Source organism: Camelus bactrianus, chromosome 1 (assembly GCF_048773025.1).
Source record: "Camelus bactrianus isolate YW-2024 breed Bactrian camel chromosome 1, ASM4877302v1, whole genome shotgun sequence".
NCBI lineage: Eukaryota > Metazoa > Chordata > Mammalia > Artiodactyla > Camelidae > Camelus > Camelus bactrianus.
This window is the reverse complement of record NC_133539.1, coordinates 3,282,124-3,422,524: the sequence shown is the minus strand read 5'-3', so window position 1 is coordinate 3,422,524 and position 140,401 is coordinate 3,282,124. Positions and strand designations below refer to the sequence as shown.

Here is a 140,401-nt window from a genome sequence, read left to right as displayed (position 1 = left end):
ATAACAACAAAATACAATTATAAAACCACATTTGTTTTTCTTTTAGCAGTAAGCATTTATTCAACGAAAATTCTGAAACAGCGTTGGATTAATGTCAACAGGAAATTATCACCTTTTGAAAATCAGTATTAACCAAGTGTAATTTTGTGGAAAATCTGGGCAGCACTGCTAAATGACTAAAATTCAATTATTTTAAAGATTTACAGTAAAATACTTTGGTTCCCAAATGACTCTCTACATGGAATTTTGAAAAAAACCTGACATTGACTCATTTTCCTCGCCTCCAGAATCTAAACACGGACCGTTGAGGGTTCTCCCCAGTCACGTGGCAAGGCGGCAGGCTAGGGCACACACCGGGAAGCCCTGAGCGGCTCGCCAAGAACTACGCAAACGCCAATCTTAAAGTGCTAAAGCCACAAGGGAAAAACCAATTTGTAAAACTTAAAAAAAAAGCCAGTGTTAAAGAACTTATTAAAGAATACGTGTTAGCATTATTTACATCAATAATGCTTTTCACAATTATTGCAAAAAACATCAATGAGACATCAGAAATTGGGAAGCTGACTCATAATATTCCAGTATTAATTAGTGCAATTTATAAAGAAACAGGTTATGAGTGGCATCTAAGTATTTTTGTAGTAAGAAAATTAAGATAATTTTACTTGCTGAAGTTCCAGATTCAGGTAGTACATACACACGCGCGCGCTCACACACACACACACACACACACACACACACAGTCTGAGGGAACAAAGGCCGACTTGGATCAGCCCACCCGTCTCCTCCTCACCCGACCGCCCAGTTGGCCTGAAGACATCTCTCACCTCCACCAAAGGGCATATGTTAATCCTGTCTTGGTTTCTACTCTCAGCACCAGTGGGTGTAGATGCTCACCGATTAGGCGCTGGGACGTATTTTTTAAGAGAAGGCTATGATGATCTGTTCTAAAACAGAAAACCAAGAATCGCATCCATCTCCCCACAAATGCCAACAGCATCACTATCAAATTGTTAGTTGAATATTTTAACAAAATTGTAAACGTATATACTAACCGTAACTAGCTTTAAGGTGAATGTTCTATTACCTCTAATATTAATTTAAATATTACTATAAAAATGCACACTGTTACTTCCATTGCTTACTTTGAAAAACACACACTTTTTGTGGTGTTCCTCCCTCCCCCACGAAGGAAAGGATTCAACAGCAAGTTTTCAGGTTAACAAAGAATATATTAAAACATCTGACATTCTTTCCACAACTGCATAAAAAAGCAGGCACCCTGAATACTTACAAGGAATAATGGCCTTTCTACATTTTCAAAAATTAATTACAATCAGAAAAAAACATTTTCAAGAATATCCTTTACTAGCTAATACGTTTCAGCAAGAAAAGACCAACCTGTCTTAAGCCAAGTATTTGCCCACTGGCTGAGATAAACATTCTTAAAAAAACCTGTTTACTGAATGAAGTAATTAACATGTCTTTCATTATTTCATAGTTTACATCTTAACGTTTAAAATAGTTGAATGAGTGGAAGCATATTTTTTGACCACCAAAATAAACTTTCAGCTTAACGCTTTTAAGGTACAGTATAAAAAGTAATAGAAAAACCAGAACTGCATTATAAATGTTTTTGGTTCAAAATTTTATTTGAAATCTTATGTTCCTTGCCTAGACAAAAACGTGAACAAGACAAAACACTGGCAATTTTTAAAATCTAACAGATATGCAGAGCCTATATTTAGATCAAAAATACTTTCTGTACTAATTAATGTTATTAAAAATCTTCAAAAATGTAGCATAAAGGTTCAGTTCCTGGGATGCTGAATTTACAGTGCCAGCATCCTGCGTATCACGGAATTACTAATAAGTAATGACTACTCTGAAGGAAACTATCTTCTTCTGAAGTTACAGCTCCCAGGGTGTTCAGAGTAAGAATTCACATAAAATCATATGCTTTAGTTTTGTCTTTAAAATGCATAGATTTCTTCAAGAAAATGTAAAGATGGTAATCAATGACAACTGCAACTTAATTTTAATTTTTCTATCAAATTTAAGAACAAAAAGAGGACCACGCGAACATCTGGGGACTTCTGATAGTTTCCAAATGAAAGAATAAAAGGCAAGATTTCAAAGCCAATTAGAAATGTGTAAGAATGCTTGTGCTTCGACAAGAAAGTGAGAGTACCTTTCCTACCACCTGTCCGGAGCGCGGGGCCGTGTGGGTGAGGACAGGGTGCTTCCTGCCACAGTGCCGATCCACGTACGCAGCAGAGTATTTCTTACTCACAGAAGTTGACTTTGTTATTTGAAATAGCTTGCGGAAAAAGAAAAAAAGAATTCAGTAAACTTGGAGGCTTACTCCATCACGGCCTTAAAAGGAGTTGGGGCTTCGGCAGTATTTCTACTTTACGTATCTAACCTCCCTACCAGTGCAGTGATTTTTTTTCCTTTTGAAACACCCCACTGAACTTTGGATTACACCTACTGAAAGGCTTTGAATTACAACCTACACAAAACAGGAAAAAAAAAAAACCCCAGACCCTATGGGCCAAAATAAATAGCAAAAATGACTTTTGGACCCTTGAGAGTGCTTTAATACATATGTATGAAATATTCAGCAATGACTTAAAGCAGAATGGTTTCACTGTGAACGTTCTACCACGATAAACTCCAAAAAATTCTAACAGAAATCACAGGGCAAAGAGGCAGGAAAACTGATGACCGTAAATATTGTTCTTGAAGAGCATGTGGAGAATGCAGTGTGGTTTCTCCCTCTGCTTCAAGTCCCAGGAAGCAAAAGGTACTTTGGGATTCAGAGCAGCTGTACTCACTCCGGGGGGCCTGGGCGCTACGTAAATCTTTATCCCAACCTTGTTACACTAATGTTGTTATTAGTGCCATGTGCTACCTTTGTATTTTGCCCCCAGTACACTCAGATTTTCAATCTGGGACAGCACAGACTTGGGGGAGCAAACACGCACAGCCCTTCAGTGCTGGTATGAATTCAGAGCCTAGACCGCTGTGCCCAGGGAGCCCGCCGCTGCCGGGGATTTGGAAACTGACGTACAGGGGCTTCCGGAAATCCTACTGTTTTCATTCCCCAAGTCTTCAGTCACTAATTATAAGAAATGACCCAAGAGCCAGTTTTTTGTTATTTTATAAAAATCTAAGTATTACTATTGCTGATTTAAATTTCTCACAATTTTCATACAAAAAAAGAGTTCTACATGACCACAAAATACCAAATATTTATTTTTATCAAGTGTCAGGATAACTTATTAAAGTTGAGGTTTATCACTTTTTTTTTTATTGCTGAAGGACTCTAAGATTTTAATCAATACTGCAAACTACTCCACTTCGTTCTGACATGTTTGACTTAAGAACATGGCTAAGATTTAACTAGAACTTAGGTGTCTTAATATAATTAAAAGAAGAAACACTGTCACAGTGTTTCTCTAATTGCAAACCAGTGGAAAAAACAAACCACCTCAAGTAAAAGATTATACTGACACCATGGAGTGAGGAACCATGCAAACAACCAAGAACAAATTTCAACATCAATGAAGTCAAATCATCCTGTGACTGTAAGGTCCAGAAGCACAATATTTTTTAGTTTTTTTCTAGGTTGAGTAAGGACATTACAAATTAATATCAGTTTACCTCAAACTTATATTCAAGCATAACAATTTCCAACTTTTATTATTCTTTTTCAAAAATATTTTGTTTCTTATGACACAGTTCACAATTCGGGCTGAAATCTGGAGACCGGCTCCCAGCTCCTAACGGGTGAGGGGGGACGGTCTTCTAATTGTGGGTTTGTTCGTGACTCCAGAGACTAAACGCCGTCTTGAATGTCCTGTGGCAAAGTTTGCACATAAACTGCCTCTTAAACGTGATGGCGGAGAGGGGGGGTGCGTGGTAAAAGAGCGTGTCCGATTCCTGGGGCACAAACAGTTTCTCGGTGGCGGGAGCGGGGTTTTCGGACAGGCCGGTGGGGCTGTCGGGCTCCAGGGGCTGGATCTTGGGCAGCGGCGGGGGCGGGGGCAGTGGGGGCGGCGACGGGGAGTTGGTGGGGACGGGGCACAGCTCAGAGTCCTTGTGCGCCGGGTCCTCCGCGGCCTGAGACATGTGGGACTGGAAGTGACTCCAGAGCCGAAAGTTGGTACGAAAAGCTTTGTTGCACACGTGGCAGATGAAGGGCTTCACGGAGCACAGGAGCTCCTGGTGCCGCTCCAGCTGCTTGTGCGCAGGGAACGTCTTGCCGCACTTCTCGCAGGGCCACAGGCCGGAGTCCTGGCCGGGGGCCGCCTCCTTGGGGGCGGCGCTGGCCTCGGGCGCCGCCTCCTCCTCAGCCTCCTCCACCGGCTCCTCTTTGACCTGGATCTTCAGCTGCCTGGAGAGGCTGAGGTCTTCGGGGAGGCAGGAGGAGTCCTCCGAGTCGAAGTTGACTTGCTCCGAGCAGTCGCTGAACGCGTTGTCGTCCTTGGCGGCGGGCGCGTGGTTGGCTTTGCTGGGCTCGGCCTGGGCCTGGGGCCTGGCGGGGCCGCTCACCTCGCCGTTGTGGTCCAGCGCGGGCAGGGAGAGGTCCTCGGCCGGCGCCATGGTGTTCTGGTTGTGCACCTCCACCTGGTGCCGCCAGATGCTGAAGGAGGACTTGAAAGTGCGCATGCACTCCAGGCACGTCAGCTTCTTGTACTCACACTTACCCTCGTGCTCGTGCTTGAGCTCGGGCGAAAAAAACCTAAGGCTGCAGTAAGGGCAAACGGTGGCGTTTCGGCACAAGCGCTCGTGGTTCCCTTGTTCTAGAAGAGAAGAGAGCTTAGCGTTACAGAGGCGGCACTGGTAAACCTCCGAGCTCCCTACGGGGCTCTCGGGAGCGGCGCGCTCCTTCGGCTTAGCGGCTCTGTTTACTCCAAGGGGCTTTTCTCCCGGGTGCATCTTTATGTGCTGTTTGAACTGAGAGAGGAAGCGATAGGCTTTTCCACAGTACGTACAAATGTACGCTCCTTTGGCTCGGGATCGCAAGTTCCTCTTGATGACTTGTGCTTGGGAACTAGTCTGGCCCTGGAAGCCAGGCTTCCCGCGCCTGAGCTTAATGATCAGGGCCTTCTTAATCTCTCGCTCCCTCACTATGTCAATCAGCTTTCTTTGGAATTTTTCATCCAAAACGGCATGTGAACTAGAGGCTGGAGACGGGTTCTTCACTATGCCGTGCTGGGTCTGACAGTGTGTCCACACTTTGAAGTTGGTGTGAAACCGCTTGTGACAGATGTCGCAAGCGTAGGGCTTTTCGGGGTTATGGTACATGTTAATGTGCCGGTGCAGACCTGCTGTGGATCTAAAGATCTTAAGGCAATGTTTGCATTTAAATTTTTTGTTTGGTCTTGTTCCCTCCAACTCACCAAATTCGTCCCTATTCAAGTCCGAATCTGGGAAGTCGGCCTGGAGGAGAGTGGGGCTGGCGCCTGCCTCAAAATGGTCTTCCGGCCCCGGAGACCCGTGCTCGTCCGCCTTCAGCTTCTTGACCGGCAGCCTCCGGTCCGCCTGGAACCTCCTCTTCGCCGGGAGCCGGCTCATGTCCTTTGGGTCGTCCTCTGTCTTCAGAGCTAGGTCCCTAGCGCCGGCAGAGGCGGCCGAGGCGTCCCCCACGGTGACACGGATGATGTCGGAGGGCTCGGGGGGGCTGTGCGGCTCGGCCTTCACCCGCACCTCCACGGCGGGGGGCGCGCCCTCCCGCGCGGCCGGCTGGGAGGCGCTGAAGGACCGGAGGCGGTGCGGCTGCGGGGCCGGCCGGTCGTCCGGGGCCGCCCTCTCGTTGCATTCTTTCACTGAAGCCTTTTGAGATAACGCACCGAGCGCGTTCCCTGCTGCGTCGCCGGCCACCGAAGAGGGTCCCAGGGGAGACTTCAAGTCTACCGAGGGCGCGTACACGGGAACCTGGCTGTCCATCGACAGGGACCGCCGCAGCAGGCTCTTCACCAGCGGGCCGCTCCGGTCGATGCTCTGGTTCCCGGGGCCCGGCCCGCCGGACGGGATCACCAGCCCCAGCTTCGAGTAATACAGCAAGTTCCGATCCTCGCCCGGGCCGCCCCCTTTGCTGGTTTCCTTCAGCAGGTAGGGCGTCTCAGGCGAGCCCCGCAGAGACAGGACGGGCGGCCGCGGCCTCCTGAGGGCCAGCTCTATGGCTCTGCCTTTGGGGAGCGGCGCCCCGGCGGCCGGCTTATCGTCCAGCGCCTCCCGGTCCGGCAGAGGCTTGGGAGGCAGCGCCGCGGTCCGTTTGGCCGGGCCGCTGCGGGGCGGCTCCTCCGAAGAGCCGGCGTGCTCCGGGGGCTGGGCCGGGCCCGCGGGGCCGTCCTTCGGCCGGCTCTTGTCAGGCAGCGCAGCGCCGTGCAGCGGCTCGGCGGGCTTCGGGCCGGGGGGCTTCCCGCCGCCCGCCTTCCCCGCGAAGGGCCGGGAGGCGTGGCTGAGGTCGGGCTGCCCCTGGCTGGCGGGCTTTCCCTGCGCCTCGCTTCGGCCCTGGCACACTATGACGCTCCTCTTCTGAGAGCTGTTCTCATCCTCCTCCGCGAGCGCCTTCCTTCTGCTGGGACACGCGGGGAAGGGGGCCTGGGGGCTCTTGGAGGCGATGTTAGTCAGAAAGGAAATCCCAAGGCTGTAGCCCAGTTCTTGCACGGCGGCAAGGCTGCTTTTCTCAACAAACAAAGATGACGAATAGATGTAGTTCAAAACATTGTCAAAAGCATCTGGCTCACAAAAGTCAAGCTGGAATACAGTCTGTGACTCGTTCTCCTTATTTGTGAATAAACTCTGGAAGTATTCACTGCTGGCGGCCAAGACGTTTTTATGAGCACGAAACTTCTGGTCCCCCACGATCAGAAGCACGTCGCACAGCTGCCCTTTGAGGCGCTCCTCGTTGAGCGCGCTGAGGAGGGAGATGGCGTGCGCCGGGTTGATGTAATGCAGGAGTCCCTCCATGGCGCGCGCTCGTCTGGAAGACAAACGTGAGATCACCGTGAGCAACGCGGGAGGAGCGCTCCCCGAGAGCAGCCCGAGGGCAGGGGCGTCGGAGGTGCCAATGTGCAGCAGGTTGTCGGCGGAGGAAAGATTTCTGGATAAACAATCTTATTTAAATAACACGGAAAATATAAAGAAACCAGTCTCATGGCTTAAGTAGGTCGTCAATGATTAAAATGGAAGAATTTGGGGAACTAAAGACTATAGCTATCTGCTGTGAATCTAAAACCGCTCTAAAAAAATAAAGTCTATTAATTAAAAAAGAAAAAAGAAAAAAGAATAGACTGTAACTAAAGGCATTTTCATACCATCAAAAAGGCTTCCAGAACTTGGCAGGTATGTAGAGAAGCAATATTTGAAAACAGGGTTTGCTATTTAGCGTTCTTATCCATTTGATGTTTAATTCTATTCCTTATTAGCTCAGAGAGTAAGCATAAAGTAGTGAACCCCCTAGAGTCCATAATTCTGAAAGGAAATCAGTTTTATTACTGGATATGATTAAACACAGCATGAATTAACAATAGGCTATAATGTAGAGGTCTCAGGTGGACCTTTAATAGGTAAGGATTTGGAAAGAGAAATCATTTGCTTATTACTGCTGCATCAAAGTGTTTAACAAAGCTATTAGAAATGTTAAAGAATAAGAGTTTGTTTTCTTTTTTATGCTAAATACCTTGCAATCTGAATACTATTTTCTTACCAAATTACACTTTCAACAATAGCACAATGGAACCTTTAGCCTGGATCTAAGCTTAATTATCCTAATTCTAAACTAAGGGATAATGGCTTGAAATTTCACTGAAATTCTCTTCAAGTCTAAAGGTAAGACACGAAGGCCTAGGGGCTGAGTGCAGGCTCCAACCGGATGCGGGGGTTGAACTGCTGGCTCCTCCCCTGTGGAGGACTCCCGTCTCTAATGAGCAGGTCCCTCACCTGAAATGGGTAACAGGTGTGTGTCCTTTAGGGCTGTTACAAAGATGAAATGAGCCTGTATCTCACACCTAGTAAGGACTTGACAAATGTGCAATTAATTTTCTGAAACAGCAGAATTAGTAGATATTTAACTCAGAATAAAAGAAAAAGGGTCCAGGTAACCCGAGCCATGCTCCTGACGGAGATGAAGCCATTTCACACAGAGACAACGCTTGACTCTCTGAATCTGACCCTTTACTTAGGCCGCTGCTACCATAAAGCCTCATCTCTTCGGCTTGGTCTTACAGTGCCATCTGCTCTTTAAAATAGCTATGACATCTATTTTTAATATTAAAATGGATTCAGAGTAAGACCACTTGGACAGCTTTACCATCCTTCAGGGTAGGCCGCAGATGCCCCGAACATGGTGCCCAGCACGCCCGCAGGCTCCCCTCGGGCTTCAAAGCAGCACACTTCACAGGAACCTGCAGAGAAGAGTTTGCCAGGCCACTGCCTGGAGTGACCGCCAGAGCCACAGGCTTCGATGCTCTGCGGGCTCCCCGTCGTGGTGCTGACGTCACTTAACTGACCCAGAGGCATGACTTCGCCTCCAGGGACGAAGCCTGGAGCCTGGTCCACAGACAGCGGCCTCGGTCAGCCTGCGCCGAGGTTCTGCTCACTCCTGCCCCGCCACCGTTCATGTCAGTGCTGAGCGCCTCAAGGGGGTATCTTTCCTCCCTTTCCCTTTCGTCAGCCATCTCAATCTCTCCCTTAAACCTTCTCTACTGTCTTTGTAATCACACATCTGTTTATGCACAAAGAAACCCCTCTCATCATTTACAGAGGCCAGCAGAGAAATAGCTTATAATGCTACACTCATCAACTCAGCATCCTGAACACTATTTTTAGTGCGAGTAATTTTTGAGAAAGCTAGCTCCGATGGTGCCACTAGGAAAAGCAACAGATGCAGAGTCAAAAACTTTGGACAAGTACTTTTTAAAAGGGTTTCTTAAAATCAATTTGTGGTTTGAAATGAGCAATTAAAAAAATGACTAGGGCAGAGTAGAAAAAGTCAGAATATCTCAAACGTAGTTAAGGCTGACTATGATCTTGTGAAACTCTCTGGTCTTTTCAGTTATATGCATACATTTCCACACATGTAAGTAAGTGGGCACTGGGTTGAGATGTACAGCTGTCCCTCAGTGTCCATGGTGGACTGGTTCCTGGGCCCCTGCAGATACCAAAATCCATAGATACTCAAGTGCCTTATAAAAAATAGTGGAGTATTTGCATATAACTTAGGAACATCCTCCTGTATACTTTAAATCACCTCTAGATTACTTATAATACCTAATATGATGTAAATAGTTGCCAGTGAGCAGCAAACTCAAGTTTTGCTTTTTGGAACTTTCTGGATCCTTTTTTTTTTGAGTATTTTTCCATCTGCGGTTGACTGAATGCATGGATGTGGAACCTGTGGATACAGAGGGCCAACTGTACAATACATCCCTTCCTGTGGGTTAGAGTCAGGACAGTCTGAGAGTCAGTGCTCCAGAGCAATCCACCCTCTGAGCCTCAGTTGTCCTCACTGTACAATAGGGATAATAATGTTACTGTGGGAATCATGAGAGGAAACAATAATTGCTCCATTTATTCAGCACCTACAACACACTACAAATTATATCAGCAACTTCACATGTCATTCACCTACTCACTTAAAAAAACAGCATCTGAGAAGTCCTGAAGGACACAGGGATGAGCCAGGAGGGTCACTGAAGGAGGAGCATTACATGCAGAGGAAAGAGCCAAAGTAACCGCAGGGCTGGAGCGCAGAGCCGAGGGAGCCGTGGATGGTGAAGCTGAAAGAGGCTGAGGGGGCACCGTGCAGGGCTGGGTGGCCCCTGGAAGAATTACACCTTTCACCAGCAGTGAAATGGGAAGCCATTAGAAGATTCTGAGCAGAGGAATGACAACAACCTGAATTATGTTTCAAAAGGATCGCTCTGGCTTCTTTGCAGAGAATGGACCACAGCAAGCAGGGCAAGGATGGAAGCTGAGAAATCAGCTGTGAGTCCACAGAAGTGACGCAGGTGAGTCAGGACGGTGCCTGGACCAGAGTGGCAGCAATGGAGGTAGAGACAGTCATTAGGATTTCCAATGGATTCACTGCAGAGGATAAGGTGAGGAGATAAGGATGTCTCCAAGGTTTCTGCCAGAGCTGGAAGGAGGTCCTTACTTGAGATGAAGTTTGACAGGAAAATCAGATCAGAATTTTTTCAGGAATTGAGTTGAGATATTCTAAATCTGAGCAAGAACCTATTCGTTACTGTACCCTTTGTGGGCATCCTTTCCTTTCACTTTCCCTGCAACTTTCCTTGTGCTTCTTGGGTAACTTCCTGAATAAACATCGACATCTGAATCCTTGTACCAGGGTCTGCTTTCGGGGAACCCAAACTAAGAAACCAAGGGAACCTGAAATCACAGTTGTAGGCTAAGGGACTCTGTGAGGACTAAACCAGGTGAGACCTTCCACCCTGGACAGGAAGCAGTACTAATCCACACGCCACCCACTCCCTGTCCCTACAGGCCCCCGAAGCATTTTCTCACTTCCTCCTTGTTCAGAGAGGTTTCCTTCTTTTGCTTTCTTCAAATAATCATGATCCCTATTTTTGTGCTAAGTAACTGCTTCCAATCCCTAAACCACAGGCTTCTATACTCCTTGAACAAAAACAGAGAATTAGGGAAAAACAAGCCACTGAGAGCTGAGTTGCAAGAGGAATAGTCAATGTCCCTGAAAATTATTTGGAATTTAAAACTATTCATTCGACTATAACCGCCATTTAGAGTCACCAGTGAGAGTGCCTGCTTAAAAACTGGTTGAGCACGTCCAAATCCCTAACAACCAGTGCAGAACGACTCGAAGTATCGATCTTCCATTCCACTGCCTAAACACCACCTGGACATTCATACTAGGAATATCTGAGTGCTACATACTACTGCAGACATTCTTCATGCGTCAACTCAATACTTACACCAACCCTAGGAGGCAGTACTATTATTATCCCCACTTTACAGTTGAGTAAACTGAGGCAAAGAGGGTGAAGCATCTTGCTCAAGGTCACACAGATGATCAGAAGCAGAGCAGGATTCACACCAGGTGATCTGGCTCCAGAGGCCACAGTCTTAGCCCTCACACCATCACACCTCTAGTTTCCTCTTTTAATTCGCACATACACACCTGTGCTAGGCACTGCCATCACCCCTGCTTTACATCCAGAAACGGAGGAATCAAGAGCCTAAGTCACCCGGTTAACAGTGGGGCTGGCGCCTGGCCCCAGAGCCCGGACTCTTAGTCACCGCTTACACACGTCCCACAGCCAGGCACTGCCGAGTGTGTGCTAGAACCGGCCAGACACGGGAGGCGTCGGCACGGTCCCGCCTCCCGGCCTCTGTCTTGTGTCCATCCCCCATCGCGCTCCAAAGCACCGGGTGGTAGTGTGCGGAGCTACAGAGGGAGTGCAGGTGATGACCCTGGATCCAGGTGGGAGGAAGGTCAAGGAAGGCATTCTACGAAAGAAGTTTCCTGAACCAGCAGGAGTCAGAAAATGTGGGAAGAGTGAGGAAGGAAGGGTGAAGGATACTTCAAGGACAGGAGCACTGGGTCCAGCGCAGAGATAAGACCAAGGGCCTGGCTGGAGCAAGGACACACGTAGGGGAGGGCAGGTGGTGAGGCTGCGGAGGGGAGGGCGACGTGGGGGTCCTGGGGGCAAAAGTAAGGCCCCCCAAGGGCTATCAGAGGAGAGTGACCCCCTCTGTCCTCTCAGGAGCCCAGGACAAGGGCTCTAGGTTAGGCTCTGGGGTGACAGGAGCATACAGAGTTGTCCAGCCTCCTCACCTTCCAGAGACGCTTGCTTTTACCTTTTAATTCAATCATCAAAACTTAACAACGGTCCCTTTCCTGGTTAAGCTGCAAAAAATTAACATTTTGGACTTTTGTGTTTAATGACACAGTAGGTATGTTTATTGAGTTTAACAACTTCATTAAAAATATAAAATGCTATATACTAAGAATGAAGACAGAAAGGGGAAAAAAATCATGACTGCTGAATGTCAGGAGATAGCCCAGAAAACCCTCTGTGGCTGGTGGATGTACAGACTGAGTTCTCAAACCCGCCTGCTTTTCCGCTCTTCAGACTCAGATAAGGACAGCTATAGTGCTGGAGGTGCTTTCTCCCCCCATATCTGCTGGTTCAAACCCGATCTCTCATGTATGTCTTACTTACGAACAAGCAGGACCCCTGTCTGACAGACGACAGCGCACCACAAATCTGAAGGCTCTCAGTATAAATGCATGCTGCCACCACGTCCCCATCCCCTCCTTCCCTGCTGCTCACCTCCACCCCTCACTGCAGGAGCTCCTGCCACCACTACTGTCATGGTGGAAAACTCTGGTGCTCTTACAAGAAAAGTGGGTAGATGTGGAAGAGAAGGCCTCTTTACCACAGAAAAAGCTGAGCAAACCCTCCAGGAAAACCAGATTCTGAAACGGGGCTGGTTTGTTTACCACTCGAATCCCTGCACACAGATACCTTTCCAAACTCCCAAAATTGCTTGAATTGTTTCTATGTCATGTTATTTCCTGATATTTCAAAATGGGAGAATCTTTACGGTTAACAATTCATGGAAGTCACTACAGCTCCATGGAAAAGACTTTCAAATTAGTCTGCTTGTCTGAAGTCCTGGCTCTGCCACCTACTAGGTGTGTCACCCGGTAAAGACCACTAGACCGGGTACTAGTCTCCTTTACCTGTTCAGTGGGGCTAGCGCTGCCCACCACGCAGAATTCTTACGAAGAACAAAAGACGCCACACGTCTGCCAGCTCCTGGCATGTACAGTGTTTCCCGTGTGGCAAGCCCTTTACTTCCTCCTCCTCTTCCTTTCCTGAATGTCTCCGGGGGCTGCCACAAGCTCCTATCACAAGAAGACGTGGTGACGGGAGGTGAGTAAGCTGGCTGGTAGCCTCTTGTCCAGGGACACACATTCCCGGGGTAGGAGAGACGTGTAAGATTAAGTATAATGAAAGATACAAAAAGTGCTATGAGAACACTGATTTCAGGAAGCAGTGAATTTGGCCCGGGGTGGGGTGGGATGGGCGGTTAGATGAGTGAACGGGGGAGGGGGGACATCCAGGAAGATGTGGGACACATCACTCCCTGGACTATTAAAATACTGAAGGTTCCATTCTTCACCATTCTGCTACAGATCCTTCTCAGAAACATGCATCTGACATTGCCAGGGCTTAAAATCTCCAGAAGGCTTGCCCTGGCTTGAAGTTCCAATTCCCTAGAAAGGCTACAAAGCCCTTCACAACTGGAGTCTAGTAAATTATTTCATCCCATCACCTCAAAGTCCTCAGGTACCAAATGCTAAGAGGGGCAGGGAATTCGTATCTTAGTACAAGTTAATTCAGTGCAAACAACTTCCTCTTTAAACCAATTGCAGGAAGTTAAGATTTTTAAGGAGATAGAGGGAAGGTAGGCAATTCTGGAATACAGAACATTCTGGGGATACAAATGGAAGAAAGCAAAGCAGAGCTATGCACTTGGCTAAAAGGACCCTAGGAGGTGAATGAGGGGCCCAGGAAGAGAGATGGGGAGGGACCAGAACGTCACCAGCTTGTGAGTTTGGGAGACTAGCACTCAGGCTGGTGGCAGAGCTAAGGTGCATTACCAATCAAGTCCGCTCCAAGAGGAGCCCACAAAGCCCTCACTTCTAGCTCTAAGGGAGGTGTCTCTTTGCATCTGAAACGTTCAGCTGAGACAGAACTCTGGGCACACAGTCCTTTAGAATGCTGGGGACTGCTTGTACAGTCCTGGCCGTGACAATGGGAAAAAGGAGGAATGCATATAACACAAAGCAAACACTTAGTTAGAAAAACAAAGGATCTACACTTGACTTTGGAATACAAACACACGCACCGCGCTGCTCACCCCAAGCCCTCACCCCTGGACTTAGCCCTGAGTCTCTCATCTGATGTCACCGTTAGATGGTGACAGGAAGTCGGCTCTGACTTTAGGCCTTATCATCACTCACTCAGAGACAATGCCGATATCCAGACCTCATCTAGAGCTCCTCAGATTTCAAAGCTGGCCTCACTTATCTGACCTTCAGGAGCAGTGATGTCACTCCCTCGGACCCCATTTCGCACTTGGCCAGTCTCTCTAGAGAAGGCCCGATTTTGGTCCAAGGGTGTGCGCTCGCTCTGGGTGTCTGGCAGAGCACACCTCGGGGAACAGAGCAGCCTCTTGTTTTGTTCTGGCCCCGGGAGCCGTTCCACCTCCTGCTGGACCCCCTACCCCCGGCTGCCCTGAGTGGTCTGATGCCCTGTGCTCCCCTAGCTCAGGGCTGGGCACACAACCAAAGCTAAGCCCACTATGAACCTGGAATACGGGCTGAGAACAACAACAAAGGCAGCCAGTGAGTGGAGCTGATTTATCTCGGCCGTGGCCCGAAAACGCAGCCTGCAGGGCCCGCTACAGATTTCTGCAGTTTCCTTGGTTTTTGTCCTTCCTGGCCCAATTCTTCAGCTTTTTCCTTCAACCTCAAGAGCAACCCTGTATCTTTAAAATAGATTTTTTTTTCTATTCAAGCTGGCCTGTCAGTTTCTGTTCTTGTTATTAAAGGAGCTAAGTAACATATCTCCTAGTGGTATTCACTCCTCCTATCACGCTCTCCAAGTCCATCTGTTGTAACACTGCTGCTAGACTGAGCCTTCTAAAATGAAGCTTTGATCATTCATTGGATGTACACATTCAGTATTACTATTACTAATTCAACTTATTTATTGGGCTCCTATTATGTGCAAGGCATAGTTAGACATACCTGAAATACAGGGGTGCACAGGACAAGCCCCCCACTTTCTAGTGGGGTAAATCAGATGACGAACAAGGAAACAAAAAAAGGTAACTTCTGACTGTGCTAAGAGCTATACTGGAAATAAACAGGGTGCTATGACTGGGTGCCGTAGTTTGGAGAAGATGGCCAGGAAATACAACATTTTAGCTGAGACCTAAGACCTGAGTAAAAACAAATAAAATGATAAAAACAACTTCTCTATTAGGTTAAAATGCAACATTTTAAAAACATGGACTTCAAGGCTCTGAAAATCTGGTTTCAAACTACTTGTAAATTTTTCTTCCCCTCAGTTACCGCCCAGTGGCGACTTCCTGCCTCGGATGCTTGGTCTCCAAGACACAGCCTGTGGGACCTGCCTCTTCCACCACCCAATCTGGAATGTCCTGGGCCTTCTCCACCTCCTCCACCGGACACCACTCAGCTGAACATCACTCATCTGTCGAAGCTCAGCTCAAGGTCCATTTCATCCAGGAAGCCTTCTGTCGTGGGCCAGACCGTGTCCCCCACAATTCATATGCTGAAGCCCCAACACCTCAGAATGTCAGCGTATTTGGAGATGAGGTCTTTGAAGAGATAGTTAAGTTATAATGAGGTCTCAAGGGGGTGCCCTAATCCAACATGACTGGTGCTCCTGCGAGACGAAGAAATGAGGACACACACACAGAGAGGGGCCATGTGAAGTCAGGGAGGACCACCATCTACAAGCCAAGCAGAGAGGCCTCAGTAGAAACGAACCCTGCCACAACCTTCATCTTGGACTCCTAGGCTCCAAAACTGAACTGTGAGAAACACACTTCTGTTGTTGCACCCCCAGGGAGTGGTGCTGTCCCAGCAGCCCTACCAACTAACATGCACACCTTCCTTGATCACTGCAGTTTATAGTGAGCAAAGACCCTCCAACCCCAGCACTACCCGGAGCGACGCCACGTGCAAGGTTTATTCAGTGCCACACAGGGTTAGCTGCTTGTCCCCCCAGCAGAAATGTAAGTTATTTAAGAACTAAGAACCTATTCAATATCTTTTGACACGATGCCCGACAGGGTATCTTACACAATACACAGCTGTTGCCTTTCCTGTACTCTGACACTCTAGTTAAATGCAGGAGTGGAAGTTGTGCCTTTTATTTGTTTTCCTAAAGTAAAGTTGGTCCCATCACTCAGTGCCCTTTAGAATACTGCATTGATTTTTCTATGACTCCCGAGATAAAACCCAAACTCTACAGACCGGCATACAAGGGTCTTCGTGTTCTGATCGCAACTTCTCTCTTCACCCATACTGGACACTCCTGACCTGCACACCCAATTTCCACCAACTAGCTTTCTCACCTTTCTTCTACTTGGCTAACTTCTACAGAAAGATCCAGCTGAAATGTCACCGTAAGCCGGGCAGGTGTCTACTGGGCAAAGAGAGAGCTCATTACTGAGGCCGAGGCCGGGGCTGGCTCACCTGTACGGCTCCAGCATCCATCCCAGAACTCACCAGGTGGCAGCTTTCTTTTTGTAAGAGTGCTTGTGGCTTTAAATCCTACTGATCGACGACTCCCAAATCTGTTTGTCTGCTCAGACTTCTCCTCGGGACTCTTCCATTACAGGCTACCCTACCTGTCCAGGACAGTACATATGCCCCATCCCTACCTCTGCCCGCACACCTGCCTGTCCTCACATATTCCCTACTTAGCTGGTGTGCTGCCAACCACCAGGCCTCCCAAACTAGAAACCTCTTCTCTTCCTTCTAGCCAGTGACCACACCTGTCAAGCCTTGCTCGTACACAGCTCTAGAGTTTGGTCTCAAACCCATTGGCTTTGGGGCCAACTAAAATTGTTCCTCCAGTCATCTCCCCCTCATCCAGAGACTCTCTCAATAAATTAGCCCCTCTTTTGTTACACGCCTAATATGTCCTGCCACAAACAGGGCATAAAGTTCCTCAAGAGCAGGGGTTATATCCTTTCCAACTTTCAGATAGCACACTATACATTCAACAATGCTAAAAGAATGAATTAGAGATTTAGTTAATGTCAGGTGTTCATGATGATAATCACCTACAATGATATATGTACGTCCATTCTGAGAGCCACGATAACTTCTTTATAACTGAGAATTCCCGTATCATTGCACTCCCTGAGTTTAACTTTCTATTTGTGATCTTCAAACTTCTTAATTTAAGGTAACAAATGAAAAAGGATGCAGAAGGTGAGTTAAGATGTCAATTATGCAAAATGCCAAGGCAAGGCCAAATGACAGCATCCTCCATGAATCAAGGTGTCCAGTCATTGGAAGATGGGTCTAGTGGGATAACTGAGTGATGGTCCAGAACCCAGCAACAGAGCTCACTTCAGAGGAAGCCACACCATACTCCTGCTGTAAAGGGCAGACTGACTTTTAGCAAAGCATCATCTGTCTCATGGATATGATATTGATCTTATTTTTTAGTTGAGTATTAGCTCTGGCTTGATTATTTTTGAAGAACATTAAATGTAAGCATTTTAATGTAAAAAAAATGAATTATTTTTAAGTAAACCAATGCCCCAAATTTCTACTTTTTTTTTAACATCAATACTTGGGTAGTGTAGTACTTAAATTTAAATGTAATGACTATTAGTCATTAAGATGGATGAAACATTTACTCTAAGCATCAGAGATTAAAAGTTTTAAAAAAATAACTGTCCATGGGTAATCTTTCTAAAATGGATGCGTGCTCCTATACGACTGAAGTATTTATTGTGCTGTACACCAGAAACTGACACAGTGTAAACTGACTATACTTCCATTTAAAAAAATATTTAAAAATTCCAATAAATAAATAAATAAATGGATTAACCCACTTTCTTCCAAACAAGGAACCAGAATACAACGCTAGTTCCTTGTGGATGACTCAGGGTCATGGTTATGAACAATCACTGGACTCTGCTGAATAGGTTGGTGTCCTCATTTGCTAGAAGTGAGCGGGACTGTTAGCTCCTGCCCTAAGACCCCCCAAGGCTGCTATACGGAACGGGGTCTGGTTAATCTCTTCCCCCACCTCCCACTGCCAGGCAATCGCGCTGGAGAATGTCTCTAAAATCACCCCGCCCCCAAACGTGCTGCAACAGTGGCATCCTCCAGAACCACGCAGCCCGGTGGTTGAAGTGCATAGCAACCGGGTTAAGGGCCAGGACTGAGGGGCGCTCCTGCGGTCAAAGGCTTGCTCTTTGGTAGTAGTCTAGGGAACCTGCTCCAGATAAGCGGTCTGAGTGATAAAAGAAAACCACCATGGGGACTCCGGCCAGCCGAGGTCTTTGGGCTGGGGTCTCCAGCGCGGCTGGTCGGGACGCACCCCACCCCACCCCACCCCACCGCCTCCGGTTGCAGATTTTGGACTGGGGCTTTCTCGAGTGGGGAGCCCTCCGCATTCCAGCAGAGGCGCTTGCGGGCCAGCAGAGAGACTGTGCCCTGCGGCGGGCGGCGGAGAGTCGGGGAAGCGGGTCCGCTCGGGGGTCTGCGGAAGGCCCGCCCGGGGGTCTGCGGAGGGCCGGCCCGGGGCAAGCAGTCCACTCTGGTTACTGGTTGGTTGTGCCAGCGGCCGCCAGGCGGGGCCCGAGGGGCGGTGGGACGGTGGCGCAGGCCGCGGCAGGTGCGGGGTCCCACCGCCCCCCCAGCTTCCGCGCACATTGCCGCGCAACGGCGGACATCTCCATGCGGGCCGGGACGGAGCACGCGCCCGCGGCCGGAAGGCGCCCCAACAGCTCCGCGCAGGGGCACCTGGCCCGGCGAGGGAAGCCCAGTGAGGGACGGAGCGTGCGCAGTGGCGAGGGAGAGGCCAAGTGCGGGCAACGAGCATGCGCAGTGTGAAGGCACGATCGGCTACGTGGGAGCCCGGGGCATGCTCGGTGAGAGCCGGGCCCGGCGCACGCGCAGAAGCGCTCGGAGCTCGCAACCCGCTGGCGGAGAGAAAAAGGAGGAGAGAAATCACCTCAGAGTTACGTCAGGAAAGGCCGCGTTTTGCGGGGAGGCTGTGGCCTCCCACGGAGCCCCGCAGTTCTCCTGGGGCGAGGGGCGTGACAGTTACTCACCGGTCTTCAGCCCCGAGGCAGGCACCGGGCCCCTTTCCGCTCACACTCGGCTCGCGCGCGCCGCAGCCGCCGCTGCCGCTGTGATTCCATCCATCTTGAATTTGACGTCATCCCACACCAGGGATGAGGTCATCGCAGGCAGCGCTCGTCACGTGCGCGGCTCTGCGATTGGCCGCCAGGCGCCGGGGGGCGGGGCGAGGGAGGCGCGCGGCGCGGAGGGCCGGGCGAGGGCGGGCCTGACGGGAGCCGGGCCACCGCCGCCGCGTCGTGCCGCGCGCCTTCCGCCCGTTTCCTCCCCCCGCCGCCGCCCGCGGACTGCCCGGAGAGGAGGCGGCGGGGAGAGCGCCGCGAAGACACGCGCTCGGCGGGGCGCGCGGGTGGTGCCTCCCCACGCCGGCCCCGCGCGTGGCCGTGGCGCCTCCGCTCGCCCCTCGGAGGGCGGTTCTCCGACGGAAGCGCCGCGGTGCTCGGCTCCAGGTGCCTCCCGGCCGCTCGCCGCCGCACCCACGCGGCCCAGCGGCGTGGGGGCGCGCGGGACGCGGACCCGCCGGGAGCGACCTTGAGCGCCGACACTTCTCCCACCTGGGCGGTCGGGTCGCCAGGGCCCTCGGGGGTGTCCTGGCTGAACAAGGCCTCCAGGTTCCTGCCGCTGGAGCAGGTTGGGCAGCCGCTTGTCACCCAAGGGTGGCATCTGCTTGCCAGCTGCGTGTTCACGGACAGAACCCCTCACCTGTCCTGGGCATCGAGTTGATCACTGCGCAGTCAACTTATTTTCTCAAATACCAGTTCTCGTTGCATATCTCACAGACTGCCCTTTTCTTGCATGAACATCACAAGTCCATCAGTTAGAAAACTCAATTCACTTTCATACAAAACCAGGAAATTAGTAGAAGTGCCAACCTGCAAACACTAACTGTACAGAAAGGTTCTGTTGGACAAGCTAACCGAACATCTGGCTGTGTTCCCCAAAGCTGGAACAGATCAGATTGCAAGGGGAAGGGGCTTGCGTTTTGAAGCGATCGTTTCAGGACAGATGTTTAAGTTTTTGGATTTTAAATCTATGTTATTTAATATTTTTTAAATGTCTTAATTTTCAAATTAATTTTTAAAACAACCTATGCATGTTACCCTAGGTAAAATAATTTATGAAATGTTTGGGGAATATGTGTGAAATAATCTTGCCTGAGGTTGATAAAAATTAAAGAATTGTTCTGAAATTAACAGCTCTATTGTCAATTGTTTTAGTTTCAGTCATTTTAAGAGGCCCTAGAGGGGGAGATATAGTCCAGAGGTAGCATATTTGCTTAGCATGCGGGAGGTCCTCGGCTCAATCCCTAGTACCTCCTCTAAAAATAAATTAATAAATAAACATAATTACCACTCCCCCCCCCCGCCCACAAGTACTTAATCTCAAAGGAAGAGTCTTGCACATAAAATTTCTCTTTTGCAACTATTTAAAACCTTATAAAAATGTCTTTGTATTTTGAACTGAATGGTGGTAGAGCAAGAAGTAGCTTTGTACGTAAAAGAACAATGCTTGCAAGTCTTTCAAAGGGCCTCGAGTTTTAGGGGCACCTGTGATGAGGCCAGGTGAGCACATTTTGTCGTTCCCTTGTGACAGGCGAGAAAACCAATAGGATCTGTGTAGCCAGAGCAGAGCTAGAAGTCGGCTTTCTTGTTTTCAGTGTACTCTACCATGTGCCAAAAGCATACCCTCTACCTGCGTGCCTTCTGCGGCCTCAGGAAGATGCAAGTTGGCGCCTCCTCTTTAAGCCATGTGATCAGGCCACTTCACTAAAAGGGGCCTGACTGCCAAACCCAGCAGAACCTTGCAGTCTACTCTTGGCCTCTTTGATCTGAGACTCTCTATCAATTCCTTCTTCAAACCTATTTGTTTCAGTGATGTCTTACTCCCCTGGATTTTCTACCCCTTACCTGACCTCTGTTCTTGGCCGCCTGTGTTAGCTCCTCTGCCCGAACCGTCCTCACTGAGGGTCTCCTGGCATTCTGACCTTGGCGCTCCTGTTCCACTCCCCCAGCACGGGTCCGTCCATCCCTGGGACATTGGCCCAGTTGCCTGAGCCAGGGCCTCTCACCAAGTCCAGGCCATCTGCCTCTTGAGTGTTCCTCTGATAAGGTAACCATGGTCTGGTCCAGAAACTTCCTAACTGCTCTCCCAGCCCCTAGGTTTTCCCCTTTTCATCCACCCTCCTATTGCGGTCAAAGTGATCTTTTTAAAAAGTGAGAGGCATCACGCCACTCCCTTGCTGATGTTTTTCAAGTAACATCCTAATTTCATAACATAACCGACCAGGCGAGTGACAACCCACCTCTGTCCCGTGTCCCCCAGCACCCACACAGGCACACATCTTCTCAGAACAAGTCACACTGTCTCGCGCCTCTGAGTGTCCTCCTGTGATGTGCTCTCCCCCTCAGTTCTTATGCCCCCCACGCCGTGCACACCTGACTTCCCCTCGATACTTTTATCTTGCTGGTCACGTGACTTCCTCCAGGATTCCCCCACCCCCTTCCCCAGTTGCCACTCCTTGGCCTCATTCTGGGTTGAGTTCTCCCCATCTGTGGATTGAGTGTTATCCATCCGCAGATGCATCCCAGTGGGACATCTAGCACCACATGCGTGTGTATTTATTTAGACGTAGTTCACGTCCTTGATACGGCTAGCTTCTTAGAAGACATCACCCTTTGGATAACCTACAGCTCTGAGCTCAGCAAGCGTGTAGCTGAGCTTCCTGTCTGCCTTCTCCCTTCCCTTAAACCTGTTTTTCTTTCCCTGCCCCTGCCCCGTCCTACTTAGTGGGGCTGCCCTGTCACTCAAGCTGGAAGCGTGATGATGACTTTAGACTCTCTCTCCCTCTGTATCTGCATTCAGCCATCACTCAGTCCTACCTCCCCACCTCTGAACACCAGCTCCGTCCTCACCTGCCCTCCTGGTGCTCTTCCTGGCCCCCAGGGCCTCTCACCAACAATTGTAGCCACTCAGCCAAGTTCCTTCTTGGGATTTGTGCCTTCCCGTCCCAGTCCAGTCCAGTTTTAGTCCAATTTATTTCTCTAAGTGCAAATCCGATGTTATCCGCAGCCCCAGTGCTGGCAGAGCCCACAAAGTGGTGGAGACAACTTCCAGGCTTCCCCGCCACACCAGGTGCTCCGGCCACGCACCATGGGCACAGGCACTGCCCAGGTGCCCTTTCCCTACTCCGTCTGCCGGCAGATCCGATTTCCCCTTCAGGCCTCCGCCCAAGGCCTCCTGCCTCTGTGCTTCCGAGGCTCTGCTGTAACAACTCTTCATGTATCCCTGCCTGCTCGCAGGCCCCCTGCCCACTGGCGTGTGGAGCCCCCGGTGCAGAGACCGTGCCTGTTAACCCACGTATTCCCCGAGCTTTGGGCCTGTTGCTAGCATTGTGTCCTGGGCCACCTGCCCTGGACGGCCAGTCTTCCCGCAGTAACTGTGTCACAGCAGTGTCTGAGTTTGTGGTGTTAGAAATGCTATAACTCGACTTGTCTGCGTGTCTCGTACCCAGCCAGCGTCCCCTCTCATCAGCTGGGGGAGGGGGTCTCTCTGGATTTAAACACATCAGCCCCTGCGTGCTGCGAGCTGGGAAGCTGGAACCAGCTGGGATTCTCCGTTTCATTGTGAACTGGCATCGAGAGGTCCAAGCAGGGTGGGTGGTAGTCCCCTTAAACAGCAGGTTAGGGTAGAGGCTGGTGGATTCATTCTCTGTGGCTTCTGTAATAAGTTACCGTAAGCTCGGTGACTTAAAACAGCAGCCATTCATTCTCTCATGGTTCTGGAGGCCTGAAGTTCAAAATCAGTACCACTGGGTGGAAATCGAGGTGTTGGCAGGACCACACCCCCTCTGGAGGATACAGGGAGAACCCCTGGTGGCCCCCAGCCCGCGGTGGCTCGTGGCCTCTCTCCTATAAGGACACCTGCAAAGACCCCTTTTCCATTTAAGGTCACATCACAGGTTCCAGGCATTGGGACCTGACATCTTTGCAGGCTAGTATTTAATCCACTGCACGTGAGGACAGTGTTCCTGGTTGCGTGTTAGCAGAGGGGGAAGGTCTTTGAAAAGTGTATGATGTAGGAAAAAAGAGAGAGAAGGGAATGAGACGTGAAGTGTGTGACTGTGTGAAAGCTTGATGACAGCCAACCTCCTCGTGAATGCCACGTCCGATGCTCAGTGAGCCCCAGCCTGATGCCGGGGTGGACCCCTGTTCTCTCTCGAGCATGGCTGAAGTGGGGTCACGTTAAGTGTCTGTCCCACTGGCTTCTGACTGTCGTGAAGCTGGGTCTACACATCATGGTGAGAACAGGTAGGGTGCCCTGCTGAGGTGTCAGTCTGCCGTGCTCTTCCCTTTCTTGGCAGGACCTGATCACCCCTCAGCCCTCTTCCCACCGCCCTGGTCCTTCAAGATCTTAAGCCCCTTTGAGGTCCTCCATTCAGCCGACAGTCCCTACTAATGAGGACCTGCACACCAGTTCCTAGCAGCCCTTTTGCCTTCGGGAGAGGACAGTGTGTGTGTGTGAGTGTGTGAGTGTGGGTGTGTGTGTGTGTGATGGCAGTTGTAATTCTGGGTATTTGATTACGAAATGTACAATCAGAACCCGCGTTTAGCTGGGATTTCTCAGGTGCCGCTCTGTAAGCTGCTCTCATGGGAGATGGTGAGGGGGGTTCTTTTAAAGGCCACACCGTGGGGTTCCTTGGGTCAAGGAAGATGGATCCATGTGCCTAGGCCAGGGCATGGGGCGAAGGAAGGTGGCCCCCGTGGAACTAGAGTCTGCCTGCCACTGCGATCGGGCCCCGTGCTCTGTAGGAGAATCAGCTGTTCTGCTCACGAGGCTCGTAAAGGCTGGAACGCGGAGGAGCGGACCCAGGTCTGACAGCAAAGGCTGAGACCTTCAAGTAAGCTGCTCTGAAAATATTTCAGATGTGTTGCAGGGGTTTGTTAACTGGTCAGCCTTTTATCTTCTTTTTCTCCTAAAGGGGTGAATCCAGAGCTCAGAGCTCTGGTTAGCTGATTCGGGAAGGGAGAAAGGTGTGCAGCTGGGGAAGCGAGGAGGCAGGAAGCAGAGGGCTTGACGAGTGAGTTGGCTGACAAGCTACTTACTCTGTAAGGGGGACGTCCGTGGCGATGTGGATGGCCCATCTCTGGGCCATCTCTCCTTCCCCCTCTCTGCCTTCAGCTTTAGGATCCATGTGGCTGCTGTGACCCAGGCTCTACGGCTGCAAAGATGAATACCAGGTGGTCCCTGCCCTCAAGGAACTGGCATCCTCTCTGAAGAAACAGACATGAACCGTCAGTCCAGGTGGTAAAGGCCCTGAGACTCATGTGTGCTCAGGACTGTGGGGCCCTAGGTGCGGTGGTCCTGTCTCTCTCAGTGACCCAGATGTGGGGAGGGCCTGAGGCTGGAGGTGGTCCTGCCAGCCTCTGTCCTCTCAGTCCAATGAACAAAGCTCTGGAGTCAGTCACTACCTGCTTCCCTTAAATGGCTACAAATCAAGGAGTTCCAGCTTCAACATTCAGATGGCCAACAGGCACATGAAATCCTGCTCACTATCACTAATTATCAGAGAAACACAAATCAAAACTACAATGAGCTATCACCTCATACCAGTCAGAATGGCCATCAATCACAGGTCTAAAACTTTAAATGCTGGAGAGGGTGTGGAGAAAAGGGAACCCTCCTACACTGTTGATGAGAATGTAGTTTGGTACAGCCATCGTGGTAAACAGTATGGAGATTCCTCAAAAAACTAAAAATAGACTTACCCTATTGATCCAGCTATCCCACTCCTGGGCGTATATCTGAAAGGAACTCTAATTCAAAAAGACGCATGCACTCCAGTGTTCATAGCAGCACTATTTACAATAAACAAACATGGAAGCAACCTAAATGTCCATCAACAGATGACTGGATAAAGAAGTTGTGGTATATTTATACAATGGAATACTACTCAGACATAAAAAGAATAAAGTAATGCCATTTGCTGCAACATGGATGGACCTGGAGATCATCATTCTAAGTGAAGTAAGCCAGAAAGAGAAAGAAAAATACCATATGATATCACTTTATGTAGAATGTTAAAAAAATGACACAAATGAACTCATCTACAAAACAGAATCAGACTCACAGACACAGAAAACAAACTTACGGTTATTGAGGGGGAGAGGAAGTGGGAGGGAAGGGATAAATTGGGAGTTTGAGATTTGCAAGTACTAACTACTATATATAAAATAGATAAACAGCAAGCCTACTGTGTAGCATAGGGAACTATATTCAATATCTTGTAGTGACCTATAATGAAAAAGAATATGAAAAGGAATATATGTATGTATGTGTATGACTGAAACATGATGCTGTACACCAGAAATGGACACAACACTGTAAACTGACTATACTTCAATTAAAAAAAAGATGGGAGCTCCAGCTTCACCCCTGACGTAGCTTGTGCTGGGTCCAGGACAGGCTGGCGGGAGCTGACCATCATTGGGGATTTCTAGACTGTGACACCAGGTTGTGGGAGAAAGATGAACTCAGCACAGGGCACTGGTCGGGTGGCCCTTTCCAAACAGCAGTTTATTTCGTGGAGCTGCCCGTGGAATGGTGCTGTTTCTCACCAAGGCACTCCAAACAACTGAGCACGCTTGTCCAACTTGGAACTCAAGCTTCGTGCGTTTCTGTGCACACAGTGAATAGAGGGTTAAAAGTGCTGACTGCATTGATCTGACCCTGAAGCCATTTTTCAAAAGATCAAAGATGTCACTGGTTTTTGTTTCTTTTTCCTTTTTTTTTTTTTTTTTTTTTTTTTTAAATCTTGGAGACGTTAGAGCTTTACCTCTTTCCTTCTGGTGAGAGTCAGTCTTGTTGACCCTGGTCCAGAATGTGATTCACCCAACTGAAAACAGAAATATGAACGTGCATTTAAATTTGATTTTAAAAGTGCTCACTGTACTTCATCTTATTTCCCAGGATCATTTTGATATTTGGCATGTTTTATGCTGTAAGTTTGACACATTTAAGCATGTTTAGTAGTTCCCCCCTCCACTGATAGGAAAAAAGCGGTGGTAGAACTAGACTTGATAAAGGCATTATAGAACTTGAAGTGTGCTTATGAAGCAGTCTCATGAAAACTGGGCCAAATGATTAAATCTGTTTTCTCCGTTGGAGAGCCCCTCCTCCCAACATGTGACTCAGTTGATTTGATACACTGTCTGCTTCCCTGGTATCTGTGACATTGCTACTTCTGATAATAGATGCCGTGTTCCTTTTGTGCTTCCTTACTTTATTCATAAGGTAGGCAAATTATTGTCCACGTTTCAACACTTTGAAAGTTGACAGGTGGTACTGAGCAATGACCGAGAACCACAGTGAGGCCATCTGAGCTGTTCCCAAGACTGCACATGTAATTCACTTGATGTATCGTTGGCTGCGGTAACTCCAGAATTCTCAAAGGACGCTTGGAAGTATTCCCAAGTTTTGACTTACAAAAATCAACTAAATAAAAAAAATAAGATATTTGGAGTATGGGATAGGGAGGTAAGGGTGAAAAACGCTTGGGCACCCCTCTGAAATCTGGTTTCCTTTTCGGATTCAGTTCTCCCCTCGCAATCAGTGGGCTGGAGCGGTTGACTTCATCATCATGACATGCTTATCAAAATACAGTGACCACTCTGCCATCAGCAGTGTAATAATTATTCCAAAATTAAGTGCCGTGCCCTTTCTCCTGGGCTTGAAGCCGGCTCATCAGAATTTTGAATTAAAACTAAAACCCCCTCTCAGTGCTGCAAGAAACGGGGCCTCGCTTTCTTTGTTGTTGCCTTTTACTTTCCAGTAGACTGAGTGGCCTATTTTGGGCTCAGGTACCAAAAAAAATCTAAGTGGCCAAGATAATTGCACTAAAGTAGAAACCATCAATTGTTTTAGCAGGTATAAACTAACTTTCAGGAAAGCATTCACTGCTCAGATAATCTTTAAAATTTTCTTTTAAACAATTTAATTGTGGCAAGATTTCTGTACAATAAACTACACATATTTCAGATGTACAATTTGACGAATTTTGATAGATGCCCACACCCATGAAACCACCACCACAGTCAAGATAGTGAGCATTTCCGTCACTCCCCAAAAGCTGCAAATCTCAGGCTCCTAATTTAACCCTTCCCACCCCCTTTACCCACTGGTAACCATAAGTTTGTCTCTGTGTCAGATAATATTTGGGGCCAAATATGTACAAGAATGTAAAGAGACAAGAAGGTAAAACTGTACCAATGATTCCTCACCAGGTTTATTATAAACACAAAATGTCGCCAAGCGCAGCTGAGCTGGTGTGGAGAATGTTACTGAAATCAACACGCCTCCAGGTCTGAGACTTGACTTCAATTGGAAGATAAATGAAGGGAAATGAGAACCTTCCTTTGGCTGAGAAACCAGGGTTTAATTCCGAAATTGGGAACGATGAGCCAAGTGTCACTGATCACAGTGAAAGAAAATTTGAGCTGCAGTGCTGTTGTTAGGCATGGCTGGTCTGGCTGAGACGGAGCCACACACATGCATGGGGTGTTGATCCTTTTCTTCTTATGGAGGTGGGCACTGAGAGGCAGGGTAGGAGAGGCTGAGGGTGTGGCGATGAGACCACCAGTCCTGGGTGCAACAGTCAGCTCTTTCATTTCATAGCTGGGTGGCCCCGGGCAAGTTACATCACCTCTGCCACCTGCGTCCACGAAACAGGAGCGGTGGCCGTCAGCACCTCCGCAGGTCGTGGATGAGGGTGGAATGAGATAATAAAGGTCAAATGCTCAGCACTGCCTGGCATATAGCAGGCATTCAACGAGAATTAGGTATTAATGTTATTATTTCTACTCCTCACTTAGACAACAGCTTAAAGCCATTCCAGACAAAAATCATCAGATCTGGAAGGGTGCAGATGGAACTGTTCCTGGAGAGCATGCTGAGGGCAGCTAGTATGCACAGTGTGAAACGGAGTCAGTCTAAGGTGCTGTCTGGGACGGTCCTGAGCGTGAGATAAAAAACAGTGATGCAGACGAACAAAAAAGGTCATGAAATAAAGGCAGAATTCCTGATGTGATAAGACCTGTGTGATGATAAACTGATAGAAGTAATTTGCTCAAAATCACATATATTCACGTTTGAAAATAATTGTGGGAATACAAAAGCCAGGGAAACTATAAATTGGTACACATAGAAAAATGCAAGGAAATTCACACGAATCTAAAAATAGGACATTAGGAGATGTTGCTAAGTAGAGAGATATTAAACTTGGGTGAGGTGGAAAGTTTCTGGATGTGCTCTGTGCGGAACCGAGGACGAGGGTTGCCGGATCTGAAGAAGCAGTTACTGGCCAAGCGGTGGTGCCTGGCTCCCGGGTAGATCTCAGAGTAACGCGACTCACGCCAGGTGGGGTGGGTCTGATCCCTCAAACTGGGAAGAACCACTCCTCTGATGCTTTACTGAAGTAACCCTGATTCTGGCTCACCCTAGGAGCTCAATATCATATTTGGTAGTGAAATTTGTTCCTGAATTACAGTAATTATAAATTTGAGAACAGAGTTGTAATGACAGGGGAAATGGAGATTCGTGGACAATCAGGAAATTCTTTTCTGGATTCTGCAATACAGTAATGACCCAGATGGTTTTACACAGAATAGTGGGAACTCTGAGAAGGATCTTACAGCACCTGCAACGGACCCTCTGTGTTCCTCGGTTTGGGCACAAGGTGTGTGAGTGCAGCATGCTCTCGCTCCAGAGCAGATGAGCTGGAAAACTCCAGTCCATTCATCAAAGGCCACCACTGGGTGTTGCTTCTCTGATCCTTCCAAGTGACCTAGGACACTCCTCTCCTAAAGAAATGTGGGTTTACGCTCAGACGTTGTGAGCTCTGCAAGGGCAGAGCCCACATCTTCCCTGATTCCTTTACTTCTCAGCTTGAAGTTGCCAGGCTGGTGGGTGCCTGGCCCCAGGGGACCTCCATTAGCAGTGGATGGAATGGGATTCTCCTTCCAGAGGGGAGCAGGGACTTCCTGTGCTTCTGAGTCTCTTCCCCTCCACCCCAGGGCACTCATGGTAATTACATGTCCTGCCCCGCCAGTGGGGAGGACCACGTGACCAGCTACGGCTGGCGGGTTATGAGTGAAGGTGACGTTTGTCACCTGATTGTTCAACAGCTTTATTCAGGTGCTCGATGAGTGTTTAGTGACCATGTGCCAAGTGGTGGCGGTGCTCTGTGCTGCTGGGGGATTGCAGGGTATTGCTCGTGGGGTGCACCCTGCTGGCTGGTGGGGTGCAGAGATGTGCAAGGCTCAGGCCCTGCCGTAGAGGAGCTCAACTGGTCAGTGGCATACCTGAGGTCATCAGCACAAAATAGTGTGATAGCGACCCTTGAAAGGTGTCTGTGCCCCCATCTCTGTTTCACACCCCTCCCCTCCGGGCACTCCTCAGTCTGCTCCAGTCTTCCTCAGTCTCCACCACTTGCCAAGGTCACCTCCGTGTGACCAAGCCCAGCGGTCACTTGTCTTCATTCATTCATTCTTCTGTGCCTCCTACATCTGGGCGCTGCTCTAACCCTCAGGCCCTATCAGTAAGCAAAGCCCCTGCCGTCACATGGTCTACACGGCGCTTGTGTGGACCCAGCAGGGCCCAGGAGTGGGAGGGCGGAGCCTGGTCGGGATAGGGGCTCTGTGAGCACGTGCCCAGGGGCCTGGTCTTCCCTCGGGCGACAAGGACCCAAGGTGAAGTTTTACCATCGGGAGAGACACATCCAGCTTGTGAGCCTAGGTGTTCCGCGGAGGATGGGAGGTGAGGGAAGAGGCAAGAAGCTGGGGCTCTTCTGCAGTGTTTGCCACGAGAAATGGAAAGAGCCTGGAAGAAGACAGCAGCAGTGGTAACTGATGCCAGGTTCCAGGAGGGAGATTCTAGGGCACGGTGACTCACCGGCTTTGCCGGTTGGGGAGGAAGGGTGGAGCCTGGCCTGGTTTCAGGCTTGGGACCGGGTGTTCCCTAGGGCCCAACCCACGATCGCTGCTCCCCTTCCTTCACTTTCCTTCTTCATGCCCTCCTGCAAGCTTTTAGCTCCACTCGACGCTGCCCCGCAGCCCACCGTTCCTGCCTGTCGAGTCTTGGCTATGGCTGCATTTATCAGTCCTGGAGTTAACCCTCTGTGGCACAGTCCATCCAGGGAGGAGCTTTTGTCTCAGATGGGGAGGGCTCAGCTGTATTACACACATGCTAAGAAGGGCTTAGTTGTCTGTCGATGGTGCTTTTAAACCTGTTCTTGAGGCACAAGTCCTGCCATGGTCTGGGTGGGTGGCTTCCCAGGGCACGCGGAAGTCCAGGCCATGCTGTCTGAATGCAAAAAGAAGCAATGGATGGGAAGTGTGACTTTTTACAATGGAGAGGGACTAGTGAGGTCGTGAGTGCCCTGGGAAATCAGGGGCATGTGGCGGATGCCAGTGTTCACCTGACAACGCGGGCGGATGCACCCGGGTCTGCAGACAGTCTCGGGTTTGAAGAACGATGCAGTTGGAGGACAAGAGACCCAAGCCAGGGCCTCCCAAAAGGGGTGCAGCTGAGTGGGGCCCGCAATGTGGAAGGTTGGTCTCAGGGCCTTGGGGACAGGTGAACGGGCAGGTTCTGGAACCCTGGGATTGGGGCTGGTTCATCAACTGGGGGAGAAGGTCCTCCAGGGTCATCAGTCACTGAGGTGAAGGGGCCCCCAGGACAGTGCAGGGTGTAGCCCCCACCCCAGCATTTTACACAGGGCGGATTACAAGGACAAAGTACAGGCACCTGTAGGTAGCTGGAGGAATGCTATGTCATAATAGGTACCACCAGGTCTGGCTGGGCTGGGGAAGGGCGGGGTGTTGTTGCCACGCAACGAGCCCCTGTGTCCCCCGCCTCCCTATCCCCAAGCTGGGTCCCACGCATTGACACAAGCCTGAGCTGAGGGCCCGGCACCGCGTGGGACTGCCACGGTGGGCCTAAGGTCCCAGCCCGGCTTGCAGTGAGCCCACAAGGGCCCTGGGAGGCTGATCCCAGAGAGCAGCCCCGAGCTACGGGGTCTCTGGGTCCAAAGGGGGGGGGGCGGCGGCATCTGGGAGGAGAGGACCAGGAACAAGCAGCCCACGAGAAGAACCTCAAGGTGGGGTGGGGCTTCAACAGGGGGAGTTAGGAACGTCCTGCTGTCTCTGGACCTTCGCAGCCCAGGCCTGTGTCTCTGGGCTCTGAGGCCCGCAGGCAGGTCGAGTTGTCACCAGGTAGAGCTAACGGCAGCTCAGGTAGCTCACACAGCTGGTGTCTCTTCCTTCCTTCCCCCTGCAATGTCCTTCTCCCACTTAATGCTTAGTTGGCTCTTCCTCATCCTCCCAGACTCAATCTGGTGTCACCTCCTCTGGGGAGCCCTCCTTGATTTCTGCACAGAACTAAGTAGTTTTCCCTTGTTGTTCCATTGGGATTTATCAGCATACCCGGCACAACACGTATCGCTTGGAGGCAATCACAGGTATCTTCTCACCTGTCCCCGCACATTTTCTTCCTGCCTGCAGCCCCAGGGTTTAGTGCCATGCCTGGCAGGTAGAGGAGCTCCTTGGTCTCTGAGACCAGATGAGGGATGAAGAGCAAGGAGGAGTGGTGGGATATGCAGGTGGAGGGGAAGATGGGGCCAAGGGTAGATTGGCCTGGGGGACGTGGACGGAGCTTGGGAGATGGTCATAAGTTCTGATGGCTGTGGGCAGGACCAGGCAAGGCTGGGTCCCATGGTCACAGATGTAGAGGGCAGTCTGGTCCCATGTCCAGGGGTAGCCGAGAGCAGGCACGCGTGGAGCAGGGACTGGACAGAGTAGGAAGCTCTCGAGGGTTGGGGGGGGTCGGTTGAAGGTGCGGGAGGCGGGGCTGGGAAGGCGGGGATTGGGTGGGGGCCAGGGTGGAAAAGAAGGGCAGAGTGTGTGCTGTCAGGTCCAACCTGGAGTCTTTCATGGTCCTGCGTGGTGACTGGACGTAGTAGCTGAATAGTAGCCAGGTGCGTGAGTTCACACCCCCGTGATGCGGCTGACTCACTTTCAAGTCCTGGCATTGTGATGGCTGCAAGGTGTCTCACGGGGAATAACCTTGGAAACCACAGCCCTGCGGAGAGGATGCTTCCAGATCCAGGGGCTCAGATGCAGAAATGGAAGAGCTCTACCCAGAGCTGTGCAGAGGCGAGTGGCCTGTTTTTTGAGACCTCTGTTTCCCCTGCACGTGTGTACAGGTGATTTCTCAGGTCCCCAGAGAGCAGCCGGGGCTTGGCCCTGGGGGGTCCTGGGGTCCTGCTCTGCTTCCTGCCTCCTTCACGCTGGCCCAGAGGACACCACATCCCCAGGAGCAGCTTTGAGCAGGGAGTGAGTGGAACTGTGTCCCCAGATATTCCTAACCTCTGAACTTGTGAACATGACCTTATTTGGAAATGGGGTCTTTGCAGATGTAATCAAGTTAAGTCGAGGTCATCTTGGAGTAGAGTGGGCCCTCAGTCCAATGACTGGTGTCTTTATGAGATGAGAGCAATTTGGAGACATACAGATGTGGGGGGAGGAGCCGTGGGAAGACATAGGCAGAGATTAGGGAGGCAGCCACGAGCCAAGGAGAGCCGAGGCCTGCTGGCAGGAGCGGGGAGAGACACGGAGGGAGTCTTCCCTAGAGTCTTCAGAGGGTGCAGTCCTGCCAACACCTTGATTTTTGGACTTCTGGCCTCCAGAACTGTGAGAGAATACCTTTCTGTGGTTTTAAGCCATGAAGTTTGAGCTTGTTAGAGTGACCCCAGGAAACAAATACAGGAAGAACCAGTAGTGCTGGAAAATGAGGCTCTGGGTCCAAACTGAGTCAAATCCCAACCCTGCCAAGGATGAGCTGTGTGACCATGAGTGAGATACTTAACCTCTCTGTTCCTTGGTCTCCCCAGAGTTGTTGAAGGGCTGAGTTAACAAGACTCAAGTGTTAGACAGTGAACAGGTGCCCAGCCTGACGTAAGCTCCTCAGAGGACGAGTTATGTGTTTCAGAATTTACGTTTCCTGTTCAGTTCAGCACTGGTGCTTGCTCTCAGGGCATAGCCCTGTTCTGTGCTGGCTTCCCTGTACGCGTTCTATAGTGCCGCAGAGCGGGCGGCCTAAACGAGAGGACTTTCTGCTCTCACAGTTCGGGGCCAGAGGCCCAAAATCAAGGAGGCCGCAGGGCCGTGCCCCTCTGAAGACTCTAGGGGAGTCTCCCGGCTCTGGGGTGGCCACCATTCTGGACTCTCCTTGGCTTATAGACACAACACTCCCATCTCTGCCCCTCATGTCACACTTCCTTCTCCCTGTGTCCCTTCTGTGTCTTCATCTCTGTCTCTCTCTGTCCTATGTTGCCAGCCATTAGATTAGAGACCACCTCGCTCCAGGATGACCTCATCTTAACTTGATGACATCTGCAAAGACCCTGCTTCCAAATAAGGTCACATTCACGGGTACTGGGGTCAGGACTTCAACATATCTTTGGGAGATGGGGACACAATTCAGCCCCCAACACTGCCTCTTGTGAAAACGTCTAAAAAGTGTGGGGAATATTTTCTCTTCAGGCACTTGAAATAAAAAGTTTTTAAAAATGTATTTCACAAGTGAGCCTTGGGCAACCCCTGAGGCGTGTGTTAGAGTGGATGCTGCGGGCCGGCTGCTCCCGTGTGAAGCTTCATTAACAGTCCCGCGGAGCACAGAAATTAAACCGCCTGTACGTGCACAGAAACTTCCTGTATTTTGACTTTATGGGATTCACTCTTGTTCATTCTTCAAATATTCATTGCATCCCTCTGCATTCTACGATCTCTGAAAGATAAAACGGAGTATAAGGACCTGGTCCTCGCCCCCATCACCTCCTCGGACGCACCGGTCAGGAGCAGGTGGCGGGAGCCGCGCGCCCGAGCGCCACCGCACGTGTCCTCTAACTCTGGTCCGGCTTTTTCCGGCGTGAACTTGCCCTGAGCTCCTTTCTCCTCTCAACCTCCCGTTTCCCGCATCAGATCCAGGTGGCTCCCCACAGCGCACGCGGGCGGCAGGCGCCCGCCGGCTGAGCTTCCGCTGGTGTCTTGCTTGCGGCCGGGTCTGGTGGAGCCGCGAGCGCGTTGTCCCCGCGCCGGGGGACCGGCCGGCGGTTCCCAGCACCGCTGCTCCGGCGGCCAGCCGGCGCGGTCTCCCAGGGCGCGATGCCGTTCGGCGTCTTTGTGCAGGGGAAACTGGCCAAGGTCGTGTGACTAAGGGGTGTCAGCCATTTAAAAATCTCAAACGAGTGCCGTTTTGCAAGGGAAACAATAAATACAGTGTGTGAGGGTTCTCCAGAGAAACATTACTGATACCACCAACCAACAGGGTGACTGTGTGTGTTTGAGAGAGAAATACTCGTTCTGAGGAACTATCTGACACAATTATGGGTGCTGGCAAACCCAAAATCTGCAGGATGAACCGGCAGACCAGGGACTCAGGAAAGAGCTGCAGTGTGAGTCCAAGTCAAAATTCTCTTCCCTGGGGGGGAGTCAGTCTGTTTCGTCTTCAACTGATTGGATGAGACACACCCCGCCCCTTCCCCAAATACAGAAGGCAAGCTGCTTTATTCAAAAGTCTACTGAGTAAATGTTAAGCTCATCTCAGAAATACCTTCTCAGAAACATCTAGAATAATGTTTGATGGAACATCTGGGTACCAGAGCCTCGCCAAGCTGACGCATAAAATGAACCATCACGTATGACTCAGCTAGTTTTTAACTGAGTTTTCTTTTTAAAGACGAGTTAAGTTTTTGTAAGCTTCCCAATTAAAACGAACCAAGCGAGAATGAGAATAAACAAGCCACACTGTTGGAAATGATGACACGTTGGTTTCCAGACCTTGGACGTGACGACTCTGCGAGACGGATGCAGTGGCTGTAACGCTGTGTCATCAATGAGCATCATGTCTTCAGTCCCCCCCACGTCCAAGTCCAAATGACCGGGTGTGGACATTACTCATGCTTCTTCATTTATCTTTGTCTTTTTCCTTACTGTTTTTTCCCTGATGAGGATGAAAATACAATGGAATTAATGATAATTAACGATAACATGGTAGTTCCTAAGCCCTACAGTGGTCTAAGGGGCCACACGTGCCAATGACGGGCCAGTGCACTGGACACATCTGTAACAGGCTGGATGCCTGACAGATCTGAGCAGGAACGTGCTACGGGGCTGTTGAGTCATTCCTGGGTGTGGGGGCTGTCCTGTGCATTGTAGGAAGTTGAACAGCATCCCTGGTCCTACACCCATGAGATGTCAGGAGCAACCCCTCCAGTTCTGACCACCAAAAACATCTCCAGATGTTTCCCAATGTCCCCTGGCTGGAGAGGGCCCCAGAGCATCAGGTGGGGACAACAGGAGCCAGGCTGCATGGTGGTGGTGGGGAGCAGGAGGAGCCTGGGGGTCACTGCAGGCTGAAGCTAGGAGGCCGCACAGACTGAGCACAGGGGAGACAATGACATTGGTGGAGGGTAGCAGCCGTGGCAAATGTGGATGAGAGCCCAGATGCAGCAGGGCATGCGGCTTTCATTCTGGGAGCCTGTATGTGGTTCCAGGGGCCTGTAGTGGTCCATTATGGGTCCAGCCCTGCCCTTCCCATCCAGAGCCTCAGGGTGGCCTTGCCACAGGGCCCCTGTGGCCTTCACTGCCTTAGGAACTTGGTTAAGACCAGCCCAAATCCGGCCACCCTGAGGGCTCAGCACCAGGCAAGTGAAGGTTCCAGGGATTCTAAATGCACCAACTCCGTGGTCTCCACACTTCCCTCCCCTCAAGAGAGCATGAGAATAAAGAGCTGAGAGCACTCTACTGAGCTGTCCCCAGCGTCCAGGGGAGGACTTCACGTACTCACAAGTGGTCCACCTGCCCGGACACTGGGATCTTTATCCTGAGGAGCCTTCCCGGGATGACTACACATGTCCTCTAGAGTTTCAGGGCTGCTCTGGGAATCACAGAGGTGACATGAAGGAAAATGACTAGAACTGACAGGTTGAAATGCCTCCCATGTGTGCCCCACCCTGCCACACATTAGCAACTGGAATCAGAAAACATAGAGCTTCCATTTCTAAAAATGGGCTGAGCAGACAACAAAGAAGAGATATAGGTCCCAAATAAACGCATGAAAAGATGCTCAACACCTTTAGTCATTAGAGAAATGAACAGTAAGGTGATGAGATACCACCTCACACCATTAGAATGAGATGAAAAATAGTGACAGGATCAGCGTCAGCAGGATGCAGAGCAACTGAGACTCACACAGAGCTGGTGGGGGTGTGGAGTGGTCCCGCCACTTTGGAAAACAATTTGGCACTTTCTTCTGCAGTTAAGCATTTGCTTTCCTCAGGGACCCATCCATGCCATTCCCAGGTGTTTACCCAAGGGAAAAGGAAGCATCTAGCACCTTATCCCCTCACCTGGGGACAACCCAAATGGGACATTAGCTGGCATTGGGTAAAGAAGCAGTGGCACATCATACAATGGAACATGACTGAGCAGTAAACAGTCACCAACCCCGGGACACGATGACCTCAAAAGCATTATGCTCATGAAAGAAGCCAGACAGTGAAAGCTACATCCTGTATGAGTCTATTTATATGACTTTCTGGAAAAGGCAAAAATATAGGGACATAACTCGGGGGTGCTGAGGGTGGGGGGATGTGAGGGAACTCTGGGGTGATGGGAAGGCTCTCTGCCTTGACCGTGGTGGTGGTAACGTGGCTGGCTGTGTTGTCAACACTTATGAGTGGCACGCTGGAAAAGGATGAACGTTTTTATTGCGATATAACTGACATAACACATCATATTAGCTTCAGCTGTAATTGACGTTTATCACCGTGTTAATTTCAGGTGTAGAACATAATATTGGATATATGCATATACTGCAAAATGAGTGAATTTTATCGTGTGTACAATGTATCAATACATTCATCCTGAAGAGAAAAACATGAAGGATACAGAGCAAGCTCTCCTTCCAAAGGTGCGAAGACTTGTGGAGCCAGAAAAAGAAAGAAAAATACCATGTGATATCACTTCTACGTGGAATCTTAAAAAATGACACAGTTGAGCTTATTTATAAAACAGAAACAGACTGACAGATATAGAAACAAACTTACGGTTACCGGGGAGGGAGAAGGTGGGGTATCTGCAGATGCTAACTGCTATGTATAAAATACACACTGTATAGCACAGGGACTGATATTCAATGCCTTGTAATAGCTTATAATGAAAAAGAATATGAAAGGGAACATACATATGTATATGTATAACTGAATCACCATTCTGTACACCAGAAACTAACACAACATTGCAAATCGACTATACTCCAATAAAAAAAGAGAGTTGGTGAATGTAATGTTAAAAAAAGGATGTCAAGACTCAAGGTTGCACGGGCCTGATCCTTCTGAAATCTTGCTGTTGAAAGGGAGCAGGCTTTGCCACCCCAAAATTCGCCACTGCCATGTGAGGCTTATTTTGAGCTAAACTCAACAAACCCCCCAGCAGATTCAGGAAAAGCTCCATCCCCCCACCTCAACTACTTCCACTGGAGGGGGACCTGCAGGAAGAGAGCTCTCACCAGGGTCACCTTTCTGTCTGGGAAAGTTACCTGCGTAACAGGGCAACCTTTGTATTCCAAACCTCTCTGCTTTCCTGGGAAGGGTGCTCCTCCCTGGAGCCCCCAGACCCTCCCCCTTTCCTCAGCTCAGATGCTGCGTCGGCTTCAGTTACCTCGCTGCCTTTGGAGCCTTCTACCTTTTGGGGGCTCTCCTACGTAAGTCATTTTATTTACTTGTTTCTCCCATGAATCCGTTTTATATGGATTTAATGATCAGACCAGCCAGAGAACCTACAAGGGCAGAAGGGAGGACTTCCTCGTCCTGCACGATGCTCCCCTGAGAAACCCCACGAAGGACAAAGTTCGGAGCAATCCCTCCTGAATCTTTCTGTTTCTGGGTTTTGGGTTTAGGGCGTGAGTCACCTGACCTGTGTAAACATAAGAGGCGGGAAAGCTTGCTGGGCCCGAGCTGGCTTCTGTCATACAAGGATCCTTCCTCCGAGTCTGCTGAACCTTCAGTCCAGACACTTAATTTTTCCATAAACAGGGATGTTAGGAAACAATATTTCTGGCGATCATTGCTTGTGGAGACCCATTCTCTCTAGATACTTCTATACGCAGAAATGTGAAAGATGAGATCTGTTGCTCATTTTGGTGACTATTTTGGAAGTGAAGGGTCAAAACGTTCACCAATGCTATGATGTTTATACACCTTGAACTATTAGTTGGAAGAATGACATCCATTAGGAACCTACATTCAACCCTGAGCCTCAGAATGGGGGAAAAGCCAGATGGGTGTGATGGGGCGGGGCTGGGCCCTGCTTCCCTGGGAGAAGAATGGTCCGTCCCTTGGGTCCCTGGCACGGCTTGGGAGAGGGCAGGGCACTGGGCTCTGAAGGCCAGTCTGGGAGCCTTGAGCCCATCCTGGGTGGAGCTAAGGTTGTGAGCTTTTTTTACTTTGCTTTTCTTTTGTTTTCCTTTTTTACTTTCTTTCTTTTTAATTGACATGCAATCAGTTTACAATGTTGTGTCATTTTCTGGTGTACAGCGTAATGCTTCAGCTATATACATACATACCTAAATTCATTTTCATATTCTTTTTCACCATAATTTACTACAAGATATTTAATATAGCTCCCTGTGCTCTACAAGAGGAACTTGTTTATCTGTTTTATATAAAGTAGTTAGTATCTGCATGCTTTTTTTCATTTTAAAGACTTTATTTTTCTAGGATGGTTTTAGGTTCACAGCAATACTGAGAGGCGTCCCACACATCCTCCGTCCCGCCACAGGCACAGCCTCCCCCGCTGCCGACACCCCACCCGAGGGTGCACTTCTTACAGTCGATGAGCCTGCACTGACACGGCACTGTCATCCAAAGTTTGTACTAGAGCCGCTCAGGGCCGAATGTCCCACGGGCCAGGACGGATGTGTGACGACCTGTGCCTGCCCTTGCACTGTCACACTGAGTAGTGTCCCTGCCCTGAAGTCCCTCTGACCTCCACCTGCTTGTCCCTCTCTCCTCCCCAGCCCCTGGCAACCACTGATTCTCTTCCTGTCTCCCTAGTTTTGCCTCTATTTCCCTTCTAAGAGAGTGTTTTAGATGGAAATCAATTGAAATTTACAGAAAAGCTGCAAGTACAGGAAGAGCACAGAGAAGGCCCACAGACCTTTGACCCCGTCAACCTGTCGTCAGGTGCGCTCCACCTGCTGGCGGCTGGGTCCCCCCTGACGTACATGCTCAGATGTGGAGCTGAATCATCTGAGACCAAGTTACACACATCATGAGCCTGACTCCAAAGTGCTTCAGTGTGCGTTTCCCCCAAATCAGAATATGCTGTCACATAAGCACCGAGTCAGATTCTTGGTGAGAGATCATGAAAATTTCCTACTCCACTGGAGAACATGCCCTCTCCTTCTCCAGTCTGCCTTTCTTCCAGAAACCTTGCCCTGTCCCCTCCTACCTTTTCTGGGATCTGCTTGAGATCTCTGTTCTGTACCTCTGGCATCTCACTATCAGATTGTCCAGCCTCAACCTGTAGCCCTGTAGAACTGCCCTATACTGTTGTACAGTCTGTGCACTGCACAAAGGGGCCGCCTTCACTCTGCTCGTGGGCTGGATGCCCATGGAGCTGCATCTGCCCAGAAGGGTGACTTTCTTTAATCCACACAAAGATATCATGTAGGCCAGGAATGGTGGGTAAACAAAAGTGTTCTAGAAGGTGGGAGTGATCTACAGGGTCCAACGTTGCATGAAGAGTCAAGAAAGAGGCTGACTGGAAAACAGCTTGGAGGTTTCTCAAAAAACTAAAAATAGAACTAGAATATGAGTCAGCAGTCCCACTCCTGGGTGTACACCTAAAAAAAGCAAAAACACAAATTCAAAAAGATACATGCACACCAATGTTTATAGCAGCATTATTTACAGTTGCCAGAATATGGAAGCAAACTAAGTGTCCATCAACAGATGAATGGATAAAGAAGTTGTGATTATACACACACACACACACACGCACACACGGTATATACATATACATATATATATACATATATAATAAAATACTACTCAGCCATGAAAAAGAATGAAAATTTGCCATTTGCAGCAACATGGATGGACCTGGAGGGTGTTATGCTAAGTGATATAAGTCAGGCAGAGAAAGACAAAACTGCATGTCGTCACTTATATGTGGAATGTAAAGAATACAACAAACTACTGAATATAACAAAAAAGAAGCAGGCTCACAGATACAGAGAACAAACTAGTGGTTACCAGTGGAGAGGGGGCAAGGTGATGGGGGGGAAGTGGGTGGGACAAACTACTGGGTGTAAGACAGGCTCAAGGATATGTTGTACAACATGGGGAATATAGCCAATATTTTGTGATAACTGTAACTGGAAAATAACCTTTAAAAATTATATATAATTTTTTAATTAAAAAAAAAAAGATAGAGGTTGACTGAAAATTGATCTCTGCATTGAGCAACAGGGTCATCACTGATGACCTTGAGATTTGCTTGGCGGGGTGTGGTGGAGGTGACAGCCTGATTAAAGTTGGCTCAAGATGCCAAGAAAGGGGTGTGGGTATAGCTCAGTGATGAGCGTGTGCTGCATGAGGTCCTGGGTTCAATCCCCAGTACCTCCATTAAAAAAAAAAAAGAATGCAGAGAGAGGAATTAGGGCGGCAAGAGTGTGTATGTATGTGAGTGCATGTGTGTGAGTGTGTGTTTGTGTGTGTGTGCTGGGCAGGGCTGGGAACAGAGGAAGCCACATGGTATCCAGACAGTACGTGAAGGTCAACGATTTTGTGGTTTTACATATGGGAAAGAGTCGAACTGTTGGGTGATAATTTTTAAATGAAACAATGCACTTTTTAAAGAGAAAGCACGTAGGCGTGTGGGCAACTCATGTGAGCTCTCACTGCTGTAACAGCCTGGCAGAACCGTCTGCGGCTTCCTCCTTACTCACAAGCCACGTCTCCCGCCTTCAACACCCCTCTGCTCCTTCACAGCGGGTGGGGTGGGCAGTCTCCCTTCGCCCGCAGCCAGGGAGATGGCTTTTAGCTTTGAAGAGAGAAGTCATTGTTCTTCCAGGGCTGGCCGAGGTATGGGTTGAGGGAGGCAGAGAACCCAGAACCGGCGGAAGAGGGTGGACAGCGGGCAGGCTGACGGGCAGGCTGAGATGCCGAATGCCAGGAGTGACTGCTGGTCCTGGTCTGAGGACAGAGCGGAGTCTCCCGGGAAGACTGAGATGCGGGGCGCGGGAGACAGTGGCGCCTCCTCACTGGATGTCAGTTAAGGGCCCAAAGATGTTGAGCGAGTGCGGAAAGCACAGGCTCCTGGACCCCCTCCCCGCCTCCTCCCAGCCCTCACCCCGTCAGTTGCGGGGGGTTCGGGGCGACCACAAACTCTGAACGCACGGACGGCGGCATCTCCTGCTGCCCGATGTTGGAGGTGTCCCTGATGACACTCGCAGTGCTCCACCTACGTTTCCAGATGTGATGAACGCCCGCCCTGTGGACCAGGCTGGTGCGACGCACCGCGACAGGGGTTCTTTTTGTCTCTTTTTTCACCATTGAACGTCTTTTACCATGTTAACTGTGCAGGCTTAAAAAGAATCCTTTTTCATATAATAACTGTCTGAGCTCAGAGGAGCCAACAGTGTTACTCATTGTCACCGAAACCCAGATGGTATTTTTATTCTGTGCTCAAATTGGCTTCTGCGTCTCATTCCAGGCCCTGTAAGCGCCTTAAAACGTCCGTTTATCGGGTCACGCTGTTCTTTAGTCAACCAGAAAGTGCAGGACACAGGTACCACTCAATCTCTTTCAAACTAAGATAAAGGGAGATTCTTTTACAAGCACATATAAATGTATATTTTAAGAAGAGGAAGGAAAGGAGCTTGCTTCTCACACAGGCTTCCCTGGGTACCCACAGGGGACTGGTTCCAGGGCCCTCTTCCGACACCAGCCCCGTGGTGCCCAAGTCCCGGTGGCTGGCCCCGGAGCCTGGGCCTGCACCCGCGGACAGAGGGCCGGCCCTGCGTCCCTCACAGCTCGTGCTGAATAAGGAGCAGTTTGCAGATGGCTGAGGAAGACGGAAGCTGAGCTGTGCCTGGCAGCACCCAGGCTGGAGCGCGTGTCTTGGCTCCCCTGCGGGCAGGGCGGGGACGGGGGGTTGTTAGGAGAGTCAGCGCGTTTGGACTCCTGGACTAGAAGGGCGCCATCACACCCGGCAAGGCTGGTTTGCAAATCAGTTCCTCTTGGTTCCCAAGAAAAAGCCGTAGGACTTTGGAGATGGACAGGAGCCTGGAGGTCTCCTAACTCCACCCACGTGCCTTTTAGATGCAGAGCACAGTGCGCCCAGCCCAGGGCAGCGCCAGAGCCAGAACTTAGACCTTGGCCCCAGGGTTCTTTCTCCGAGGGTGGGAAAGGCTGCAGAGGGTCTCTGCCTGTCGCCAGCCTTCTGGGAAAAGTCCTCTTCCATCCACAATGAAATGTGGATGACAGGTTAAAGCAGGGAGACTCGTGGGAAGGTGGACTCGATGGAGGAGGCCACGGGCCGGGCTCCAGGAGTGGGCTCGCTTGGTCCTGCACTCGGCTCTTCCTTCCCCAGCTCTGGACGTCTTACAGACACTGGTGCTGGGACCCTGCGGCCCCAAGTTCACAGTGTGGCACATTCTCCCTCACCCTGCAATACAGCTTCCGCCCACTTCCTTCCCGGCATTTGCAGCGCATGGAACAGAAGCGTGAGTCTGTTGCCCACCTTTGATGTCAGGTCCCCAGAGCCCGACAGGTGAGCGATGTCCCTACTCCTGCAGACTTAGCGTCCACCTACAGGGCTGGCTTTTGCACTCACGTTGTAGCCAACCCAGACCTGGGCTGACCTGAGAGTCTTCAGTGGACTCAAGACACTCAGGATTAGTAGCAACCTTCTTTCAGGATAAATGGTCCAAATGGGAGCTCCTGCACTTACAGGGGAAAATGATAGGTTCCCTAAAACTGGTCCACTTGTTTTTCCAGAAATGCCAAATGGCTGGTAGTGGGACAGAGTCACCTCTCAAGTCACTGAAGATCCGTTTAGTACAACTTCCAGGAACCAGACATCTGAAGCAGATGCTAATGTACCTCTGCTCTGGGGAAACCCAGATGAGCAGGAGAAATGCTCTGCAGAAATACTGATGTGTAGCTTTATTAAATCATCAGCAGCATTGAAGTAGACCATAGTGACAGTAGTCATGCTTTGAAGGGTGTTATGGGCTGAATCGTGTCCCCTGAAAAATCGTATTTTGCATGTCCTAACCCCCAGTACCTTAGAACGTAACCCTATTGGAGATGAGGTCTTTAAAGAGGTGATTACACTGAAACGAGCTCATCAGGGTGGGCCCTAGTTCAGTCCGTCTGGTGTCCTTATAAGAAGAGGAGATTAGGACACAGGGGGATGACGTCGTGAGGACACGGGGAAAAGATGACCATCTACAAGCCAAGGAGAGGCCTCAGAGGATCAGCCCAGATCAAGTCAGCCCTTGATCTGGGATTTCCAACCTCCAGAATCACAAAGAGAATAAACTTCTCTTGTTTGAGCCACATGATCTGCAGTGTTTTGCAGTGGCAGCCGGAGCTGACTAACAGGGTGGGGGAGGACAGTCAGAAGAGCGTTTGGCTTCAATTAAGAGTCCTACGAATGCTGCAGGCTCCAAGCCCCGGGTTACCTGCACAGAGTAACTGCTGATAAACACCTGATCACCACTGATTGGTCAACAGATGGGGTCATGGATGCAGAAATTGCATCAATGCAAAAAAAAAAAAAAAAAAAGAAAGAAAGGAAAGATGAGTTAAACCTTGCCCCACATTTCCTCATCTGCTCGTGCTTTTGTCAACCTCCTCATATACCTGGGAACCTGTGCCATCACCAACTACAACTTTGATCCTCTTCACATGTTAACTATGGACACATAGGAGGAGACCGGCGGTGACCATCAACTTTACATCTTTCCGACAGGGTAACGAGCGCCCATCAGAGGTTTCTGGTACCCTCCCCAACATCTGCCCTTCTCTTCCTTCTGAATAACAGAACACCAATTTTATTTGAGCTAGCAGTGTGCCCAGCTAAAGGACTGCCTTTTCCAGCTTCTTGGTCCTCATGTGATGTTCTGCCAAAGAGCTGTCCATGGAAATGTGGGAATTCTCATAAATCTCCTTCAAAGGGAGGAGGCACTTCTTGCAAATCCCCCTGCTTCTTTCTTTCCACTGCCTGGAATGTAGTTGCCATGGCTGGAGGTCCAGTAGCCATCTTGTGTCATGAGTTGACTCTGAGACTAGAAGCCACATGTGGCAGAACAGAAAAACAGAAGCAGCATGGGGGTCGGGTGACTTCATGAAGCCACTATATCTGCCCTGGAATATTTGCTTTCGGACTTCTTTTCTGTGTGAGAACTAAAGCCTTCTGCATTTAAGCCACTTAAGCCACTTTTGCATTTAAGTCAAATCTTTGCCATAGTCAGCTGAACTGAATCCTAATATTTTCCACGGATCAAGATCAAATGAAGACTCCTTGCAACAAAGAGGTTTAAAAAGTGCACGAGCATACGTTTGATGACTAGAAATTCTGCCTCTTTTCTGCTGCCTGGGGTGGGGGGTGCTGAGGACCGTTGCGTTAAATGGGGCTGGTGAACTCAGGAAAATGGGGTGTCCTTCAGGTCCCCACATTTACCACTTTGCTTTCTCTCCATCCACGATGGAGATGGAAGCCCCGGGGAAATGCCTGCATCAGCCACCCTGAAGCTGCATTTGCCCCACAGAGGAAGCCCTTTGAAGCCCAGGCCGCCACACACAAGGCTGTGAGGACGGAGAGCTGCTGCTGGCAAAGTCATGAGTAGCTTTTTCCTTTCTTTTGTTTTCTTTTCTTGGCTTTCACTCGATCTTAATCCCTGTTAGCATTTCCATGTGTTTCCTCTGTAAAATGAGTGACTTTGGAAGTCGGTTGGAGCTTTGCAGATTGGAAAAATAAGTGGGGTGAAGGAAGGGTGAGAACTGGGTCAGACCAGCCCAGGGAGTGGCGCCCGGCTCCAGGGCCCTCAGCACCCACTGCCTGTCCCCAGGCCGGTGCAAGCTGGGCTAGGGGTGGGGGTGTAGGAGGGACCCCAGAGGGTGCCGGAGGGTCAGCACAGAGGACCAAGTTCCCTTTGGCCAAGGTGCAGGGGCTCACCACAGGCAAAAATGAGACTCTGGCGCAGCTAGGAGGAGAGTACTACTGGACCACAAATTCGGGCAGGGCCAGAGCAACAAGCCCAGTGGGCACTCAGTAACTTCCGCCGGGGACGAAAGGCACCTGTGGTTGAACTGGAGGACCTGCTTCAGAATAGCTCCCCAAGCAGGTGTGGCTGGGCTTTGCGCTCTCAGAGGTGCTCTGAGGGGCTGGTTAGGACTCTCACAGAGGCGCTGGGGGCCTGGGGCCGAGTTAGCCAGAGGGAGCTCTAGCCATGATCCAGGGAGGAGGGTTTAAAAGGCCTGTGCCTTGGAGGTAGTCCCTGGCCTCGGGCTTTCTTTTGGGAAGGGTCCCTGTGCAGCTGAGGCTCAACCCTGGGGGAGCTGCCCCCCTGGGGCTGTTCCATCCAGCCCATGATGAGTAGATCCCACAGCATGCCAAGCGCTGATCCAGGCGAGAAGCTCTCTGGCTGTCGGGTGATTGCAGGACTGGCCTAACCTGATAGGCAGGTGCTGTGCCCTCACGGGAGTGGCTCACCTTGAACCTGCCCCTCAGGAGGGTTGCTAGGGTGGAACTGCCCTCACCCAGCCTCACCCAGTTTTGTCCTTGCTCCTGGGTGCTGACCCACCCTGCTGGGCCTTTGGTTCAAAGCTCATTTTAAAACATAGAGTCCCACGAATGACCAGATGTCACTGTTTGCAGACTTTAAAAATTCGTTAAATTTGTGCACAGCTGGTGGCTGGCCCGCCTGGCAGACTCTCAAATGTGGATGAAGCCCAGAAACTCCCCTGCCCCACGGAAGGGGGCCCCTGGCAGCAGTGTTCAGCCTCACTTTGGCAGTGATTAGATTCACCCAGGGGCTTTCCAAAAGCCTGACGCCCAAGCCACATCCCAGAGCAGTCTTCAAGGTGGGCTGAAGTGGCCCCGTGCACAGCTGGGGGAAGGCGGGCACTGGGGCAGCTGCCCTGCCATCAGCTCGCAGAGCGCTCCCCTTGGGGGCCGGGGTCTGCAGCCAGGAGACCTGGGCGGCGGGGGGCGGGGTCATGTGTGCAAGCTCAGGTGAGTCCTTGTCCTCACCTCTACCCGGGGTGGCAGGAGCTTCCTGTGAAGACCAGGTGTGAGGACGGCTGGGCGCACCTGCCGAGAGAGGCACGGCCACTGCTTCTGTTGTCACCCGACCTCGCTTCCAGGTGAAAAGCGGACACCGTCGGAGAGCGCGTCTCCCCTCCGCCCACAGACTCGAGGTTCCCGAGGCCCTGCGGGCTCCCGCCGCACTGCACGATCTCGTCTAGGAGCCGCCCGTGGCCTCCCGCCGGGTCCTTGCTCACTGCCCGCTCGGCTCCCGCCTGCGGCCTGCCCGCCGGCCGGCCGGGGCCTCCGCAGCACGCGCCGGCCGCGTTCTCCTTCCCGGCCTTTCCTCCCCCGCCGACACTTCACCTCTCCTGAACTTTCCGGCCTTCCTCCAGTCCGTGCTTCCCCCAGTCTGTCCAGGTGACGTCGCCGGCTCCTCTCAATTGTCCCTGTTTCTTCGCCACTTCCTTCCACGGTGCTCTCTCGTTGCCTTTCTCCCCCCAGGTCTAAGCCTCTGGCTAATTTGACTTTGGTCTCCCCATGTGTTTTCGTCTGTGGGGCCCAAATACCCACCACGTGGTTGTGCCCTGTTTGGGTCAGTTCAGCACACGGTCCTCGGGACCCATTGCCCACGGTCCCTTCCATTCTCTGTGACCTGAGGGGGCCTTTGGGGCCCAGACACCCGAGTCAGCACCGCACGTGTGTGTGCACGTGTGTGTTGGGGTCTGATGCGCACGCGGCGATCTGCTTTTCCACTTTCCCCTGCCAGTGTTTCATTCCCAGGGGGCCACAGTTTTCAGTAAGAGTCCCGTCGATTTCCCAGCAAGGACAGAAGTGACGCGTGAACTTTGGTGGGATTTGGTCCAAGTGAAGAAAGCACAGGTGAGAAGCTTACATTACTCTGCAGGGAAAGGCTTTGCTCCGAGAACTTTATAACGACAGTGTTCGGGTGCGGGCAGCAACCCGCCTCACGATGTTTCGGTCTGGGTTAAGGAAACTGATTCTTGAGTTTACAGTCGCTAGCACCCGAGAATGGCCGAGTCCCAGGGCGTGATGTGACAGGAGCCTAAGAACCGTGGTTTAGGTGAATGGGCGTGGTCCTGTGGAGACCCGCACCACAGCCATCCTCCCTGAGCCTCCTGCAGGTCCCTGGGCTGCGGCTGGCGGCGAGTGGGCTGGATGGACTCGCTCCAGGGTCCTCAGGGTTCACGGTGAGGCCCCCCAGGAAGAGTGGAGCTGCTGAAAATCCTTACACAGGGTTTGATCTGAGGACAGAGAAGGGGGCACCAATGGTGCCAGCCTAGACCAAGTTCTGGGTGGGGCAAAGATCCCTTCCCCGCTGCAAACACACACAAGTCTTTTATGAGAAACAACTCGAGAAATGGGGCCGTAGCACTCTTCACAACAGGTGGAAACAACCCACATCAACAGACGACAGGGAAAACAAGATGTGCTCTGTCCACATGGTGGAATATTACTCAGCCATAAACGGGAACGGAGAACCGATACCTGCAACGACATGGATGAAACTTGAAAACATTCTATTTTTAAATTGACTTTTTTCTTTAATGGAGGTGCCAGGAATTGAACCCGGGACCTCGTGCATGCTAAGTATGTGCTCTACCACTGAGCTACACCCACCCACCCCCAAAACCATTCTATTAAGTGAAAGAAGCCAGACACACGAAGCCACATTTTGTATTGTCCTGTTCATATGAAATGTCCAGAACAGGCAGATCTACAGATACAGAGAGCGGATTAGTGGTTGCCCAGGGCAGGGGGTTGGGAGAGCTGGGAGGATGGGGAGGTGACAGCTGAAGGGCTCCTTTCTGGGGTGATGGTCATGTTCTGCAAGCGACTGTGGTGATGATTGCACAGTTCTGTGAATATACTAAAAATGATTGAATTTTACACTCTGGGTGAATTGTATGGCGTATGAATTGCATCCCAGTAAAGCTGTTACAACAAACAGAAAAAAGAAACCAACAGAAGTGGGCCGGCAGGTGTGGACAGGCCAGCTGTCACCAAGGCTGGCTTTGGAGCCCTCTCGCTTCTTGGACTTGCTGCCAGGGCCCTCCCTCCCCGCCTCGGTCTATTTTAGAGCACGGCCTTCCCGGGTCAATTCTTGGGCTGTCGTTCGGTCTCGAGGGAGTCAGACAGGATGCCTGACTGCGGTGGCCCTTCCTAGTGGAAGTGGTGGGAAAAGAGGTCCGAATCCCTGGGAGCAGGTCAAAGGTCTGCGAGCAGAGTTACTGCCAGGTACCTGGGGATTGCACAACCGAATAAATGAGTGACAGGAGTGTAAACAGATGCAACGTTTCAGCATCCAGGTTGGTTAGGAACACAAATCAACACGCCAACAAGTTTCATCTTGAACTGACATCAAGCTTTGTCGGTCACCGCGATTCTTGGCATGAGTCTCATTCTTTCCATTTGGAGTCACACGTTCGAGATCCTGGAGGACGGAAACAGGTGAGAGAGGGCTACATGCCAGAAGGGTCCTCAAGGCTTCCTCAGATGGGATGTTACCCTTTTCACAGCGGCATTGGAGAGACGATGGCCGAGGAGGTGGAGATGGCCTTCCGGAATCTGTCCCCAGAATCCTGCTCTATCCAACTTGGAAAGCCCAGGCAGCTTGCTGGCCAGCCTACAGAGCTGTTTCTCCGTGCTGCACGGCTCCTTTCCCCTGGTCTGGGCTCCCTGCTCCTGGAGGCTCTGCGCTGGCTGTGATGGCTCGCCTCCCCTGGGGTTCGCCTGCCGCACCACTTCTCAGCCCCCAATATCGGAGCCGGATGCAAGCTTCCCACTGTTTTCTCTATTCTGCTTTCTTGAGGACAAGGACACAAACCATTTTTCATTCCTAAGGGCTGCAGGAGACAGAATAATGGCCCCTCAAAGAGACTCACGTCCTAACCCTCAGAACCTGTGAAAGTTTCCTTATGGGCAAAAGGGACTTTGCAGATGCAGTTAAGCTAAGGATCTTCAGAGGGGAAGATTGCTCTGGATTATCCAGGCAGGCCCTAAGTGTGATCACAGGGGTCTTAACAAGGGAAAGAGGGAGGCAAGGGGGTCAGAGAAGATGGGATGGAGCAGAGATCAGAGAGGAGAGAGGAGAGAGGATGCTGTGTTGCTGGCCTTGGACGTGGAGGAGGGGCCATCAGCCGAGGATGCAGGTGGACTCTTGAAGCTGGCAAAGGCCAGGAAATGAGTTCTCTCCTTGAGAGGAATCTCCTGAATGGAATGCAGCCCCACCAATAGCTTGATTTTAAACTTCTGACCTCCAGAATGTGAAGGTCATGCACGTGTGCTGTTTTAAGCACCGTTGGTGGTCACTGTGACTGTAGCCACAGGAAACTGATGCTTGAGTTTTACTACTGGCCAAGGCTGGGACGCAGGCGAGACCGAACAAAACAGGGAGCTGTTAGAAATCCTAAAAGTTACCAGTGCTGGTGGACGCTGGCCTTCCCCGGGGTGACCAGGCCCATGTCTGTGTCCCCACGGCTTCTTCTCTGACTCCCTTGCTGAAGCTTATCCCAGGAGTTTCCCAATGCTTGCAGAGGGGCCAGTCTTGCCCAACCCTGGCCACGCTGGAGCTTGGGTCAGATGACCTGAACTTGACCACAGGGCAGCTTGGATCAGGTGGCCTCACAGCCCTTCTGACGGGGCTCTCAGACTCGTCCTCACCTGTCCTGAGCCTCTGGGAGGGCCCCTCCCCCTCCCTCTGCTGACCTCAGTTTGCTGGGACAACGCTCATTGGCTGGACAAAGAAGCCATGTGCTCAGCTAGGGCTCAGCTTCGTCATCTCTCTCCTAAGCTGATGTCCTGACAAAGTCTCTCTCCCTGGCCCACAGGTTACGGAGCAGAAGCCAAACTTCCTGGATCCAGCTGCCTTCAAGCTTCCTCCAGGCCCCCTACCTCTTGCTTCAGCCAACAATCTAAGTTCTTGCTTCCACTTGACGGTGGCTTTGCGTTCTCAGCTCATTTGAACACCCCAAGTCTAATGCAGGCCCCCCACCCCTTCCCCGGCTCTGAGGGCTGGCAGCATCTACCTCCTTAAATCCGGCTTGACTCCCTCTTGCATCATTCACCAGATACGGTGTTGACTGCCCGCTTGGTGCTAGGGGCTGGGGGTGGGGTCGGCGGTTATTCTGGCCGTCAGGGAGTTTAGAGATGTGTGGAGAAGACAGACGATAACCGAATATGAAATTGTACAAATCTTTAATTCCATTGTGATAAGGGGTGTGATGAAAAAGGCCGGGTTGTGACAACTGGACCTCACCTGGCTTCAGAGCCAGACAAAGCATCTGTAAGTGACATTTAGGCTCAGAGTGGAAAGTTGGGTGGCAGGGAAGGGCGAAGGGGAGTGTGTGTGTGTGTGTGTGTGCGCGCGCGCGCATGTGCCTGCTCACGCTGGTGGCAGGTAGTGGATTCCAAATCGGTCTGAAAGGAGCTGGTTCCTTCACTCACCTGGTTATTCACTGGGGACCTCCTACAGAGCACCTGGCTGCTGGGCTGGCGGACAGAGCAGTCTGTGCCTGGAGCAGCCGCATGCGGTGCGGACCACGCTGGAAGTGGCTGCTGACGTCGAGTGGAGGGAAGGTAGTAGTTTGGGCCAGAGTGACGGCAGGGGGAGGAGAGGCTGGATGAGAAGAGGATTCAGGAGGCTGAATTCCTCTGAACTGGAGGCTGATGAAAAGTGGGTGATGAGGACCCAGGGAAGGTCACGGTGACCCTGTCCCCGGCATGAACAATGGGTGGGTTGTGGGGTCCTTTAAGGAGGGGAGCGGTGGGGAGAAGGGGCGGGCCGTGGGGCCGGGGAACGTACTCCACTGTGGACGCACGCACACCTGTCGTGGGCACGGCCAGCAGAGCTGGGATGCGGGTGGGGAAGAGGGGATGCGATAGAGAGCTGGGTCTTTCCGTGAAGCACCCAGATTCTCTAAACCCACACGTACATGAAGGCTCTGCAGTCTGCAGGGGACAGAGCCAAGTGTCGTTCCTCCAGTGGGGTCTGTTAGCACCCCAGCCATGCTGCAGGGTCCCCTCCCCTAGAAACCCCTGGCTGCTCTGTGGGAACGGCGTCTGCTGGGTCAAGGATGTTCTCTGGCCTCAGGTGTGAGTCTGTCCAGCTCACTGGATGGGCTGGAGGACGGGGAGGCAAGGTCCAGGAGTGACCCCCAAGCAACCAGAATGGAACTTGGAGAAATGTTCTTTCTTTCTTCCTTGAGCAATCCTATTCCGTCTGGTGCCTCCACGCAGCCCCAGAGGGACCAGCTCTCTGGTTAAACTGCCCAACCTCCCCCCTCTCCTGTGCTTCCCGGGACCACCATCCAAACCAGCTGCTTGTATGCAGAGCCTCATCTTAGGGTTTGTTATGAGAGAAGCGAAACTCAGGCATCAGTGAAAGTTCTGCTTTCGTCCTATGGTCACTCACTCCTTGTGGTCAATTACGGGCGTTTACTTGGACATTTATAAGGGTGTGTTATGTCCATCCGACTGAAACACTAATAAGGGCACATGCTGTTTGAGGATGAGGAGCTATTCTCGGAGGAATGCTCTGTGATGCCCTTCGTGAGTCCCATTTATCCACTGTGATCTCTGGATCGCAACAAAGCAGCGGGAGCCAGGCTTCTCTGACATTTTGAAACTTGTTTCTAAATGAATTTGTCCTACAAAATAGTCGCATGGCTGCCAACTGCGTCCTAGTCTGATTAAGCTTGAGGGGGAGGAGCGGTTCAGCCCAGCGGGGATGTGTCTGGGGCCAGGTGACCTTCCTAATGAGTTTTGAATCCCACCGTGGAGGGCCCGTCGGGTCGGGTCGGCTGCGCCGGCCACCAGAGGCAGCTCCGATCTTCCTGCCAAGATCACAGCTCTTCCCTCAATTACCTCCCGCTGGTGTCTCCTACAGGGTGGGGTCTGAAACAGATCAAAACACGTCAGGAGCTTCAGATGCCCACAAGCATCCTGTACCCTTGAGCCTATGGCTGGGAATTCAGACGTGATGAGCCTCAAGGTTTTTTAAACCGACAGCAGTGGTGAGTCAAGAAGGTGGATGCTTTGCTGGGACCCAGACCAGAGCCAAGGTCAGGAGGGGTCTCTGGTCCTGGTCAGCCTTCCTCCTCACGCTCCAGGTCGTGAGGTCGCTGCAACCCAAAGTAGAACGAAGCTGAGTCACACTTCTCCTGCTGCGGTCGTCCATGGGGGCAGGCTGGCCTGGCCGGCCCCGGTGGGTGGCACGCCGGTCCCAGCTGGCCCCTCACGGTCATCTATGTTGCCTGAGGCAGGAGCTCCCCTCATGAGGAGTCCCAGGTGGGCAGCGCTGGGTGGCAGCGGAGCCAGGGGACCACAGGATCTAAAAACCGACATCGTATTTCAGAGCATCTGTTTACCCTTTTGTTAGGAATGGTCGTACCCTGGCTCCCTCCAGGACAGATTCCCTCCCATCAGGCGCTCCCGACTTGCGTAGTCTAAGGGGTCAGAAGACCAGGGTCATCACTGCCACGTGCTAGAAACCGTGGGCTGCGGGGTCTCTTTGGGGGCACGAGCGAGCGCAGGACGCCCGCCAGGCTCCGGGCGAGGAGCACGGGTGAGGGTTCTGGCCTCCGGCCGTGGGCTGTTGCGCGGTGTCTACTTTAATACCATCATCAGTGTTGCCAGCAGCGCCAACAGTGACAATGGTAAAGAAAAGCACTTTGCATTTACAACACCTTCTTCCACCTGTGCTTTCCTTTGACCCTGACGAGGCCTTGGGGGCCAGGCGTTGGCCTCATCCTCATCCTACCCACGAGGAAGCTGAGCCTCGGGGAGGTCAGGTGCGGCCAACAGGTGATAAATGATGGAACTGGGCCTGCGAGCCTCAAGGCCTGACTCTGGCTCCGTTCTGACAACGGCTCTCCTTGGGGAGGCCGTGCACACACGGGGAGGCAGGTGTGCGGGCCGGCCCCGCAGCTGCATCCACGAGCTCTTGTCCTGTCCCTAAGAACCAAGGGCACCACTTGTCAGAAGACTGACAGCCTTGGGACCCCACTGTCATTTCATTAAAGATTTAAAAATATAAGCCTCGTAGAACTCATTCCTTTTGGCAGGCACTGTAGCTCCCCTTTCACAGCCCGTCCCAGCCCCCTCCCACCCAGCCTGCCTCAGCTTGGAGGGTCTTCCTGCATCTAGTTCCAGCCTCGGCTCACCCTAGACACCCCTGGGCTGTGGCTTTGACCCCTGGAATACACTTCAAGGTCCAGCAGTCCCCTGCATTGGAGATGTTCAAGAAGAAACTGGACCCTGAAATTCCATCATCACACGGATTCTACACACCTGCTGTCTGAATGTTTGTGTCTCCCCCAAAATTCGTATGTTGACATCTGAATGCTTGATGTGATGGTGTTAGGAAATGGGGCCTCCACTAGGTGATGAGGTCCTGAAGGGGGAGCCCCAATGAATGGGGTTAGTGCCCTCATGGAAAAGGACCCTGGAGAGCTCCTCGTCCCTCCCACCACGTGAGGGACACTGTCCATGAACCAGAAGTGGGCCCTCACCAGACACCGAATCTGCCGGTGCCTTGATCTCAGACTTCTAGCCTCTGAATGTCTGTTGTTAATTATCTGCCTGGTCTCTGGCATTTCGTTTTAGTAGCCTGAGCTGACTGAGACGGCGCTCATGTATGTTTTCAGCCTGGGCCCCCTCCTGCTTGGTGGCCGGGGGAGGAGGACATGGATTTCATGAGCTGACGGTCTACTGCTCTTTCTGACTATACGGGGCTCTCCTTGGTTACGAGGCCTGGAGCCTGGGCAAACACATGTGAGCCCAGCCTCCCTCTGGCTCAGCACTGGCTTCCCTGCCCTGGTGAGCCCTCCTCCCCAGCCTCAGCCCCACCAGCTCCTCTGCTTCCATTTAGCTGGGTGACCGTGGGGCGGGAGGGGACTGAGCCCCGCAGCCCCTCTCCTGTCTACTCGGGGCTTCCCGGGGCCATCTGAGGTCTTGGTCCGGCCTGTTTCAGGGTCTGTGGGTGCAGAGGTGCCCTTGACGGCTGGCTGGGCAGGGGCGGTGGGAGGGGGCTGTGGATGGGATGAAGGAAATGCTTCCAGAAGCAGAGCTTCAGCCTTGACCTCTCAGTCCTCCGGGCCCGGGGACTGGCCAGGCAGGCACATGCCAGCTGCATTTAGCCCCTGTAGCTAAGTCTCACAGGGAGACTGCACCGATGCACCGAAATGCTGTGTGTGTCTGTGTCTGTGTGTGTCTGTGTCTGTGTGTGTGTCTGGCATTACTATGAATTTTCCCACCTGAAGACTTTCAAGACCCCTGGACCCCAAGGGTCCTAGTTTCCCACCCTCCCAATCCTCCCCCTACCCCATGCCCACCTTGGTGTATTCCCCTTCCCTGCCTGTTTGTCTCAGGATGACGAAGTCCTCGTGGTCCCTAGAGTCCGCTGATGAGCTGGCATCTGTCAGGGTGCAGGATGAACCTTGGGGCCTCACAGGCGCACAGGCCCGGGCAGGTGGAAGGATGGAGAATTCAAGTCTGATTTGTTGGCGTAGAAAATGGAATCTGGGGAGGGTAGAGCTCAGTGGCAGACGCGTGCTTAGCGTGCGTGAGGTCCTGGTTCAATCCCCAGTGCCGCCACTAATAAATAAATAAGTGAACCTAATTACCGCCCCCTCACTCCCCCGAAAAGAATGGAAATGGAATTCAAACACAGACAGCTCTTCTCATTATTGGGATTCATGGCAGAGAGTACAGCACAGGCAAAATAATGATTTGTGTTTGAATGAAGTCCTTCCCCCAGTGGGTCTCCATCTTTAACCATGTGGACCTGGGCTAAAATAGCCCTTATCTGTCCTGGAACACCCCCAAAGGGAGGTGAAGGCGGGGGAGGTGGTCTGCTCAGCTTGAGGCTCAGAGTAAGCGGCCGGGGGAGACTCACCTCCAGCAGAGCTGTGGATGAATGAATACAGGAGCCGCTGGTTTCCGTGAGCATCGCAAATGGCCCTTTCCACAAGGGACGTGGGGAAGATGACGGATAAACAAGCTGAAAACCATCAAGGAGAACTGGAGGCATTGGCTTTCTATGTGGAACTTGATTGTGTTTAGGTAATATTCCCCATTCCTGCCCCAGCCTCCCAAGGGGTGCAGAGGGGGCACCAGAACTGCCGGCTGACTTCTGCAGACGAGAGGACCCTTCTATTCTACACAACTGCAGCCTCCACACCCACCATTGCCTAAACTGCACGGGTGCTGGCTGTCCAGCAGGTCGGACGGACACTGTCGGTCCAGCAGGTCTGGTGCTGGCCGCCGGCAGGTCTGGAGCTGGCCGCCCGGCAGGTCTGATGCTGGCTGTCCGACAGGTCTGGGGGCTTCAGGAGTTTTCTGCTGCTTCTCCTGGAATGGGGCTGACCTCCACTCAGCACCCACTCCATCTCCCCACCTGAGACGGCTCAGGTGGCTTGGGGAGAAGCCTCTGCTTCCTCCATTCAGCACCATTTTAGGTGACTCGTCCTCGCTCTGGGCCCCAAAGTGCAAAGGAAAAAGATGGGTCATTTCAGCAGACTCCTGGGGCGAGGTGGGGGTCTGGGAATCATAGCCTTTAAAAGCTGCTTTTAAAACAATACGGCAGGATTTAGAAATTGGCAACTGACTATTCTATGTTTATTTGAAGCATGATGGAATCATTTATGGCTGTATTTATTCAAAACCTGTCTCAGTGAAAAAAAAATATTTGGTTTAACAGAGGCTGTGCCAGGGGTTGGGGGGGAGGAAGAATTCTGGGAAACCAAAATTGGGTTTCAGCGTCTCTAGTCCAAACATTTGGGGAGCCATTGGTTTCCATGTCTGTTGGGGAACCGGATGACCTCACGGTGCTGAATCCGGCCTGCGCGAGCAGCAGGACGCACTGTAATTGGAGGGGAAACCCTCACCACTGCTTATCTCTAGGGAGGAGACGAGTCGCAGACAGAAGGTAAGGAAAGCAACGTCAAGCGGTAATTCTAGTCCTTAGAAATCTTACGGTGGCCAAATGGAATTTATTTTAAGATTCTGATGTCATCACCTTGGCACTTTATTTTCTGAGCAATGTGCCCCGTCTTGGAGGTGAAGACTGCTCACTCCAGTGTTAGGTCATTACCACAACGCCCAGACAAAAGCCAGTGTGAGGTCACCTGGCTGCTGCCAGGGCCAGGTTTATAGCCAAGCTGGGGACCACTTAGTGGCAGGGCTGCCACCCCCGCTGCATTCTTGAGCTGGTTGATTCCAGCAGATGCGCTTCCGCAGCGGAGGTGCTGGGCTGTGAGGCGGCGAGGTCCCGGGGAACAGGGATGCACAGGCACACAGATCCCGTCCTGCTCGGGAAAGCTCCCAGATGGTTTTCCTTCTTCCAGAGTAACAGAGGGCTGGGGGGTGGGGGGAGTCAGGTTGCTGGGGCAAGTTGCTTGAGGGCATCCAGCTGACCTCTTCTGTAACTGCCTGTGAGCTGCTTGTCCCACGCCAGGGACAGACCAGCGGGAAGTGGTGGGAGTCTGTGCCGGAACTTCGGCATTCAGACCTGCAGCTAAATTCACTGCTCCTGGACTGACGTCCTTGATTAAAACTTCATTGCTGCTTTCCTGTTTTCTTTTTCTTTTCCCCTTTTCTCCCCATAGCAAGCATGCTCTGAACGCTTTGCTTCTCTAAGATCGACAAGCACAGGAGTCACCTGGAGGTCTTGCAGATTCTGATGCAATCGGTCCCAGAGGCCAGCCTGGGAGTCAGTGTGACCAACAAGCTCGCTGTGATACTTCTGCCCTGGTCCGGGGACCACACTTTGAGTAGCCAGGCCCGAAACCTCCTTTGACCCCAGGAGACTTCTAGAACTGGCTCCTGACAGCCCCGTGAATGAGAAATATTGCAGCCGTATCAGTTAACAAAGGACGGTGCGGCCATCAAGTCATCAGCCACTACTACCACCGGACAGTGAGGGGAGGGAACTCGGGATGCAGACAGGCAGGCAGCCCCGCCCTGCTGCCACCCCCAGCAGTGGCCCCGAGTGGACTCAGGATGTGGACGCACAGGACACGGGTCCTGGACAGCTCAGGTGCACATCAGGGGAATGATTTCAATGAGCCCAGACCTTTGCACCTTCCCGTACATAGAAAAGCGCTAAATTCCTTAACTTGAGATATTTGGTTTCCTTTAATTAACAGTGATCTTTTGATGTTCTGACTACCTGGTCTTTGTTGCAAAAACTCCTGTATCCTGGCTTCTACCTTGTCTCTTTGAAACAGCTTCTTACAGCCATCACAGAAGCTGTGTTCCAGCTCGAGTCCTAAGAAAATCTACTGAATAAAATGTAGTTCTCAGCTTTTAGGCTGTGCTTTTTACTTCAGTCAACAGCACCGTGCCGCGCGCACATCCGGTGCTGGGAGACATGAGTCCGCAATCCCGATAACCTCTGCGACGCGGTAATGGCCTGAACGTGGTGGACGGTGAGGTCCCAGTTATGAGACGTGAGGGAAAGACCGACGTGCCCATCAGTGAGGAAGGCATGGGTAGGCGGCCGCGAGGCCGGGGAGAAGTGAAAGCCACGCAGAGCCTAAGCCTCAAAAGATAGAGGGGCTCTTGCACGGAGAGTGGAGCGCAAGAGAAGAGTGAGTACCGCGCACGGAGCGAGTGCCGCCTGGCCTCCTGCAAAAGAGACCTCCGGGCTGGTAGGGGGCGCTGTGAGTGGGTGGCCAGGGGCTCCCCGTTGGAGTATCAACTGCAACTTGGGGATGGATTCAGGCCGAACTCAAGGCTGGGCCCTGGGGAACTAGGCAGAGATGACCCTGCTTCCTTGGAGTCCCAAGGAGCCGCAAACTGGACTGTCGCCAGCACGCTCCAGGGCCTGGGACGGGCGGGTGGCACGTGGCGGGTTCTCGGTCAGTGCCTCTTGAGCGGATGGAGTGGAAACAGGGCAGGAATGAAACGAGCGGCCTGATGGGTGCAGGAAGCAGGCTCAGACCGCCTGTGTTGCGCGGTGGCCTCCTGCCGCAGTCTGTCCCCAGAGGAGCGGGGTGACTGCGGATAGGAGAAGGATCGCTGAAGATGCGCGCTAGAGTCTGAGTCTCCCCAGGGGAAATCGTGGGGCTTGGTAAGGCCCTGGGGTTATCAGCCGTGGGGTCAAGGGGACCTAACTCGGCTCTGGGGGCTCAGACTGAAGTGGGCTCGGAACCAGGAGGCGGCCCAGCTGGTTATCCCCGCACATCCTCGGGGTGGGGGGAGCAGCCCCTTGGGTGGGCCAGGGCACTGCCTCTCCTGGAGCCTCTTGTCGACTTGGGGACTGGGTGTCCCCATCACAGAGGGTGCCTGCGTGGGGCCGGGGAGCAAGGCCAGGCCTGAGGGCCCTAAGAGAGCCCTGGAGAAATTCGCCCTGGCCTCCCTGGCCCAGGACCCTCCAATCCCAGGTGGGGGTCCTGCATATCCCTGCTCATCACGGTCACTGAGGTCCCCACAAATCCCAGCGAGCAGCAGCCCAGGAAGCCTTGTGTTAGGTGTCTGACTTTGTAAGCGCTTTTAAACCCCTTGTGCCCGTGGGCCCTGGGCAGCTGCCTCAGCTTGGGGAAGTCTTCAGGGCAGACAGCCTGGACAGGTCCTGCCCGCTGAGAGACCGCCTTTGTGCTTCCCCAGGTCAGCCCTAAGGGGAGAAGGCAGTGTGTTCCCGCCATTATGATTTAAACTTCTCATTGTGATATATATATAGTTCCAGCCTTTGAAAAGAGTTGCAAGAATAGTACAAAAGATTCCTGTGCTTTCAAGTAGTAGATTTGCTGCTTTTTTTTACCTCTAGTGCAATCTCTGTGTAAATCCCTTTTCTTACACTTGTATAGTATAATATCTCTAGGTCTAGATCTTTGCATATGTATATGATATAATCTCCATCTATGCATGGATCCTTTTTCGAGATATAATCTGCCTCTATTTCCTTTTATATATACATATAGAGGTCTGTTTATGTATATTTTTTATATATAGTATAAGCTGTCTATCTTTTCATATAAACGTATATACTATAATCTCTGTGCTATGGTCTGAATGTTTTTGTCCTTCCAAAATTCACATGCTGAAATTTAATCCTCGATGTGATGGTGTTAGGAGGTGGGGGCATTTGGGAGGTGCTTAGGTCATGAGGGTGGAGCCCCTGTGAATGAGGTCAGTGTCCTTCTATAACAGCTCCACAGAGCTCCCTCTCCCTCCACCAGATGAGGACACAGTGAGAAGAAGGTCCTCGTCAGACACTGAATCTGCCGGAGCCTCGATGTGGACTTCCCAGCATCCAGAACCGTGAGAAATAAATTTTCATTGTGTCTAGGCCACCTGGTGTGCGGCGTTCTATCACAGCAGCCTAAACGGACTCGGACACTCTGTCCATATGTGTGTATATATGTATCTTTTCATACGTGTTATAATCTCTTTCTGTGCATTCATCTTTTCATATATACACATTATTTCTCTGTCTCTTCCCTGTGTTTTCATATATGCATTTATATGCTTTTCTTTTCTAAAAAGCAACTAGTTCTCCACTCTTGAACTGCTCTTGGGTTAAAAGGAAGATTTCATATATATATATATTTCTCTTCCATCACCATAGTAATCTGTCAAAATCAGGAGACTTAACATAGCTACATCCTAGTCTCTAATCTACCATCCATATTCAAACATAATTCCCCCTTTCTAAGTTAAAAAACGTAGATCTGGTTAACATTTAGCATGACTATTTGGTTACCACTTCACCATCGGTACATTAGAGCAAATAAAAATGATGGCGGTAGTCCCGGGAACAGGATGACGCAAAGCGGAGCGGTGTTCCCACCACCTCTTTCTGGTGGGTCAGAGCTGCTGGTTGGTTGGCCCTTTGTCATCGTCCTCACAAGTTCCTTCCCCAGGACGAATAAGGGAGGCTTTCTTTGCCTGTTTCTGTTCCCTTGAAAAGGGTCTGGAAGGCTTGAAAAACGTTCAAATAATTACTTGTCCAGAGGTGACTTCTTTTGGGGAACAGAGGGACACTTTTTCGGGGCGAGGTATAGCTGCTGATGAAGAGGAAAAATAAAGAAGCCTTGCAAATGAGCTAACCCTCTTCATAATTTGTAAAATACAGACTCCCTTTACAGCTACTTTTTTCTGGTCCAGGATCCTCTCCAGAATCACATGTCACATTAGTTGTCATGATCATGATGATATTGAGGGGAAATACTATTTTCATTTTCTTTAGTAAAGCATAAAACTAGAGTGAATGGCATAAACGTTGCTTTTATTTAAAGACTCAGAACCCACAGATCCTGTCCATCAATCAGCAAACAAAATCTGTAAAGACTGGCCCTGGGCAGACCTCACGGGGCTGACGTCGGGGAGCAGGGGGGCGAAGGCCTGGCTTCAGGTTTCAGGCTGTGAAGCCCTGTCGGCCGTCCTGACCCGGGCTGTCCTGTGCCCGTTCTTCAGACGGCAGTGCCTGGTTCTTCACTCTTGAATCTGGTTTCAGACACTGCTCTTGTGTTAAAAGGCAGATTTCTTGGCCGTGCTCTTCGATCATGAATTTAACTACAAGTTTTGCCCTAGCTGTGACGGAATGAAGGCTTCCCGGCCAAATCAAAGCTGTGAGTCTCCAGGGTTCAACTGGATCAGCCCGTCTTTCCATAATGGAATAACAGTTCTTTGTCCAGAGTGACGTGGGTCCCTCTCAACCTCCATGCCCTTTTGTGGAGAGGCGTTACCTCCGAGGGCCTGTGTGGTGCAGGTAAGGGGCAAGAGAGGTGATGAGGAGGGGGCTGGTGGCCACACTCTTCAGGCTCCAAGCTGGGGCGCAATTTGGACCAGAGCCTCTGACTGACCTCGGGCTGGGACCGCCTGCATCCCAGCGTCCAGCAGGTGAGACTGGGAAGAACCACAGACAAAATGAAGGGATGTTTTTAGCCTGCCTTTCATCTAAAAAAAATCTTTTTAAACATATTAAACATTTTGCCCAACAGCAAAATGTCCAGGAAGCTTTCTGCGTGGACAGAGGTTACTTAAAGGGCAGCTAAACCTGGCTTGGGTAACATTCTTGGTTTTTCGACCCAGGTGTTGAGGTTGTTTCGCCTCCCTAAATGTGCTTTCATTGTGGCGCAGAAACAAGCATTTCTATAACACCTGCTCTCCCCTGCAGGTGGAGGATGGGGCTCACAGTGTGTGGGAAGTTTGTCCAGGGTGACCCAGCTGGTGAGGGGCAGAGCCAGGCTGTTTAGAGACACCTCAGAGGCACCAGTTCAGAGGTGAGTGCTTTTGAGGTCACTATGTCAGAGGTCATCATCCCAGAGGTCACCAGCTCGGAGGGGACCCTGGTGCGACCCAGAGTTACACGGCAGGTGATCCGGGCAGCGAGGAGCGGAGCACAGCCCCTGCACTCGGAGAGCCCGTCCCCGCCCTGATCTTCCAGGCGCATGCTGCTCCTTTGATGATTAACTGCTGACAGATTTTGAAGGACACTCCCCGGAATCTACTATTCTGTAAAAGGCACCCGATTCCCTGGTGAGACAGGAAGAGGGTGTGGAATCAGGTGACCTGAGTTTAACTCCCCATCTTCTGTCGGGAGATAAGTACAGGAACACATTTCCTATCCTCTCAGACGGTCATTTCCAGGAATCCACAAGGCCACATGCATGAGAGCTGCAGTCCCGCTGCCTGGATCTCAACAACACATTCAAATACACACTGGAGACCTGGCCAGGCTCCTCTGCGCCTTGCCATGGATCAAGGGTGAGGACTTCCCAGGAGCAGCTTTTTAAAATTCTAAACATTTTATTATGAACATTTTCAGACGTAGGGAAAGGTTGTAACAAATCGTGAAGGTGAAAATCCCACATTCTACAATCAACTCTGGCTCCACTACTATAAAATGGGTAAACAACAAGGACCTACTGCACAGCACAGGGCACTATAGTCGGTATCTGTAATAACCTGGGATGGAAAAGACTCTGAAAGAGAACACATATATATGCATGCCTGAGTCACCTTGCTGTGCACCTGAAATGAACACAACGTTGTAAATCAGCTATGCTTCAATTTAAAAAAAAAGGAAGAGGAAAAATGTAAAAGAAAAAAACCACTCGCTGCACCCGCCTTCTCTCAGGTGCGCCGCCCTTCACCCTCCGTCCTGCAGCCTGTGCTGTCTTGCTTTGATGCAGAGTGACTTGCAGAATTCAGACACTTCACCCTAAACCTCGGTTCCCTACGGGCGACATTAGACTCCAACACTTGTTCACAGGGCTTTTTCTTTTTTTTTTGGTTTGGTTTTTTGAAGTAAAATTTAGATACATTGAAATGCACAAATTTTACCTGTACATCCACTGAGTTTTGACGAATGCGTAAACCTCCATCAAGGTCCGGAACACCTCCCGAACTCCAGAACATTCCCTGATGCTCCCCGCTAGGCAGTCCCCATGCTCACCCGTCAGAAGCAACCACTGCTCAGGCGTTTCCCCCCGGGGCCTTGTGTAGCTTGTGCCAGAACCGTGTGAAAATGGCATCATCACGTGTGAAGTCAGTTGTACCTGGTTCCTTCCACCCAGCACGGGGCTTCGGCAATGCGCCTGTGTTGTTTGTGATTCATCAAAAGCTCATTCCTCCGTGGTGCTGAGCGGCGCCCCACTGTACGAATGCACTACAGTGCGCTCATCCGCCCCTTTGTTAGTAAACCCGGGGGCGGTTTCCAGTGCGTGGCTATTAGGAATTCAGCTGCCGTGAACATTCAAGAACACATCTCCGTGTGGTGTTTTGGTTTTTCATGTATCTTGGGTAAGTGTCTCAGATGGAATTGCTGGGTTTAGGGTAGGAGTGTGTTTAGTTTTATAAGAAACTTTCAGTCCTTTTCCTTCCACCAGCCACACGTGTTTGTGAGCTCCGGTCCCTTTACATCCTTGTCAGTGTTTTGTGTTATCTTTTGAAACATGAGTCGCTCCGGAGGGCAACTTCAATAAACTGTAACCTTTCAAAAACCCCAATGTCATATTCTGTTTGGTTTCCATCCATCTTTGAAGGCCCATTAAATTTTATGCAGATCAACAGATTGGGAGCCAATTCTCCAAAACAGCGTAGAATCTAAAATTTGTCTTTTCTGTGGCCGAGCCCCCCAGCTGGCACCGCTCTGCCATTAGGCATTGGGTGGCTGGGGTCGGCTTGTCACCTCTCCCAGGGTCTCCGGGAACAGGTCAGGGCCCAGGTGTCACATCGCCATGTGAATGAGCCTGTCTTTCACTTGCTTCTCTCAGGAGGGGGCCGCCAGCACTCTGGGCAGCATGGTGTCAGCTCTCCTTTTCCTTAGAAGGACACTGAGGCCCAGGTGGCCGAGCCGCCGGGCGGCCCCGGGAAGCTTGGCCCGAGCTGACTCCGCAGCCTGCGCCCCCACCGGGCTCCGTGCCCTCTACGGGCTGCTCCCTCTCTGAGTCCCCCGGCCTTGGGGCCCCCAGCGGTTGGCGCTTTTATGGAGACGGCTGTCTCTCCGTCTCACTCAGCCCTCAAAAACACTCTAGGCAGAGTGATAGCCTCCTTCAGAAGGCATCAGGGAGGTGCCAGTCTTGCCCCTGGCACGTGATGTCCGGGTACAGCACCCACGCGGCTGGCGGGCGCAGGACCCTCTACACCTGCCCAGGGGGGAGCCCTCTGGGTTCACTCTGGCCCCCGCGGGCCCCCGGCCCCTGTCACATTCTTTGTAGCTCTGGCCTGAATGCAATGGGGCTGTGGGGACAGAGTCTGTGAACATCTCAACCCAGACAGGGCCATTCCCAGCAAGAGTAAAGGCCTGTGATGCCCCCAGCATGACCCCTTTCCCCAGCCCAGAGCGGAGCCCTCCTTCCCGAAAGCCAGGGTGTCCCAGAGGCCGTCTCTGGCCGCTGAGTGCTCTTCGGTGACCCGTGTTCAGACTGCGATTCTGTTGCTGTTCTCTTTCCCTGAAGCTTCCTCCCACTTGGTGGACAAACCCACTTCTCCCTTCAGGGACTTTCCTGTGAACCAGTGTCCAACACTGCTGCCCCGAGCAAGGGCTCAGCCTGTCCCAGCAGCCCGGGGCCGGCCCACAATGCTCCAGCTCACAGGACCCTACCTGGCCCTTCGGTCTGCTTGAATACTCCCAGGGTCGGGGAGCTCATCACCACACCCAGCAGCCGTCTGCCCAGCTCCAGCTATGAGAGACCTCTTCCTGAACTGAGCCAAAACCCGCCTGGAGACAACCTCAGCCACCATCCCTTGTTCCAATTTTTGGCTTTCTTTCCTAACAAGTATGTGCTGCTTCTCCATGGCATGTTCAGACACTTGACACGCCTGCCTCTGGTCTTCTCCGGGGGAACTATTCCCACAGGTGGGCACCACACCTGTCCTGCCCACACCCTCCCCTCCCCAGCGAGTCCACGTTCCACCAATATTTTCTCCTCCTGCATAGATGTCAGTCAGTTAGCAGTGGGGCCCCACGGACCCCGGAGGATGTGGATTCTGCTGGTGTTAGCCCGAGGGAAAGACAGGCCAGGAGTGGGCGTCCCGGGTGAAGTGAGAACAGTGTGACATGCTGGGGGGTGGGGCAGCCTTGCCACGGCCTCGCTCCACACCACGTGGGTGGAGTGAGTGGGGTGGGGCAGGTGGCAGTTGTGAGCCTGGGCTGGCAGGAGGCCTGAGAGCTCAGAACTGGGGGAGGACCCTGAGAAAGTGTAGAGGGGGACCTCAGCGCCCGCCTCAGCCTTGCCCTGGGCATCCCGGAGCTGTCCTGGCACAGGGCAGAGCAATCTAGAACATACCTGGGGCAGGAATTCTCCCTTCTGGGGAACTTCTGAGTGGGGAATGCTGGGCACAGGGCCCAGGAGGTCACCACAGGGAGGGAGGGGCCCCGGAGGGGCCCTGCCCCCTACTCCACCCCACCTCTCCTGAGCCTCTGGGGTTTCGGGCCACCGGGCGGGGGGCAGGTCTCCTTCTGGTTCCTCCTCACAGACAGAGATAAGGCCTGAGGGCAAAGTCACAGCCATCTCTGCTGCAACTCCAAGCACGCCACGGCAAGTCCAAGGCCAGAGTCGGACTCACTGACTGAGGGCAGTGGGGGTGGCACTGGGGGGACAGAGCCAGCACCAGGAAGGTGGCCCTGCCGAGGGCCAAGGCCGTCTCTCTGGGATTATCGCCTTCTCCCTCCTTCCCTCCCTTCCTTTCTTCATTCTTTCCTTCCATTCTTCTAAGGAGTATTTCCAAGAGGATAAACTGGGTGATCTAAAGGCCATTTTATTTCTGTTTTATAAAAGTTGAGAGAAGGAAAATCGAAATTATCGTGCACCAGAGTTTCAGCTCTGGCAGGCCCCAGGGGGTGGGGCGGAATCCCTCAGGGGGACAGGCGGACGCGAAGGTCCTGTGAGGTTGTGTTGCTGGTTTCAGCCCCTCCTGCTTTGCACAGCCAGACCTAGCCCAGCTGGTCCTGCCCCCTGGCCGCGCTGCCTTCCTCCAGGTGCTTAGAGACACGATGCCGCGCCCTCCTTGGGCTCGTAGGCCAGGGGAGAGGGGAGGCCTCGGCCTGGAAGCAGAGTGAGCTGATTTCAGAATCCCTCGCCCCATCCTCTGCTCCCACCACTGCCGGCCCAACAGCTTCCTCATCTCATTTTCTCAGAATCATTTGGGAAGTCTCAAGGACAAGCCATTCAAACACGTAGCAGTTCTCATGTCCAGAGGCATCATCTTTAGTGAGCAGACGTATCCCAGCAGAAGAATAATTCCCCTCTTTGTGGGTCGCCTCTGCATGAGCATTGCAACAGGCGACCATATTAAGATGTCTGCAGACAAGAGCAAGCAAAGACTCGGGGTGGGGCCCACCTGGGTCCTGTGGGATCCTTTCTTCCTTTTCATTTATAATTGTGTCCTGGGGCCACAGCAACAAATTACTGACAATCTGGGGCTTCAGACAACAGAAATTTGTTGTGCAACGCGGAGGCCAGAGGTCTGAGATCAAGGTGCCCGCGGGGCCGCGCTCCTGGGGAGAATGCACCTCCCTCTTCCAATTCCCGTGTGGCCGGCGTCCTTGGCGGTCCTCCGCCTGGAAAGGCATCACTCCGGTCTCCGTGTCCTCCGTGTCCTCTTCTGCCTCTTAGAAGGACAGGCTCCCTGGGTACAGGGCCCACCCCGAGCCAGGGGACCTCATCCTCTGTCCTCACCTTCATTGCGTCTGCAGAGACCCGATTTCCGAAAGAGTTGTAGCCAGCGACGAGGTTCTTGTCTCATCGCAGAGAGAACTCAGAGGTGAGACGTGGAGGTTAAGAAAGTAACGTGCGGATTTATTAAGGGATGGACAGTACACTCTCAGGGGAGAGCGGGCAGGCTCAGATGAGCGGCTGCCCTGAGTTTCTTTGGCAAGTTGGTCACACAGGGTGTAAAAACGAGTAGGCAGAATATTCATCGGGGAGGGAAGGGTTCGGGGTCAGATTCCCTGATTTTCACCCCAGCTCCACCCTCCTGAGGGGAGGAGGGATGTGTGTCCTCATTTAGTCTGGATCGGAAGTGTCCTGGCACCAGTGCCTGACAGGTCCTTCTAACCTGCAAGGCTGATTTCACTGAAATGAGGGCATGAAGAGAAGGTTACATTTGGACAGTGGAGGTTCCTGCCTTCTCCCACTTTTCTTTGTTATCCTCCAGGCCGCTTGTCACCCCCAAAGTTGTGACCACTTATCAGCGCAGAGGTTCCTATTGTTCTCTCTGCCCAGGGACCCCTGTTGTTTACGTGATGGAGGGTTTCCTGCATTCGGCCAGTGCCCCTCCTTTCTCTGCTCACATCTAGCTGTCGGCCTGCCCTTGCAGAGTCACGTTCCGAGGCTCTGAGTGGACACAGACTTGGGGGGAGGGGACACTGCTCAGTCACCCCGTCACCACCCTCGGTTGTCGCCTTCTCCTTCTAGGTCCCCCTACTTGCTCCTCTCCTCTTCAAACGCTGTGAGATATTCACAGGAGACGGCTGCGCCCAAACGCTGCGTCTTTTATTTCTCCCTAACTCACTCAGCAGGACCCCTCAAAGTTGTGCAGGCGACACTGCATTATCTGGGATGGAAAACTGTTCTCCACGGGCCACCAGTCAGCGAGACATTCCAGGCCGATCTTTCCATTTGGACTTTCTCATCTGTCTGTCTTTTATTTACACAAGGCCCAAACCACCGAGCACCGCGTGGTAAACACTCATTCATTTACTCTGTAAGTGCTGGGCTCGGAATCCCAGGCGCCCCCCTCCCCTGGAAGAGCCTCGGCCAAGTGCTGGGACACTGGTGGACTTTCTTCACATACTTTGAGGTTTTTCTGAAAGGGTAGGTTTTTCCTAACATCACTTCCAATGTATTTCTTAACAAAACACCTCCTAACCTTTGGAAAATAGAAAAGAAGTTACTCATCTGGAAGGAAGTTCCCAGTTTTAAGAGCTCACTTCCAAGCCCTCCAGCGTGACTGTGGCGGCCTGACGGTCCAGCCCCTCGGACGGCGCCTCCCGCCTCAGGGCAGAGTGTGCAGCGGAGATTTCTGCATCTCATTGTGCAGCTGTTCCAGGTTCAAATCCTGGCCACGATCTTCCAGAGGGTCTTCTCTGTCTTGTGCAGTCTTTTCTTGGTCAGTGAGCTGTATAAAGGGGTCCAATTTAGAAGGAACCACTGCCCCATAAGAATTTTAAATACGTGATAATATTAAATTCAGATTCATTTCTAAGACCAAGCACATTTTTGAACATCAGTTCCTTATCTGGGAATGTCTTCCTCTCACTCTCGGAGCTGCTGAAAAGGGCCTTTCCCCGTCTGTGAGCTCCGTGGGAAAGGGACCCAGCCAGCCAGAGCCTTGATCACTGGAATGAGGCCTGTTCCCGACGGGCTGGGCCCCGGAGCCGTCTTGAGCACCCTGGGAGGCAGGGCTGTGGGTCTGTCCAGGAGGAGGCTGGGGGAAGCGGGCCCCGGGGACCTGTCTTGCATGCGCTCGTCTTGGTGGTCCCCTAATGTGCCTGTAGGCTGACCCAAAGCCATTCTAACAAGAATGTACGGAGCACCGCCTGCAGGCCAGGCCCTGCGCTGGGTGCCAGGAGGAGTGGGCTTAGCCACGGTCCCTCCTGGTCCCTCCTGCTGCATTGCCAACTGTCCATCAGGGGAAGAGACATCGGAGATAAAGGGGCCAAAACGTCAGAGGGAGGAGAGAGGGTGGCGGACCAGGAAGCCACAGGGAGGAATGAGTATTTGAGTGGCTGCTGATTGGGCCAGTATTTGTTTCCTTCTTGGCCCGATCCTCACCTGGTGGCCCTGGTGTCCTTCCCGAGCACTCGCCTCTCAGGCCGGGCCCCTGTGGTGATGTCTGACCTTGGCCTTTGACCTTAGGCTGGCTTGGACCCTGGACCCAGTTCCTGCCACCCAGCTCTGCCTCCGTTTGTGCCCTGGTCCTGGGCTCTGCTCAGGGGCCCTCCCCGTCCCGTGATGGCCCTGGGCATTGCCCTTCTATGGTCCGGAGCTTCTGGACCAGGGCCAGCCTTACCACCCCTGGGGGACCTCCTTGAAGCTGACCAGATGACCCCTGCCCTGGCTCCCTGCCTGTGGCATCCGTGTGCCCGTGATCCATGTGCTCCCAGCTGCCACAGTGTCACCTGCTTGTGCCAAATGTGACCAGCTACTAAGGCCCAGCAGGGCCCACTCAACCTGACCGCTGGTGGGGACAGCAACTCGCCAGCTCCCAGGGGGCCCACCTCCCTCGCTGCCTGCCTGCCTGTCCTCAGACCACCAGTAGCAACGGGTCTGCATGTCCAGCAGGTCCCACGTGTGGACATGGACATTTCATAGCCCTTCCTGCACGAGGCCATCCCCTGGTGACTCCTGCAGTCCATCTTCATGAGGCGGGAGCAGGGACTCCAGGCTTAATGGAGAACCGGTCACGTGCCAGGGCCACCTCCATGGTGAAATGTCCCTGTTTGCAGACGAGGGCACAGCCCAGGTGCTTTCCAAGGCTGCTCAGAAAGCAGCAGTGACGCGGGGACAGAGCCAGATCCATGAGACCCAAGGATCACAGTAGGTTTTCTCCTCTTCTTCCTGGGGGGCCACTGGGTCCCAGTAGCTCTGCATCCTGCCCCCCGTAGCGGAGTGCCTGTTTGCTCCCAGCTGAAGCCACCCTCTTGTAAGGGAAACTTAATCTCAGACACAGAGGCTGGGGGGAACAGAGGTGGGGCTCATGGGTGCCCCTGGTGGGGAGGATGGGGTGCAGATGGGGTGGAGGGGGACCCAGCGCCTCTGGCAGGCTCGCCAGAGCCAGTGTTTCCTCGTCACCGAGCTCCAGGTACCGCCTTCCAGGGCTTAACAGTGCTGTTATCTGACCCACATACCTCCTGCTGAAACTGAAGTCGGCCTCCTGTGACTCGGCCCTGAGTGACTCCGAGGCCCTGACACATACCCTGTGGAGTCAGCCCCTTGTCCACAGGAGCGAGAAGTGACCCGGAGACACGCTCCCTGGTGCTCCGCTTCAGCGCTCACTTCCAGAGAGGCATGGCCCCCAGGTGCCTCGCTGTCCTGGGCGGAAGAGTGGCTGGAAGGATGGCGGGCGGGCTGGGGCTGCGCCTGGTCTCTCTGAGCCCCGGGCCCTTCCCCTCCTCCCGTCCCTTGGAGGAACCAAGCATCCCCTGTCCCAGGGCCTTTGCAGGCTGTGCCTCTCCCTCTGGGTCCTGGCTTTCATCCAAGGGCCGTATTGTCAGGACTTAGTTATGAGGCCAGTACGTTGGATGTCAGTCTTCTCCATCACACTCCATGTTCGATTTCTAGGGCTGCCACAACAAAGCATCACAAACCGGGGGGCTAAAAACCACGAAATGCATTCTCCCACAGCCCTAGGGCCAGAAGCCCCAGATGGAGGGGTGGGCAGGGCCGCACCCCCTTCTGTGGTGGCCTGCAGCTGTCGTCCCCCAACCCCCACCTCTGCCATGACACGACCTCTCTCTGTGTGTCTAACCCAACTTCCCTTCTGGGAGGACACCGGGTGTATCGGATTCAGGGTCTGCCCTAAACGAGGATAACCCTGTTGTAACTAAATTACACCTGCCAAGACTGGGTAGGGCCTGAACACATCTTTTTGGAGACACGATTTAACCCACAGCTGACCTGAGGGCTTTCTGGGTTGGGGTTAGCCTTGCCCACGGCCGAGTCCTAAGGGGGCCCTGAGGGCAGGCGGGGACATCTGTGGGCTGAATGAATGGACAGGCAGGGCGGTGACTGCCAGCAGCTTGTGGATGAGAGGACGGACATCCCAGCGGAGCCCGATCTGGGTGGACGAGCTCTCTTCCTCTCCTTCCTTCTCCCTTGGGGTCTTCTCTGTACCAAGGTCGCCCCCTCCCCACTCCAACTATCCCTCTTCCTGTTTCCTGCCCCTCTTTGGGGCTGTTTGTCCAGTCGGGGCTGGATGTGCCCGTGAGAGCAGGGGCTGTGACAGTGCTTCCTCCTGGGCTCCGTGCTTGTCCCCTTCATCTTCCTGTGTCACCCTTGGAACAGCCGGCACTGACAGCTCCTGCAGTGTGATGCTGACCTGGCTCACTCCCTTGGAGGCCGGGCAGCCCCTCTGTGCCCTGTTGTTCCCACCTAGGGCCTGGAGAGGCCGGCTCGGGCAGTGATCTCGGGCACTTTCTTCTCCCCCCGGGTGGCTCTGAGCACATCTCTGACCTTGACTCCGTGTCAAGGAAACAAACAAGACCCCTCGTGCAGGGCGGCTACTGTCACCAATGTCTTGGCGAGCTTCTCGGATTCGTGATTACACACAGTCGGCTGGGGCTGCCATACCAAATGCCACAGACCACAGGACTTAAACAATAGACGTTTGCTTTCTCACGGTTCTGGAGGCTGGGCGTCCACCATCAAGGTCCAGCAGGACTGGTGTCCTGTGAGGAGCCTTCTTAGCTTGCAGACGGCTACCTTCTGGCTGTGTCCTCTGGTGGCAGAGGGAGTGAGGATGAGAGAGAGCGGGCTATGGTGTCTCCTGTGACAAGGGCACTAATCCCACCCGATCAGGGCCCCACCCCACGACCTCGTTAAACCTTAAGTGCTTCCTTGCTCCAGTGCAGCCACCCTCCTTAGGGCTTCAACCTAAGAATCGTGAGGGGACAAACATTCAGTCCACAACATACACACCTCCTCATCCCTGGCGAAACACAAAAAGAAACACCACTATGTGCTGCTGGCTGAGGCCCTGAGGGGCAGATGGACAGAGAGGGCAGAGTCTGGGTGGGGGCCCTGGACCCCTGGACGCCTGGATGCTGGGTGCTGGGTGTCCTGACACCTTCCCCACCAGCCCCGCTCAGGCGGCTGTGCTGAACCGCAGGGCCTCCCAGCCAAGATAAGAGCCTCAGGATGAGAACAGCTGTCTCTGAAAGCACACACCCTAGGCAGTACGAGAAACAGAACATGAGAGAATTTCCAAGTGAAAGGGAGGGAAAGTGTGCGAAGAAGCTGGGCAGGGTCGCGCAGGGCTGTGCAAGGCCGGGCAGGGCCAGCGCCGAGTGTGGGACGCTAGCAAGTCGCCCCTGCAGGACAATCACCCAGATGTGGCTGAGACAATGTGGCCAAACCCCCAGCACAGCTCCCTCGCACCAGGGGAGGGGAGAGGTGCTTTCCTAGTGGGGTGAAGGCGTTACAGTTCAGATCAAAGGGCGGGACCGTCCTAGGCACGGTGGTGGGTGGGGACAGAGAGAGAAGTGCACTGGGCTGTCCACAGGGGATGCCCTGGATGGGACTATCAGTCACCTCAGGAGACATTTCCCCAAGGCTGACCTCGGGCCCTGCAAACCCCTGAGCCTGGGAGGCCTGCAGCTTGGCCGTGTTCCTTTAGATTGATGACCCAAAAGGACGAGTGTACATGTCACCTACAGGTGTCACGTGTATTGAGGGTCTCTCATTGTTCACCTCGAACAGCCTCTATGGGGTCTGGGGTGGGGCTTGTTGGGGGCAGAGCGGGGAGGTGGGCAGAGGGCAGGGGTGGTGGGAAGGGCCAGCGGGGGTCCAGTGAAAACTGAATGAGCCTCCACTTCTGACCGATGGGGTGTGTGAGTGTCCTAGGGGGCCATGACTCAGTCCCACAGACGGGGCGCCTTGAAACACCTGAAACCGTTCTCTCACAGTCCTGGAGGCCAAATGTCTGAACCCAGAGGCAGCAGTGCTGGTTCCTTCTGGATAACCAGACGGGTCTCCTTCGCCTCTTCTAGGTTCTGGTGTAGCCGCCAACCCTTGTCGGCACATCGCTCCTGTCTCAGCCTTCATGGGGCTTTCCTGGGATTTGGAGTGGAAGTCCCACATCCTGAGGTGCCTCAGCCCCAGCAAACCAGGACAGCTGGTCACTCCATCTTTAGGGCGGGCAGGGGTGAAATCCCCTAGACTTGACCCCCTAGACAGGCCCCTCTGCCTCCAAGTAGGGGCACTGAGGCCACCACCAGGAATGTCACCCTGCCTGCCCCTTGCTGGCTCCTTCCCTCTGCCCCCCGGGGTGGCTTTGCCCAAAGTAGAGGGTGGGGCACCACAGTTGATGCTGGATGTCCTTTCAAAAGCAGCCTGGCTGGAGCAGAAGGCGCCTCAGGCTCAGGACACCTGCTCCCTTGGCCGCCCTTTCTCCTGCACCTCCTCACCTCCTGAGTTTCTGGGCCCCTTCCTGCACCCCCTTTCCCGAATGCTCTGAGGGTGAGTCAGACTGTGCTCACTGAGCTCCTGGAGGCCACGGCCCATCGAGCTGGTGCGGCGGGGCTTCTGGGCCCCCTCCACCAGTGCCCACCCCCGGAGGAGGGGAGGGAGAGGGCGGGCGAGCTGTCACCCGGGCAGGGGCTGCGAAGGGGACCCGGGAAGCCCCCAAGAGCCCTCCGGAGGGTGACGGAGGCCACACGCCTCTGGGCTCCATTTCTCTCAAGAACCCTCTAAACACGGCCCATCTGAGACTCTGGAACAGCTTACTGTGCTGATTGAATCTGCTGCTTCCTGTTCTTAGCCTCTAAAATCCTGGAGGGGAGGGGCTGTCAGTGTTTTCTCTCTTCCTCTTAACAGCCTGACTCAGGTTAGCAGGAAAGGACTTCAGCAATTTGCTTTTAACTCTGCGGGAAGACTCCCTCCCTGGGGAGTAAATAAAGGTGTTTTCCAGGGGCGCCTGCAGCCCATTACGGGTGCAGATGCAGACGGGTCTGGAATAGCCCCTGCTTCAGGCGTCGCCTACTCGGACTCCGTCATCAGGAGGATCCCGATGCGTCAGGCGGAGACGTGCGCCTTAGTCCCCATGAGATCCATCTTCTCCATTATTTCAAATCCACACGCTGACATTCATGATCGAACAGTCCTGGGGGGTCAAGTGTTGTGTTTCAGTCTGTCCTGAGAGGGATGATGCGACGTTGTGAAATGTTGGTGCTCACTGGGGACCAAGCTTGTCCCCTGCCCTCCACGTGGGGCCAGAGACTGAAGTCCTGAGGCCTGAGGTGCCCCACCGCACACAGCCCGGCCTGAACCTGGGACACCCTTCTCATCTGAGTGCCCTTGTGCCAACACGCTGCCCTCCACTCTGGAGTCCTGGGGCCCTCAGAGGGGTGGACTTCTGTTTCTGGGCTGGTGTTACCTCTCTGCGAGAACACTGATCATAAGATTGTTTGTTCAGCCCACGGTCATCCTGATCGTAGCACGTGGGCTCTTACTACTAGATTCTAGAACTCAAGTGCGGTGCTCAGATGCTCAGCCCTCCTGGAAGGGGCCTCGGAGGGCACGCGGCCCAGTCTCCCTGGCTCTGTCGTCCTAACCCCCACACCTGGCAGATTGCTTTGGGGCATTCATACTGTAAAGACAAATACAAATTAAAAATAATAAGAGGTCTAATTCTTTCTGTGAAAAATAAGGGAAGAGATTTCCCTCCCCTCTTTTCTTTGAGCACGTACTTTAGAAAACGTGTAAGCACCGTCCCCTGTCTTTGAAATGCATGTGTCCCCTTTTGAAGACTAGGTTAACATTTCCTGGGCTCTGTGGCCCAAGAACGTCACTCTCAAGACCCTGGGAACATCTCTTTGCCGTGGAAACGTCGTGAGTGCTGTCGCCCCGTCCGCCCCCGTCTCTGTGAGGTGGGTTGGGCCCTAACTCTGTGGGCTCCTTGTTCTACTTTGCAAAACTGCCTCCTGTGCTAAAGACAGAAGTTTCTTTTCCCTCTGGATGAAGCCGTTTAGCTAGTACAGAAGGCCGCCCCAGTCGCAGGCCGAGATGAGCAGGAGATGTGTGTGACCAGCGGTGCTGGCAAGTCCTCTGCCTGGGGACTGGTCATCGTTTGTCTTGCGAGCCTGACCTAGTGGGTGTGTCTGCTCGATCGCAGGGAAGGTGGGATCTCCGTGCCCGTGCAGTCTCGCGTCGGGCTGCCCGTGGCTCGCCTTGTCATCTGGTCTAATGTTCGTTCAGCAGTGAAAGAATCTTCTTTCTCCTCCGACTTTGTGGAGAGGTTCCCTGGGGTGGGAGCAGAACTCGTTTTTAATGAAATTCCCCCAATAACACTTTATCTACATTTAATGACTCTAGAGGACGGATGTCTTAAAGCGCTTTCAAGTTCTAGAGCAGTTCCCACACGCGGTCTTGCTTGTTTTTCACAAAGTCGGGAGGCGTTACCACACTGCCAAGTTTGGAGGCACAAGTGCCCCCGTTCTGTAGATTGGGAGGTGCAGGGAGATGCAGCGTTGCCCCTGGTAACCCCTCTGGTTGTTGGCAAAACTAGGGTGGACCAGGATGTCCGGCTCCTAGGCCAGGCTTTTCCCGCGAGTCTACGAAAAGGGGGCTGTGCAGGGTCGCCTGCCTTCCCAGTCTCCCAGGCAGCTTTGCAGAGCAGAGGCCTGGGCCCCCAGCTTCAGCCCCAGCTGCTCTGGCCACCGGGCACCCGCGCAGGCAGACCTGCTTCTCCTCACCGTCCAACCCACCCTGGCTGGAAGCAGAGTGTCCAGCACACTCCCTGGGGCTTGGTGACCACGTGCTGGATCCCCACTTTCCATTCAACTCTGCTCAGAGGGCAATGGTCTCCGGGCTGGGATGGGAAGAGAGGGTGAGAAACAGTGTCCACCCTGCGATTTTATAATGTCAAGGATTTGCAAAACCAAACACAGAAGAAAAAGACAGGGATGAAAAGGATGTATGTGTGTGTCTGTGTGTCTCTGTGTGTGTCTGTGTTTCTGCATGTCTGTGTGTGTTCCTGTGTATCTCTGTGTGTGTGTCAGTGTGTCTGCGTGTGCAGTGGGGGAGACAAGTATGGGGAGGGACCATGAAGAACAACCACACCAGAAACAAGGGTGCCCTGAGAACTCCCCAGAAGAGTCTGCAGGGCTGTCAGGTGGAAGGCGATGCGATTCCTTAGTCTAGTTGAAGGACCACGGCCACGCTCCTGGTGGTGCCAGTGGAGGTCAAATTTGACTCCCCATCAGGAGGAATGTTTCAGCAGATCACTGCCCGGGGAGGGGCTGCTCCACCCAGGGCCGCGTCCCTGGGTATTTACAAGGATTTGTCAGTGTCTTCAAGCTTCTGCACACCTGAAGGACCTGAGCCCCTGCGGACCCACCCTAACAGACTGAGAAGTTTGGGGCACCTGAGAGGTGCCGAAAGGCACCTGAATTTCTAGTGAGCCTGTCCCCCTGATTCCGCAGTGTCGGAGAGCAGTCTGGACTGGGACAGAAGCTGGGCCAGATTGCTCAAGGTGACTTCCAAACCCAACATTTCTACAGCTTCATAAAGCTCCTCTCTAGTTCTCTGTCTTGACCGTGCATCACAGCCAGTGTTCCCTGGAAATAGCCCCTTAGTGAGAGGATGCCTCCCCGCCCCACCTCCAGCTCCGTCCTCACTGAGCAGAGCCGTCGCCAGACCCCACGCTGCTCCTCCCGAGTCCCCCAGTTCCCTCGTGCCCCATGTCACTTTGCACCGCAGCCTCCACACCCTGGAGGCTGCCCCCCACCCCAGGCCAGGCAGGGCAGGAGAGCACCGGGTCCCTGCCCGCCCCTCCCCGCCCGCTGGCCTGGCGCATGGTGGTCCCCAGGGCTGCTGATGGAGCAGGGGTCGGAAGAAAGCTGGGAGCAGTGCTGTCCTGCCATCCCTGCCCCAGACCACGGCTACGAGTATGTCTCCCTTGGGACATGATGGCCACATCCCAGGATAGCGCTGGGGGTGTATATATTTTGGCCTGTGGGGTCACGACAGATGTGATTTTGTCTTGGAGTTGTTGGACCTCTGTGCTTAGGACCACGGAACTCAGAACCCGATAGGAGAAGGGCTGTTTGGAGGTAACCTGATTCAACCCCCTCCTCCTGCTGACGGTGGGGGCAGGCGGCGCCCAGCCCAGGCTCTGTCACCAACAGCAGAGAGCACAGCTCCCTCCACGGAGACACTGCTTGCAGGGTCAGGAGCTCACCCGCATCCCGTGTGTTCGTGCATGTGTGTGAGCGTGCCAGGGTGTGTCCGCAGTAAACCCGCACATGGAAGGCTAAGCGTGTGGACATGTGAGCAAGTGTGCATGTGTGTGTGTGTGTGTGCGCGTGTGTGTGTGTCCTTAGATCTAGAACTGCAGCCTGAGGGCCTCCCCTCGTCCCCCAGTTTCTGGTCACCACGTTGACAGGGTGCTGGACTTTCTCCCCAGAGGCGTGGACCTGAGGGCTCTTTGCTGGATGGACCTGTGGCCAGACTCACCTGGACACGGTGCCCTGGAGGGACAGCCCTCTCCCTCTGGTTAGCGCGTGGTTACTTCTCCTCAAGTAGACCGTTTACATGGAAAAGTCAAAAGTGGAAAATCCCTGTGGCAGTCATGCAGAAAAATATGCGTGAGCACCAGGAGGGGAACCCCTCCCTGTGGATGGAAAAGAAACAACACGCACGCTTACCCTTCCCGTGCCTGTCCGGGGGTGGTGGGGGGGAGGGAGGCAGTGCGGAGCTAGAAGCAGACAGACAATCTGGGTGCTTTTTTTTAATTGTATGAGTTTTGATATAAGGAGAAAGCCCTGCGACAACGTCTTACGGACAATTCCAAGTTAGCGTGACGTGTGCAGCGGGCAGGAAGTCCTGACTTTGCTCCTCTTCCTTGGGGTCTGTGGCTGGTGTCCTCCGGGCCGGCCCCGGGGCCAGCCAGGGAGCGGGCTGTGAAGCTGGGTTTGGAGCAGAGTCCTCCTCGCTAGCCGTGTGGCCTCTCGGACCCGCAGCTTCTTTATGTGTATGAGGCAGGTAAGGGACCTACTTCAGAGGGTGGGTCTGAAGATGAGAAAGAAGGTGCACAAGGTCAATTTCAAGTTTTTAAATATAATATTGTCCTTGATCCCACCCTCGTGTTTTCTAGAAGCGTTCGTACGTGATTGTAGCCAAAGTTCTAAGAGATGATACAGTCGAATATTATAATACAGATTCAGCTCCCACTTGTAAATGCTCAGGTTTACCTTCATCATAACACCTTTCCTGTTTTTCTGTGCTGATTACATTTTATTTTCTTGAATATTATACTATAGCTTTAAAAGTTTGTCTTTTCTTGTTGAAACTCTTTTCCACGCCTCCGTGACAGCAGTAGAGTTCGTGAGCCGAGCCCTGAAGGGTGCTGCTGTCTCGGGAGACTCGCGCTGAGCCCCTCAACTGCGGGATTATTTCCAGCTCCTTTTGTTTGGTCTTCTTGTCCCGGCACCTGCCACGTAGGCACTAACCACGCAAGTGTAGCAGTTACAAACTCAGCGCTTAATCTCCTGGGGGTGGAAGACGCACCCGTGTGGCAGCCCCACAGCAGGGCTCCAGGCAGACCTGTTCTGTATCTCGGACACGAGGGAATCACACTTCTGGACCAAGGCGGGTCTTTGTGGCCCTGTTTGAAAGTTTTCTCAGCAGGACTAAAGAGACCCTCGTCTAATGCTACTAACTGTGCCTCATCAAATGTCAAAGATTGTACCAGGCGATAAAAGACAGCCCAACAGAGGAACGAGAAGGCTTCATCAACAGGCATGTCTTCGCTATGAAATTTAAAATCCCGTTTCACACCGTGTGACAGCTCCTGAAACACACCACGACCCAGCCATCAGTCTGCAGCCCCTCACTGTGTTTCCTTTCAGTCCTGCGGCCTGTTCTGGGCTGAGCCCACAACTGCAGACTTGCCGTCCTTCTGGAGGCGGCGCGGCGCCAGGCGCGGCTTTGACTTCACGTCGGGAGGTATCGTTTCCTCGCTGCCCAAAGTCTTCACAGTCGGCACGCCGGGGTGGGGTCACGTCCAGGGGCTCTGCCACAACCTCCCCTCCCCTCCTCCCGCGAAGGCTCACTTCCACGCTCTGCCGCTTTAAATTCTGGCCAATGACAGACATCTCTGAGACGGCAGCTCCGTGGTCCCCAGACCAGGCTCGGGAAGAGATCGCCGGGCTGCAGGGACGTTGTCTCTAGCTTTTGATCTGGCCTGTCCAATTGTGTGAAGGACGCTTTTCTGAATCCGATGAGCCGCTTTGATGCCATGTTGTTTTCTCCCGCCAGCTCGCCATGATAAGGTAAGAGGATGCTTTGTACTTGATGGAAGGAGTCAGATTCGGGGCTGAAATGTGTTTCCTACGTAACAGTGAGATGCGACCCAGCGATGCAGCCAGGCGGTGGGGTACTCACCTTTCCTAAGAGATGCCATCTGCCTGGAGGGAGAATGGGCTGTGACACGCAGGTGCCCCAAGGGACACGGCCGTGGCGGTGGCAGGTGTTTACGAGCGGGCATAAGGGACTGCTCCCGGCGAGCGCACCTTCTGAAGCCACTGCCACGGTCGGCAACGCAAGGGAAAATCAGGACCTTGTCTCTGGGCCCAGGCGGCCCAGGTACCTTTGTGCTGCCGCTCAGGAGAGGCCCAGAGCCACCGCCACCGCCCGGCCATGCTCAGGACCCTCGGGCTGGCCCTGCTGGCCGTGGTCAGTGCCGTGGGCCCCACCCTGGCCAGCGGCTTCACAGGTAAGGAGTCTGGGCTCAGGGTGTGGGATGCTGGAGGAGCGAGGGGCTCCCGGGGAGCGGGTCTCCTGGGGACAGAGGCCCTGCCGAGAGCTGGGCTGGCAAAGATGCATCTGCTTTGAGAGCCAGGGTCTGGGCCAAACTTGCTCGTATCCAGCAAAGAGGTGGTGGGACCGTCTCCGAATCCCCTGGGGGTCGGTGGGGTGTGAATGCAGATCCTGAGTCAGCAGGGCTCGGGTGGCCTAGGACTCTGCATTTCTGCTGGTGTTGCAGATGCTGCAGGCCTCGGGCCGTGCAGAGAGTGGTGAATTCCTGGAGACTCAGAGTCGAGGTCTCTGCAGCCTTGGCGTATTACTCTCCAGCTTCCAGATAAGCGGAGGGAGGCCCAGAGTGGTCAGGGACTCGCCCAAGGCCGCACGGCTGGCAGAGGGCAGATTCCACCGGGGCGGCCCCTGCCGTTGACCCTGGCTAAGTCTGCCTTTCGCCTGCCAGGGAGGTGGAATCCCGAAGTGGGCTCTCACGCCCAGCCCTGCTTCCTCACATTTCCACGGGGGCAGAGGGGGCCAGTACACGTCCAAGGCCTTTGAGAGGCACGTGTCAGCTGCTAAAAACACATCAGATTTCTGAAGCACCAGATTTCTGAGCATTGAGGTTACAAATCTTTTAAATCATTTTCCTCTTGAAATCTGACTTCTGCAGTTGGAAATTCAAACAGATCCATTCTGTGCCTGCAAGCAACTTCAATTTTGTCCTAGTTTAACTTTTTTTTTTCACCCATAAATAGGATTTTGTGATTTTTTAAAATTAATTGTGATTTTTTTCAACTTGATTTTTCCTTTGGAATATGAATAATGTGTAAACCCTACAGCTCAGTGGCAGAGCAAAGGGGAAAGTCTGGAAGCGGGGAACTCTCGGGAGGAAGTTCGTGCACCGGTGAGGACACGGCAGCGCCACTCGGGGGTCCGTCGGGGCCACTCGGTTGTCGGCTCCCATGAGCCGGCCCGCCGGCCCCAGGCAGGATTTCACTGAATCCTTCTAAAACCCCGGGCGTAGCGGTGATTTTACAAGTGACAAGACTGGGGCACCGAGAGGGCACGAACGTACTCAGAATCACATGGCTGGTATTTGCAAAGCTGGTGTGAATGCAGGTGTTCTGACCCCAGGACCTGCCGGGGCATTAAGATTTCCAGCCTCTGGGACCAGAACCCTGGGCCCCTGACTCCTGTGCTGAGAGCTCCTGAAAGAATTTGTTGAACAGCAGGGTCTGCTGAAAGGTTTTTATTCCGGGCTCTGCCAAGAAGCCAGGCCCTCAGAGGACCCAGTGGCTTCCAGTAGAAGGTAAAAAACAAAACAAGTAGATCCAAGTGCAGTTTCCTTGGAAGGAGGGGTGTGTGTGTGTGTGTGTGTGTGTGTAAGGCTCTGCTGATGATCAGCTGGGACCTTGTTGTGAGCAGGCGGAGCCCAGAGGCTCTCTAGAGGCAGAGAAGTGTAACCTTCATTACTGTTGTCATCTAGTCTTGTGTGAAGATGAAAAACAACATCTAAATCTGCCTCGCCGACCTCTCTGTGCAGGAGGCATTGCCTTGTTTGGCCCCGTCCATCAACCCAGTGACCGTGTTCACGGTGGTCATTTTCTGCAGGCCCCACGTCCCATCCCAGTCACCTCTAAGTTCTGGCCTCGGACGCTGCCTCTCCTGCCCCACCCCACACGGCGAGGGGCCTCCCGACCCCGAAGCCTACTGGAACCCACCCTGTGGTGAGCACAGGCTGTGTGCACCCCCAAGGCCCTGACACTGCAGGGGAGGCCACCACATGGCTGGGGAGTGGGCTGCTCTCCCACCAGCCCGACTGGAGGGCTGGATCAGCCTCGCTTCCTCCCGGGGTCACCAGCCCCCACATCTTGCTTTCTGTGTGCTTGTGGGTGACTATGAGGCCATAGGAGGGAAACTTCTGGTGCTGTCCTGGGGTTGAGGGTGAAGATTATTTCTTCTGCCATCTTTGAGCTCCTCTCAAGAAACCCAGCTCTGCCCTGAGGGAAGTGCACTCCTCTGTGGGCACCCACCCAACGGCTGCACAGTGTCGGGAAGCTTAGGGCTCGAGGCTGAGTATCTGAAACTGCAAAGATATTCAAGCCGTTCATCCATCCCACACGGAGGTCCCACGCTGCGGTGGGCCCCGTGCTGGCTGTGGAGGTGGGGGCACCCTTGGCTCCCGTGTCAGTTCCCCGGGGCCGCTGGGCAAGCACCACAGGCTGGGGGATTAACAGGAAGGGTTTATTTCTTCACAGTCTGGAGACCAGAAGTCTGAGGTCAAGGTGCGGGCAGGGTTGGCTACTCCTGAGGCTGTGATGGAGAATCTGTCCCAGGCTCTCCTCCAACTTCTGGGGGTTTGCTGAAAATCTTTGTCACTCCTTGACTTATAGAAGCATCTCCCTAATTTCTGCCTCCATCTTAGCGTGGCCGTCTGGGTGCATTCCTGTCTCCGGGTCTAAATGTCTCCTTTTATAAGGACACCAGTCATATTGGACCAGGGCCACCCTCCTCCAGTATCCCTTCAGCTAAACTAATTATATCTGCAAAGGCCCTGTTTCCAAATACAGTCACACGCTGAGGTCCTGGGATTCAGGACATGAATGAGGGGTGGGACACATTTCAGCCCATAACAGTCCCTGTTTCAGGAGGCCACAGAGGCTCCTTGGGCAGATGGGACACCTGAGGACCCCGTGGGAGATGGTCCATGACAAAGGGGCGTAGGGCTGGTGAAGGCAGTGTGTGCCACGGGGACTTGAGAACCAAGTGACAGTGCTAATGAATGGCCACAGGTGTCTGTGCACAGGAACCAGGCTCCAGGTGGGAGACGCAGAGGGCCGGATCAGGCCAGCTCATGTCGTCCTGCTGCTGGTGAGTGATGGTGGACTGACCTTTCCCACCTATGAACTTCTCACATGGGCTGGACATGATCATCCACCTTGTGTCTCGTTCCAAAAGAGGGTGCCAGTGCCAGCGTGCCCAGCACGTCATGCATTCATTACGGGAATAGTGTGTGTTCAGCTCACCTGGGACGACCCTGGGGCTCAAGCAGAGAAAAGGTGCGCACAAGGATCCCCAGCCCGTGGAGTCAGAGAGCACAGAACCTCGGACGGCAGCCCCAGATGCTCGGTTCCTCCGTGTCCCCTTCCGTGTCACGGCAGGCCCCCGGGCAGGGGCCAGGCGGGGGCTGTGTCCCCCGCCCTGTAGAGGAGGTTTTCTCGGCCCACGGGGGCCCGCTCCTGCTTTAGTCCTTCAAGTCCGCTCTTTGGCGTCTCCTTCTCGGGTCTGGGCTGGGAGGCAGATTCCGAGGGTCCGCCACGCTGGGGGTCCTGTCTCACTGGCTCTGACAGAGAGCCCCTCGGATGGATTTGACTGTGCCATTTTCCACTTCTTGTTTCCTCCATCAACCCCCTCCACCTCCTCCGGTAGAAAAAGGCCTCTCTTTGCTGAGTTACCAGCTATGCAACCAGAGTGTGGCCCGGAGCGTGCCGAGCGTGGAGGCTGTGCAGACGTCCCTCCTGACCCACGTGCCCTGCGGCCGCTGGGTCCCCTGGCGGCGCTGCCCCAAGACGGTCTACAGGACCCGCTTCCAGGCGGTGGAGGTTCCCGAGTGGAGGAATGTGACCGACTGCTGCGAGGGCTACGAGCAGCTGGGCCTCTACTGCGTCCTGCGTGAGTCCAGGGGCGGCGCCCCCCCCCGGGCCCCGCCCACTCTCGGGATGGTCTCTGTCTCTGTCCACATCCCTTAGCCCAGAACCAGCAGATCCTTCTGGAACCCTAGTTTCAGCCTTGTGTGTGCACCAGGGCCATCCAGAGGCCTGGTCCAAGCACAGGTGACTGGCCCCACCCAGATTTCAGATCCAGGGGGTCAGGGGTGGAGGACAGGGCCCCAGGTTGTGCTGATGCCGCCGCCCGAGGCCACACTCTAAGAACCTCTGTGATGGGCGGTGGCTCTCGGACCTGACTCCACAGTGACAGTGTCCCCAGGGCAGCTTTCAAAACTCTGATCCCTGGGTCCCCTCTCGGAGGCTGGGATGGACTTGGTCTGGGGCAGAGCTTGGGGACAGGTTTTTTAGGCTCTGCAAGCAGTTGTAACCTGCAGCTGAGTTTGGGAACCAGCATTGTCATCTCTGCTATACTGACAGCCAGCGCTTTTATTCAAAAAGCTATGAAATCCTGGTCTGAGCTCCAGTCTGTAGAAGAGTTGGAAAGGGTGCCCTCCGTGCCCCCCTCCACGGCCCAGAAGACCCCAAGCCCCCAAGCCCCCTTACTTCCTCAGTGTGGTTCAGAAGATGCCCGGGGTGGCTACCAGCACCGGTGCGGCTCTGCCGGACAGTGTCTGAGGCCAAGTGGACTGAGCTGGGAGGGGGTTCAGGGCTCAGTCCCTGACACAAAGGGAACTTTCCAGAAGACTTCTTCCAGGGGAAAGGATGCAGGCGTGTGTGTGTGAATGTGTGTGGGAGGTGGTGATTGTTAAATCTGAGTCAATACTAGAGCTAAGATGAGTCTCTGAACAGTCAGCCCCCACCCCCATGGTGTAGGCGAAGTGAGAAGGGTGTGGCTTCGTGGGGTGTCGGGGGTGACACTCTGAGACGTGAGGGCTGCTGCCTTCAGACTCCAGAAAGCACCGGCTCAGGGGGTGCAGGGAGGGGCCCCGGGACAGCTGCGGGCTAGGGCGTGGGTGCTGCGCCCCGGGGGGGCAGCTCCCCAGCACCAGGGGCTCCCGGATGCGGAGTCTTGGGTCAGCCGGACCCTGCAGAAGGCTGCGTGGGCTGGGCACGCCGAGCCGTCCTGATCGTGCTGCCCTTAGTCCTCCAAAGCCATCTCACAGAGGACAAGGATGGTGACACTTTGCCCTGACCCCATGCAGAGGACCAGGCTCAGAGATGACCAGACAACTCAGGGTTGAGCAGTTCACAGGGGTACACCTCTTCCGGGAGTGGTACAATCACACCACTGTCACCAATGCCGCCACCACACATAGAAACAAGGAGGGGCCAGCTGGCCTCAGGTCTGCAGGGGGAGCCTGTGGTAGATTCCCACTGGGGCTCTGTCCCCTGGTGGTCCTGTCCAGGTGCTGGGTCTAAGGCGTCCCTTTCTGTGCTGACTGCAGTTCCCTCCCTGCTGTCCTTGTCTCGGAGGGCCACGTGCACAAAGGGAGCTGCCCTTGGCCTGGGAGCACCCTGCACCTGAGGGTCGGGGTCTCCTGTCGGAGAGGCCTCGGGTCCCCTTGGGTGGGAGTGTCAGGTAGAATGAGGCGTCTGCCCTGCCCCATCCACCTTCACCTGCGAAGACCACACTCTCCCCACCTGACGTCTGTCATGGGGCCGGTGAAGTCACACGTCCAGAGGCGCCCCCGGAAGAGGCTGAGCCCCGAGGTCACCTTTCTGTGCAGGTGCGGTCCTGCTGCCCTCACAAGTGAGATCCCCCCAGAGAGAAGGAGGGAGGCACCTGCTGCTCATCTCTCTCCCAACAAACCAGCCGCCAGGAACCGCCTCTCGGGTGACTCAGCTCCACGTTTAAAGTGTCAGCACCTTTAAATAGGAACTCACCAGGCAGGAGAGGGCCAGAACGTTCTAGAAAGAGTCCCGTGGGCAGGTCTGCTCTGGGGAACCACAGGTCTTGGTGCGGCAGGTGTAGGGAGGGGGGGGACTGGGTGGGGGGCGCGTTGGGAATGAGGGAGGGAGGACTCACCCTGAAGCCCCCAGGCCCTGCAGAGGGGGCTGAGTTGGGGTGGTGGGGTGTCCCCACCCCAACGCCAGGCCTTAGAAGGGTCACTCTAGAGGCGGTGTGGACAGGAGAGACAGGAGCCCAGGAGGAAGGAGAAGAGAGAGGAAAGGGGGCTTTGAGCGAGTGCCAGGGACACAGACCGGGGGGAGGCGGGTGACTTGATCAAGATCCCACAGACTTGGGCCTGGGTCTCCCTGATCCCAGTCGGATTCAGACTGTGGCATCTGAGGACGGGGACTGTCAGGGGGTGGGGGCGAGAAGGGAATGGTGATGAAGGAGGTTGGGCACAGAGCATAGTGGACTCAGGAAGGTCCTGGCTGGCCCTGCGGTGGCTGGGGGTGCTGGGCTGAGACCCCTGGTGGGGGCTGTGACCCCTGGTGGGGGCTGTGACCCCTGGCGGGGGCTGCAACGCTCCCCCACCCTTGTGTTCAGGGACGCCACGTGGGCAGCTGCAGAGTGCCTGGGTTAGAAGCAGTTACACCAGGGACACTGGCAGCTCAGCTTTCTCCACGCCCGCCTGGCCCCCAGTCAAAGCCTGAATGTTTGATCAGACTTGGTTCAGAGATGCTTCATGACAGCCTGGCCTTCTGGAACAGGAAGTGAGAAGTCTCTGCAAGTGGCCCACGGAGACCTGCGGGGGCTCTGCACAGAAGGAGGCAGAGGCCTGGAGCTGTTAGCCGCGGGAAGAGCCTGGGATTCTGATGCGTGATGGGACGGGGGCCGGGATGGGGGCAGGCACTCTGTCCTCGGGGCAGGACCTCCTGGTCGACCGGATAAGGGGAGACTTGTGTCTTGGCAGCTTCAGCTCAGACGTCTCATCCTCGGTGGCAGCAAAACCTCAGCCTTGCTTTCTTCTTCCTCCTCCCACTCGACGACCGTTGTCTAACAAGGGAAGGGCCTTCTGAGAACATGTGCTATTTCTTTCGGTCTAGATGCCTTTTTCCATTTTTTTAAGTCCAACATTGGAATGTAGTAAGTTGTACGAGATCGCATTTAAATCTCTTTTAAAGTACAATTACAAAAATGAATGCACCAGCCATGTAGAAAATTTGGAAAGAGCAAAAAGAACAAAGGGAGACTGCGTGCTAAGTCCTCCCCGATCCCGCCACCAAGAACAACCACCGTTAACATTTTCTTCTAGTCTCTTAGGCCAGACGCTTTACAAATGCTCGGTCAGCCTGCTCACGATGGTTTGTAGTGCAATTTTACCACTTGGCAATTTATCTTTCATGTCAATAAATAGTGTTTCTCAGCATGATTTAATGGCCACAAGGCATTACCTCACATGGATGTGTCAGCATTAAGCAATCTCCCTCCACTTAACATCTAGTTGCTTCCAACTTTTCACGATTGTAAATAAGGCTGCGGTGAGTATCATATGGCGCAAACACAGTCGTGCACAAGCTGGAATGGCTACTCAGGATGGATTCCTCAGGGCGGATCTGAGCATCTCGGTAAACGCTCGGCACCTGCAGTGATGCCCCTGGTTCCTCCCTCCCTGGCCCGTCTCCTCCGCAGACCCTTCTCCGTGGCAAGCCCAGGATGCCCCTGCACCAGGAGCCTACCCCAAACTTCCCATCTCCTCCCAGGCTGACGACAGGGCCCCTTTGGGGGAGAGGACCCTGAGGAAGGAGTCAGAGGTGGGAATAATCATCCTAGAGATCAGATTCCCCAGGCCTAGGGAGCCTTCAGGGCCGTGGCTCAGACAGAGCCTCCGCCTTGTCTCACTGAGCTGTGACTCACCTGGGGTTGCCGGGCCCGGGGCCGCCCTGTGTCACTGTGTGGAAGGAGAAGCAGGTTTTTGACTTTGTACCAAGTTGGAACTGCTGGCTGCTCTCCGTAAGCCGCCAGCCCTGACGGACGCAGGGAGATTCCCAGCTGCATCCAAATTAAGACGAACTTTAACTCGAAACCCTTCTGCTGTGATCAGGCAATCATTTTTGAAAGTCAGTTTTTCCTGGGGGCCTGTATTTTCCTCTCATTTAGATAAACCTCTGGGTTGAAATATTTTTGATTTGAAGACAAATAACTCACACGGCCTCTCTGGCTGCACTGCACGCCTATGCTTTGTGCCCCCAAAGCCAGTCCCTGCATGGCCACGTCTCCAGGACTTTAGACATTGGAATCGCCATCGGGATGACTGGGAAGTGAAGAGGGAGCCAGGGACGGCATGGAAAGGAGAATGCCCTTGAGAGTGACCTCCAAGTCCAGGCTCAGCAGTGTGAACAGACAGCGAGCCGGCAGCATGGGTCCCAGGAGGAGAGTGGTCACGGGGCCGTTCCATGTGTGTTTCAGCCACTTCGTCTTTCTCTTCTCATCCTTGGCTGACGCAGGCGCCCTTGGTGAAGTGTTCCCAGCAGGTCTGGCTGTGAAGCATCCTGCAGAGACCCTGGGGGACCCCAAAGGTTTGTCCCTGGGACTGCAGCCCCTCAGGGATTCTCTTCTACCTGGCGACCCCTCAAGTCCTCCCAGGAGGCTGATGCTTCCAGCTCTGTGGGCACTTTTCCAGAGTGTGGTTGTCAGCAGCCTCTTTTGACTTTCCTGGACTTTGAGGGGCCTGGAACTGCACCTCTCAAAGTCATGTAGGACACAGAGCTTTAAATGGATCTGGGTGGGAACCAGACGGGTTTGAGGGGCACCCAAGCTGGCATGGAGCCCTCGTCTCAGGATGGATGGCAGGAAGGTTGTGAGCACACACGCTGATGCTGGGGTCTCACCCTCCCGGCACCTCTCTCCCTGCTACCCTCAGCCCGCTGCTCCCAGCTTCTCAGCTTCCCAGCTTCCGACCATCCCTCACTGCCCTGAGCCCCACTGCTGGGCACGTGCAGACCTGCAGGCTCTCCCGGGCCGTCAGCCACCGAGTGTCCGGCAGACTCACCAGGGCCGCCTTCCCTGCCCGGCTGCCCGGGCCCTGTTTTCTTCCCCGCAGCAATCCTCCAACTGAACTTCCATAGGTCTGTTTGTGTATTGACCTCTGTCCCCTGGAATCTGTGTCCTGAGGCAGGGAATTTGCCTCTGGCCGATTGCTGGGTCCCGGGCACCTTGTACCATGTCTGGCATATGGCTCAGTAAATACTGAACAAGTGAGTGAGGGAGGGAGCTGTCAGGACACAGAGCAGCAAGGGGGCCTCTATGGGGGTGGTGGAGGCTCCTGTGTCTGGACCCCTGAGGCCTAGAGGAAGGGGGACACCTGGGCCCCCAGTTGAGGCTGCCTTCCTTCCAGGACAGACAGTCAGGCTACATTAGACTCAGAGTCCCGGCCCTCAGCAGCTGCTCCGTAGGACGTGGTGAGGTGCCGCCAGGCCCAGACACGGCCCGGGAGCGGGCCGCACTGTGGACCTGGGAGCTGTGGACGGGTTCCCGTGCCAGGAGGCACCCAGACGCAGCACCTGCATGGCCCATCGGGGGCTCTGTTGCCAGCATCACTAACTGCTAATCGCTTGTTCCCCCAGCCCTGAATCGATCGGCAGAGTTTACATCCAGACCTGGGACCTGCCCGACGGTGGGGCCGGAAGCGTCCACCTCGCCGTGTGCCCTGGACACCGACTGTCCCGGCCTTCAGAAGTGCTGCCCCTGGCCGGGGGGCCTGCGCTGTGCGGCTCCTGCTCCCCGAGGTGGGGCTGGCGCCTGAGCAGAGGAGGTCTCCAGTTAGGGAGTGGAGCGGGGGCTGGGGGCCCAGGCACTGGGCGATGGGGTGATGGGGGGTGAGTTTCCAGAAGCAGCGGCTCGGGTTTTACGGGAAGCCTGTGCCCAGGCCCCCTGTACTCATCCAAACCGGCCACTGGCCCCTCAGGGTGGGCCGCGGGCTCGCAGGTGCCCTGAGGAGGCAGGGCGTTCCAGGAAGAGCAGTGACCCCAGTTTCCCAAGTTTGCCTGGCAAAGCCCCCCGAGCTCCCGGCGGAGCTTCCTGGAAGATGAGCTGTGTCAGAGGGGGAAGGGGTAAGGCTGTCTGCTGGAGAAGCTCCATGGGGCCCCGAGGTCCTCCCCGTGGCCCCCGTCCGGCAGGTGGGCAGCCTGGCCCTCAGTGCCCGCCCCCTGGAGAAAGCGCTCGTCAAGGTTCAGAGCTGGGGAGATAGATACAAAAAACCTTACAATATACAATATCTGTTACATGTTGTGTATTAGTGTAGTGTGTGCCTTATTAGCGCAGTATGAAGTGATAGTACAAATAATGTAAAGCAGTGTATTATAATATTTATGCGATATTATAACACAGACAATGTACAACGGTACTCGTACTGTACGCGTCACAGTGTGCGTAGTATCAATGGCACGCCGTGTTACCTAAGGCACACTGTGTACAACAATATACAGTGTATACAGGATTATACGTAAGAGGAGGGGGCGGGGGGGCGTCCCGCGCTGTCCTGGCCTGGGGCTCAGCGATGTGTCCTCGTGCAGCTCCGGAGGGGACCCTGGCAGGTTTCTGGTACAACGTGACCGTCCTGGTGAAGATGGACTTCAAGGAGCTCCAGCAGGTGGACCCCGGGCTCCGGGATCACATGCGGCTCCTGCACTCCATGGTAGGTGGGGCAGGGAGCCTGCGGGCTGCACGGGAGACACAGGTGGGAACTGGGGTTTGGGGAGGGGTTCCACGAGCGATCCCCGAACGACTGACTCTGACCAAGTGAGAAGTCTCAGCTGAAAGCCTCTCTGAAGGGGTGGGTATCCGTGCGGTAAAATGCAGCCTTGGAAGCGTGCGGTTTGGCGTGTTTTGAGGTACACAGCGTGCAGGCCCTGCCCCACCGCGCTGCGGAGCACGGAGCCCCCGCTCCTCGCGGTCTGCGGCTTAAACAAAGGTGCCCCGGTGCAGACGGCCTAGGCCCCGGAGCCGTGCCTCGCGCACCTCCCTCGCAGATCCCGAGGTCTAGCTCCCGCGCGAGGGAATGTCCTGGAAGGTGCCGGGCTGGGCCCTCTGGACCGGGCTCCTCCACCTCGGCACCACCGACGTTTGGGGCTGGATGGCTCTGTGTCGTGGGGCTGCCTGTCCCCACAGGGTTCCGCAGCATGCCTGGCCTCTGTGCACAAGAAGCCAGAAACGTGTGCAGCCGTGGCAACCAGAACTGTCCCCCGAGAGGCAGCACCGCTCCGGGTGGAGAGCCCCTGCTGGAGACACAGCTTGTGCCTTGGTGACTTCCAACCAGGAGGGCTGTCACACGCCGGGTGCACCCTGGTCCTGGCAACCCAGCCGTGGGCAGGCCCGGCTTGTCTTCACCACACGGTGCCTTCCCAGAGTGGTGGTCTGGCCTCAGGGCCAGCTTCAAGGTCGAGCGGCCTGCACAGTCACCCCACACTCAGAAGACCCCACACACCACGTGGCTGGTCCCGCCTGACCGTTGGTTCCCATAGATGTGTCCCACATGTCGTGGTGAGAGCAGATGGCCCGCCTCTCACCTTGCTGTGGGCTGTCCAGTCAAACGGTTTGAGAGATGTTCCCAAATGTCCCTGTGACCCGAAAGCCTCGTAATTGCCCCGGTGGGAAGGGATTTCTGTCTTTCCTTAGCTCGTTGGAGGGTTGGGGTTGCCTGCTTGGCCAGTAAGGATGTGGCTCTGGAATGAGACTACCTTGATTCAAATCCTCACGCTGCCACTCATCAGCTGTGTGACCTTGAGCAAGTTACTTAACCTCTCTGTGCCTTCAATGCCTCCTCCAGGAAATAGGAATGAGCAGAGTCTCACCTGAGCAGTGGCTGTGGGGTTTAAACAGTACATGTAAGGAGCCTAAAAGGATCCTGCTGCATATCGGTTCTGAGCTGCTGCGGCTGTTGGTATTTGAATATTACTGCCCCGTGTCACCCGTTGTCTCCTCAGGTGGTAGGTTTTGTCCCTCCCTGCAGGAGAGGCCTGTCCTCACGGGCTCCTGACTGCAGCAGGTGCTGCCCCCTGACTGAGGGATTTGCACGAGGCTAGCGTTGGCCTTCTGTTCCGCCCGCCCCCGTGAAGGGTTCCAGGTCTGCCGAGGGGAGCAGGGACCCCAGTGCCCAGCCGCCACCACAGGCCTTCCTGGAGGCTTGGGGGTTTGTTGTTAAAGTCCCCTCCGGTGATGTTCTGTGCCTGAGTGGCCATGCCACTTTGCCTGGCTTCCCAAGGCAAAAACTATCTTGAGATTTCGAGGTATTAGGCTGGAGTAAAAAGAATTCATGTGAGATGAGAAAGGGGTCATTAAACTTCAGAAAATGTCAGATGTGCACCACGTGAGCTTGAAGTCTAGTCCCTAATTCCGTCCCGATGCCGTCATCAGCTGCTAGGGTGGGGACTGGGGTGTCCTGGGGTTGACCAATGTCTCTCCCTGGGCGGCCGTAACAAAGCACACAGACGGAGGTCCCCCCCAGGCCTGTCCTTGGCGTCTCCCTGTGTCCTCCCCTCACTTCCTTCTGCCAGTGTCTGTGTCCAACTTTCTTGTGTAAGGGCACCAGTCATACTGGACACAGGCCCACCCTAATGAGCTCATCTTAACTAATTACATTTGCCACGGCCGTCTCTCCAAACAAGGGCACATTCTGAGGTTCCCGGGGGGGTTAGGACTCTGAATCGGGGATTTTTGCTAGGGAGGGGGACGCCATTCAGTCCGTAACAACTGGTGTTGCCATTCAATCTGTAACACCCTGGTTTGCAGAATGATTAGAGAAATAAAAATATTGTAGAGATTTTTCCCCCCCTGCACAGGAGAAAGGGGTGTGTGTGTGTGTGTGTGTGTGTAATTTTAACATCTCTGGGCTGCCATCTCCCTGTCCGTCCGATGGGGGCGCCCTTCCACCGCGTGACGCTCTGGCTGGTTTCACAGGTCACCGGTGCCCTGCAGCCACTGGACACCACGGTCCACCACCTGCGCTCGGCCGGCGGGGCCACGTCGACCACGGTGTCCTGGCTGCTGCTGGGCTTGCCGCGGCCGGCGCCGGCGGCCCGCGTGTCCTCAGCCCTGGACGGCATGGTGCAGCGCGTCTACGAAGTGATGGCTGTCCAGGTGCAAGGTGGGTGGGGCGGGGCCGCAGGAGCGGAGGCGGCCTCCAGCGGGTCGGGGGGGGGGGAGTTGGGGGAGGGGGGCATGGGGGGCATTCTGCTCCTTTTTAGCTCATCTGGGCCCAAAGGTAAACTCCAAGTTCTGCAGCCCAGGTTTTGAGAACTGGTCCTGCCCTGACGCTGCTTTTCCCTTCCCTCCCTGTGTCTCCCCTGCTGCCTCTCACGCCCAGGCTGCTTCTTCCGTCCAGATGGGGCTGGAGAACAGATCCCGGAAAAGCCCCCGAATAACTCGCTTCCTTGGTTCTTGGGTTCCCAAAGTTCCCTCTCGCCTCTTTCCTTCCCTCGCCAAGGACACCCTTGGATCTAGGAGGCTCTCAAAGCCGAATTGCACAAAGCTGCGTTTGGTGACGCATATGGATGCATTTCTAGAGAAAATTACCTCGTCCTTTTGTGTTTATTTGTTTTAGTCTATGTCAGGGGTCTGCGGACTTTCTGAAAAAGGCCAGACAGTGAATGTTTTTGGCTGGGGGCCACGTGGCATGAAGGTAGCTGTGGACAGTGTGTGTGAGCAGGCAGCTGGGCCCCAGTAGAACTTTCTTTCCCGCCACAGCCCTGGAAGGGCGGCTGCTCTGCCTAGGACGGGCCTCCTGTGACACTGAAGTCACGCATGAGGGTGCCAGGGTCTGGGGCCCGGGGATAGCTCCAGGGAAGGCATTAGCTCCTTTCAGACTCCCCAAATGTAAACCAAACCGAGACGTGCCGGTCAGCAAAGTGCCCGCCCTGTCTGTTCTGACTGGTCCTCCACCCAGAGATGGGGACGCCCCTATAGGTGAACACGGTTACACATGAGGTGGCGAGAGAGATGGCACGTGCGGGCACCGTGGGCATCTCTGTGGGAGGGTCTAGAGAACCCGTTACAGGATATGGGCTTGGATTGGATGGTTGCGGGCTGGGTGGGGGAGTGGGGTTCTGGGTTGGCTGCTGTCGGAAAGAGGAGGCGATTCTGCGACTGGGTACCTGGGTAACTCTCACCCACGGGAGGGGCAGCATGAAGGTGAGCTGTGATTGGTTACGAACCAATAGTCACTCGTTGTGGCTAAAAGGGGGCTGGTACCTCGTGGGGCCGCGGTGGCCCTCTGCCCATCTGGCTTAGATAAAGTCGTGATGTGGCCTTGCCCAGCATCACTCTCCCTTGGTTGTGAGTCGGCCTGGCTGCCTGTCCTGAGCTGGTGCTCTGCGAGGCTGCTCCCGCGGCGAGGCCAGGCCCCCCTGCACGTCGGCGGCTGCTCTGTTCTCCGCCTCCGCCCAGAGCACTGCTGTCCGCGGGGCTGATGCTTGGGGTGGATGTCTGGGCCCCATCATTTCAGCCCCAGAGTGATTCGCTCCAGCAGCAGCCCCCGAGCACGGGTGGCAGCTGGGAGGCTGTGCCCTGAGACGTGGCCGGCTGCTCCGGGAAGGGGGCCGGAGGGCTGCACGGGCCATCTAAGGCAGGGCATCAAGAGGCCCCTCCGGGCCGAGGCCCAGTCCACGCCCTCAACTTGTGTGGTGCACGCTTGGAGGTTAATGAGAAGGACAGTGGCCCTGATGAGCGTCCTCACCTGTTCTCTTCAATAGATGTAAACGAATGTTCCTTTGACGAACTCCACACCTGCCCTGCAAGGGAACGGTGCGTGAATGTGGAGGGCTCGTACCGGTGTGTCTGTCCCCTGGGGTCGCTGACTTCGTCTCCCCAGGAGCTGGACGGCACGTGTGAAGGTGAGAGACCGGGAGCTCCCGGGGGCAAGGAGTGCCCTAAGGAATCTCCCAGGCTGGATGCGCCTCAGACCACGAGGATCCTCTCCTTTTATTTTTTAAAAATCTATTTCTATATACAGGGGTTAACATTTGCAAATCTCAAACTCCTAAATGTATCCCTTCCCACCCCCTTTCCCCTGGTAACCGTAAGATTGTTTACTGTATCTGTGAGTCTGTTTCTGTTTTGTAGATGAGTTTATTAGTGTCCTCTTTTTTCTTTTCTTTTTTTTAGATTCCACGTATGTGTGATATCATATGGTATTTGTCTTTCGCTTTTTGGCTTACTTCACCTAGTATAATGATCTCCAGGTCCATTCATGTTGCTGCAAATGGCATTATTCTGTTCTTTTTTATGGCTCAGTAGTATTCCATTGTATAAATATACCACAACTTCTTTAGCCAGTCATCTGTTGACAGACATTTAGGCTGTTTCCATGTTTGGCTGTTGTAACTAGTGCTGCTATGAACATTGGGGTGCAAGTATCTTTTTGAATTAGAGTTCCCTCTGGATATATGCCCCGGAGTGGGATTGCTGGATCTTAGGGTAAGTCTACTTTAAGTTTTTTGAGGAATCTCCATACTGATTTCCATAGTGGGTGCAGCAAATTGCATTCCCACCAGCAGTGCAGGAGGGGACCCTCTCTTCTACCAAAGAGGAAATGTGGGCCCATGGGCAGGGAAGAGTCGCTTCTGAGCGTTCCCAGCCTCCTAGAGGGCTACCCTTCCCTCTGTTCTTTGAGGTAACAAATGTTTATTTGTGCGCCATTCGCTGTGTTAGGTGCCGGTCATGGAACACGTCTGACTGGATCATAATCTTTGCTTTCAGGAAACTCAGTAGAAAACATGCCAGATGCTTGCCAGGCGGGTGTGTAACTTGGATGCCCATATAATTCATCCTTTAGTATATACTTTTTATTGAAGTATAGTTAGTTTACAATGTTGTGTCAATTTCTGGAGCACAGCACACTGCTTCAGTCATACGTGAATATACATATATTCGTTTTCATATTCTTTTTCACCATAAGTTACAAAATATTAAATACAGTTCCCTGTGCTATACAGTAGAAACGTGGTCTATCTAATTTATATATACTAGTTAGTACCTGCAAATCTCGAACTCCCAGTTTATCCCTCCCCCCCCACCACCGGTAAGCATAAGTTTGTTTTCTATGTTGTGAGCCTGTCATTTTTTCAATTGGGACCCTTTAGGGAGTGAAAGGTCATGATGACTGCTTACATTGGGGCTCCAGGAATAACCTGCTCCGTCCCTGCATTGTGTGGTCAGCCTAGATGGTAACAGAGTGTCCTGGGTGCTGGTGGACACACCGAAAAGAAGACCTAGCCCTGTGCCAGTAGGGTCAGAAGCGGGTGACAGGTGCCAGTGTGTGCCATTCCTGGTATATGTGAGTGGCTCCTTGTGGGAAATAAGCGTATCTTGCCAATTGCAGAGAGCTGGAACCTGGGTGGTAGAAGGCAGCAGTGAGAGGGGAACATTTTGGAGCTCGAACCTTTGGAACTTACTGATGGATGAGATGCCGGAGAGAAAGAGGAGAATGAGGTAGTGAGTCCCGCTCGAACAATGAATAGGTGGTGACTCCTGAATGAGTTGGGGGGAGACAGGGGTTATTGTAATCATTTTTGACAATATCAGTTTATATCGAGATGGAGTTGAAATCAGGTGGAGACGCCAGGGCGCTGGCTGAGTTGGCTCTCTGGTGCTGGAGCTCAGAGGCAGGGCTGGGCTATGGCAAACCTGGGGCATCAGTGTGCAAGTGACACTTGAACCACGGGCATGGCTGGGAGGAGGGAAGGAACCCAGGTCTTTACACGTCAGTGTGGGAGGAGGGGCTCACAGAGAAGGAGTGAGGCGGGAAGAGCAGCAGGAAAGGCAGCTTCCAGGAGTCACGAGCGCCTGATCCTTACAGACACTTCCTAAGAAGGGGCTGAGAGATGAGGCAGAGTCTGAAGATGCAGGCCTCCAGGAGGGGCTTGTTAAAAAGACGGTGATGCCAAAGCATATCTGCATGTGATGGGAGAGATGCTGGTTGATCCCTGGAGCTCTGGAGAGCAAGCAGGGGATGAGCATATGGCGAGCAGGTGGAAGGCTCAGTCTGCATGGATGGGGCGGTGAGGGCTAGGTGAGCTCATTTTAATGAGCATCTGCTATGTTCCAGGCACCATTCTAACTGGGATTCTTTAATGTCCCAGAGCCCTCACTCCCTTAGAACTCACATTTCATTGGGAAGTGACAAAGGTGTGGATGAATACAAAATATGGGGTGACAGTTCTGCTACGAAGAAAAATGAGGTCGGAGAGTCACAGGTGGGTGGGGCCTGGGTGCTCTGTCTCAGGCGCTGTGGCCGGGGCTGCCCCTTGGACAGGGTGACTTTCCAGAGTGCGGGAGGTAGCCGTGAAGCCGACGAGGGGCGAGGAGGGACGTGGTAGGCTGAGTGATGACCCCAAAGAGGGTCACGTCCTAGCCCAGCATGTGCCTGGCTGCCTCACACTGCAAAGCAGACTTTGCAGATGGGATCAGGCTAAGGACCTTGAGATGAAGAGATTATCCTGGATGATCTGGTGGACCCGCTGTCATCACAGGGCCTTATGAGAGGGAGATGGAGGGTCAGAGCCAGGGAGACCAGACGTGATGAGGGAGGCAGAGAGGGGAGAGGATGAGGGCTGAGGAGCACAGATGTGACTTGGAGAAGTGCCACATCGTCTGGTGACGTGGGAGTGATGACTGTGGGTCCCAAAGCCACAACTGAAGGAACGTCTCCATTTTAGCTAGATGTCAGTGAAAATGAAGATTTTTTTTTCTCATCTGAATTTTGGACCCCTGGCTATGACCGAGCTGGACTTGGATCCATTCACCCCTGTGCAGCAAAGCCAATCTCCTGACACGGGGTTGGGGTGAAGGAAAGTGCAGTGTGTATTGCAGGACCAGACAAGGAGTCTGGGCGGCTGATGCTCAAAGGACCGAACTCCCTGATGGGTTTCACGGAGGGGATTTAAAGACAAAGTGAGGGAGAGGGTCACAGAGTACATGACCAGGTCATGCACAGTTCTCTGACTGGTTGATGGAGAGGTCACAGAGGTTAACATCATTAATCCTCAGGCTCCATCTAGTATAGGGGCTCTGTGCTCATGGTCATCATGCAGTTAACACCCTCCAACCGGTAGGGGGAGCCGGCGCTGATGCTGGGAGCTGGCACTGGTCGGGAGGTGCATCTGGCAGGTGGACATCAGCCCTTGCCCGGACAGCTGACCGCAAACTGCAGACGGGGGTGGCAGGACAAGAGACAGCAGGAGAGGACTTTGATGGACTCAGTACCTTCTCTCAGACAGTCCAGCCGAGATGCAGACACATCTTATTCAATTTGGCTGCTAGAACATTCTCTTACCCTTCCGGAATCTGATTGATTACTTTAACAACATGCTAACAGCAGTGGAAGGAGTGGTCACCCCCAGTCTCAGTGTCTCGGAAAATTGTCTTTATTTTCCCTGTTCCCTTCCAGGTTTTTTTTTTTTTTTTTAACCTTATTTAAATTCTGCTACCCATGCAGTTTTGTATTCTGCTCTCTTCACTTACCATCATATCACCTGAAGTTTTCCAAGAAGCAACCCGGTCTTCATAATTATGATGTTCGGCGTTTGAGCAGTAGCAGTGCCCTGTAGCTGTGGTATCACACACTTGTGCTGTTTCCCTGGGCGGGGGGGGCTCTGACATCCTGCTCTGAAAACTGAAACTTTCACTAGAATTGTGAGGCGGTTATGGAGAATTCTGTCATAACTGAGTTTCAATCAACTAATAATGTAACCTGCATGTGCTTTTCCCTTTAAAGGAAGCGGGAGGGTTGAGTGGTGGCTATTCCTAAAGTCTCTGGATTTCAAAAAAGCACCAGCCAGCACCCCCTCTGGCAACAAAACACTTCCCTCCTGCGTCTCAGGGCTCAGTCCGCTGAGAACTGGGTTCCCCTCCCAGGCACGGATTTGCCCACAAAGCTTTGCACGAAACACCTGCAGAGGTTCCAGATCTCCTAGATTGTGGCCTCCGGGGGAGCATCCAGTCCCTGCCATGAGAATGCACAGTTGGAGTACAGCTATGAAAACACTCTGCTCAGTAATGTGAAAAAACACGAGACTCCGCTGACAGGGAAGACTGTTGCTAGCCCAACTGCCACGCCGCTGGCGTCATGAGTTGCAAGTTCCCCTCAAGACCAGGGCCTCCTGACAGCTCAGCGCCCGCAGGGGACGTGCGCCGGCCTGACTCCACTTCCAGTCGGGCGGAAAACACAAAGCCAGCGTTTCCAGATCAGAGCTTTCGAATGGATTCCAATCGCATATGGCTCCAGGCAAACAGCACATGTTTTAAATTTAGAAGCTAATATCATAAATGAGCAATCTGCTGGAACGGGTTAGAGGTACAAACCCGTGGAAAATACAGCACGAATTTCAGATACTTTTCTTGTGAAATTAGTCACCCGATTAACGACACGTGGGGCAGCTGGATTCTTGCACTAAACAACAAAACCTGTAAGAAATACGCCACAGTTCGTGCTTCATGGCCCAGGAACGCATTAGGAGGGAGTGGATCTGTACTCAAGGGGCATCCATGCTCCCTCTGGCACGGTCCCCTCCCGGCTGGAGCCTGAGAGCTCTTCCGCTGCATAAAGAACCGGGTCCTGAGTCCCCTGCTGGGCGAGGGCAGGGCTGCGGCTGGGGAGGCCCCTGGGCTGCCAAGAATCTCCAGGCACACTGGCTGAGCTGGTATTCTGCAGCCACAGTCAGGTTATCGACAATCGAATGCTCACAGTCTTGGCTAGAATCCTCAGTGTTTCTACCCTGACAAAGTTCAGGTGTCCTGCTGACAGGCGCATGGGTTCAGGAGGATCAGAGCTGGACACGGGAGATGATGGAAGGGCGGTGTCCCCAGGAGTGCCCATCCTGCCCCCTTGGACACAGGTCAGGCTGCTGGAAAAAACAAGTGCCTGGACCCATGGACCCAGGGAATCCTGTATGCTTCCCTGAGATAAAATGTCAACTCCTGAATCCAGGTTCACGGCCATGGCCTGGGGAGGCCACAGGGCAGCGGTGCCCTGTGATCACACCTGAGCGAGAACTGGGTTTATTGCCTGGGGCCACATTTTAAAAGGGAGAGACGCTGTAAAGCCAAAGGGCAGCAACAGAGAGTGTCCCTCCAATGAACTGAAATCCAAGTCAGAGGGACGACAGAAGGGTCGGGAGAGAAGGACTGTGCCGTTGACCGCATCTCAAGGTCTGCCCTACAGATGGGGGATGAGCCTTCGGATGTCAGAAGTTGGCTGATTTTGTAGCAACACAAAGAACTTTCCAACGAGTCGTGCTGCCCCGCCCACGGCCGCCTTGAAAACTACTTAAAGAAGATCTGGGAGGTGGATTCGCTTCCTGGGGCTGCTGTGATGAAACACCACGACCTTGGGGGTTTAAGATGATGGAAACACATCCTCTCAGGGTCTGGAGGGCAGAGGCCCACCAGCGTCGTCACGGGGCCCATGTCAAGGTGTCGGCAGGGCCAGGCTCCCTCCCGGGGTCTGGGGAGAACCCCTCCTTTGCCTTCCCCTCCTTCTGGGGGCCGCGTGAATTCCTTGGCTTGAGGCCACATCACTCCCATCCTCAGGGCCAGCATCTTCTATTCTCTCTCGCTCCCTCGTCACATGGCTTTGTCCTGTGTGTGTGTGTGTGTGTGTGTGTGTGTGTGTGTGTTTGTGTGTGTGCTCTCTGCTGGCTCTCTTACAGGGACACGTGTGATTGCATTTAGGGCCACCCTGGATAATCCATGATAATCTCTTCTTCAGCTCCTTAATCACACTTGCAAAGATGCTTTTTCCAAATAAGGTCCGATTTACAAGTTCCAGGGATTAGGAGCTGCTGTCTTTGGAGGGCACTATCCAGTCTACTCCTGTGGTGGGGTAGTTTAGGACTGCAGCCCAGGACCTTTGTCACTGGTTATTAGATGGCTTTGCCATTTATTCTCTGCTTGACCTTTCTAGACCTCAGTCTTGTTCTCTGTAAAATGGGAACATAGTAGAACCCACTACCTGGTTTTGTTGGAAGGACTGTATGGAATAACCTGCCCAGTGCGCACAGCCCTCATCCAGCGGTGGCTCTGAGTGTGTCACTGATGGCTTGGATGGCAGCGTGACGTGTGTGGTGGGGGGGGTTCTCACCGCCCCGGGAGTGCCCCCACAGCCCCAAGTCCCCACGGTGCTACAACACGGGCCACACTGACTTAGATGTCCCGTGTGTGTGTCTGGCATCGCTGGGGGCCAGAATCCATCCTCGTTTCCACCACTGGCTGTGACGGTGCTAGGTACACAGCAGATACTCAATAAATGCTGAACTGTATGAAATTGCCACTGCAATCGCTCAAAAATGGTTCATTCTGGACAAGGGCAAGTCCCTCAAAGTAACACGGAGAAAGAGCTACACAGATACTCAGTGGTCGCACTCTCCCCAGGGAGGGTCTGTTACTTGGGACGAGAGGCCACATGCTCACAGTCTCTCAGCTGCAGAAACCATGGCCGGACGGCAGCTCCTGCAGGCATCTCTGAGGGTTTCAGAGCCATCGGAACGGCCGGGTTGGCGGCTCCTCTGCCCAGTGATCTAGGAACACACTGGCATCTTAATTCAAAGAGTGAGCATGTCTCCAGCCAGCCCGATGCCCTCTCAGCTCCCTAAACACCGTCCCCGGGTCTCCCCGGTACCTGGGGGGCCCTTTCCGTTTTAATTCCCCCCGACTTGGAGGCGCTCTCTAAAGAATGTGCTTGTAAAGGGCTACCCCACACAGGCCCAGGGTGTGGGTTTGTTCTCAGTCCCATGACGAGTGTGATGCCCAGAGGGCAACAGAGAGGCGGGGCCGCAGCCCCAGTGGGAGCCAGCCCTCAGGCCTCGTGCCCACCCCCGTCCCCTGTCCTGTTTGCTGGGTGTCATGTCGTCACCGTGGGACTGAAACGATGCTCGGGGTTGTGTGGTTTGACTGCACGAGATAGAATGTTCGGCGCTTTTCGCCGATTTTTAGAAAAATTGTAGCCCTTCCTCACTTTCTTGGTGAGACACGTCCCTGGGGACAGGCTGCAGGGCTTAGACCTCCAGTAAGGGGCGTTCTGATTTCAGGGTCCCGGTGACTGGGGGTTGGGAGCAAGACCCATAGTCCCAGGGCCCCTGCTGCTGGCCAGTCCTCAGCGGCAACACAGGACAGTGTCATAAAGAATGAACATTTATGAGTCAAAGATGTGGATAAATACTGGACAATTCAGTGAAAGGACAGATGCTGCTTCTTCAAAGTGCACTGCCTCCCCACGCAAGGAGAGTCTTCCGGAAACTGCAAGAGTTTAGATGGAGGGAGGGCTGGGCTCCCCTCCCTCTCCAGCATCCAACAGTCTATACCCCCTGCTTTGTGGGGTTCTGCAGGGGCTCGTGGGGGCGGTGCGGGGGACATACCCACAGGGCACTGAGGTTTACACCGGGCAGCTCGGGGAGGAGGACACAGCAGGACCGAGTTGCAAGACGAGAGTGGGGCACCAACCTTGATCCTGAGTCTCCCAGCAGCCAAGACAAAAAGAGAAATGCAATGAATTGTACCAGTTTTTATCTGTTACCGAAAGGAAGCATACACATTTGTCTGGAAAGACAATTTTTTTTGTAATATTAGAAAGCATTTAGCCTAAAAATCCTTACATGAAGGGCTTTGGAAATGTTACACATATTTTAATTCTTTTTTTTTTTACCATGGTTTTGCAAAAGATTTTTTAAAAAAAAATTTCATAGCTTATTTCTTATGGAACTCAAATTGTGATGTTAAAACAAGTTTCTACTGTATAGGAACAGGGAACTAGCTATTCAATATCTTGTAGTCACGTATAATGAGAAAGGGTATGAGAAGGAATATACGTATGTATGTGTGTGGCTGAAACGCCATGCTGTACACCAGAGACGGACACATCATTGCAAACTGACTGTGCTTCAGTGAAAAGCATTCTGCTGTAAAAATTATGGTGCTTAGACTGAGGGACCCCCCAAGTTTTTAAATAATTCATATTTTCCAGGTGCCTCTGCTGTAAGCAGAAATTTTTCTCCAAAAAGATTTGATTGCACTTGAGTATTAAAATATGTGTTGGTTGTCACGTTAGTGTGTTGCTCCCTGAAGCGTGGGTTTTGATGTGAAAACGCAGGAGGCCTCGGTCTGACCCCCGAGTCCTGCTTCTCCAGGGGCCACTGTTTCAGCGGCGAATTATCCAAGCAGAAGTCCCTGGGCAAGCGACCAGGCACATGTGCATCGGAGGACCAGGCCCCCTGAATCTGGGCTGGGGGGGGTGTTTATAAATGAAGCACAGAAACGCCATGCCGTGTGGTCACCTGCTCAGGCTGCCGTGGAGCGCACTGCAGAACAGACCCTCACTCTCAGAGTCCGGGCGCTGGGTGCCCGGGATCAAGGTGCTGGCAGGCTGGTGCCTCTGGAGGCCTCTTGGCCTGAAGACGGCCATCTTCTCCCCGTGTCCCCACGTGGTCGTCCCTCTGCGAGTCTGGGACCCAGTCTCCTCTCCTTGTAAGGACACTAGCCTTACTGGCTTAGGGCTCACGCCAATGACCTCACTTTAGCTTAGTAACTTCTTCAAAGACTCCACCTCCAAATACAGTCTGTTCTGAAGTACTGGGGGTTAGGACCCCGACATATGGATTTTAGGGGAGCACAGCTCAGCCCGAGGCACACCGCAGTGGTCATTACCTCAGGAACCTCAAGTTGTTTCCGTGTCTTGGCTGATGTAAATAATGCTGCAGTGAACCTGGGGGAGCACTGTCTCCCAGAGACAGTGATTTCATTTCCTTCAGACAAATGCCCAGGAGCGGAATTGCTGGATCATATGGGAGTTTTACTTTTAGTTTCTTGAGGAGCTTCCATACTGTTTTCCATGATGGTGGCACCAACTTACATCCCTGCCCACAGGGCACAAGGGTCGCCTTTGCTCCGGACCCTCCCCAGCACTTGTTATCTGTCGTCTTCGGAGAGCAGCTATTCTGACAGGTGTGAGGTGACCCCCCATCGTGGTTTTGTGTGCATCTCCCTGAGGATTAGTGGCGGTGAGCACCTTTCTGCTTACCTGTTGACCATCTGTGTGTCTTCTTTGGAAAACTGTCTATTCAGATCATTTGCCCATTTTTAAATGGGATGATTATGATGACGATACTTTTTGCTGTTGCGTGGTCTGCTTCTCACGTGTGTTTTGGACGCTAAGCCCTCCCCGACACGACCAGCAGGCCTCCGCCCGGCCTGCAGGCGGCCTTCTCGTTCTGAGGGCGGCGCCCTCGCTGTGCGGGAGCGTCTCCGTCTGCCGTCGGCCACTTGTTGACTTTTGCTCCCGCTGCTTCTCTCTGACGTTCTCTGCATCTTCCTCCCTCTGCACGTCCTAGATTGCCCGCCCCTCAGAGACCACGTGACCCTCAATGTCACCAGCAGCAGCTTTCACGTGTCTTGGCGTTTAAATTCCACCCAGAACCACAGTGTCCAGGTGGAGGTGTACAAGGGTGAGGAGCTGCTCAGGACTTCCAGGACCCGGGGGACAAGCCTGGAGGTGGCCGGGCTGGAGGCCGGAGTGCGGTACGGGGTGAAGACCAGCTACCAGGCGTGTGGGGCCAACATCGCCGCTGCACTGACGGTCAAGACCGGTAAGGCTGCTCGTCCAAAGTCCACGTTCCCTGTCAGCTTGTTTCTGGCTCAGTTCCGTTGGCGCCGATGATTCAAATCATTGTGCTTCCTATGAGCTGGGTTGGGGGTCACTGACCCGGCCCAGCTGGGCAGGGTGACCAACCCTATCATTTTGCCTGGGACACAGGAGGCTCCTGAGAGGTGGGAATTTGGGTGGGAAAACTGGAAAGTTTGGGCAAATTGGGGTAAATTGGTTACCCGCATTTTGGGGGCCCTGGTGGGGTGCGGCATGAGGACCAGTTGGGGTGTGTGGTTGTGAAAAGGGCCAAGGAGAGCAGCAGCCGTGATGCGGGAGGAGTTGCTGGAGGGGCCACGTGCGCTGCGGAGCCCCGGCTCCCGCGGGTGTGAGTGTGTGACGTTGGTGCTCACTCTGCAGGTGTCTCTGCTCGGGCTCTGGAAGCATGTGTCTGCCCGGGGGGCCTTCCTCCCCGTGCTGAGACATACACTCCTTGTGCTGCTTCTCCCGATTTGGCGACCAAACCTAAGACTCATGCCTCAATCTTTTTTTTTTTTTTTTTAATTTCCCCTTTAAAGAGCAGGGAAAGGGGGGAACTGGCTGTAATTTCTCCATTTTCCTTTCTTATTTTGTTTATCTGTGTCCTCTCTTTCCTTCTGGGTGAGCCCGGCCAGAGGGTGGTCAATTCTGTTTACTCTTTCAAAAAACCAGCTCTTGTTGTGATCGATTTTTACTGTTTTTTAATCTCTATTTTATTCATTGCCTCCTGATCTTTTTGTTTCCTTCCTTCCGCTGCCCTCAGGCTTTGCTTGCGCTTCTTTTTCTAACTCTTTCTTGTAGAGGGCTAGGCTGTTGGTGTGAGGTCCTGTTTGGTTTTTGAAGCCTGTACCTCTGTGAGCCTCCCTCTTAGGACTGCTTTTGCTGCGTCCTGTAGTTTTGTGTTGTTTTTTCATTGTCATTTGTCTCAAAGTGTTTTAATTTCTTCTTTGAGTTCATCACTGACCCACTGGTGTTTTAGACGCATGCTGTTTAGTCTCCATCCTGTCCTTTTTTTCTCATTTGTTTTTCTGTAGTTGATTTTTAGTTTCATGGCATTGTGGTCAGAAAGATGCTTAAAATAATTTCTATCCTCTTAAATTTGTTGAGGCTTCTTCCGTGTCTGAGTATGTGATCTACCCTAGAGAATGTTCCATGTGCACTGAAAAGAGTGTATTTTATGTTTTGGGGGATGTAATGTCCTAAAAATATTGACCAAGTCCAACTCCTCTGCTGTGTCGTGTAGGGTCGCCGCTGCTTTGCGTGGGGGAAATTGGAAAATGCTGACAGGAAGGCACGTGACTCGTGCTTACCGGATTGCAGCTGATTTGCATTGTCTTCTGTCTCAGATGCCCGGGTCTTTGAAGTCACGGTGAGGATCCTAAACCACAATGTGACGGAGAGGCTGCTGGACCGCAGCAGCCCTGAGTACCGGAACTTCTCCCGACAGCTGCTGCACGAGGTAAAGCCAGGAGAGGAGCTTCCCCAGGGTCCAAGCCAGAAACCCGCGCCAGCCCGCCTGTGCCGCTGAGCGCCCTGTGCGCTTGTGGGACAAGCACCTGCCACCACGGTTGGGGAGGGGCCACGCCCAAATCCCACAGTGATTACTCAAAGTGCCCCCTTTTATGGGGTGCTTAATCTAGATCTGGGGCCAAACCACCCTTGATTCACATGGGCTGTGCCACTTGGTGGCTCAGCTGGGCTTTCTGTTGAACCGTCTGCCTGGGGGACCTGGGGCCTCTGCCCTCCTGCTCTGGGGCAGCTTCTTTAAGGATGCATTTACCAGTGATTCTGGCATCCATCCCTCCCTGGGGCTGGAGGGCGGTATCAGAACACAGCCTGGGAGAACCTGGATGCTGAGCTGGAGTAAAAAGCGACTTGCTGAACTGTCCAGAACTGTGACCTTGCCCTTCCTGCAAGCTAGTAAGTTAGCCTGTGTCATGGATGCTGGCAGAGGACATGAGATGCCTGGGTCAGAGACAAAGGACTTCATCACTCACAGCCCCACAGGCACGAGCACAACTTTGGTGCCAGGTCCCTCGGGGGTGACACAGAGGGAACCAGGCAGGTGGCACACCTGCAGTGGACCAGTGTCACCGCCGAGGACACGCAAGCCAACTCGCCTATGTGTGCTCCAGAAAGAGATGTGAACTTTATGACATCTGACAGTGAGCAGATCTGCCCTTGCTCTGGGCAGGGCCATTCTCTCTCTCCCAAGGCTGTTCATCATACAAGTGACTTGGAAAGATATTCTGGAGTAAGAGGGCAGTTAGGGCTTCTACCTACAAGATGTATGGACGTGGGAGAGAAGGGAGGGTCGCCCCTCAGTGTGCGCCTGCAGGGGGAGTCATTTTTAGAACTTTCTTGGAGAATTCTCTCTCCTTTTTAGCAGGAGTTCGCCTGCGTGTGCAGGAGTGGTGTGGGAGGAAGGTGGGGCGAGGTTGGTGTCTCCCCTGCTCGGGCACAGGTGGCCCTAAGGCCCTGGCTGTGCCTGGGTGCTGCCTGGGGGATACAGCCCAGTGAGGGGGAGCCGCTCCAAAGAGCCACAGGGCTGTCGCTCAGCAGCTCCTCCCCTCTTGGCCACTCAGTCTAGAGGTCAATCCCGCTGTCTGTCTGTCTCTCACAAATTACCTTCCTACCAGTTTCCGGAGCACCCAGAGCGGGCTGTGCATGATGGGGCCCAGACTGCAGTGGTCTCTGAGTTCTCACAAAGGCAGACAGGCCCGGCCTCCAGTCCCAGGGGCGTGAGCTGGGGGGGCCTCCTGGCCATGAAGGGGACACATGGACTCTGGGCCCCTTTCATTGGTCTCACCTGGGGCCCCGCTAGACCATTTTGAAGATGCCGATGGGAGAGTCTGCTCCGTCTGAGCGTCTGTTGCCTCTTCTGGGCCAGGTTGAAAACTCCTTCCCGCCCGCGGTTTCCGACCTGTACAGAAGAGGGAAGCTGAGGGTACAGATCGTGTCCCTCCAGGCCGGAAGCATGGTCGTGAGGCTCAGACTCACGGCGTGGGACCCCGAGTTCCCAGTGGATGTGTCCACGCTGGCCCCCATGCTTCCGCCACTGTGGGCAAGCGGCCTGTTCCGGATCGACCCGCGGGGGACACGTGTGCAAGGTGGGTCATCGTCCCCTCACCTGGGCGCCACCGCAATGCCCTCGAGTCCAGACAGTGTTGTTTCTGCTCAATGTTCACTTTATTCTGAAAGGTAGTTAAAGAAAATGAACCCTGAGCCCTGCCCCTGGGTTCCTCCACGGGGGCCCTCCGGCCACAGCCCCTGCCAGTGAGCCCGCCTGTGCCCCGCACCTCCTGGTTCCTGGTGGCAGAAGCGACCCCGTGGAGCCCGGGGAAGCTTATTCCCTTGGATGATGCTTCTGGGGCCGTGGGCCCAGAACCGAGGAGGGAACCGGGCTGGGGGGTCCCCAAGGGGCAGGAAGATGGGGAGCTCACTGTGTCTGCGTCCAAGTCCAAGCACCGCCTGGCCGCTGGACCTCGCACTGACACATGGATCTACTTCAGGAGACCGAACGTTCTGTAATTCTACTTGGAGTTGCCTTGAGGCAGGAAGTCACAGGTCAGCAGAAGAGTGGGGAGGGGACAGAGAGAGAGAGAGATGGAGGAGACGGTCAGAGATAAGACAGAGACGGAGACACCGAGAGACAGAGAGAGATGTGGGAGGAACAGAAGGGACGAGGGGAGGTGAGAGACAGAAACAGAGACAGAGGCGGTGTGCTGTCATGTCGGGAAGGCTTTGCCGTCATACGCCGGGATGCAGTTCCTGCGCGCAGTGAGGGCACCACGGTCCCTACGTCAGAGAGCCTGTTTGGGGCCCAGTCTGTGGGATGGGCGTCCCTCTGACCCCGCAGTGGAGCTGGGTCCCAGAGTGAGCCCTGCAGTGCCCTTTGAGCTCTGTTGTGTGTCGCCCAACCCAACCCAGGGAAGGCCGTGGGAAAGTCACACCTGAAGTCAGTCACACCTGGGAAGCACCTGCCTGCGTAGCCTGGGGTCTCCCTGAGTGGCCCTCTGCACCTGGGTGGCCCTGCCTGCCTGGGCTCAGGGGCTAAGAGCCAGGCAGGCACCGGGCACCAAGTGGATGTGTCCTTGGTGTGCGCCCCCAGAGCCCACCTGAGACAGAGCTGAGCAGCCCTCAGGTGGCCCAGCCCAGCCCTCCAGCAATGCTTCCCAGCCAGGTCCCCGTGCACCTGGGCGTAGGTCAAACGATGCAGTATGCTGAGTGGTGGCCCCAAAAGACAGTGCACTCAGAACTTCAGATGTGACCGTACTTGGAAGAAAGGTCTTTGCAGGTGAAATTAAGGTAAGGATCTGAAATCGTCCTGGATCAGGGTGGGCCCTAAATCCAGTGTCCTTAGAAGGAACAGAAAAGGAGGAGACCCAGGGCCACTGGAGGAGGCACATGAAGACGGAGGCAGAGGCTGGAGGCATGCGGCCACAAGCCAAGGAAGCCCAGGGGCCACCAGAAGCTGGAAGAGGCAGGAAGGACTCCCCTGAGAGCCCCAGAGGGCACTGGGCCCTGCTGACAGTTTGATTTTGGACTCTGACCTCTAGAACTGGAGAGAGTGCATTCTGTTGCTTTAAGCCAGCTTGACAGCATGTGACAGTTTGTCATGGCAGCCTCAGCAAACTTATACAAAGAGGAAGGGGTACCTTGCGTTGCTAACATCCCAGGCTTCTCAGCAGATCGTTTTAAGCCTCCCCATGTAGTTCTAGAGGCGCCCTGGGAAGTTGGGAGCCCTGGGCAGGCTGTCACCGCAGTGCCCTTGACAAGCAGGAGGCTGTTTGCTTCACATCTCGGAGCTGAGGGGCGTCTTGGGGAGCCCTCCCTGGGCCGGGGAGTTGTTCTTGCCCAGCCACGAGGCGGCAACCCCGCCCCGCTCCGAGTCCCCTGACCCGGTTCCCGCTGGCTTCTGACACAGGAGCCCGAGAGCAGCCCCCAGGCTGCCGCCCCCACCTGGGGAGGCCGCGCAGGCCTGACCCGAGTGTGGGGAAGCCGTTCTCCCCGCACCTGCCCCCAAGAGCCCCCAGCCCCGCAGCCTGGGGACTGGATAAGCCCATCCGTTGCCCTTCTGCTCAAAGTCAACAAACCGCGGCACAGAAAACTCTCCTCCGCAGCCCCTATGGGAACGGTGCGGTCGCACCCCGAGCATTCTGGGTTAGCTGGGTGCTCTCGCCTCCCGCGGGTCGACGTATCCTAGCAGCGTGGGGGTCACGATGCCCTGACCCATCTTCTCCCGGAGGTCAGTGCACCCGGGGTCACCGGGTGGCCCCGTGTCCTGCTCTTCCCTGAGGGGTGGGCCCTGTGCTGGAGGCCTGAGGCCGGGCAGCACCCCGGGGTCCAGTCCCATCCATGCTGCCCCAAGACAGGAGTCTTGACTCGACAGGTACTTCATGGGCCGGGCGGGGGTCCCAGCTCTGACGCTCGCTCACCCTGGGCCCTGCACAAGGGCCTCCATGTGCTTATCCGGGAGGCAGGAAGGTTAGGACGCAGCCCACCTCGGGGGCGAATGACGTGATGCCCAGCACACGTCTGACGGCAGTTCCTCCTCCTCCAGGGGCTCCTCTCCCTCCTCCCGCCCCGTCACTCTCCCTGGGTCTCCAACCCCTGCCTCTACCCTTCCTTGAAATCTGCTCTGTAAGGGCCACCCCGCTCATCGGCTGTAAGCGCGCTGACCGGCTGGGCCTCCACTCTGTGGTCCCTTCGTGCCTCTGTGTCTGCGCAGACGCCAGCCAGACAAGCTCTAACCGCGGCCCCGTTCTGTGTGAGGCTCCCTGGGTCACCACAGCAGCGGGGGGCAGGCTCAGGACAGGCCGAACTGCTCCCCAAAGCTCCCCGCGGCCGCTGGCTCCCAACAGCACTTCAGACGCAGTGGTCCTTTCTGTGTCTCTGTGGGCGGCGGGAGAAGGGGTGTGAGCTGGGGAGCCTGGCCCCGGGGCTGTCACCGTCCACCTGGCCTGCTGGTGTGGCCTTTCTTAATCCAGATTGGGTGGCACTGCCTTTGGTCCAGCTTCTGTGGGTGGCGCCCTTAGAACCAGGTTCTCTGTGCCCATCATCCTCCTTGAGACTCTGACGCCGGCCCCAGCAAGGGCCGAGGGCTCTGGCCAGGCTTCACCTCCGAAGGCCGCCCAGGCCTCAGAGACAGCTTGGGGCCCCCCGAGGAGCCTGCCTTTGCAGGGAAGGCGCGGCCTGTCCTGGGTCCTCCACAACTCGTTCTGAGGTCTCACCTGTGCCAGGAGGTGCGGCTCTGCCACGGCTGCCCCGCTCCTCCGGGAGGTGGGCCACATCCTGTCCCAGACCCGCACCGGGCTCCTGCCTGTTTCCTTGTCTGATGGCCCAGGAGGTGCAGAGGCCACCTGGCAGCTCTCACGGTGCACAGACCTGCCTCTTCCTTCAGAATCAGAAAACCGTGTGGCCTCGGGCTTTGTTGCAAGACCAGATGGAGCTGCCTGCACCTTACTCAGCCTTGCTCCCGAGCCGTGTGCTGGGGGACCGAAGGCCAGGGGAGTCACCACCCCAAGATGGCCTCCTGGGTTTCTGCGGTTTGAGCCCAGGTCTCGACCGGGGCCTCCGCTCTTCTAGGGGCCCTGCTGTCTGGCCAGCCTGGCTCCAGCCCCATTAAGCAGCCTGCAGGTTGGAGGTCAGATTCCTTCCTAGGGCAGGGACGGGGATGGGGGTGGTGGTGACCTGGGGGAGCAGAAGTGGGAGAGGAGAGGCTGGGAGGAGGAGGAGGGATGGTCCTCCTGGTGAGTTTTGCCTCCATGTGGCCTAAAGCTGGTCCTGGCTGCTTGCTGATTGGCCACTGGGGGCTGGATTGCATGATGAGAGGTCGAGCAAGGGAGAGAGGGCTTTGGGGGGCTGACAGGCAGGGGGGCTTCCTTCACAAACTTCCCTGCTCCAGTCAGAAGGCTCTGGCTTCCCAGGGCACGGCCCTCGGGCTCCGACAGTCGCCTCCCGGACTCAGGTGGGAGGAGTTGCAGGGCCGTTCCTCTCCGTGTCTCGGAAGGTTCATGTTCCACTAACTGGGCACCTCCTGGCTCCGCGATTTTTCTGTTTCTTTCTTGAGACACTAAGTGTTAGGGGATGTTGGCACATCAGAGAGAAGTGAAAGCACCCTGGGAGCAAAGAATGAGCAAAAGGGGACTGTGTTCACCCTTGTGGGTGCTAATGTCCCCAAAGGAAACGGCGCCCCATTTAACCCCTGCCCAGATCAGCCAGCCACGGAGGAGGTGGGCGCAGGAGGGTGCGCAGCCTGGCAGCTTGGTTCACATAGAGGCTTCCAGGGAGGGCTCTGGGCAGGGCCTCCCCCTGGGGGCTGGGCACCAAGGGCCTCCCTGATGCCCCGCCGCGTCCCCCCAGCCATTCGCTGCAAAGACAGTAGAACTCCGCTCCGTGGCCTGTCTGTTCTCTGGGCAGCTTCTGGCCACCTTCTCACCTGCCTGTGTCCTGTCTCCTTCCCGCCCGGCAGACTGGGACGAGTGTGCGGACAGCCTGGAGCATGACTGCTCGCCGGCCGCCCAGTGCATCAACCTCGAGGGCTCGTACACCTGCCGGTGCCGGACGGCCGGGGATGCCAACCCCTCCAGACCGGGCCGGGCCTGCGAGGGTGCGCCCCCTGCCCCACACTCCCCACCCCCCGCTCTGGGCTGTGCCTCCTCCCCGGGGGCCTGGGGTGGAGCAGGGACAGCTTCTCCATCAAGCAGGGTGGGCACAGTGCCTGGGGCCCACCATACTGTTAGGGGTCCACGAGAATGATTTCATTTCTCTTAAAATCAAAAGAAAGAAATTTATATAATGACAGCAAACATCAATGATGAACCCAGTCTTTATACCAGTATTTTACAGTATGATTTTTCATTATTTTTATGAATGAAAGGGTCTGAGAAAGTCATGACACAATCCAGGAGCGAGGTCCCTCCTGGGTGGCTGGAGCCTGAGGGTGGAAGAGCCCAGCTGAGATGGAGATGGTCTTGACATGGGGCCTGAGCCCCAGTCTTGGCATGCCTCGGCCCCAAGTTTTTTGGGGGGCCAGTTCTGACCGGCTGGCTGGGGCCACCTGGAGTGCTGAGTTGACAAACAGAGGGAGGTCCCATCCAGACTTAAAATGCTGTGATCGATTGGCAATGTCTGCTCTGGACACAGTGGGCAGCAGAGGCACTCAGCCACCTGCCTGCCCTGCCTGCTAAGGCCCTCTGTCTGGAGCAGCAGCACAGAGTGATTCCCTGGGGAGAGAGCCTCCGGTCCTTACCTGCCACGCGCACTGTCCTGCCTCCTCAGAGCCACACAGCCTCCTTCTCCCGTCCACCCACGCCATGCCCAGCAAGCTGGTGAGAGTGGCCAGCACCAGGCCCCACACGGAGCACACACTTGGGGGAACTTTCCCGAAGGCCCAAGGGATCAGTCTGAGGCCTGCGAGAACCGAGCCCTGCATTGGTGTCTGGGGTCTGCAGCCGCCCCAGTGGGGCCCTGCTCTCAGGGTCGAGCGCCCTTGCTGACCACAGGGACAGGCCCCGTGGCCTTCCAAAGAGAGCGCTTGGGAGACTGCAAACACGGGCCCCGTGAAACGTTCTTAATCGCCCGCTGGGACAGGCTGTGTCCCCACTCGGGGTGCACCTGTGGGGGGGTTGCTCTTGCTCACGTGGACCAGATGCCCCTTCTGAGAGCGGCTGTGTCTTGGCAGGTGACGTGGTGAGCCCCACGGGGGCTGTGCTGACTCCAGTGACAGGGGAAACAGCCCCAGCTCCCAGCACAGAAGCGACAGCCCTTGGCCTGGAGACCCCTGCCCGGTCACCCAGCCCCGCACACCCATGGGACACCCCTGCGGTGGGCCAGGCCTGGACCCCAGGGCCCCCACCCAGAAGAGGGGTCAGTGGCACGGTCGGCTACGGTAGTAACAGCACCGGGCAAGGCGTGGAGGAGGAGGCCAGCACGGCCCTAGGCCTGGAGACGGGCCAGTGGACAGCCAGCAGGGTGGCCAACACTGCCTTCGCCCCCAGGGCTCCTGGGCCAACCCCCAGCCCCCTCCCCAGGGCCACAGACATCCTGCTGGACCCCCTTGGGGGGTTGCCTCCAAACTCCACTACTGAGCTGCCCTTTTGGCCCACTCCTACTGAAGGACCCACGGGCCACATTGAGTGGCATGCCAGCCTCCCCACGAGGGACACACTTGCAGCACCTCTGGACCCCACGTGGCCTCAGAACTCAGACCCTGGACCCTCCGGCTCCCCAGACCTGCCCTCAGCCCCAGCCCCTGCATCTCCGAAGATCCCGGCCTGCGGTGAGTGGTTGGGATGTGCGTCCCAGAGGGACCAGTGCAGCCACGTGGTGTGTGTTTCCATTGGCAAAGCTCACACCGTCGTCTGGTTGAAGGCTGCTCTGCAGCTCGGAAGTGGAGCCCTCACCTCATGGCTGTGCAAACCCAGTGCGTAGCAGCCCCGGCCCGCAGCGGCCGGAGTCCAGTCTGGTTAGGACGGACCTGGGTCTCCCCGCTTTCCCTCCAACCCTGTCCTCCCCCTTCCGAAACCTCCCTGGTTGCCGGCGGTTGGAGCAGGAAGTCAGGCATGAGTTGCATTAAGCGCATTGAGCAGGTGGCCCCTCAGCAGTGTTGGGCCCCCAACATTTCTGCACCTCCCTAGCAGTGCTGCACCCCCAGCCTGGTGCAGCCCCCAACATCTATAGCCCCCCTATCCAGGTATAGACCCCCAGGAGTGCCAACCCCGTACCCTGATGCAGCCCCCAGCAGTTCCAAATTACTCACTACTTTCAAGGTGTTTAGCCATCACCGAGACCCCTGGGTGATGTCCCAGGAGACAGGCAGCCTCTGTGCAGGAAAGGGCCTGGCCGTGCAGCCTCCGCCAAGAAGGCGGTGCTGGCATCCTTGTGTGAGAGCACTGAGCCAGCCTGACCCTGGGTTACATCCAAATGGAACCAACTGTTAAGTGCAGCTCCATCGATGCATTTCCTCTGCTAAACAGTGCCAGATCCAAGACTAAACCCTTCAGCCTGTGTACACCACCCCGGCTCCCCTGTAGGAATGGTTGTAGCCAGATGGCCACCTGGCTGACTCCCCCCGACTCTGCCCAGGGCTCGAGGGGAACAACTGCTCCGGAGGAGCCCCTCAGAACCTGCTCAAGGAAACTTGGTTTCTCCAAGTCCCGGAACCTCAGGCTGGGAAACGGGGCAAAACTGAGGGGCGGGGGCCGTCCCCGGGAGCCCAGGGCTCAGGAGGCAGTCAGGGACTGTGCACCGGCCTGTGCAGCCAGCAGCCAGGGTACTTGACTCCCCTTGGGTCGGCGTCCCTGAGGACTCGTGTCCCCGAGCAGTGGGGTGAGGCTTCTCTTTGCCTGTGTCCTCAGAATGGATCCTTGAATTTATTTTAATCAGAGCGTTTATATTCTGTTTTCCAGCTCCCGTCCCCGTCGGCAGAGTCTCAGTCTCCAACGTGACCAGCACAGGCTTCCACGTGGCGTGGGCGGCAGATCTCACCCTGCACCGCACTTTCCAGCTCACCCTGATTTCTGCTCGGGGCCCTGCAGTGCACCTGGAGACCCAGAACGCAAGTCTGACTCTGTCTGACCTGGAGCCTGGCGTCTTGCACTTGGTTGAGATCGTGGCCAAAGCATGTGGGGAAGAAAGTTCCAGAGCCCACCTGAGAGTGAGGACAGGTAATGGGCTTCAGATGCGCCATCACCACTGATTCTCAAAGGGAGGAGGAAAGGGCCCCGGTGGTTGGGTGTTTAGAGGAGCTGGACTTCTTCGTGGGCGTCTGGGTTTCCGCTTCCTTCTCCGCCTCGGAACATCGGGCTCAGTGTATGCTCAGCTGGTGTGTAAAGGCCACACTGCAGGTGGATCATTTCAGGGACCGGTGCTGGGCAGACTGTGGGCCATGAGGCTGTGTTGCAAAGCGTTCCAGACTCTGCAGAGGTTACAGATGCTCACCTGCGTCCTCACGGGTGCACGGCAGGGAAACTGTCACCCACGTGTTTTCCTGAATGTCTGACTTAGCTGAGCAGCCAGGGTGGACCTGATGTTGCAGAGAAGTCCTCTGAGCTTGGGCAGCTGTCCAAGAGTTGATAGCGGTGGTCTCCAAGGTGGGGTGCACACCCCAGGGAGATGCCTAAGATGACCTGTTAGGGTGCAGCTGGGAAAGTTTAGAGCTCTTGTTTGTACGCTTTGAATTACAAATTAGCCGTGGACTGGGAAGTCAGAGCGGGGAAGGTGGGTGACGACGCCACACGTAAGCTGGTGGCGAGCTGGGGAAGGGGAGGTCACTGCTAGCCAGACAGGCAGGCAGGGCAGCCCCGGAGGAGTCTGGGAGCTGGTGCTGGGCGTTCAGTGCAGATCAGGCCTCTGAAGGTCTCACCCGCACCTACAGGGCAGAGCTGCCCGTGAGCGTGTGACCCTGGCCTGAGACGGGTCCACATCTGCTCTCACCTGTGCACCTGGTGGGTTTCAGGTCAGGTCAGACACTAGTTGCTGGAGTCTGGACCGGTGGCTCCCAGGCGCAGTGAGAGCCATGAACCTGAGGACATGGGGTTGGGGTTCACCCAGGAATGCATAATGGGGCGGCTTTGTGGTTTGTCTCACGTCTGGGCAGCAAGCTTCTGGGGGAGGGACTCTCAGCCCCCGACAGGACCACCTGGTCCTCCTCCTGCGCTGCCCAGAATGCCCCGCGCGTGGCAGGTGCTTCGCAAATCCCTGGTGAGGCACTGAGCGGGACCGGAGACGGCGGCCACGCCGGAAGCCAGGACGCGGCCGGGCGATGCTCCCGGACCACGAACTCTCAGAAGCCCCACTGGAAGGGGGAAGATTCAGATGGAACAGACCAGCATGAAAGCAGGAGCTGCCCTTACCTGCAGAGAGGCAGGGCTACGGGGGAGGAAAGCCGGCTGCGGCAGGACCCCGGGGCGGTCTGTCGTGAGCAGGCACTCGGCAAGGCGATCCTACGCCGTGCTGGCCCGCACCGCCGGCGCACGCCCGTGGCCCTGGCGCCGTCACCACAGAGGGCCCCCTTTCACTCTCAGAGCTGCCCTGGCCGGCCGGTGGGTTACGCGGGCATCCCGTGCACAGGTAACCGCCCTGGCAGGCAGGACAGGGCTGCAGTGGCTGAGCTCCGTGGCCTCCAGAAGGCTCTCCCTCTGTGCCCAGGCTTTGTCCTGCCACCCCCTAGAGTCTGGTGGGCGGCGTCTGTGTGTCCCGGGTGCCGTTCCTTCTTTACAGAGTGCAGGTCAGCCTCAGTGTGATGCTGCTCCTGGCCAACACAGAAACACTATTTTTAAGATAGAGCTGATAATCTGTTACCTGTTACGTACCCTTCCAAACATGTTTGTTCTCCGTCCTGCAGCGGCCCAGAAGCTCAGTGGACAAGTCAGAATAGCGAACGTCAGGTATTCAGAATCCTTCCGCAACGTGAGCAGCGGGGAGTACCAGGCCTTCCTGCGGCTGCTCTTCAGGGCGGTACGTTGGCGGAATCATCTTCCTTTTCTCCTGGGACGTGAATGAGGGAGGTGGCAGCATCCTAGTCGCAGCCAACCAGGACTCAGACCTGAAGATGCTGCAAGCTCCTCGTTTCTGAAGGAAGCTGGCGCCTCTGGCTCTGGCGTGGCGCCTGTGTCTCCTGGATCTGCCATTAGTCACGGCAGCAGGAGGGAGACACACCTCCTCCTCTTGCTGTGTCCTTGCCTCGCATCGCTTCCTGCTTAGGGCGGCTTCTTTATTGACGTGGGGTCCCGAGGAGCAGAAAGCCTCCCCGCCCCCGCCTTAAAAGGAAAGAAATTGAACATTGAGATCTGTTTCACGTACCAGAAAACTCACACTTCAAAAAAATTACTGAAGTGTAGTTGGCTTCCTGTGTTGTGTTAGTTTCTGGTGTACAGCACAGTGATTCAGCTACTCATCTTCATATAGGTCCTTTTCCAGACTCTTTTCCATTACAGGTTATTACAGGATACGGAATACAGCCCCCTGTGCTGTGCAGCAGGACCTTGTTGTTTATCTAGTTTGTATACAGTCCTTTGTATCTGCTAATCCCAGACTCCTAATGCAGCCCCCCCCACCCCCTTTCCCCTCTGTAACCATAGTTTGTTGTTGATGTCCATGAAAACTCACACTTTTAAAGTGCACAATTCAGTGGTTCGGGCTGTATTTACAAAGTTGTGCAACCTTCAACACCACCTAATTTCAGAACATTTTCATCGTCTCAGAAAAGAAACCCCATACTCATCAGTAGTCGCTCACCCTCCCCCCTTCTCTGTGCCCCTGGAACCAGGCATGTGCTTTCTGCCTCTATGGGTTTGTCTATTCTGGATGCTTCATAGAAATGAAATCATACAGTTCGGCCCCTTTGAGTCTGGCTTATCTCGCTGAGTGTGATGTCCTCAAGCTTCATCCATCTCGTACCAGTATCAGGACTTCATCCCTTTTAGGGCTTGATTCCATTGCACGGACAGGCCACGTTCTGTTTATCCAGTCATTCGATGGACATTCGGGTGGCTTCCGCCTTCTGGCTACTGTGACTAACATTGCTATGATCCCTGCCTTAAAAATTCTTTTTCTTGCTCTCTTTCAGTGCCCTCTGCCGTCCCACTGGCCCTCTTTGGGGAGGTCCGTTGTTGCTATTCAGTTAGGGTAGCAGCCTCAGCATTCTTTTCGCTGGTGGTTAGGTTGCCCTTTGGGGAATAGAGAATGCACTTGTCTTAATCTAGGGCTCTTGTTTGCACAGACAACATCTCTACATTTTAGCTTTTCCAAGTTCTGGGAGGTTAGGACGCGGGCTGGAGAGGGCTTGGCAGCGCCACCTACTGGCGGAGTAGCATGATGGCGCGTCGGTGATGCTGGCGGCTGCAGTGTTGGGTGAGGCTGTCCACACTCACGGGCGTTTCTCCTGGATAAAGCCAGCATGCTGCCTCCAGGAACTGTCCCCTCGGGCTCCCTGGGGTCTGGGCTCCTGCTCTATTTATTCTGAGGTCCCGGCTCCTGGCCCAGTGCGTGGATTCAAGAGCTGCTGATGGCTCGATTCACACGTGTATCGTCATCTTCTTTAGCGTAAATCACAGTTACACGTCACATTAAGCAACGACCACTGAAATCAGTTCCCGTGTCTCTAGCATCACACGAGGCAGCGTCCCTGCCACCCCAGTTCCTTGATTAATCTTGCCCTTTTAAAGCATTTCGTCTTTTGCCTACATGGGGCCAAAGTTTTTATCTGTCTGGAATTTCAGGACAGCAAACAACTGTGCACCTTAACACGTGTGTAGGACATTAAGACACATTCGGGGAGGTTGTGGGTTAATGTGTCACCTTGCTCTTTGTCACTTCCTACCAAAGGGCCTGGAACTTTGCTTTGAGACTGGCTTGAAATGCAGACAAAAATGACTTTAACCCCAGACTGTGACAGATCCCACTCTGGAAACCCCAGAGAGAGAGAGAGACGGAGACAGAAGACAATCTATTCCGGGGATAATGATGGCGGCCGCGTGGCTGCAGGCGGCTCTGGGGCCTCGCGGGCGTCTGCAGCCTCCGACGGGCGACAACACCCTTGCTCACGCTGGCTGTCCCAGGGCTGGAAACCCATCCGCCTGGGCCTCGAACCTCATGCGGGTCAGATGAAGACGAGGTTTCCTCTGTGAGGGCAAACTGTGCAGGGGGGCTCTTCCATAGCACGTCGCATTATGTGGATTGCTTACAGCTCATTCTAAGATCGGGTGCCTTTCTGGGCATTTTGGCCCTGATGGGAGAGAATGGAATAATATAGTGTGTGATTAGGATTCTGTCCAAACGTAGAACAGTAAACAAGGCGTTTACAGGTGAGAACCACCTGTCCCCCTAGGACGTCCGCAGGGAAGCGGTTCTCAGCAAGGCAGGAGGCAGAAGGGAAGGCGGGATGTTCTGCAGCATGAGGTTCACAGGACTGTTCTAGAAAAAATGCAGTGGGGAAGGTGGTGTCCCTTCCTGTGATCATTCGTTCAGCCCCCTCCCAAGTTACAAGCCCACAGGGTACGTGCCCATCAGCTGGTTGGGGGGGAATGGGGCTCAGTGTCTCAGAACCCCCTGCATTTGTGCTGGGCCTGGGGATTCAGCAGACAGGCAGGGGCCAGAGCTGACGTGAGGCTTTGACCTCTTTGCCGAGGCCAGCCGGCTGCTGGCCGGAACCCCAGGAGGAGCCCCCCTCAGGACAAGTGCCCCGTTTCCTCTCTCGCGGGCAGCTCTCCTCACCAGCCCTGTTTCTCTAAAGGTGCGGGATTCCTTGCCAGCCTCCATGCGTCAGCACCTGGACACAGGTGGGGTGCGGGTGGAGGTGACCCGCATCGCCAATGGCAGTGTCGTGGTGGAGTTTACCCTGCTGATCATCGCAGACGTGGATGTCCGGGAGGTGTCTGCTGCGTTCCTCACCGCCTTTCAGAACACGTCTCTGCTGGAGGTGGTCGGAGGGGACACCTCCATCTGGGGTACGTGGAGGCTGGGCCCCACGGAGACTCACTGGGTTCTGACGAGAGAGTGAAATCTTAGCCACTGGCTTTGTTTCTAAAAGGTGCTCTTCCTCTTAAGGGCTTCCCCTGCGTTCGAAGAAAATGTGAAAATAAGGGACGCTCAGCTCCCTTATTGCTACTGTGGTTCTTTCAAAAATAGTTTTTAGAGTTGGAAACCTCTCTGGGGGAGCCTGCGAGGATCCCCACAGCGGCTGCATCCTGCCCCTCCTTCCCCCGCAGCGTCTGGGTGAGTTGAGGGCAGACATGTCCGTCTCCGCAGCCAGACCTCCTCCCAGGCACAGTTTCCAAGGAGACCTAGTGAAAACAAGTGAAAAAAGAAGCAGGGAGAAGAGGCAATTTAGAGTCTTTTCTCATGTTGTATTAGTCAGCTTGAGCTGTTGCAACAAAATACCATGGACTGAGCGGCTTCAACGACAGACATTTACTTTCTCATGGTTTGAGAGGCTTTAAGTCCAAGATCAGGGTCCTGGTGATGCTGGTGAGGGACCCTCCTGGCAGGTAGGCAGCCCCCTTTCTGCTGTGTCCTCTCCTGGCTTTTCCTCTGGGTGTGTAGACAGCGAGGGATCTGGCATCTCTTCTTATAAGGACGTCAGTCCTCTTGGGTCGGGGCCCCTCCCTTATGACCTCATTTAACCTTAATTATCTCCTAACAGGCCCGTCTCCAAATGTACTCACACTGGGAGTCCGGGCTTCGACACACAAGTTTTGAAGGGACATGATTCAGTCTCTAGCTTACATCACAGCTGAGAATAAATGAGGAAAGGCTTATAGTTACATGTATGAATAAAATCAAAGACAATGTAGATGAATATTTTTCTGATTTTTGGAATGAGAAGGGTGAAGCCTGCAGAGAAAAGGCTGGAATATTTGCCTCTATGAATTACATCTCTCATAGGCAACAAAAGAGAAAATCATTCCGAAAATCTGATGAAGAATTGCATCCTAAATATAGAGGGATCACAGGCATTGAGGATAAAATACTAGGACCCCAATAGACACGTGCACAGAGGACCCGGATAGACAGTCCATGAAAGAAGAAACACGCCGCTAACAAAGGCAGGAGAATCAAGGCATGCCCATCCAGGAGCAATAATAATAATTAAGACGGTGACCCTGGTGGGGGCGTAGGGAGCCAGCACCCGCAGGCCACCCTCGGGGGACAGGATTGGCTCGCACTTCCTGGAAGCCAGTTTGACAGTGTGTGTCAGGAACTTTTAAACTGTTCATCCACTTTGGCTTTAGAATAATAGCGCGTCTAGGACTTCATCCTAAGGAAACCGATCTCAGTCTGGACCATAGCTTATGTACGAGGACATTCATGTCAGTGCTGCTTTAAAAGCAGAAGACTGGAAACGACTCGTAATCCCGTGTAGGGAAGATATTAACTAAATGCTGTGTTCATGCCACGGGCCGTCAGGCAATTCTTAAAAGTGAGGTTTGCTGAGACAGAAAATATTCCTGACCCAAGGAAAAGGGGAGAAAGCAGGGCTCCCGCTTGCGTGTAAAACGCGGTTTCAGCTGCACTGCAGCCTGCTTCTTATTTATTCAAATTGTTCTTGTTTTCCTTCGGTGGCGGCGCGGGGGCTCGCGCCCAGGACCTGTGCGTGCCGGGCGCGCCCTGCCGCTGAGCGGCACCTGCCCCCAGTCTGCCTGTTAAAGGACCGGAAGGAAGTGTGCCAACGTGCGAACACGCACGCCGGGAGGTGGCCTCCCGGGGGACTGTGTGCTCTCGGCTGAGCTGCCCTGGGTTTCATCTGTTTCCTGCAGTAAACCTGCGTTATCGGTCAGATAAGTGACCAAGTGTAGATTTGAAAGGAGAGCGGCTGGGCCCGAGCCCAGGGCTGGGTGGGGCCCCTCTGGTCTGCCGGCCTCCAGGGAGCTGAGGGGGTGCTGCTCCACCCCCCGGCCCCACCCCACCCCCGGCAGAAAGTCGGGGGCCGCTATGTCTCCGGAACCCTGCGGAGCGGCCGTCCGGCTGTCATTTGAGCACCTGAACTTCGCTTCCCGAGGCGCGCCTGCCCCGTCGGGCGGCCGCGGAGGGTCTCCGGGCTAGCTTTCTAAATGCCCTGCAGATTACGACGAGTGCGAGAGGAGGGAGGACGACTGCGGACCGGGCTCCACCTGCCGCAACTCCCTGGGGTCTTTCGCCTGCAGCTGCGGGGGAGGCACCCCCGGCTTCTCCGTAGAATATTCTGGAAGACCCTGTGAAGGTAAGAGTCTCAGGACCCCTTGTCCAGAATACTGTCGGGTAGTCTGTTCTTTTAAGGATATTCACCCCAAAAGTGTGTCTTGCAAACGAGGTCAGCATGTTTTTGTGTCCCGGGCAAGTCTCCTAGCGTGTGTGTGTGTGTGTGTGTGTGCGCTCACGTGCATGTGGGCATGTGGGTACGTGTGCCTGTGCGTGCCTGTGCCTCCCCACCCCTCCCCACCCCTCCAGCCTTCCGGGTGGTGCCCGCAAGCACTTCTTCTGACGCCTGTGCTGAGAAAACGCACACACGTCAACTCAGGTGTGTCCTCTCAGATGCTAGAAGATGATCTTGCAAGACATAAAGCCCGAGTGACAGGCAACACATGGAGATGTTCTACTCGGCCCCACTTCCCACTCCACACTTTTTCCGTTAATTCGAGCTTTTGGGGATTCAGTGTTGACCCTGAGATGACCCCTGCCATCTAGGCTCGGGGGTCCTGAGAGTAAACTTCATTAACCCATTTTAGAGATGAGACTCGGGGCCCCAGGGGCAGATGGCTGATCCCAAGTCAGTGGGTCCGGCGCCTGCCCAGTGTCGGGCTGGAGAGGCTGGGAGGGCGGAGGGTGTCTCAGTTCCTCGGCCCACGGGGGCCACGGGGACCATGTGTGCCACGCCAGGCCCTGCTGCCTGGGCTGGCAGGAACGTGCAACACGCTTGTGTGTGGCCGTGCTGGCACGTGCAGCCCCAGGTGTGCACATCTGCTGTCCGCCCGGCCCCTCAGTGCCCACCTCCCCAGCTGGGCTCACCTGGTGGTCCCAAAACACAGACCCACCCTATGCTTTTGTCTCCTCATGCCTTGCAGGCGACCCCTCTGGCAACACGACCTGGCCCCCTACCCCGGCAGGAACTGGGACTGTCTCTGCGCAGGGGCACCACCTGGCCCCCCAGGGCCTGCCCCCACGGCTGAACCTGACCGGAGCGGTCAAGGTGCTCTGTGAGATCGAGAAGGTGGCCATCGCCATCCAGAGGCGCTTCCTGCAGCAGGAGTCCATCCCCGAGTCCTCCCTGCACCTGGGCCACCCATCCTGCGGCGTCAGCGACCGCAACAGCACGCACGTGATCCTGGTGGCTGCGTGGAACGAGTGTGGGACCATCGTGCAGAGCGTGAGGCCGGGCCCGGACCACCGTGGGGGCGCGGGGAGGCGGCATCCAGGAGTCTGCATCTCAACATGGGGAGGGGCCGCGTCCAGCCCAGGGGCCCCAGAAGACTTGGCACCCTGAGGTCTCTGACCCTAAGTGGGGGACCCAGCGAAGGGTCAGGATAGGGCTGAGCTCTCGCCGGGAACCATGCTGCCCTGGTACAGGGATTCTGGTGCAAAGTCGGGGTTTGAAAAGTCCTCCAGAGAAGTGGTGCACAGGCAGGATGGGGAGCCAGAGGGGGAGGGGACAGGGCAGGGAAGCCGGGAGCCTGTGTGTGTCCGAGTGTGCGTTTGTGTGCACGTGTGCATGTGTATAAGAACGTGTCTGTGTGCACGTGCATGGACGAGTGTGAGTGTGTGTGTGCATGTGGTGGGTGTCTGTGAAGTATGTGTGGAATGGCCGTGTGTGCGCGTGCGTGGTGGGGATATGGGCGGCGCCATCAGCAGCACCTGGCCTCAGGGTTGTGGCCCCATCAGAAATCTCTTTATTCGAGGGTCTTTCCTCCTCCGTGCAGTGGTGCGAGGGGGACTGTCCCGGCCGGGGTCACTCACACCCCACGTGCAGAGAGGGGCTCTGGCTTGTCCCCTGCTCGCTGTGGTGACTCTGGGCCGGGGCTCCCAGGCCCCTGTCAGCATCTCAGATTTGCAGCATCCACCACGTGGTCCATCCTGCTCCTCCAAAGGCTGTCTCTAGGCCTCGGTTACACTCCGGCTTCCCAGCTGTCCTCCTCAGCCCCACACTCAGCCACTGGGCACGAAGCCTCTGTTGTCAGGGCCATGCCAGGCGGCAGGGGCAGCCCCTTCCAGGGTTCAGCTGGCACCCGGCACTGGGGGCAGCAGAAGCAGCATCGGGTGGGGCTGTCCCTGGAGGAACGTGCGGTCCTGGGACAGCAGGTGCCATCACCTGCCAGTACAGGGTGTGGCCAGGCCAGCACTGGGCCCACAGCCCGACATCGGGCAGGGGTGCTTTCGGAAGACGACAGTGAAAGGAGGCTGAAACGTCCCAAGAGGCTTACGGTGCGGGGACCACGAGTGTGGCTGGGGGAATGCGTGGTGGGGGCCAGAGTAGGGAGCCTGGATATGGTGGAGGAGTTGCTAGGTAGAGGGTGTCCAGGTGGTGGGGCCAGCGGGGCAGCTGGGCTCTGGGAGGAGGGGTCCTAGGTTGGAGGTGGGCCGGGGGTGGGTCTCAGCAGGGGGCCCGGGCCACTGCGGGCAGGTTGTTCTCATCAGGGATGTTATGCCACTGGGCGGGGAGGGCCCGAGGGCCTTCAACCTTGTTTAAGAACAGGAGTGGGGAGGGTATCAGGCCCTGAGGACCCCAGGAGCTGCTAGCTGGGTGTTGAGCATCCCCAGTCACCCCAGACCAGGAATTAATATCCACATTTAGCCAATGGGACCTGGAGGCTCAGAAAAGTTGGGGTGGGGAGCAAGGTCAATGTCACACTGCCTCTGAGGAGCAGCCCTGTGCCCTCTGTGACTCTGCCTCTGCAGGGGCCTCCTTGGCACAGGATGGGCGGGAGACCCTCACCCTCCGAGCCTCTGGCTGGAGCCCTCGGCGAGTTCCCTGGTGAAGGCCGGGCCCGGGGCCGAGGGCGGGCCAAGCAGCTGTGGGGTCAGCGCAGATGGACACGTGGGCCTGGCTGGCCTCCCTTGAGCGTGAATCCACTTTCCCCTTGGAGGCCCTCAGGCCACAGACACGGTCCTTGGGTTGAAGGACCAACTGGGACATTTCCAGTGTCCACAGCCTTCATCGGCCCCACTCCAACCCCTCCAACCAGCACAACTGGAAAATAACCATCAGGGTTTTGCTTCCCTTTCTTAACGATCTCTAAGCCTGCCACCTGGAGGTGGGCACACGGGGAGGGGGGCTGGCAGCCGTGAGTGGGCAGCTTCCGTTCTGAGCTGGCGTCTGAGCACAAGCCGGGCGGGGGCGCGGCGAGGGCAGAGCTGCCCCCGCGGTTCTCAGGCCCGCACGGACGCGGGGCTGGTAGACTGTAAGTGAAAGGTGCTGGAGGCAAGGCCGCTCCTGCCCGCGGCGCTCAGGCGCGGGGGGCGCCAGGCTGTACCCCGGTGAGTCAGCACCGCCTGCAGCCGGGCGGGTGGGCCGCGGGCGAGGCGCCGACGTGGGCTCTCCTGCTCGCTGTTTTTCTGAGCTAGACAAACACCTGGTTTAGCAATTAAATTCAGTAGGATTCAGGGCTGTTCAGAGCAAAGGGAAATTCATCTCTCATGAGTCATCTGGGCCCTGGAAACCACAGGGGCTCCTGTGTTTTGAAATTTGTCAAAAAGTTAAGATGCCCCCAGACTGACTTATATGCAGACACAGCAGATTACGTGCATTAGCTGGCTCTGCTTCCTGGCGTTGTTGTTGTTGTTGTTAAATTTTATTCAAATTGTTTTTAATTTTTAACTTTTTTATTTAAAAATTTTTAAATTTAAATTTAAGATCTCACCTCTTAGTTTGATGTACTGTATACAGATGGTGCCAAGTATGGCTATAAGAAATACGAATTAGTCCATGCCCCCCAAAATTCACTGGAGGACAGAATCACGTCCAAAAATATGTGTAAAATTCTTGTGAAGACAGAAGGGGACTGCCCAGGTGGTCTGAGGCAGTTCTCAAAGGGATTCAGGGCACAGGGCGCACACGCTGTGATGACACACGTCCTGGACTCGGTGCCTCTGGCACAGCCCATCCCAGATGTGGCTTCGCGGATGTGCTGAATGGGATTCTATTTCTTAGCTGAAGAACTGCAGGGACGGTAAACATCACGCAGGCAATTGCTCCAAAAACATGGAGATAGGAGCGCAAGCACTTTAAGAAGCAAACGCAGGAGGCAGGTCTCCATTCAGGTGTTTAAGTGCTTCCATGTTGGATAATTCAGTTAAGAACCTGTATGTGTTTGTTCCCAGAAGCTAATGCATCACTAGTCTCTACCAAGGAAAATGAACTCTAAATACTATTATGCCTTTCAGTCATTCTAAGTTCTCTATTCGCATAAAAGCCTAGAGAGACCAGTAATGTTCAAGAGCTAAAGATTCTTCTCAAAAATGTTTTCTTCCAGTTTTTTTGAGCTGTAACTGACATAAAGCACTATGGAAAGTTAAAGTAATCTGACTGGCTTGCATCATGAAATGATTATCGCAAGTGTAATGAGCATCCGTTGACTCACAGGGACGCAAAATTAAAGAAATAGAAAGAGATGGGCTTTCCTTGTGATGAGAGCCCTGAAGATTTACTCTTTTAACAGCTTTTCATATATAGGGGTAGCAGTGTTAATTACTTTTCTCATGTTGCACATTACATCGCTGGTACTTATTTATCTTGTAACTGGAAGTTTATGTCTTTTGACCCACCTTCATCCAATTCCCCCTCTGCCCAACCCTGCCTCTGGTAACCACAAATCTGATCTCTTTTTCTATGAATTTCTTTTTGAAGTATAATTGACCCGCAACACTGTGTTAATTCCTGTTAGACAGCACAGTCGTTCCATATTTCTCTGCATTTCAAAACACTCACCAGGGTAAGTCTAGTTATGAGGTGTCACCACGCAAAGATGTCCCACAGTAATTGACTGTATTCCCCAGGCTGTACATTTCATCCCCGCGACTCATTTATTTTGCAGCTGGAAGTTTGTCCCTCTTAATCTCCCTCACCTAGTTCTCTCCTCCTCCCTCCTTCCCCTCTGGCAACCACCTATTTGTTCTCCATGTCTGTAACTCTGTTTTGTTGTGTTTGCTCATTTGTTCTGTTTCTTAGATTCCACATATAAGGGAAATAATACAGTCTTTGTCTTTCTCTGTCTGACATTCCACTGAGCATAACACCCTCCAGGTCCGTCTATGTTGTCTCAAATGGAAAAATTTCATTCTTTTTTATGGCTGAGTAGTAGTCCTTTAAATACACACACACACACACACACACACACATCACGCATCTTCTTTATTTATTCATCTGTTGATGGGCATTAGGTTGCTTCCACATCTTAGCTATTATAAATAATGATGCCAGGAACACAGGGGTGCATATATCTTTTCTAATTAATGTTTTTGTTTTCTTCAGATAGATACCCAGGAATAAAATTGCTGGATCATATGGTAGCTCTATTTTTAATTTTTTGAGGAACCCATACTGTTTTCCATAGTGGCTGCACCAGTTGCATTCCCACCGGCAGTGTGGGAGGGTTCCTTGTTTCCCACACGCTCTCCAGCATTTATCTGCAGACGTTTGATGATGGCTGTTCTGACTGGTGTGAGCTGATACCTCACTGTGGTTCTGATGTCGAACATCACTCCATGTGCCTGGTGGCCATCTGTATGTTTTTGGGAAACTGTCTACCTGGACCCTGTGCTCAGGTGGTTTGTTGTTTTGATGTTAAGTTGTATGAGTTCTTTGTACACTTTGGATATTGGCCCTTTATTGGACGTATCACTTGCTAATATCGTCTCCCACTAAGTAGATGGCCTTTTGGTTTTGTTGAGAGTTTCCTTCACTGTGCAGCAGCTTTTTAGCTTCATTTAGTTTGGTGTTTTCCCAGCACCATTTATTGAAGAGGCTGACTTTTCCCCGTTGTATATTCTTGCCTCCTTTCTCGTAGATGAATTGACTGTAAGCGTGTAGGTTAATTCCTGGGCTCTCTGTCCTGTTCCATTGGTCTGTCTGTTTTTGTGCCAGTGCCATGCTGTTTTGAATGCTGTAGCTTCGTAGTGCAGTTTGAAGTACGGGGCTGTGACACCACAGCTTCGTCCTTTCTCAAGATTGTCTGAGCTATTCAGGGTCTTTTGTGCTTCCATATAAATTTCAGAATTATTTGTTCTAGTTCCATGAAAAATGCCATTGGTATTTTGACAAGGATTGCATCGAATCTGTAGACTGCTTTGGGTAGTACGGCCATTTAAGCAATACTAGTTCTTCAAATCCATGAAGACACTGTGCCTGTCCACCTGTTTGTGTTTTATGCGGTTTTCCAAATACAAGTCTTTTACTTTCTTAAATTGATTCCTAGGTGTTTTTTTTTAATGTGATTGTGAATGAGATTGCTTTCTTAATTTCTCTTTCTGACAGTTTGTTCTTAGTGTACAGAAATGCAGCAGATTTCTGTATATTAGTTTTGTTCCTGCAACTTCACTGAATTCGTGGGTGAGTGTCTTGGTGGCGTCTGTGTGTGGGACCACGTCCTGTGCGAACAGCGACGGTTTTACTTCTCCCTTTCCAATCTGGATTCCTTTTTCTTGCCTGATAGCTGTGGCTAGGATTTCCAAAACTATGTTGAATAAAAGCGGTGAGAGTGAGCTTCCTTATCTTGTTCCTGATCTCAGAGGAAATGCTTTCAGCTTCTCACTGTTAAGTATGATGTTCAAGAGCTACAGATTCTTTAATGTAAGCAACTTCATCAGTTTGTCCAGGTCTGTTTAAGATGCACACAAGGGAAATACACCCATTCTATGATTTCTTATAAAACAGCCAGTATGGAGCAGGTGCAGGAGCTGCAGAAGGGAAAGGGACCTCAAAATGTCCTCTTCAGGGACTTTCACATCCGATCGTCAGAGAGCAGACAACGCCTTCCCTACCTGTCGAGGCTTTCCCTGCGGATACTTTGTTCTCAGACCCACCGAGGCTTGTCTGGCCACCGGGTTCCTCGTCTGTCAGATTCGCAGGCCTCATTGGTATTGTTAGTCTCAACATTTCTATTTTCAGCCAACCCTGTGCTGGTGACCTTGTCAGGACTGAACCCTTTGCCATATGGCTTATGCTCTGCTCTTTTGTCCTCCAAGAATTCCAATAGCACCTGCTTTACTTGGCTTTGAGTTTCCACTGCCTCTAATCCACACTTCTTCACTGGTGTAAGTTCAGCCACACCCCCGTTTCCTCTTTATGTGATGGCTCTGATGAACCTATTTCACACGTATTTCCCTTGTCTAGTTCTGAACTGTAGAGGCCAGCGACTGTAACGGGGGCAGGCAATGTCCCCTACCGGCTGTGAGACACCGTTGTAACCACAGGGAACCCCCGGTGGCCCTCGCTCGGCCCTGTGCTCTGTGCTCGCAGGGGTGCTTTCGGAGGCGTCAGGGAGGGGTGCTGATCTCGGGGAGTCCGCCACCATGACAGTCAGACTCCAAGCCATTAGCAAGTAAAGCGCTTCAGATGGATAGTCACAGCTTCAGGCATTTTGTTAAACAAAAGACTTCAGCATCAGTATAAGACGGCAGTTTTCACAGAAATGTGTGTCTTCTCCTGCAGTGCTCTCCACCGGAGCAAACGGGCGGTCACCGAAGACCTCAGGGTCTTCGTCTCTGTTTTGGGCTCTGGAGAAATTTCAGAACTCTCTTTGATGTTGGGAAGCCCATCTACTTGTACTGGTACACAACTATCTGAAAAATCTTCTTTCTGCTAAACGTTTGCATTCTGAGCAATCTCTCCTTAATACCAGGTGACCTTGGGATCATTTCTCTAGCTCAAAACCGATTTGCTCCATAGTTTTATTTATGGACTTAATCTCATTAACGCTAATGGACATCACATTGTTCCCGGGGGACTAGAGTCCGCAGACATGAGCTGTGGTATCATTTCACGTCCCCAGAGTCCTCTTCCAGATCACATTCATTTTCTTCAGGTTGCCCTCTGAACTCTTGTGCTATGTTATTCTCCCCAGAATTAGGAAGAATGTGGGTTGCTAAGTCACAGACTTTTCAAACAATTTATTTTAACTCTTGATTTCTTTTTTCTTTCCTTTTTTTTTTTTTTGTTGCAGTATAGCTGAGTACAATGTTGTGTTAGTTTCAGGTGTACAGCAAAATGATTCAGATATATGTATATTCTTTTTCAGATTCTTTTCCACTTTTCAATATAAGATATTGGATATACCTTCCTGTGCTATACAGTATAAACTTATTGTTTATCTGTTTTATATATAGTACTGTGTATCTGTTAATACTAATTTCTAATTTATCCCTCTCCTCTTTTCCCCTTTGGTAACCATAGTTTGTTTGCTATGTCTGTGAATCCACCTCTGTTTTGTAAATAAGTTCATTTGTATCATCTTTTTAGATTCCACATGTACGTGATATCGTATGATATTTGTCTGACTTCACTTAGTATGATAATCTCTAGGTCCATCCATGTTGCTGCAATTGGCATTGTTTCATTCTTTTTATGGCTGAGTAATATTCTATTATGTATATGTACCACATCTTCTTTATCCAGTCATCTGCTGATGGACATTTAGGTTGTTCCCATGTCTTGGCTGTTGTAAATAATGCTGCTGTGAACATTGGGGTGCAGGTGTCCTTTCGATTAGAGTTTTCTCTGGGTATATGCCCAGGAGTGGGATTGCTGGATCATATGGTTAATCTATTTTTAATTTTTTAAGGATCCTCCACACTGTTCTCCGTAACGGCTGCACCAATGTACATTCCCAACTCTTGATTTCTTTGGTGAGGGCTTTGCACTCTGGTTTTCAGAAATGTACTTAGGGATCATCTGGGGAGGAATTTGATTTATTTTTGGGATCTCGTCTGACCTAGTTTGTCACTGGTTCTCTTCCATTGAAGACAATGGGCACACGAAACAGGCCAAACCAAGTGTCCTGACCCTGTGCTCTCTCTGGCGACTCGTACTGGGGAAAGCGGGCAGGGGCTGTATTCGGGGGAGTGAGCATTAAACATCCCCCTGCACCCGGAGCTGTGCTGGGGCCGAAGACCTCACGCACTGCCTGTGTGTGTTCAGAACATGACGAATACGGTGGTGAGGACCGTGCTGAGGAACGACGTGTCCCCAGAGGGCGTCATCCACCACCCGAAGATCCTGAGCCCCATCCACTGTGCCTTCCAGAATGACCTCCTCATGTCATCGGGCTACACCCCTGAGTGGGGGTGAGTGCAGAGGTCCCCTGCAGCTCTGAGGCTCACGCTCCTCCCAGTGCCATCACCTGGCGGGAGTAGGGAGGTCTTTAGGGTTTCAGTCCCTTGAGGATCCTTCTCAGAGACCGAAGGTATAAAAGGATGGTGGCCAGGACCTGATAATGCCAGCTTCCCTGATTTTTGTCCCCATTTCTAGCTTAGGACCAACCGGAGAAACCAGACCTGTCCCCCGAGCCAGTCACCTAGGTTGCCCCTCCTAGTGAGCTGCCCATGATGGCACCCCCATCAGGCACACCTGAGCCCCCCATTTCCCTGAGAAGCTCACCCCTCCTCTGCCTGCCACAAAATGCCAGTGATGGGCTGACCCAAGCTCTAGCCAGCTCAGAAGAAATAACCATTCTAGGCTTGTTCTCATTTGGGGGGTCTTCCCTAGTTCCATACTCCTTTGGAGATGCATTTGGGGGAGGAATGGGAACAGGGTGGGTCACAGAAGCTGACCCCCTGCAAATGCTCCCTCCTGCAGGGTTTACACCATCATCGAGGACCTCCACGGCTCTGGAAGCTTTGTCACTGAGATGCAGTTATTTATTGGAGACTCTCCTATTCCTCAAAATTACAGCGTGTCTGCCAGCGATGACATCAAGATCGAAGTAGGGCTCTATAAACAGAAAAGCAACCTCAAGGTGGTCCTGACTGAGTGCTGGGCGACGCCGTCCAGCAACGCCAGGGACCCCGTCATGTTTGGCTTCATTAACAACAGGTAGGAGCTCTGGGGGCACAGGGCACCTGTCCCCCGATGTAGCCTGCTTTGGACTCTGAATTTCCAGGCAACACGGATGCAGACCTGGGTTTTAGGTAGCGCCTGCAGGAGACCCTCCACTTGGGAACTTGGGGACTGGAGAGCTAGCCATCCTTGCCTTCTCGGAGCCTCGTGGGGGTGCTCCATGTGCCTCAGGTGCATTGGAAGGAAACTCACCTGGGAACGAGGACAGGACTGCTGGTTTAGAACTAATGAGTCACATTCCTCTCTTCCCAGCTGCCCCATCCCCAACACACACACCATTGTGATCGAGAACGGAAACTCCTACAAGGCTCAGGTTAAGCTGAAAATCTTTTCTTTCATCAACAACTCCATGGTCTACCTGCACTGCAAACTCCGCATCTGCCTGGAATCCCCTGGAACCACGTGCCAAATAGTAGGTGCTTTGCTGTTCTGACCTCTGGATGCACACGCTCCTTGTTAGGGGGAGCCCAGGGCTTGGGCGGCTCCGGGGCCCCCGCCTTTGGGGAGGAGGTGCTGGCCCTGCAGACTTGGCCCTTAAAAGGCGTGAAGTGAGGGTTCACTGGTGGGCAGCCCTGGGTGGGGTTCTGATGTCGCCGAGTCCCTCTGAGACTGTACCGCTCCACTGGCCTGCACACCAGACCTTCCTTGTCATGGTGCTACAATGCTTCTCCTCGAGGTGATTTAACACATATTTAGGAGTGAAAATGTGACTTTAATTTAGTGCTACTTTTAGCAACGTCGATGGAACACTACTGAATCCTAGCCACTGCGATATTTAATCAGGGTTTTTTTTTCCCCTCTCTTTCCCATTCAGCGTGTATGCTGGGATTCTGAATGATTTCACATTCTCATTTCTGCAGACCTTTGAATTTGAAATGTGCTTTGCATTCTTGGTTGAAGAGATATTCTTCCACAGACAAGTGTGTGGGGTGACTGTCCCAGCTGGGGCCGAGGACGGCGGAGGGGGCTCTGCTGGCCTCGGGTTCAGCTGCTGTGTGTTTCTCTCTCCTTTGGGGGACAGCTTTCCTGGGTGACCAACTGGATACAGGAGAAGATACCCAGTGACCCCTGATTTGTCATCTCCTTTTCGCAAACAGTAGATCGTCCGAAACAACAGGAGGGAAGGAACACGGACCCCTGATACCTGCCAGCCGAGGGGGCTGCAAGCCTGCACCTGGTCCCACGGCCCCTTTGGGACCCTGAGAGTGCTCAGGCCGCAGCAGCCTCGGCCGGGAGCTGCCGGTCTCAGACTCTCTACAGTATGAGCTTCACAGATTTCTCTCCGTGTCCCTTTAGGGTGGTGTTGGCTTGGTGTCCTGGGGCGGCCGTAGCGAAGTACTCCAGGCTGGGCGGCTTTGATCACAGAGGTTTATCCTCGCGCAGCTCTGGAGGCCGGAAGTCTGAGGTCAAGGCGTCGGCTGGGTTGTCCCTTCTGAGGCTGTGAGGGACAGTCCTCTCCTGGGCCCTCTTCCTGGCTGGTGGACGGCAGTCTTCACACGTCGTCTGTCTGCGCGTGTCTGAGTCTGTGTTCAAATTTTCTCTTTGTACAAGGACCGCCACTGTAATGACCCCATCTTAACTTGATCATTGGCAAAGTCCCTGTTTCCAGTTAAGGTCACTTCCACTGGCTGGGGCTAAGACTGCAGCATCTTTCAGGGGACACAGTGCACCCCATAGCAGGGATATAGTAAGCAGATCCTGTCATGTCACTGAACCTTTTTGTAAGGCAAAGGCCTTCAGAGGGGCAGCTGTTGGCAGCAGGCGTGGAGAACACAAAGGAGGCTCCCCCGCGCCCACGGGGCCAGAGCTAGTACCTAAGACAGCTCTGGGGGCTGCGTCTCTCTTCCTCCAACCCTCCCGCCGCCCAGCCCTGCCCCCATCCCACTGGGCCAACGCGCCCGGCACAGCCCCGCGGTCCAGGTGGTCCGGCTTCCCCCTGCCTCCTTCTCCCTTGACTGAACTCATCCATCGTGACTTGATCTTTCCAGCAGGAAAAAAGTACGAATCAGAGTATCGCTCCTGAGAGCAGGTTCATTTCTCATAAACATTGTTCAACTAATTTGAACTTTCTTTCCTTTTAAAACAACAGAATTGCGATGACTTTCGGTCACCGAGAAGTGGGGAGACATCTGTGACGCACCAGATGTCCTGGGGGCCCCTCATTCGCTCCGAAGGTGAGTTGGTGAGTTGGTTTAGACAATTAATGAAAACATGCACTTCACCAGCATGGACACCAACAAGCAACCACTTGGGAGCATGGAAATCCTAAGATTTTCCTAAAGACTCATACTAGTACAAGTGACAGCAACATTTGTGGAGGGCCCGACTTTCCACAGGGTAGGGCCCACTGGAGGCTAGATTTAAGGCCCATCCAGGGAAAAGTTGTCAGGGAGCTGATGCCCCAGAGTCTGGGGGCCTCAGGCTCCTTGGAGGTTGCAGCTGCTCCAGCAACCGTCACCAGTGTCCCTGTCCCAGTGTGTCCCTCTATCTGGATGGGGGGTTGCCCGGGTTCTAGCAGGGTCACCGAGCAGGCGGTCAGGAGGGGGCCTCTTCTAGGCCATTATTGGGCACTCGGGTGACTGCACACACCTAAGCCATGACCGGGAGACCCAGAGCTGCAGCCACTCCCGGCAACAGCCCTGGGAATGGGAAATGGAATCTCAGTTACCCCTTGTTGCCCAGGAAGGCTCTTTCCTACCCAGACTTTTTAATAAGCTCCTGTGATAAAATTGAGATAAAAGTCACCTAATAGAAAGTTCCCTGTTTTAAAATCAACAGTTGAGTGGCACTTAGCACATTCACAGTGTTGTGCAAACACCACCGCTCTCTGGTTTCAGAACTTTTTCATCTCCCCAAAGGCAGCTCCGTGCCCACTGGGAGAGACTCCCCAGACCCTCCCCTGTCCCTGAAATCTTCGAGATTGGCTTTCTGTCTTGGTTGTCCCTAGAAACAGAGTCACATGATGGACGTGTGGTCCTCGGTGACTGCCCCACGGTGAACGTTCTCACGGCTGATCCACGTAGTGGCGTGTGTCGGCATCTCACCCCTTTCTTTTATGGCCAAGTGCCGTGCACCGCACTGGGTTTACTCCCTCATCCTTTGATGGATGTTCGGGCTGCCCCCCCTTGTGGTTGTGGGGATACTGCTGTGAACCTGCATGTCCAAGTATTTATGTGAGTCACTATTTTCAGCGAAAATAGTTGAAATGTGGGTCCAGGCGCTCCTGTGTTTTTCTCGGCCCCGGGTCTGGGGAGGGCAGGCCCTGCGTCTGGGGAGGGCAGGCCCCGCGTGCGGTGTCTCTGTGCGGGGTCCACTGAGATCCTTGCCTCCCGCCTGAAACCCTGTTGCTCCCGCACAGTGAGATCCTCTTGGATCATCAAGAACACGAGTGGGCTGAGCCGTCCTGGCTCCTGTGCTCCCTTGGGCTTCGGACGCCTGCCCCTGCACTTTTGGGAACCCGCAGGTACACAGCCACATTGTGATACCTTTACAGAGTGGCCGACATGTGAGCACTTGCCCCACGGCGGGCTCCGTCCTGAGCCCCACCACGCTCCAGGGGCGATGCTGGGCCCCCCTGGGGACCAGACCTCCCACCTGTGCCTATCTTGTCCCTGCAGGACCACCTCCGGGTGCAGAGCCGGGCCTGGGCTCCGGTTACCTGGTCCTCATCGCAGTGGCCGTCCTCGCCGCGGTGGCGGGGGCAGCTGCCCTTCTCATCACGCGATACCAGAGAGTGACGGGAAAGTACAGCTTCAGAACCCAGGCCGACAACTTCAGCTACCAGGTGTTCCGTGAATAAGGCGCCCCCGCCCGAGGTGGGTGCGATGCGTCTGACGCTGAGTCCCGCCCTCACCCCCCAACGGTCACGGCGCAGCGTGTCCTGGTGGTTTGGGCAAAGGGTGGGTTGCGGGGGTCGGTGTTTCATGCCCGTGATATTGTAGTTTATAGTAAGAAATTCGTATTTGGTCTTCGTCCACTGTTCCTGGCAGGGGCTTCTAAAACCCTTGGAATTTCCTAAATGATGATGGCATTAAGGGTGGTTCTGTTATGTTAATGAGGTGACCTTTGGCCAAACCTTAGGATAGGGGCTGGTGGCCGGGAGAACCAACCCATGTGATTGGAGGCCTGGAGCATTCAGTCCCTCCCCAGCCGCCAGGGAGGGGACAGGCTGGAGACTGAGTTCAATTGCCAATGATTTCATCAATTGTGTTTCTGTAATGAGAACTCCATAAAAAAAACCCCAAAATGGGGTTCAGGGAGCGTCCACATTGGTGGACCCGTGGAGATTTGGGGAGAGTGACTCTGGAGAGGTCACGGAAGCCCGGGGCCCCACCCCACACCTGCCCTCTGCGTCTCTTCCATCTGCCGGTCCCTGAGTTACACCCCTTTACAGTAAACCGGTGACCTAGTAGGTAAAATTCTCCTCCGAGCTCTGCGAGCCGGGGGCCAGCCGCATGTCCCGGGTGACGTGACGGGGACAGACGTCATGAGCTCCAAGCAGTGCTTTGAGCCTTTGAGAGTGTGGACACCCTCTGAGCTGTCGAGGGGCACGTGGGCCTCATTCCTCTGGGTCTGAATGTAGCTCCCTGAGATCGGATGACGTCCGTTTGGGCTGCAGTGTTGTCGGAACAGACCTAACCACACTGTGGGGGGTGCCAGACTTGTTTCTGAGAAGGTTTTGAGATTTTTTAAAAAAGTAGAAGAAAAGATCACAGACCACGGTTGGTAGCTTTTAGTGATGCTTCCTTAACGCTGTCAGAGGTGATGCCGGCTGGGGGGTGGGCGGCAGCCTGAGACTGGCTCTGGTCCTCACCTGCGCCCCCATCTGTGCCCTCATCTGTGGGTTCTTTCTCTGCATCATCTCAGGAGGCACACCTGAACAAGGATCGCATTGTTGACTGTTTCCTCCGTGGGTGACTGGGTTTAGGTGTGTGTTTTCTTTTGTTCTCGCCCCCCTGCACAAGCCCATCCTCGGGGGGAGCCCGCTTCACAGCAGTTCCAGATGGAAAAGGGCCAGCACCCCGCAGAACTGACTCATGCAGGGCCACATGGGGAGGGGGCAGGCCCTGGGGCGCATTCCCACGGCTGCCCCCCCGCCCCACCCCCCCCGCACGGTGCCTGCAGCCCTCTCTGTGCAGAGCCCGGGGCCCTGGAGGCTGCGTGCTCTGCTCTGCCCTGTAGAGCTGGAGCCCCGCTCTCTTGGAAGAGCTGGAATGCCCCCAGATTCCAGTGGCTTGTCCCCCAGACTTGAGCTGATCTCTCCCCATGTCCTTCCTGACCCCTTTGTCTCATTGGAGTCTCCCTCACCTCCTGCTCAAAGCCGTTCTCAGGGGAGGAACCGTGATCCTACTAACATTAGCCTCACGTGACGGGTTCTAAGCACCGCACCAACGTTTCCTTGTTCAGGGCCCCGACAATCCCATGGCGTCGTGTTTTTATTGTCCCTATTTCTCAGACGGGGATCTGGGCAAGGAGGTGAAGATGTACCCCTGGGCATGTGACTGGGAAGTGGCAGATTTGGGATTTGGATCTGGGGTCCGTTCTCTTAGCTGCCGAGCTACAGTGCCTCCCTCGTGCTGGCGCGCGCGCGACCGGCAGGTATTGGGAGCGCTGCCCCTTGGCCTTTCCGTTTACGGGAGAATTTGTATTTTGATAATTAGCTAAGGGGTGCACAGATCTCTCTGTGGGGCACCAGGCATCCAGCAGCGGAGGGAGTGGCTGTTGGGGTCGGAAGGAAAGAGCCTTCCCGGGAGGCAGGTGCTGCTTACCGCTGGGGTCCCCTGCCACACTTGGAGCTCCAAATAGGGGGTGAGCAGTGGTAACTTCAATTCAACTTTAGTAGTAAAGTTACCAGCTGCCTCAGGGGGGTGCCTTCTAGTCCAGTTGGGGGCCCACAAGGTTTGGTCATGAAAACCCTTCCACTCACTGACCCTGTTCAGTCCTGTCCCCGTCAGGGCACTGCCACGTGGACACGGCCTGCAGCGGCTGGCCCAGGTCCCCGTCTCCTCCCTGGGCCGGCAGCTTCCCCAGCCAGACCACCCTCCCATGTTCACGTCTTCATTCTCTCGAGATAACAGACCTTTGATACAACTCAACAAAGTGTGGTCAACCCTGGCCTCATCCTTGAAATGAGGAAGTTGGGCCCAGAGAGCTCCAGTGAACCATCCCAGTCGCACAGCAGGGCAGGGTCACAGCACACTTCTCCACGCGGCAGCGCCCTTTCTGGGTGATTTCGTCGTCACCGGAGGAAAAGCCAGCTGCCCGAGGAGCTGGTCCTGCAGATGCTGGAGACACGGTGCCTTCACCTTGTCTCCGCCCCTTGGCCCCAAGGACACGAGGGCGCCCGTGTGCCTGGTTCCAGGACCTCGGTGCCCTCACAGCCGGGATGGGAAGGGTTGGGCCAGGGCCAGCACGTGAGGCCAGTCACTTACCTGCATAGAATCACAGGGAACTTCCAGTGGGTTTTACTTAATATTTAAAATGTGAGTCCCAGCAGGGAGGCCAACACTCGTCCCGCGAACCTTCTGAGGAGACCTGGTGTGTGGGCGCCGTGACCAGGCCGGAAGGCCCCCTCCTGGGAATTAAAACATCAGAGGGAAAACTGGCCCCTTGTCTTTTCTTTTTCTCCTGCGGTTTCTGTTTTCCGACGTGAAGAGCATTTAGAGCTAGTTCTCAAGTTCCTGCAGAAGTTTGCTTTTTGGAAAACGTGAAACAAACATCCCCAAGGTCGGCCCCGCGTGGGACGAGCCTCTGTCCGGGTGGGTGCAAGGACACCAGGCCCCGAGGCGTGGCCACCCTGCTGACCTGTGGGCGCCGCACCCACCAAGGCCCAGAGCCCAGCCCCGCGGTCCCCGTTGCTCTGTGCCTCCTGGGAGTCGCTGCTGTGTGACTTGGGCCCGGTCTCTCACCATCCAGCAAGCTCAGAGGTCACACTCTGGGGGTGGTGGTACTCCTCCACTGCCCATGCTTCCGGGGCTTCCCGCGTGAACCTCTCCTCTCCTGCAGGCACACTGACCCAGGCGACCCCCTCCCCACGCAGGTGGCTGTGAACCAAGCTCCAGTCTTCACGCAAGCACTGATGCGAGCTGGCTCCACCCCAAGTCTGAGGTTGGATGAGCCCCAGAGACGGTGAAAACCCAGCCTCTGCCTGCCCGCAGGAAGCTCATCGTCTGTGTGGGTCCCAGACAAGAAGTACCGCCGGGCGGGGGAGAGGAGGGTGGAGGTGCGGGCAGGGAGCGGGGTGCCTGGAGCCGCAGGCACAGGGATCTTCCAGCCAGGCTTAGATGCAGCTCTGCCATCACCTAAATCACCCCCCAGGGCTCCCAGACTCTCACTGTCCTAAGTGGTCCAGGTGCCCTCCTGGCTTGGCTCACTGTTTACATCTATCACTGACCACCTGCCCATCCTTCCACCCATCCATCCATTCATCCGTTTGACGCTCTGTCAGATGCATAATATTTCACACCTTCAAAAATATTTGGCAGTGCACTTGAAGTTCTTTTAAAGGCCGATCAGCCACACACACATTGTTGACGTTCTTCTGAGCAGACGCCCATGCTCTTGAACGTATCTCTTGCATCACCAGGATGTAGCTTTTATTTACACAGCAGTGACTCAAAGCACCCTAGTAATATGAACATCTTTATAGTAAGTAGAATTAACACTATATATAATCACTAGTTTATATTGTTCCAAGCATTTTCACAGATATTAAAACAAATAATTTTACCAGGGCTGAGGCACTGTGTACCCGTGACACAGTGAGTAACCAGAGAAGGATGGGTGAGTTATTTACGTGAACTCATGAGTTAATAAGTGAGTTAATGAGGAAATGGGTGCAGAATCTAAGTAGCCTCATGTAGAGTTTTCTTCATTACGCCATGCTGACAGGTAACGCGTTTTACTTTGTCCAAAGCAGACTGAATTGTATTTGCTAGCCAGCACCTGAAATATAGTGTTTTTCCTTGATGAACTTAGAGTCATAACATGGTCATGGTTTTTAATTCATGAGATTAATTTTGTTGAACGTACTCAACAGCCACTAGTACGGAGCACCTGGGAGGTGTATTTTGATTTACGAGTAAGAGTTGCTGTAGAGTCACAACAGGCAATGCTGTGGACGAGCAGCTCTGGACGAGTAGAATAAACTGCTTGTGCCGTTGACACCCACCCGTGCTGTCTGCTCTGTCTGGTTCCACCCACGTCATGTGCTCGCCCGGCATCCCTGAGGGGCTGCTGCGCTGTGCGTCCTGGGGGCCAGGGAGCGTCTGTGGCTCCTCTTGAGCTGCATCCACGTCTGCCACCAGCTCGGCGCCTCTCACTTAGTTTTCTAGAAAAGGAGACAGTAAGCATTCAGTCGACTGGTTTGAGTCGCATGACCGTGTGGCTTTTTGGATTTCAGATAAAGTAGCTGATGTGCATTTAAAACTCCATCTACAGTTTTCATGTAACCTCAGTAAATACCGTGTCCATTCATTCGTGTTTCCTGTAATAATACAAACCTGGTCTCCCCTTTTCCCCTCTGCTGCCCCAGTCTATTTTTTTTGACAATATTTCCTGAGTGCACACCATGCACCAGGCCCTGGGCTCAGTGCAGTGGTTAATTGTGAGAGACAGACTTAGTTCTGCCCTCCTAGAGCACGTGGTCTTGTGGGAGAGAGACAGATGCTGAAATCAATAGATGGTGGGAGTCGTGGTAAGTGCTGAGAGGGACAAGTGCATGTGTGCTGTGAGGTGCCCTGACCTGGTCCCTCCATCCACTCATCTAACCATCCACCCATTATCCTCTGTACCCATCAACCCATCCACTAAACCATCTGTCATTCCATCTGCCCATCCTCCCATCCACTCAGTCATCCATCCATCCATCCATCCACCCATTCATCCACACATCTGTCCTTCCATCCATCCACCCATGTATCTCTCCATTTATCCACTCATCCATTCATCCATCCATCTAAGGAATGTTAGTTTGTTCCAGTTCTTATGCTGACATTAGGAAGACAAAAAGAAGGAGGTAGAGTTCTTGCCTTTAGGAACTCAAAATCTATCTAAAGGAAAGCCCCTGTGAATACTGCTCACAGGAAAATCAGGGAGGCCAAGGGAGGGGGAGACGAAATAATGCACATGTGTGCACATGTGCTCACGTTACTCCTACGGGAGTTCCTGAAGCGCTGCTCTGTCAAGACTTCTGTGCAGGAGCAGCCTAAGTCTGCCTACTGCTTGTAGCTTAAACCTTCCAGTCCCAGACTCCTCCTGCTGCCACGGCTCAGGAATTAATTTCAAAGCATGTTGGAACAGAAGGAGGAAGGGAGGGACCCAGGGTGGCCCTGGACATCTGTAGAGGTTGTTCACTGCTCTCTGATGCAGAGGTTACCACCAGGTTTGTGCAAGGCCAGACCTGTGAGGCCAGACGCTGGGGCCTTG

At 53.8% G+C, this 140,401-nt stretch overlaps 2 protein-coding genes, 1 long non-coding RNA gene and 1 pseudogene across 10 annotated transcripts in view; 2 read left to right on the top strand and 2 right to left on the bottom strand.

Moving 5' to 3' along the window:
* ZBTB21 (zinc finger and BTB domain containing 21) overlaps nucleotides 1-19,171 on the bottom strand; it is a 19,363-nt gene extending 192 nt beyond the window's left edge. The window contains exons 1-3 of one of the 4 annotated variants that reach the window (XR_012501614.1): nucleotides 18,895-19,170; nucleotides 3,664-6,991; nucleotides 1-2,317 (exon numbers count right to left, since the gene is read on the bottom strand). The exon at nucleotides 1-2,317 is cut by the window's left edge and continues 192 nt beyond it. Coding sequence is in view for 3 of the 4 variants with exons in the window: in XM_074350358.1 (XP_074206459.1) it covers nucleotides 3,808-6,978 (3,171 nt within the window). In the remaining variant the exon portion in view is untranslated. Of the gene's footprint in view, nucleotides 6,992-18,794 lie in introns of all 4 variants that reach the window. The other 3 variants (XM_074350454.1, XM_074350358.1, XM_074350312.1) reach the window with 3 other exon arrangements.
* Nucleotides 19,172-47,964: 28,793 nt separating this feature from the next.
* On the top strand, nucleotides 47,965-57,620 carry LOC123611749 (uncharacterized). 2 transcript variants are annotated; one of them, XR_012501552.1, is made up of 3 exons: nucleotides 48,023-48,768; nucleotides 50,148-56,245; nucleotides 56,925-57,620. It is a non-coding gene; the product is annotated as an uncharacterized LOC123611749 (long non-coding RNA). The 2 variants fall into 2 exon arrangements; XR_012501536.1 differs by having other exon boundaries at nucleotides 47,965-48,768; nucleotides 50,148-57,620.
* An 8,758-nt stretch (nucleotides 57,621-66,378) lies between these two features.
* UMODL1 (uromodulin like 1) lies at nucleotides 66,379-139,144 on the top strand. Of its 4 annotated transcripts, XM_074350169.1 has the most exons (24): nucleotides 66,379-66,531; nucleotides 78,338-78,434; nucleotides 78,580-79,203; nucleotides 82,659-82,901; nucleotides 88,412-88,573; nucleotides 89,360-89,481; nucleotides 91,743-91,929; nucleotides 93,533-93,673; nucleotides 103,160-103,414; nucleotides 104,796-104,908; nucleotides 106,340-106,559; nucleotides 110,924-111,061; nucleotides 112,136-112,732; nucleotides 113,862-114,119; nucleotides 115,799-115,911; nucleotides 118,688-118,901; nucleotides 121,016-121,153; nucleotides 121,995-122,296; nucleotides 130,058-130,203; nucleotides 130,715-130,951; nucleotides 131,228-131,387; nucleotides 133,065-133,149; nucleotides 134,593-134,790; nucleotides 138,015-139,144. In XM_074350169.1, exons 3-23 carry the CDS (start codon nucleotides 79,128-79,130, stop codon nucleotides 134,772-134,774), a joined length of 4,089 nt encoding a protein of 1,362 aa, XP_074206270.1. In that variant the 5' UTR covers nucleotides 66,379-66,531; nucleotides 78,338-78,434; nucleotides 78,580-79,127; the 3' UTR covers nucleotides 134,775-134,790; nucleotides 138,015-139,144. The 4 variants fall into 4 exon arrangements, with proteins under 4 accessions (XP_074206270.1, XP_074206200.1, XP_074206109.1 ...); XM_074350008.1 differs by lacking the exons at nucleotides 66,379-66,531; nucleotides 78,338-78,434; nucleotides 78,580-79,203 and having other exon boundaries at nucleotides 82,172-82,901; XM_074350033.1 differs by lacking the exons at nucleotides 66,379-66,531; nucleotides 78,338-78,434; nucleotides 78,580-79,203; nucleotides 82,659-82,901 and adding an exon at nucleotides 86,593-87,364.
* On the bottom strand, nucleotides 127,398-129,021 carry LOC141577901 (ubiquitin carboxyl-terminal hydrolase 1 pseudogene; annotated as a pseudogene).
* Nucleotides 139,145-140,401: the final 1,257 nt, after the last annotated feature.

Bases quoted from the DNA above. Each gene is read 5' to 3' on its own strand.
- UMODL1 (XM_074350169.1), top strand. From the start codon at position 79,128: ATGCTCAGGACCCTCGGGCTGGCCCTGCTGGCCGTGGTCAGTGCCGTG. The intron at 111,062-112,135 runs GTGCGCCCCCTG...GTGTCTTGGCAG, and splicing joins ACCGGGCCGGGCCTGCGAGG to GTGACGTGGTGAGCCCCACG. The intron at 131,388-133,064 runs GTAGGTGCTTTG...TTAAAACAACAG, and splicing joins CTGGAACCACGTGCCAAATA to AATTGCGATGACTTTCGGTC.